The sequence below is a fragment of the Microcaecilia unicolor genome, chromosome 1 (genome assembly GCF_901765095.1).
Source record: "Microcaecilia unicolor chromosome 1, aMicUni1.1, whole genome shotgun sequence".
NCBI classification, from domain to species: Eukaryota; Metazoa; Chordata; class Amphibia; order Gymnophiona; family Siphonopidae; genus Microcaecilia; species Microcaecilia unicolor.
Window position 1 is genome coordinate 637,290,636 of NC_044031.1, and position 121,502 is coordinate 637,412,137.

The following is a 121,502-nucleotide window of genomic DNA, read 5'->3' on the forward strand; positions in this document are numbered from 1 at the left end:
TCGAGGAGAGCGTCAAGTAGTTGCTCCTTTGTTATCTCCTTCTCTATCTGTTCCTCTTGTGGTAGCTTGTGGCCCTTTATGTTGGTTTCTGAGGATCAGTGGCATTTGACCACTCTGTCTTTGATCTTGTCCTCCTATTCACATCGGCCCTTCTCTGTGATTATTGACTGTAAATGTGCAGTCTCATGGCATTTTTCTCTTTCCTCTTCCGGGAACAGTATGAATTTACATTAAGCTGGTGACATCAGTACAACAAGGGTGTTTTAGCATAGCACAGCTTATGAAACAGAGCTGGACTTCCCTGTAATCTGAGAATGAGCAAGTACTTTGCATGGCACAAGAGAATCGGGCTTCTTATTACATCCAGAGCAGGAAAACAGAACTAACAGCAGAAGACAGGGGAGGGAGGAAGAAGAGAAATAGCAACTTACAGAATAGCTTCTAGTGCCATTCTAACTGCCAACTATTGGCACCAATAATGTACATAAGTCTAGGCATGCTCTTATAGAATAGCCCATCACACCTTTCAAAGATTTCTAAATCACAGATACACTGATTCCAGCTGCAATGTTTTTTTTTATTGCTTTCACATAATACATCAAGGAGAAACTTTGAAGGGAAATCTAGAAAATAATAGCACAGGAAACCACTGTGTCTAGTCCACATCACGAAGATCTACCTAAACAATAAGGAGGAAACAAAAATCCCCAAAGAGGCAATAGTGTAAAATAATAATATTCCATAAAGTCTTCTTTATACACACCAGCCTAAAGTATAATACGTAGTCTAATCAATTTTAAGCTTTTCCTTAAGAAAACCCAATAATTAAATTGGATCCCAAAACTGCTTTCCCCATACTGAAAGGGGGTGGCATTTGATATACTGCCTTTCTGTGGTTACAAAGTGGTTTACATATTATGTACAGGTACTTATTTTGTACCTGGGGCAATGGATTGTTAAGTGACTTGCCCAGAGTCAAGGAGCACTAGAAGGAATCAAACCCAGTTGCCTTAGTTCTCAGGCTGCTACATTAACTATTAGATTACTTCTCCACTCCACAAGACATTTACAGGGACATTTTAGGAAAAAAAACATAAGAACATCTAACCCCATATTCTGCTCCCAACAGTGGCTAATTCAGGTCACAACTACCTGACAGAATCCCAAAACGTAGCTTCAAAAAAGGTTCAGCAACCAGCTGGACAGTGTACACTTAGCAAAAACCAACAAGGGACAACAATACTGTCCTCGACAGTATAACACTAACAGTATTACAGAGTACCACTTGGTTAGTCATGGGATCACCCAGAATTTAGTGTTAGACATGACACTCTTTAACATTAAAGAGAATTAGTAAAGTAGTAATGTAAAATGATACAAGGGATGGAACTGCTCCCATATGAGGAAAGGCTAAAGAGGTTAGGGCTCTTCGGCTTGGAAAAGAGATGGCTGAGGGAGAATATGATTGAGGTCTACAAAATCCTGAGTGGGGTGGAGCAGGTTGAGGTGAATAGATTTTTCACTCATTCAAAAAGTACAAAGACCAGGGGATGCTCAATAAAATTACATGGAAATACTTTTAAAACAAATAGAAGGAAATATATTTTTTCATTCAAAGAATAGTTAAGCTCTGGAACTCGCTGCCGAAGGATGGGGTAATGCTGGTTAACGTATGTGGGTTTATCAAAGGTTTGGCAAGTTCTTGGAGGAAAAGTCCATAGTCTGTTATTGAGATGGACATGGAGTTCTCCCACCCAAAGACAAGGAGATGTCTGGAGAGGATAGAACACTTACAGTTTCAGAGGATGCAGGAGCAGCAGATAATATTTGAAAATGTTGATCCATTGGTCCTATTAGCGGCAACTGATTTAAGATTAGAAAGTTCCTATGGTCTATTTCATAAGAATATTAACACATTCTTATTTAATAAATATTTAGTTGTAAATGCTATCTAATTTATATGTCTACTGTACATTGATTTTGTGCAAACTATATTTGTAATTATTCAACTGTATGTTTAATTATCACTGTTGTACACAGCTTTAGACCCATTTAAGGAATTAGTGGTATATTAAGTGTGAGATTAGATTAGACTTATTCTGCCTTTCCACTTCCCTATTTGGATACTGTCGGTGATAATTTCCTGTTCAGATCCCAAGGGGTGTGGCATGCTCCTTTGGACATGCGCCCGTGGCTGCATTCCTCAGTAGGACGTTATGGAAATAGCATCCATAGAAACCCCAATAATTGATGTCAGGCAGCAGATGTTGTCCGCAGAGATGCCTAAACTCTCTGAACCTGTCAAAGATGTTCCTCCAGACTCAGGTGGATCTAAAAAAAACTCCCTAGTAGGATGCTGTGGAAATAGCATCCAAAGAAGCCCCAACAGCTGATGTCAGGCAGCAGATGCTGTTCCTGGAGATGCCTGAACTCTTTGGACCCATCAAAGACACTCCTCCAGGCTCAGATGGATCTCCCCATCTGCAAATTTAATGACAAAATATTCCATTACCTGGGTACACACTGTTATTTTCATAGTCCACCAACTTTATGTCTGGGTGACTTGGGTATATAATAATACTTGCAAAACAGAAACCAAGATAGTCTCCATATCCCCTACCCCCTACTAATTTTGCACCTCCTATACATGCCCGATCCCCACATTCCATATCCCCTTACCCAACATAGTTCCCAAATTCTAATATCTCCTGACATTTCCAATCTTTGCAGAAAGCCACACACATAGGCAGTGAAAGAATAGCCAAATGCTTAGAGCAGTGGGCTGAGGACTAGCAAAGGGGGAAGGGGGAAATGGGACTTGATATACTGCCTTTCTGAGGTTTTTGCAACTACATTCAAAGCGGTTTACATATATTCAGGTACTTATTTTGTACCAGGGGCAATGGAGGGTTAAGTGATTTGCCCAGAGTCACAAGGAGCTGCAGTGGGAATTGAACTCAGTTCCCCAGGATCAAAGTCCACTGCACTAACCACTAGGCTACTCCTCCACTCAAAGTCTAGGTTTAAATCCCATTGATGTTCTTTATGGTCTTGGGAAGTCCCTGAGCCCTCCATTACTGTAGGTCATCCTCCTCTGGGTCCTCTACAGCTTCCTCGATGACCCCATTCTAAAAATTCCGGGGATCTAGATCTACCTTGTATTTCTTCACTTCCACTGCTGGAACTCAACAGGTTATACCCTACTAGTGTACTTTGGGCCCCACAGTTATCAGTTGTGTCATCTTTGACCATCAAGGAATAGATCATTCCCTTACAGCAATCATCAGAGCACCTGTGGAATATTTTTTTAATTTAATTTCGTCTTGCCTTACTACAAAATTGTTCCAATTGCTGTTAAATCTCAGGCAGTTTCTCTTGGAACTGAGGAAATGTTGCAGAATCAATCTGTTATTTGGTATAGACCTCTATCAATTCACATGTCATCTCAATAGAGACCTATTGAATGGTGTCAACTATCAACATCATTAGATCTATGGAACATTGATTCAATATTGCTGTTCACTTATGTAAAAAGGGTTCTCTGTCAGTAAACATGCCTAATGGTTTGAATATTCTCAAACCCTGAGGAACCAGATATATTCAACCAGAGACATGCTGTGCAATTCTAATTTAATAAGATGTTTTTGTAAGGCTACCAGTGATTTTTGTTCTGGTTAAATGTATTGGAGCTTTATGAATCATTTTTTCTGTAAGAGTGACATTCTCAAAGAACACTGAGTAATCTGGTCTACAGTATAGAACAGTGTATGTAGCCACTCAGGAATATCCATGGTAATTGGTAGAAAACTCATGTCACTCAAAAACAAACCATGAATCAGAAAACACTCAATAAACCAAAACTGATATCAAAGTTTTCTGCATACAAAATCTGGTTTGCAGAGACTGTGTGAACAAAAATTATAAAATTATTAAAAAATTGTTGTGAAAGTGGTCACTCTCAGTAATATAACCGTGGCAGTACAGCCCTCGGTGTATTGGAGCTTGTGAAGGAGAGGACCTGGGGGTAGATAAGATGGAAGTGGAAGAGGAAGAAGGGGGGGGGGCTCACGAGCAGATGTAGGCAGAACAGAGCCTTGCCTCCATTCCATCCCCAGAGAGCGAGAAAGGTAGTAATGCCCCCTAGACAAGGGTGGAGAGAAAAGGCCTACATTACCCAGCATTCCCCGAGAGAGAGCAGAGAAAGGGTCGTGACCCCTGTAAAATGGAGGAGAGGAAGAGACTACATTTCCCAGCAACCTCGGGGCAAAGCCTGGAACAGAGATTACCTTCCCCAGCAGGCACAGGGGGAGAACTCTAACAAGGAAAGGGTGGTGCCCCTGCAGGGTAATCAAGGGAAAGAGGAACAGCTGCAAAGTGGGTGGGACGGGGAGCCCATGGAGTATCAAGAAGCTGGGCAGGGAGAAAGAGAGGAGAGCGAGGAAGAGCCTATGGACCTCTCAGCCTGGGCTCACTCCTTAGGTAACAAAATAAGGGACCAGGTAACTTCATGGTATGGTAACTGGGCTAAGAGAGGAAAGAGGAAAGGTCATGTGGGAGGATGGGTCAGTGCTTAGAGACAGTGACCCAGATGGGTGGGGCCTTTTCATTTTCCTGAGCTCAGGTTGTGATTGAACTTTGAGTTTAAAGAGTTCTGGCTGAAGAGGGATGAGAGATTTTCTCGGAGTGGGCTGAGCCCAGCAGGAAGAAGGTGGAGTGTGAACTGTGGCTAAAAAGCCTAAAAGAAGTTGAAGGGGTTTGAGCTTTGTGCTGAAGCCTCAAGAACTGTGTTTTGGTTTTTTTTTGGAACTGCTTGCAGTGGTGTGCCCCCTCCCAAGGGAGAGGGGGGGGGGGGGAGAAAGAAGACCCAGGGCTATAAAACTGTCTGAAAGGAACCCAGCTGGGTGCTGGAAGCCTGGGAGTTAAAAGTTGTTTTTTCTTCTTGCTGTGTTTGTACCCCTGAGAGGAGCAACAGGGGGAATTGTGAAGTTTTTTGTTGATTCAAGTATTGTGTCTTTTTGCACTGCTGTACTGTTGGATCCCAAGCAAAATAAAGAACTTGTTAGTTTGCTTTGAAGTTGATTTCTTGGAACCCTGCCCTGTGGACTGCAGTGAACCAGGAGGTTGGGCAGCAAGGGTGAAGGGGAGATCCTGAGGACCCTCAGGCGGAGGGGAGGATCATTTACAAGTGGTGGCAGTGGTGGGATCCACAGTGGACGTCCACGCAGAAGGCAGACGGACCCAAGGGGAGCCGAAGCCCGTCGAGGGGGCCAACGCTGAGAGCAGCGCAGACTCATCTCTGCTTCCGGTAAGCGCATATGGGAGCAGGGGTGGAGTGGAGGTGAGCGGGAAGTGGCCGCGGGGCACAGGTGTTAAGCTATTGCACTTGGAGAGTTTTTTTTGTGCCCTCTTTGTAGGTGACGGCAGCAGCACCCACAATGGATCCTAAGGAGGTTTTCGCCTGGATGACCCTGCAATTCCAAAAGCAGCAGGAATTGGCGGAAAAGATGATGGGGGACTCCTTGGCGGCTAATCGAGCCCAGCAGCAGCCGGTGCTGGACATGTTCCAGGAGTTCCTGCAGAGGGGAGCACATGCCCAGGGAGCCGTGAGTGGGGCAAGAGACCGGGACTTGACTGTTGATGGGACAAGCATGGTAGGTCCTTATCACATGAACTGGCTCACCTGGGGTAAACTGTCGGAGCAGGACAATGTAGATGACTTTTTGTGTGCTTTCGAGAGGATGGCGGTGGCCGCTAAATGGCCTCAAGAACAATGGGCCATTCATCTAGCCCCCTCTCTATCAGGGGAGGCATTAGCGGCTTTCCGTGGACTATCGCCTATAGATGCGGGGAATTACCACAGGGTGAAAGAGGCCATCCGGGATAGGTATGGGCTTAGTGCCCAGGCCTATCGTAGGCAATTTAGGGCCCTAGCTTGGGGGAACGGGGAGTCTCCCAAGGGCCTAGCCACAAAATTGATGGACCTAGCGAAGAAGTGGCTAGAGCCGGAGCGACGTACAGTGGAAGATATCCTACAGGAAATAGTGTTAGAACAATTCCTGCAGGCCCTACCCGAGGAGGTAAGGGTACTGGTGGTACGGAGGGGATGTACTACCTTAGAGGAAGCGGTGGGGAGCCTAGAGTGCTGTTTAGAAGCCCAACACTGGGGTAAGGTAGGGAAAGACCCGGGGGGAGGGAAAGCCAGTGTTAGCTCTCCCGAGGGCCGGGTTCTTCCATGCCTGACCAAAAAGGGAGGTCCAGGGAAAGGCCCTGTGCTGTCCCGGGCTAAAGGCCCTCTTCCTCAGGGAAGGGACATTAAGGGGGCAGGGCTGTCTAAAGAGCGCCGCTGCTATCAGTGTGGAGGGACGGGGCATTTTCAAAGCCAGTGTCTGGGTCGAGCGGGCTGGATCTCACGAATCTCGCCCAGTCTAGTTATACCCAGGAGGTAGGGGTAGAGGGCATCACGATAAAGGCCCTGTTGGACTCCGGGGCAGATCAGTCTATGATGTCAAGAGCCCTGTGGGAGAAGATAAGGGGGACCAGAGTGCCTGATAGGGGGGCTCCTGACGGGCAGGTTGTGATCCAATGTATCCATGGGGCCAGCACCCCGTATAGGTTGCACCAGGTGAGCATTATGGGTCCCACGGGGAAGATTAAGCTAGCCATAGCGATTTTGCCCAGGTTGCCCCAAGAATTGATTTTGGGCAGGGATTGGCCCCAGTTCGCAGATTGTATAGAGAATAAGAGGGTTATGGTGACCACTCGTGCGCAGGCCAGAGAGCGCCAGGCATCAGAGCCCAATCTAGACCAAATTTTCCTTTTCAGGGGGAGGTGGTGGGTGAACCTGGGAAGACTCGCAAGGCAAGGGCAGACAGAAGGGCAGAGAAACGGGAACGGAGAGAGGCCTTTGACCAGGGCGAGACGGAAGCTTATATACCCCAAGAAGTAGGCCGCCTCAAAGAGCAGTTCCCCCAGTTCCCTAGGGAGCAGGAGTCGGACCCTACTCTAGAATATGCTTGGGAAAGTGCCCGTAGGGAGGAGGGTAGCCAGGTCCCAAGATTTATAGTAGAAAATGGGGTGCTGTATAGGGTGAGGCCCACCTGGGAGAATCCCGAAGGAGGGAAGCAGTTGGTGGTGCCCCGAGCATTCAGGCCCCTGGTAATTCGCCTGGCCCACGATCATCCCCTGGGAGGGCATAAAGGGACACAGGCCACATTGGAGCAGGTATTGGAGAGATTCTATTGGCCCGGGGTGTACAAGGAGGTGGAAGGGTACGGTAAATCCTGTCCGAATTGCCAGAAGGTGGCCAATCGCCTACCCCCCCCCCCCCCCCCCCCGGGCTCCCTTATGTCCTTTGCCCCGGGTGAGTCAGCCCATAACGCGTATAGCTATGGACATAATCGGCCCGGTTACTAAGTCGAAAAGGGGCCATAAGTATGTACTGGTAGTGATGGATGTCGCTACGCGATTCCCTTGGGCCATTCCTCTAAGGAATATCTCAGCTAAGGTTATAGCGGCAGAGATAATTAAACTCTTTTGCGAGGTAGGGTTTCCCAGGGAAGTACTGACCGATCGGGGATCTAACTTCATGTCCCGAACCTTACAGCGGGTGTGGGAGGCCTTTCAGATACACCATGTGAGGACTTCAGCATATCACCCCCAAACAAATGGGTTGGTGGAGAGGTTTAACCGAACCCTTAAGGGGATGCTGAAGAGAGGGCTGGGGACCGAATTAGAGAACTGGGATCAGTTGCTCCCCTTTGTGCTATATGCCTGCCGGGAGTCCATTCAGTCCTCCTTTGGGGTAGCGCCCTTTGAACTCCTGTTCGGGAGACCACCAAGGGGGATCCTGGATATCCTGAGAGAACAGTGGGTGGCCCCGGAGACAGGGGAAGAATCAGTGGACACCTTCCTACAGGACTTGAGAGGAAGGCTCGGGCGGCTAAAGGAATACTCGCAAGAACAGCTTAGACAGAGTCAAGGGAAACAAAAGGAGTATTATGATCAGGGCACTAAGGAGAGGGAGTTTCAGGAGGGGGATAAGGTCCTCATATTAGTGTCCGAAGCTCCACATAAATTTGAAAGCAGGTGGAGAGGTCCCTGGGTGGTGCGCAGGAGACTGGGCCCCCTGACATATGAAGTAGCCCGAGGGTCTGGGAAGAGGCAGACCTTTCATGTTAATTTGATGAAGCCCTGGATCGAGAGGCAAGGGTTTCAGGCTCTGGCTAAAGAGGAGGCAGAGGAGGACCTGGGGCCCCAGATAGATGAGATTTTCAGGCCCGGGTCACTAGACATTAACGCCCAGTTGAGTTGGGCCCAGAAGAAGGACATGCAAAAGCTCCTGAAGGAGTTTAAAGATGTCCTTACACCCTGTCCTGGGCAAACGCACCTGTTGCAACATGAGATTGTAACAGAGGAGGGGAAGGTGGTTAGACAGAGGCCTTACAGGCTGTCCCCCCAAAGAAGGCAGGAGGTCATGCGGCAGGTTCAGGAGATGCTAGGCTTTGGGGTGATCGAAGAGTCCAATAGCCCCTGGTCAAGTCCTGTGGTGCTGGTGCCTAAACCAGATGGGTCATGGCGGTTCTGCATTGATTTTCGTCAGCTGAACACCATTGCGCAGACCGATGCCTACCCCATGTCCCATATTGATGAATTGCTAGATAGGCTGGGAACGGCCCAGTTTCTCACCACGCTGGACTTGACCAAAGGGTATTAGCAAATCCCCCTGTCAGACGAAGCCAGTCCTAAGACAGCCTTCCGGACGCCCCAGGGTCTGTACCAGTTTAAGCGGTTGCCTTTTGGGTTGAATTCGGCATCGGCTAGCTGCCAACGCCTGCTGGATAGGGTGCTGCGACCACATCAAAACTATGCTGCCGCCTACATGGACGATGTGGTCATTCACAGAAGGGACTGGCCTACCCATATGGCCAGAGTCCGAGCGGTGCTTAGTTCCTTCCGAGAGGCCAGGCTAACCCTGAATCCCGAGAAATGTCACTTTGCCCAAAGGAGAGTGAAATACCTGGGGTATATGGTAGGGCAAGGCGAAGTCAGGCCCCTGATCGACAAGGTCCAGAGTGTCCAGGAGTTTCCCCGGCCTAGCACTAAGAAACAGTTAAGGGGGTTCCTAGGGCTCATAGGGTATTATAGACGGTTTATCCCCCATTTTTCTACCCTGTCAGCACCCCTTACTGACATGCTGAAGGGGAATAAGCCCAATCAGTTAGTGTGGGAGGAGGATGGGGTACAGGCGATAGAAACCCTCCGGAGGGCCCTGTGTCAGGAACCTGTGTTAACAGCTGTAGATTTTAAGAAAAACTTTATCCTGCAGACTGATGCTTCAGGGGTCGGGCTGGGAGCCATGTTGTCCCAGGAGCATGAGGGGGAAGAGCATCCAGTGTTGTACCTGAGTAGAAAGCTCTTCCCACATGAAATTCACTACTCCACAATTGAAAAAGAGTGTTTGGCCATTAGGTGGGCAGTCCAGACCTGTCAGGTATACTTGGAGGGAAGAGAGTTTACGTTGGTCACCGATCATGCGCCTTTAAAATGGCTTAATCAAATGAAGAACAATAACTCTCGCCTCATGCGGTGGTACCTGGCTCTGCAGCCGTTCCGCTATTCGGTAGAGCATCGACCGGGCAGTGCCCTGAGCAATGTCGATGCTCTATCACGAATCGGAGAGGAGGATACTGAGCCTAAGGTTCACGAGAGGGGCATTCTCTTAAGGGGGGGGGGGGGGGGTATGTGAAGGAGAGGACCTGGGGGTAGATAAGATGGAAGTGGAAGAGGAAGAAGGGGGGAGGCTCACGAGCAGACGTAGGCAGAACAGAGCCTTGCCTCCATTCCATCCCCAGAGAGCGAGAAAGGTAGTAATGCCCCCTAGAAAAGGGTGGAGAGAAAAGGCCTACATTACCCAGCATTCCCCGAGAGAGAGCAGAGAAAGGGTCGTGACCCCTGTAAAATGGAGGAGAGGAAGAGACTACATTTCCCAGCAACCTCGGGGCAAAGCCTGGAACAGAGATTACCTTCCCCAGCAGGCACAGGGGGAGAACTCTAACAAGGAAAGGGTGGTGCCCCTGCAGGGTAATCAAGGGAAAGAGGAACAGCTGCAAAGTGGGTGGGACGGGGAGCCCATGGAGTATCAAGAAGCTGGGCAGGGAGAAAGAGAGGAGAGCGAGGAAGAGCCTATGGACCTCTCAGCCTGGGCTCACTCCTTAGGTAACAAAATAAGGGACCAGGTAACTTCATGGTATGGTAACTGGGCTAAGAGAGGAAAGAGGAAAGGTCATGTGGGAGGATGGGTCAGTGCTTAGAGACAGTGACCCAGATGGGTGAGGCCTTTTCATTTTCCTGAGCTCAGGCTGTGATTGAACTTTGAGTTTAAAGAGTTCTGGCTGAAGAGGGATGAGAAATTTTCTCGGAGTGGGCTGAGCCCAGCAGGAAGAAGGTGGAGTGTGAACTGTGGCTAAAAAGGGGTTTGAGCTTTGTGCTGAAGCCTCAAGAACTGTGTTTGTTTGTTTTTTTTGGAACTGCTTGCAGTGGTGTGCCCCCTCCCAAGGGAGAGGGGGGGGGGGGGGAGAAAGAAGACCCAGGGCTATAAAACTGTCTGAAAGGAACCCAGCTGGGTGCTGGAAGCCTGGGAGTTAAAAGTTGTTTTTTCTTCTTGCTGTGTTTGTACCTCTGAGAGGAGCAACAGGGGGAATTGTGAAGTTTTTTGTTGATTCAAGTATTGTGTCTTTTTGCACTGCTGGACTGTTGGATCCCAAGCAAAATAAAGAACTTGTTAGTTTGCTTTGAAGTTGATTTCTTGGAACCCTGCCCTGTGGACTGCAGTGAACCAGGAGGTTGGGCAGCAAGGGTGAAGGGGAGATCCCGAGGACCCTCAGGCGGAGGGGAGGATCATTTACAAGCTATACAAGTTTCATTGAATAAGCCCTAAATCGACTATCATGGAAGCCTCCAAACACATCCTTGAGTGAACCACAATTGTTCATGGTGTTCCATATAAATATAATGAAAATATATACAGTGGGGGAAATAAGTATTTGATCCCTTGCTGATTTTGTAAGTTTGCCCACTGACAAAGACATGAGCAGCCCATAATTGAAGGGTAGGTTATTGGTAACAGTGAGAGATAGCACATCACAAATTAAATCCGGAAAATCACATTGTGGAAAGTATATGAAGTTATTTGCATTCTGCAGAGGGAAATAAGTATTTAATCCCTCTGGCAAACAAGACCTAATACTTGGTGGCAAAACCCTTGTTGGCAAGCACAGCGGTCAGACGTCTTCTGTAGTTGATGATGAGGTTTGCACACATGTCAGGAGGAATTTTGGTCCACTCCTCTTTGCAGATCATCTCTAAATCATTAAGAGTTCTGGGCTGTCGCTTGGCAACTCGCAGCTTCAGCTCCCTCCATAAGTTTTCAATGGGATTAAGGTCTGGTGACTGGCTAGGCCACTCCATGACCCTAATGTGCTTCTTCCTGAGCCACTCCTTTGTTGCCTTGGCTGTATGTTTTGGGTCATTGTCGTGCTGGAAGACCCAGCCACGACCCATTTTTAAGGCCCTGGCGGAGGGAAGGAGGTTGTCACTCAGAATTGTACGGTACATGGCCCCATCCATTCTCCCATTGATGCGGTGAAGTAGTCCTGTGCCCTTAGCAGAGAAACACCCCCAAAACATAACATTTCCACCTCCATGCTTGACAGTGGGGACGGTGTTCTTTGGGTCATAGGCAGCATTTCTCTTCCTCCAAACACGGCGAGTTGAGTTCATGCCAAAGAGCTCAATTTTTGTCTCATCTGACCACAGCACCTTCTCCCAATCACTCTCGGCATCATCCAGGTGTTCACTGGCAAACTTCAGACGGGCCGTCACATGTGCCTTCCGGAGCAGGGGGACCTTGCGGGCACTGCAGGATTGCAATCCGTTATGTCGTAATGTGTTACCAATGGTTTTCGTGGTGACAGTGGTCCCAGCTGCCTTGAGATCATTGACAAGTTCCCCCCTTGTAGTTGTAGGCTGATTTCTAACCTTCCTCATGATCAAGGATACCCCACGAGGTGAGATTTTGCGTGGAGCCCCAGATCTTTGTCGATTGACAGTCATTTTGTACTTCTTCCATTTTCTTACTATGGCACCAACAGTTGTCTCCTTCTCGCCCAGCGTCTTACTGATGGTTTTGTAGCCCATTCCAGCCTTGTGCAGGTGTATGATCTTGTCCCTGACATCCTTAGACAGCTCCTTGCTCTTGGCCATTTTGTAGAGGTTAGAGTCTGACTGATTCACTGAGTCTGTGGACAGGTGTCTTTCATACAGGTGACCATTGCCGACAGCTGTCTGTCATGCAGGTAACGAGTTGATTTGGAGCATCTACCTGGTCTGTAGGGGCCAGATCTCTTACTGGTTGGTGGGGGATCAAATACTTATTTCCCTCTGCAGAATGCAAATAAATTCATATACTTTCCACAATGTGATTTTCCGGATTTAATTTGTGATGTGCTATCTCTCACTGTTACCAATAACCTACCCTTCAATTATGGGCTGCTCATGTCTTTGTCAGTGGGCAAACTTACAAAATCAGCAAGGGATCAAATACTTATTTCCCCCACTGTAAGTGAAATCACTCTAACTGTAAACTATATACTTTATATCATGTCCCAACTCTCAAAGTCTTGCAAAGTGAGGTATAAATAGCAACTTCTCATATATAAAAAAAAAGCAGTAATCACTTATCTGCATAGTTATGCTTTAATGTGAACTCTAGGTTCTACAGCTCCGTTTCGGATGAATCTCCTTCCTCAGGACCCAAACATCAATATCTTTGCAAAGAGAAGTGCACACTTTGTAAGTCCAATGAGAGGATGCCGACTCAACTTTCTGTGGAAGAAATACTTAGTGCGACATCACTACACACTTTATTGACAACATAAGAAACATTGTTCCATTCAATAAATTTATTAAAACCATTAGGTGGAACAGACTGTAATTCAAAAATCCATAATTGCTCACACAGATGCAAACAAAAGCATCTGTCACCTTGATGAGTCTCTGGAATTTGCTCAATAATAAACCATTTTAAGTCAGAAAAACAATGATTAAATAACGTACAATGATTCAGCATGGGGGTATTGAATGAATGAGTATTAAGGTGACTCCAATGTTCAATGTTGAGTCTTTACCGCACGTATAATGTTGCCAATGTATGTTTTAGCACATGGGCACACAATCACACCACAAATGTGGAATCATATGTAGTCTGGGCATGTAAACAATATTGTTTCCCAGCAACTGGATTAATCCACTGAGTGATTTCACAAATACTACAATGTTCATGAGCTATATGATTTCCCTGAATATCTCTAGCATTGTTCAAAGTCTGAAAACTGGATCTCACAATATTATCACGCAAACGTTTACACGAGCCATTGAGGGGCATAATCGAAGGGGACGCCCAAGTTTTACTGAGGACGTTGTCACAAAACGTCCCGGTGGAGGGGCAGGGAAACCCGTATTATCGAAGCAAGATAGACGCCCATCTTTCTTTTCGATAATACGGTCGGGGACGCCCAAATCTTGACATTTACATCGTCCTTAGAGATGGTCGTCCCTAGACTTGGTCGTTTCTGTTTTTCAGCGATAATGGAAACTAAGGACGCCCATCTCAGAAACGATCAAATGCAAGCCCTTTGGTCATGGGAGGAGCCAGCATTCGTAATGCACTGGTCCCCCTGACATGCCAGGACACCAACTGGGCACCCTAGGGGGCACTGCAGTGGACTTCAGAAATTGCTCCCAGGAACATAGCTCCCTTACCTTTAGTGCTGAGCCCCCCAACCCCCCCCCAAAAAAAAAAAACACTACCCACCACTGTACACCACTACCATAGGCTTTACAGGTGAAGGGGGGCACCTAGATGTGGGTACAGTGGGTTTGTGGTGGGTTTTGGAGGGCTCATATTTACCACCACAAGTGTAACAGGTAGGGGGGGATGGGCCTCGGTCCGCCTGCCTGAAGTGCACCGCACCCACTAAAACTGCTCCAGGGACCTGCATACTGCTGTGATGGACCTGAGTATGACATCTGAGGCTGGCAAAAAATATTTTTTAAGATGTTTTTTGAGGGTGGGAGGGGGTTAGTGACCACTGGGGGAGTAAGAGGAGGTCATCTCCAATTCTCTCTAGTGGTCACCTGGTTGTTTCGGGTACCCTTTTGTGCCTTGGTCGTAAGAAAAACACGCCCAGATAAAGTCGTCCAAGTGCTCGTCAGGGACGCCATTTTTTTTCCATTATGAGTCGAGGACACCCATGTGTTAGGCATGCCCAAGTCCAACCTTCGCTACGCCTCCAACACTCCCCCGTGAACTTTGGTCATCCCGGCAACAGAAAGCAGTTGTGGACGCCCAAAACTGGCTTTCGATTATGCCAATTTGGGCGACCCTGTGAGAAGGACGCCCATCTTCCAATTTGTGTCGAAAGATGGGCGTCCTTTTCTTTCGAAAATAAGCCTGATTGACTTGACGAAGGTGCTCACACCTAGAGTTAGGTGGCAAAACTGTGTGCAATATTGTTGTTTTAGAATTGGTACTTAGTACTGAAGGTTTTGGTGCCCTTTACTGAATTGAGCCTATAGAGCATTCCAGAGAAGGTGGCCAGTGTAATAGCAAGAGATAAATAGCTAGCTGTGCATTGAATCGAACAAGCAATGCTTCAGATATGTAAGGATTCAGAGGACACACAATGAACTCTACCCACTGAAATTCATATTGCAAGTCCCCCAATTCACCCTGTCAGAGTGGTGAGAAATCCAGAACTGGTCTAAAATCCCCCTCTTACTACTGGTAACTTGGCAGCTCTGCTAAAGCTTCTTAGGTGACATCAAACATATTTATTTAAGAAATTTATAGAATGGTATTTCTAAAATCCAATGCCTGAAAAGTCACTAGGGGTTTCCAGACACGGGGGATAATTGCAGCTTGTTTCATAGAATTTCTGAACTGAATCACAAATTGGACAAGCAGGATCTGGAGTAGGATTGGTAAGTGTCTCTGATAATATAATAGTAACTGAGAATTTCCCACAATGACTCAGGATTATAAATCCAAGAATTCAAGAAGGAAAAAGTTTTAACAAGGGTTCCAGAATAATATTGGGCTGCCAATTCCAGATTACGCTGGCATTCTATAGTGGAATAGGGACACCCAGGTGCTGGTATAGGTTAGGATCCCACTGCACATCCTCAGGGGTCTAAATGGAGGGGACCAGCTGTAGAATTTGCCCCTAGTGTGTGTTCTCAATGCATTCAGTCTTATGCATACACATGAGGTGAGCAGGAAGTATTCCTACTGACAAAAATATCTTTCTTTATTTGAGATCATATTTCTTGTTTTGCAGATTTAAATAATGAAGCATGCCTCCAAGGCTGATCTGCCCTGCAGAGCCCTGCTTCTCCTGTCTGTCTTTTGCACAGCAGCTCTGCCCATTTGTCTGTGAACCTTGTAACCTGAGTAAAGGGGTGGGGGATAGGTAAAAGGTTGGCTACCCAGGTTTCCCTGCCCTTTCCATTTATTTACAAGACAAATTATTGAATCCTAGTGACTGAAGAATAGAGAAAAGGGAGGTATTCAGAGAGAGACAGCCCCACTGGCACCCGCAGGCAGTGAAATTGTGAAGAGATAGATAGGTAGACAGTGAGAGAGAGAGCGAGACAGCACTACAGACAGTGAGGACGACTTATACAAAGAGATATAGAGAGTCATACAGACAGATGAGAGAGAAGCAGAGAGACAGGTAAGAAAAAAAGAAAGACCCTCCCCCCCCCAAAAAAAAAAAAAAGATAGACAGGGAGGGGTAATAGACAGAGAGACAGGAGCACCATACTGCATAAGAGAGAGAGAGAGAACTAAAGACAATACAGGAAAGGAGTGAAGGAAGAAAAATTAGACCTGCACATCGCAAGGTAAGGAAACCTATGATGTGAAAAGTAAGAAATGGATCTGTTCACGGGAAAGGTGGTTTTCTAAAACCTGTGTAGATGTCTGTTTGCATGGGTGCCAATTTTTCAAAATGATTGGGGGTTGCAAACCCAGGGCTTTTTTGAGGGGGTACTTAGTACCGGCACCTTTCCATTTTCTGCTAAAATTCACCCATGGTCCCCAAGTTTTAATGAAAGAGATAAGGCTGTACACACCAATTCTGCCTTGTCATAGATTCTGTGACTGGTTGCAGGGGGCATGGCTATTGTGGGGTGGGTTCATCAGTGATCACCCCACCACTGAAGAGTGGCCAGGCATTTGAGTACCAGCACCTTTTTTGCTAGAAAAAAAACACACTGGGCAAACCTAATACAAGTAGCTTCTCCCTGGACACAATGAAGGAGCTTTCTCAATATTGGGGGTACTCAGCACTCACTGGCACCCACAGAGCTTGCTCCTATGGTTGTTTACATGAGTAAAAGGGCTTTTAATAAACTGCTCCACCCCCCCCCCCCCCTCACACACACAAACACACACACACAGACAATGTGAATAAATGAGTCAATGTGCTGTTACATATGGACTTTTGCCCGTGGTGTAAGGAGACATTTCTAGGATGGGGATAGCATGGGGAACACAGCACTGAGCTTACATTTGCTTTTTCAAAACTAGGCACATTCAGCCCCATATTCAGAAGCTCTTATGCATTTAGCAGACATGCCAAAACATATAATTGTGTTTTTCTTCTAATCACCAGCATTTACACATCTACAGGTCAATATTCAGCAGGACTTCTGAGTAGGAAAGGCTCCTGCTAACTGCTAACTGGATTTCAGCAGCACCTACTCAGATAATGCCAGGGAAAATCTGGGTAAACTACAGTGGCAAAGTCTGGTTAGAGGAAATATTCAGCCCACTAACGGGGTTCCTATCTGGATAAAATTAGTATAACAGAAAGGCTTTCCTCAGTTTGGGGTCCTTCTACTATGGTGTGCCAAAAAATGGCCTGAGGTAGTGTAGATGTATGTATTGGATGCACGCAGGTCCATTTTTCACTACACCTGCAAAAAAGACCTTTTTTTGGCCAAAAGTGGACATGCGGCAAAATAAAAATTGGCACGCGTCCAATTTGGGCCTGAGACCTTACCTCCATCCATTCACTTAGTGGTAAGGTCTCACGCCTTAACTGGGCAGTAATGGTCTATGCTTGTACAATGACAATTACCACCCGGTTAGCACCGTGCACTGCAAATTTTCCGGTGCGCTTAGGGGACGCGCATAAAAAATGAAATTACCACCCGGGCCATGAGGTAGCTGGGCAGTAGTTCAAAACTGACGTGCATAGGATGCGAGTACGCGCCTATGCGGCTTAGTAAAAGGGCCCTTTTATTTGGTTAGCTATCTGGATACCAGTCTGAATCCCAGCAACAGCTAAAAACCTTGATATTCAGCTCTGGTATAAAGGTAGAGCCTAGTGCTGAAAATCTAGTATAACCTGTCCTTGGCAGCCACTGTTTAGAAAGGCTGAATGCCAAAGGGTCAACATTGACCTTAACTTTCACTGTTCATTTTGCTAAACAGTCAAAGCTATGCACTGGGGGGGGGGGAGTTTTTTCAGGTGTATTGAGAATAAGAAAAACGTATATGTTCAGCAGTGAAATACAACCACTCATACCCAAATAACAAGTATTTATTTATTTTTTAAACATATGACCCACTTAACATGTGGAGGGACATTTTTGATAAAATGTCTAAGACTGATTTTAAACATTTTGCTAAAACGTTCAAAAATAGAGTGGTGAACATAGACATTTTCGTACCTGAAAACGGTCTATCTTTTTGGTTAGAAAATCGCCTTTTTCTCTTTGTTTTGTGCTCAGTGCATTTTTCTTTTGGGACCATTTTGGGGGAAAAGAAGCCCAAGAGAAAAATACCTAAAAAAAACACCATTGGGATTTCTGAGGGCCATCATTCTTAGTAGATTATCCACACAGACATCCCAGCAAAGCAGTGAGGCAGTCTAGGGGGCACTGCAGTAGATTTCACATAAAAGGTCCCAGGTCTGACCATAACCCTCTTATATTGTATAGTGATCACTTCAGGAACAGAGAAAAACTTACTGTACCTCACTGTACACCACTTGAATAGCCCTCAAGCTTCAGGTACAGTAGGTATTTAGTTGTTTTTGGAGGGCTTACACATTCCACCACAAGTATACCAGTTAGAGTGGGACATGTATGTTCCATCTATATGTTCCATCTTTGCGTATACCCTTTACTGTCAATTAAAATGTTCTATTATGTATTGTGTTGACATTGTAAGTAGTATACTATCGGGCTCATTTTCGAAAGAGAAGGATGTCCATCTTTCGACATAAAACAGAAGATGAACATCCTTCTCACAGAGATGTCCAAATCTGTATAATCGAAACCCGATTTTGGACGTCTCCAACTGCAGTCCGTCGCAAAGACGTCTAAATTTCAAGGGGGCATGTCGGAGGCATAGCGAAGGCGGGACTTGGGCGTGCCTAACACTTGGACATTAATCGAAAAAAAGCAAGGTCATCCCTGACGAACACTTGGACGTTTTCACCCGGACGTGTTTTTATTAGGCACAAAAAGGTACCTGAAATGACCAGAATCAGGGATGACCTCCTGTTACTCACACATTGGTCACTAACCCCCTCCCACCCTCAAAAAACATCTTTAAAAATATTTCGTGCCGGCCTCTATGCCAGCCTCAGATGTCATACTGAGGTCCATGACAGCGCATGCAGGTTCCAGGAGCAGTTTTAGTAGGTACTGCAGTGCACTTCAGGCAGGCGGACCTAGGCCCATACCCCCCCCCCCCCATCTGTTACATTTGTGGAGGAAACAGCAACCTCTCCAAAACCCACCACAAACCCACTGTACTACTACTACTACTACTGTACCCACATCTAGGTGCCCCCTTCACCCGCAAGGGTTATGGTAGTGGTGTACACTTGTAGGTAGTGGGTTTTGAGGAGGGGGGGTTTGGGGGCTCAGCACACACGGTAAGGGAGCTATATTCCTGGGAGCAATTTTTGAAGTCCACTGCAGTGCCCCCTAGGGTGCCAGGTTGGTGTCCTGACATGTCAGGGGAACCAGTGCACTACAAATACTGGCTTCTCCTACGTCCAAATGGCTTGCATTAGGACTTTTTTGACATGGATGTCTTTGGTTTCGAAAATCACTGAAAGTCAAAGACATCCATGTCTAGGGACGTCCAAATCTAGGGACGTTGAAATTTAAGGATGTCTTTGGATTTGGACGTCTCTGACGGTATTTTCGAAACGAAAGATGGACGTCCATCTTGTTTCAAAAATACGGGTTTCCCTGCCCCAGAATTTGGACGTTTTACAAAGACGTCCAAATTGCAACTTGGACGTTTCTTTCGAAAATGCCCCTCCACCCCATACTTTGTATTATTATTTGAATATTTTTACTGCTGTAATTGCCTATTGTTCATGTTTGATTTGATTTATTCTTGCTGTACACCACCTTCAGTGAATTCCTTCAAAAAGGCGGTAAATAAATCCTAATAAATAAATGGGCATGGGTCCCCTTCTCTACAGTCCACTGGACTGACCACTAGGCTACTCCTGAGACCTGCCTGCTGCTGTAATAAGAATGGCCATAACATCTGAAAGACAGGGGATGTTTGGTGTGTATGTGGGGGGGAGGGGCTTTTTGATTGGAAGGTGGGTTTAGTTTGGGGGGGTGGTCATAAATCAGGAAGTTTAACATGTGTAGATGTCTTGAGTGAGGGAAGTTTTGTGGGAGTCTTGAATTCATAAGAACATAACAATAGCAATACTAGGTCAGACCAATGGTCCATCTAGCCCAGTATCCTGTTTTCCAAACAGTGGTCAAGCCAGGTCACAAGTACCTGACAGAAACCCAAATCATGGCAACACTCCATACTACAAATCCCAGGGCATAAACAGTTGAAAAGTTCAGAAAACAGTCTTACTTGTTGTGGATGTTGATGTGCAGGGCTTAGCTACTGTTTGTTTAGAGCATGAGTGCTTTCTAAGAGGGCCACAAACCCCCTTTATAAAATGAGGAATGCACATGGAGATTTTTGTCCCACTCAAGGCATGTCCAAACCACATACCCACCATGATCCTTTGAAATGTGTGAACAGTGGCCTTCTGAAATAATCATTTATATGTGTATATGCTTCTATTTACACACGGATATACTTCTAAAATAACTCTTGTTTCTCAGGCTTGATTTCTGGGCTCAGCATCTCTTTTCTCATGCTTGTCACTATTCTTTTTTCTTTTCCCTGTCTCTCCTAAACATTTCTTCATTTCTTTTCAGTAGTCTGTCCCTTCTCTTTCACTCAGCACTGAATATTTTAACAATATTTTCTCCTCTCTTTCTTCCCCTCATCTACTTCTCTCCTTGCTTCCTTCCTCTTTGTCTCCTGTCTTGACTCCTCCTATCTCCTTCCCTTTCCTTATTTTTCCTCATCTTTTTCAGACTCTCTCCTCCATTCCTTATCCCTTTCTTCTTACATTATTCCTTTGGATTCTATTCAGGGGTGTGCTGGTAAATTGTTAACAGGGGGCTCTCTCTCGCCAGCAAAGTAAAAGAGAATTCAGGAGGGGCCCAAGCCCACATTTTGGGATCCATTTGTTAAAGTAGCCATGGAGAACCGGCTCCCAAAATTCTTAAAAACTTAACAAATGGCTCTCGAGAGCCTGTGAGAGCCTGCTCCAGCATACCACTGATTCTATTCCCCCCACACCACAAATTTAGTCTTCTCTCTCTCATCCTCAATTCCCAGTCCTCCCTATATCCCACTATCCTGGGCCCTCTCTCCTCTCTCTTTACCCAATACCTGGCCAATCATCCCTTCATTAGCATCCAAGGTACTTCCTTTCTCATTCTCATTTTCCTCAGTTCTCTGTTTTCTTCCATCCATGGTTCAGCTTACTCTGCCTTTGATCCCCGTATGCCTCCAAAAAAAGCTCTCCCCACATTTTCTCTCTCCCTTTCTCATAATCTCTCCACACATTTTCTCTTCTCCATCCCCAGATTCCTTCTCTGCCCACCAACATTATTTCAAAGTCTCCACTCATCCTCCATTCTTCTCCCCAATGTTCACGCAATCCCATGTGATACTCTACCTCTCCACTCAATCTCAGAGTTGCCAAGTTACCTATTCCAGCTTTTACAAGATATATGGCAAAGATAGCAAATTCATAAAGCAAGGAGACAGTTCAGGAAGCCGGACTATTTCAATTCAAATGGGATAGACTCAGGAATTAACTAAAGAAATACTTTTTTACAGGAAGGGTGGTGGGTGTGTGGAATGGCCTCCCTGTGGAGGTGATGGAGATGAGGACTGTGTCTGAATATAGCAAAATGTGAGACAAACACTGCGACAGAGGAAGGGATTGTAGAGCTGAGCAGTAGGTGTGACGGGCAGAGTCAGACCAGAGAAGCTATATGGTCTTTATCTGCTGTTATTTTCTGTGTTTCTGTCTGTCAGACCTAATACCTTTCATTACTGTGTACATCAACATGGTAACACTTCAAACAATTCTCCAAAAGTTCATCCTTTTCAGAGGAACACAAACTAGCATGAATTTATACATTGTTCATTCTGTGATTCTAATGTATAAAATATAAATATTTGCCCACTTGCTGGGTACATAATAATACAGGAAATTCATAGTGAGGGGAAGGGAAGGGATTAGGGATTCAGCTCACGCCTTTTTCAGTTATAGCTTAAGGTGAGTCACATTCAGGTGCGGTAATTTTCCTGTCCCCAGAGAGATTACAGTCTAAGTTTCTACCTGAGAAAATGGTGTTTAAGTGACGTACCCAAGATCACAAGGAGCTACAGGTGTATGTATCCTTGTTGCAAAATATATATATTAAAAAAAAGTGAATTACACTGAGTCATAAGGAAAATCACACCTTTTCCTGGAATGAGGAAACGAAAAAAATCTATTATATACATAGTAATTTTCAAGATCTAGAGGAACAGCAGTATACAGTGTCTTGTGGAGATCTTGTTTGTTCTGTTTTCTCACTAGGTGGTTTTGCAGTCCTGTGTAACATTTATAGTGCTACATTTTCATGGATAAGGTGGTTGCTCTTTGAGTCCTGGGAGTTAGTGCTGTTAGGGTGTGGTAAGGTTTGCTTTCGTACTATTGCTTACACATATAGGAAAAACCCACAGAAACATGTAGATGTCCATGTATATCAGGGTGCTGTAGAAAACTTTGGGTTCAGCTCCTTAAGAAGCACCAGTGAAACAGGAGCTCACTGTCATAGTAACATAGTAGATGACGGCAGAAAAAGACCTGCACAGTCCATCCAGTCTGCCCAACAAGATAACTCATATGTGCTAATTTTGTGTATACCCTACTTTGATTTGTACCTGTGTTCTTCAGGGCACAGACCGTATAAGTCTGCTCAGCACTATCCCCGCCTCCCAACCACCAGCCCCGCCTCCCAACCACCGGCTCTGGCACAGACCGTATAAGTCTGCCCAGCACTATCCCCGCCTCCCAACCACCAGCCCCGCCTCCCACCACCGGCTCTGGCACAGATCGTATAAGTCTGCCCAGCACTATCCCCCGCCTCCCAACCACCAGCCCCGCCTCCCGATCTTAACTAAGCTCCTGAGGATCCATTCCTTCTGCACAGGATTCCTTTATGCTTATCCCACGCATGTTTGAATTCCGTTACCGTTTTCATTTCCACCACCTTCCGCGGGAAAGCATTCCAAGCATCCACTACTCTCTCCGTGAAAAAATACTTCCTAACATTTTTCTTGAGTCTGCCCCCCTTCAATCTCATTTCATGTCCTCTCGTTCTACCACCTTCCCATCTCCGGAAAAGGTTTGTTTACGGATTAATACCTTTCAAATATTTGAACGTCTGTATCATATCACCCCTGCTTCTCCTTTCCTCCAGAGTATAAATGTTTAGTTCAGAAAGTCTCTCCTCATAAGTTTTGTAACGCAAATCCCATACCATTCTTGTAGCTTTTCTTTGCACCGCTTCAATTCTTTTTACATCCTTAACAAGATGCGGCCTCCAAAACTGAACACAATACTCCAGGTGGGGCCTCACCAACGACTTATACAGGGGCATCAACACCCCCTTTCTTCTGCTGGTCACACCTCTCTCTATACAGCCTAACAACCTTCTAGATACGTCCACCGCCTTGTCACACAGTTTCGTCGCCTTCAAATCCTCAGATACTATCACCCCAAGATCCCTCTCTCCGTCCGTACCTATCAGACTCTCCCCGCCTAACACATACGTCTCCCGTGGATTTCTATTCCCTAAGTGCATCACTTTGCATTTCTTCGCATTGAATTTTAATTGCCAAACCTTAGACCATTCTTCTAGCTTCCTCAGATCTTTTTTCATGTTTTCCACTCCCTCCCGGGTGTCCACTCTGTCGGGCGTACCCATTAGTTCCAGAGCAAACAGCAGCTAAGTACTAGTTCATTCTTATTACAAAATGTGAAAATAAGTAAAAATATATATAAACAAAAGGTTTTGAATAATAAGCGGAAAAACGAGGTTTTTTGACTTATGAGGATGCTCGCCAGCTGATTTACAAAAGAAAAGTTAAAATTCAAAAGTAAACGCTGAGCGACGTGGTCCACTGTGTGATAAGTAACAGTGAGGACCGCGTATCTGAAGTCTTTTCCTCTTAAAATGTACGATACCATAGTGAGAGATTTACTTGCAAATGGTGGGACTTCAATATATTTGGCAAGCTCAAAAGCAGTAAGAGAAACTTCATCACAATTTTTAGTTGGGTCTGAAAATAAAAATTGAACAATTTGAAACAAAACCAGAGAATTTTTAGTGCTATTGAATATTTTTCTTAAGTAGTTGATTTCTTGGCTTCAGTAGTATTATGTTTACATTTTTTAATACAATGGGGCTCATTTTCAAAAGAGAAAAACATCTAAAAAGTAGCATAAAGCAGCATTTGGACGTTTTTCTCACAAAAATGTCTAAATCAGTATTTTCAAAACCTGTTTTTCAGACTTTTTTCTATGCTGTTCATCTGCAGTGCATCCAAATCTCAAGGGGGCATGTCAGGGACATGTTAAGGGCAGGATTTGGGCGTTCCTAAGACTTGGACGTTTTTCAGCCATAATGGAACAAAACAAAACCACCCAGGACTAAAACTAAGATGTTTTGAGCTAGACATGTTTTTATAATGAATAAGATAGTTATATACGTGCTCTACTTCAATCTATTTATTTTCATCAATATACATTTTTCAAAAGGTCAACTGAGTCAGGAAACCATAGTACTCTTAATAGGATCTATCAGATCGGCATACCTTCCCCTAATTAGGCTAAATGAGCCTAGCATATGTCTGAAAAGGGGCATATGCTAGGCTCATTTAGCCTAATTAGGGGAAGGTACGCCGATCTGATAGATCCTAAAGAGTACTATGGTTTCCTGACTCAGTTGACCTTTTGAAAAATGTATATAACTATCTGATTGTGAGCTCCCTTCTATATGCATAAATTTTAGTGCCTATTGGTTATTTTATAATGAATAAGGCAGAAAAAGGTGCCCTAAATTATCAGGTACCCACTGGAGGGAATCAAGAGTGACCACCCCCCCCCAATACCCCCAGTGGTCACTGATCCCCTCCCAGCTCCCAAAATGTGAATACAAATATGACTTACCAGCCTCTATTACAGCCTCTGATATTAAAGTCAGGTCTATTGGAGCAGCATGCAGGTCCCTGGAATGTGTAGTGGTCGGTGCAATGCATTATGGAGTAGGGGAATTCAGATCCCTATCTCCCTCTACCTGTCATACTTGTGGTGGAAACTGTGAGCCCTCCAAAAGTCACCAAACCCCTACTGTATCCATATATCCATATATAGCCCATAAGGACTATTGTAGTGGTGTACAGTGGGGGGTAGTGGGTTTTAGGTGGGTTATGGAGGGCTCAGAGGACAAGATAAGGGAGCAAAGGTGAGATGTGTACCTGGAAGCATTTTTATGAAGTGATAGAAGTGCCCTCTAGGGTGATCCATTGCTCTCCTTGGATGTCTGGGGGACCAGTCTACTAAAAATGCTGGCTTCTCCTACATCCCAATGGCATGAATCTCTATGTTTTGTACTTATTCTTTTTTTGTTTTTCAAAAATGGACCCATAGTACACAAACAGCACTACTTGGTATTACTACCTTCATACTTCTTTGATTAGACCGCAACAACTCTATTCTACTACCTTCGACTTAGTAGATTATACTATACTTCTGGAGAGACTTAATGGCATAGGCATCCAAGAATCAGCACTTTCTTGTCTCAAATCCTACCTTTCTGTATGCTCTACTATAGTTCATTTCCATAATGAAGCACCTACCCAAATCCCTTCAACTTCAGGAGTCCCACAGGGATCTATACTATCCCTCATGTTTTTCAACATTTTCCTAGCACCCCTGCTTATCTTAGCCCAGTCCCTAGGTTTCACACCATTTATCTATGCAGATGATATCCAACTGCTGCATATCATAGACTATTCAGCAGTGGCATAGCCACAGGTGGGCTTGGGTGGGCCAGGGCCCACCCATTTATGGCTCAGGCCCACCCAACAGTAGCACATGTTTAGTGGTAACTGGTGGGAATCCCAAGCTCCGCTAGCTGAAGATTTTCCCCTGATGGTAACAAAAACGCTACTCTCCATGACACCGGCACCTGTGCATGCTCAGTTTTCAGTGCATGCCTGCTGCCAAGGTGGAAAGAAGCATTTTCCCACCAGCTGAGATCATTTTTTTGGGGGGTGGGAACACTTGGTGCCCACCCAATTCTTGCCTAGGCCCACCCAAAATCTGTTGTCTGGCTACGCCCCTGCTATTCGGACAACCAAATGATCCACGACATTAATCAGAATCTTAAATTGATCACCAACTGGCTTCAAGATAACAAATTAATGCTTAACCCTATTAAATCTAACTGCACCCTCTTTTCGAATAATGCAAATGCTACTTTCTCACAACTGATTGTTCTTAGTTCCACTCACCACAAAAATTTTAGGCATTACTTTAGATGCTTCACTCTCTTTTTGCCCACACATTTTTACCGTTACCAGATAATGCTTTTACAAACTAAGACAAATTCGATCAATCCGCCCATTTCTTGATTCATCGGCTCTAAATATATTTGTCCACTCTTTCATTATTAGCAAACTCGACTATTGCAACTCTGTGTATAGGCCTTACAACTACTGATATTAGACGTCTACAAGCAATCCAGAATACCGCCATTAAACTCATCAACAGAAAATAGAAATTTGATCACATAACACTCCTCCTGAAAGCAGCCCACTGGCTCCTTCTTGCTCACCGCTTTTTCTATAAAATCATGCTCCTGGTCTTTAAAGTTCTTCAATCAGGTAAGCCAGCATATCTCTCCCATCTGCTTACTCCACATTCAACCACTAGAGCATTAAGCTCAACTTTTCAAAACTTTTCAAAGAGCAGGGCAGTGGGACCAGTCCATACCAGGTGCATGGAATGGGGGGGGGGGGGGGGGGAGGAGGGCAGTTTTTGTCCCTGTCAAGGCACAGAAGTGCCAGCATCTATTTCTCTCATTTTCTTCCAGATCCAGTCCAGCGTTACTATCCTTTCCTTCAGCCCGGCCTCCTATACGTTTACATCAAATGAAGTTAGACTTACCAGCTTCAAGTTTCCCACTACTTCTGTGTCACCATTTTTGTGAAGAGGGACCATATTCATTCATCTTTAATCATGTGGAACCTCTCTCATCTCATACAATTTATTCAGCAAATCTTTAGGGCATGCGGGTTATTTCTTGAATCCAGGATTTTAGGCATTGTTTTGACCACACAGTCATGTGTGTATGTTTTGCATTCATTTTTTTTATATTGTAGCTCTAACGTATTCAATTCTGCTATCCTCTGCATGTGGCCCTCTCTCTGCAACCACTGAAGTCCTGGTAGATATGACTGTCAAGTCTCTCGAGACTTGTATAGCTGTTTCTTAAGAGTTATTTAGCTATAAGTCTCAATATCTTGAAGTATAAACCCCTAGCACATCAACACACCTAAATCTCTTGTTCTTTTCTGAAGCTCCTTTATTAAATAACATAGATGATTACTCACAGTTAGATGTTCATAAACACAAAGGAATCCTGTGGTTTTGTGAGCTGTATCAGTGGAGAGAAGGTAGAAGTTTAACCAGGATCAGCTCGTTGCAGAGGTAAGAAAATAGTTCCATAGATAGAGGCAGCACAGAGTTAGGTGTTTGGGAGTGCAGTACCCTCTTTTAGAAGGATATTTTCAGGGTGAAAAGTCTAGTGCTTTTCCAGAGCTACAACAGGATCATTGCTTTGTCCTGGAGCAAAATGGATACTGTCCTCCTCATGGACGGGGGGGGGGCGGAGCTAGAAGCTCATACAGACTCAGAGAAGAAAGAGTAGAAAGACCAATAGGGACAAAGCCTGCCGTCGAGTGGCAAGGGTGGCTCTAGGGGGCAGCTCCTGATTGGAGGAAAAGGTCATACCTGGCTGACCTCTCAGGACAGAGATAGCAAGAATGGCCAGGGAGTGCTGGCACGTAAACAAAGAAGCCAAGCTTGGCTGAGACAGAGGAGTGATCCCTTACCTTGTGTGTTGAGCCCTCCAAAACCCACTACCCACAACTGTACACCTCTACCATAGCCCTTACGGGTGAAGAGGGGCACCTATATGTAGGTACAGAGTGTTTCTGGTAGGTTTTGGAGGGCTTGCTGTTTCCTCCACAAATGTAACAGGTAAGGGGGTATGGGCCTGAGTCCACCTGTCTGAAGTGCACTGCATCCACTAAAACTGCTCCAGGGACCTGCATGCGCTATCATGAACCTGAGTATGACATCTGAGGCTGGCATAGAGACATGCAAGTAATATTATTAATGATGTTTTTTGGGGGTGCTAGGGGGTTAGTGACCACTGGGGGAGTAACGGGAGGTTATCCCCAATTTCCTCCAGAGGTCATATGGTCATTTCAGGCACCTTTTTGTGCCTTATTCGTAATAAAAACAGGTCTGGGTGAAAACATCCAAGTTTAGTGCTGAACGTCTTTGCTTTTTTCCATTATGGCTCAAAGACGTCCAATTCTTAGGAACGCCCTAGTCCTGCCTCGACCATGCCTCCGATATGCTCCCTTGAGATTTGGACGTCCTTGCGATGGACTTCCGATAGACGTCCAAAATCAGGTTTCGATTATACTGATTTGGACGTCTCTGTGAGATGGAGTCCAAGTGCCAATTTATGTCACTTTTTGGACGTCTATCTCTTTCGAAAATGAGCCTGACAGTGTCCTAGACTCAGGCTGTGACCCTATCGGTCCTTCTCTTTGCCCTCTAGTGTTGGGGGTCTTTTGATAAATAGACTTGGAAAGCCCAATTTAAATTGTATAAAAGTAAAATTATGGAAACTAGGAGAGTTTATTATGCCAAGATTATAGGCAATGTTCACCAACATACTAAGGCGCTATTTAGTATAGTTAAAGATTTGGCACCATCTTCTACTATTGAGTCTACAAATTCAATTTCTCATCCCACTTCACAAGAACTTGCTAACTTCTTCAAGGATAAAGTTACTCAGATTTGTTCAGAGCATAGAGTTAAGTCATTAGAATTGCAGAATAAACCATTAAATATATTAAGTTCCTTTATAAGACACAATGTGTTAGTTGATCAAAATTGGGACACTTTTCTACCTATCAGAAGATGTTCATTACTTAAAAAGTTAGTTCATCTTATTGTGCTTTCAATGCATGTCTCTCTTATTTGTATTCTTCTATTCAGTCATCTTTTGCCTGTTGGATAAGAGACATGTTCACATTGAAAAGAGGCATTTTACCTATAGAAATGGAACAAATAGCTTTGACTCCTATTCCAAAAGCTTCAGGTCTAGTTCTGACTGTTCCTGCTATCTTTCGCCCTGTGGCAAGCATACCCATTTTCACCAAATTAATGGAGTCTTACGTCAACAAACAGTTTTCTAAATATCTTGATGATTATTTATGTTTACTTCCTTCTCAATTTGGTTTCAGAACGGCTCACAGTACTGAATCCTTATTATTAGTTTTGACTTCTTATGTGAGATCTCAGTTGTCTTTAGGCAGGCCAATTATACCACTATAATTTGATATTTCTGCCACTTTTGACACAGTGGATCATGGTTTGCTGTTAGAGAAATTAAGTGATATTGGATTATCTAGATCACTAACTGTTTTCATGATTTTTTTGGTCAACAGAAGTTATCGCGTCCATAGAAATAAAGACATGTCCCAATTTTGGGCTCCAGTCTGTGGGGTGTCTCAGGGCTCCCAACTCTCACCCCTTCTTTTTAACTTGTTTATGTCATCTCTTGAGACTATCAGGGTGGAGACAGACAAATTATTACTTTCTTATGCAGACATTTATGATGACACCAGTATGTGATGATTTGTCTGTAACTGTTTCAAGCCTATCGTGTTGCTTGGATTGTATTCAAAATTGGGCCATTGCTAATATGCTAAAATTAAAAACAAAAAAACCTAACTTATTGTGGTTTCATAATCTCAATATTAGCACTCCAGATATGATAGTCTTATCTTCTGATCTATCTCTTCCTATGGAAAAGAAATCCAGAGTACTGGGTATTATTATAGAACTAGTGAAAAAGGCCCATTTCTGACAGAAATGAAATGGGCGCTAGCAAGATTTTCCTCAGAGTGTGTATGTTTGAGAGAGTGTGTGTGAGATTGACTGTGTGAGAGAGAGTGAATGTGCGAGTGTGTGTGTGTGTGACAGAGAGAGAGTGAGACTGGGTGCGAGTGTGTCTGTGAGAGAGTGTGTGTATGAGAATCAGAGTGTGTGCCAGGGGCCCCTCCCTGCTCCATCCCAGTTCCAGGGTCATCCCCCCTCCCTCCCTCCGAGTTACAGGGTCATCCCTCCCTCCGAGTTACAGGGTCATCCTCCCTCCCTCCGAGTTCCAGGGTCCCTTCCAGTTTCAGGGTCCCCACCCTCCCAGTTCCAGGGTCACCTTCCCTCCCTCCCAGTTCCATAGTCCCCCTCCCAGTTCCAGGGTCCCCCTACCAGTTCAAGGGTTGCTCCCCCTCCCTCCCAGTTCCACCCAGTTCCTGTCCCCTACCTTCCTCCCTCCCTCCGAGGTGCTTGGTGGGGGGGGGGGGTTGCTATTTGCTGTCAACCTAAGGAGACACTGCTTCTGGCACCCAGCAGCTAAGTCCTGTCGTGACCCACAGGCAGCTGGAGCTCCCTCATACTCTTTCAGTGACACACATTGACAGGCAACGGCTGGGCTGATGCAGCCACGGGCACCCTGGATAAACTTTGTATTGTTGACAAATGATGTGAAAATACAGAGTTTAAATTTGCTGTTTCTACCAGGTAGAATAATTTTTAAAGCTGTTTTAGTGATATTTAATTTAGATTTCATGATATTCATATGTACAGATGGGTAGCTTTCAAATAAATTAAAAAGGTGTGCAGTAAGAAACCAAAAACAAAAACCTTTTGTCCTTTACCTGTTAAGGCGCAGTTTATCCAGTAGAAACAGCTTTAGACGTGTTTCAGATGTAAGAAGCAAAAAAACGACAATGTAGGTGTGCTTGGTTTTGAGTGTATGGGAATGACGGCTGTGTTGGGGAGTGGAAACAGAGATTAACCAATGGGCTTCCTTGCTTACAGTGTAGTTGATTGGAATTTGGGTCACTTTCACTCGTGTGTAGTAATCGTCCTGCTGCATGGCCAGAGTCGGAGAGGAGAGGGGGTGCGGCGGAACGGTGAGCGAGCGGCTGTGGGAGGGTGGGTGAGGGGGACTGTGGGCGGGGGGATGGGGTGCAGTGCAGCGGCGATTTTGTTTGGTTTTGAGTGTATGGGAATGACAGTTGCGTTGGGGAGTGGAAACAGAGATTAACCAATGGGCTTCCTTGATTCGTTGAGTGTCTGTGCTCTGCCCTAATGTCATCACGTTTGACGTGAGGGCGGGGCAGACACTCATGGGATCTACACAACTACAAATTTAGAACGTTGAAATGTTGGAGGCTTCATTAGAATGTTGGGGTTGTGAATTATGTCTGGATGGGGCGTGGCTGAGGGCGGGTCTATGAGTGAGAGTGAGTGGTGCTGACAGCCTAGCCTATCAACAGTACAGGGCTTCAGTGTTTCCCTGCCACAGAGTGAGCTTCAGAACGTTGGAGGTGAGAATTATTTATATAGATTATTCTTGACCTTTGAATCACAAATTAACCATCTGTGGCAGAGAACATGTTTTAAGCTTGGGCAGTTAAGATTGGTTAGATCAATCTACTTTTGACCAATCTACTTTTGCTTTGCTTGTTCTTTCCCATACCGACTACTAGAATGTTCTATATTTGGGACTATCAGCCAAGTTAATGTCCAAACTTCAACTTATTCAGAATATGTCGGTTCGCTTAATTTTTAGGCGGAAGACGTTTGATAGGATCACTCCCTTCATGCAGTCATGACATTGGATTCCTATACACAAATGTGTATTCTTCAAAGCTGCTTATTTGTTATATCAAGTTATTTATGGCCTTACATCAGAATTGTTAATCAAAATATTTAAAGAGTTTTTGTTTATTTGGCTATTCAATACGGCTACAGCAATCTTTGGTACTTTATCCTCCAAGTGTGAAATGTATCTTTTTAAAATATTTTAATAGATTATTTTCTTTTATTGTTATTCCTTTCTGGAATTCTTTATGTATTATAGTACATCTTGAGTCTTTTTGTATTCAAGAAGAAATTGAAAAAAAATGTATTTGATGATTAAGACTTTTATTGTTGTAATTTGTTGAATTTTTATGTTTTACGATATATGCATTTAAATTGCTGTAAACCATGGTGAACCCTCTTTAGGGGATACAGCAGTATATAAACAATAAATTGATATTGATATCGATATTCTTGTCCCTTTCTTCCTGCAAGGCACATTCTCTATCTTGACTCAGAGCATGCATCTCTGCTCTGGTGCTTCTCATCCTGGAAAGTGGGCTCTCTTTACCACTTCCCTTCACCCAATAATCTCTTTTTAAGCATAAGCACAACCCTCACTTCCTGTCAAATTCCCTTTTAAAACATCTGTCTTTCCCAATTACCATTCTCTGCAATAAATTAACTTATTCTACAAACATTCCATGTCCACCACCTTTGTATAATATTGTCAGATTGCCAGCAATAGTAAATATTCAATAAAAATACAAGCTAGGACAGAAAGACTTCTGGATTCAGCTTCTACATGCTGCAAATAATTGTTCTACTTATATTGCAATAAACTGTTGCAATATAAGTAGAACAATATTGCAATTCAGGAAAACTGGGGGTGCTGCTTTAAATGTCTGAATAGTCCAGAAACAGGCAAGCCAACAGATCCTGCAAGTGAAAAACTTGACGGTGAAAATGAAACTATGACACCAGAGATTTAAATCAAACTTTAAATATGACTGACAGAAGGAAGTTATATGGCATCAATATAACAGCATGAAAAAAATGATCTTTCACCACCAATTGAATATGTAGTTTAAGAGAAAGTTCTAAATTTTGATTTGGATCTAACAGTTTTGTAGGTATTTTTTATCTGTCTATATATTTGTTGTGTATTCTTTTATTTAATCTTTTTCTTTTTTTTCATTTGTAATGATTTACCTTGGGGCAACTCAGGTATGACAAGATATCAAATATAGGTAAAGCAATACATAAAAGCATATCTTTCATGTGATGAAAATACATAACTGTCTTTTTGTTGCTTTTGTGTTTTCTGTAGATTGTGAGTAATGAATCCTGCGGTAGCTGGAGCCAATGGGGTGGTTGTGCTCACTCAAGTTATCCCTCCAAATAGCCCTGTCGTGCAGGTAGGGCCCAGTGTTGTTCCAAACACCCTATGCCAAGTCCCAGAGGTTCTGCGGAAATTCTTCAAAGGAGAACCGAAGGCTCTGGGGGTGAGTTGACTCTACTTTATTCATTTTCTGTGACAGAGCTTCTCCAACTATGAATTGAGACACCAAATAAGGTCATATAACCCATATACTGATTCTTATCCTAGGTGGGCACCTCACTTCTATGGGGGTCTCACTATTTTATTTGGCTGAGATAATGGGGACATCGCTACAAAAAGATTGATAAGCACTGTTCTTTGAAAATCAGAGAAATGACGTGAATGAATGCTCATGGAGGGAACACACTGTAAAACCCACAAACACCATTTTCATGACTAATAGGCAAACTAATTGTGATTAAATGCAAATGTAGTCAAACTGAGTCAAAGAGGAAAATGCAGTGTGGACATATCTGAGCTGTTCTTGACTTGACTTGGCTTGGCTGTATTTGCCCAATTCAGATATTTTAAATGTGTTTCAGATGCAGATTTCACAGATTAATTCTTGTATGTTCAGAAATTTGCTGTGTTAAATATTTTGAATAGTTTGAATCTGTGATTATTCACATCTAAAAGGAATGACAGCAGTTACAATGGCAACACCCAGGAAGCAATAGATTTTCTAAATGTTAAACAAACATAACATCCCAGTACGTTTATGATACTGTATTGTAAAATTGGATTCTTACAACAAATTACTTTCTTATGCATTATTCTTTGTTATGTATCCTATACTGTTTATTGTAAGCCACATTGAACTCAGACTTATTTTGGATAATGTGGGATATAAATGTCACAAATAAATAAACAGAGGAGTACAGGATGAGGCACTGCTCCTGTCTATCTTTTAAGTCCAGTACCTTGTGTGTTATCCTGAGAAAATGTAGAATATAAAATTGATTTCTCCAATATCTAGCCAGCAGCGGTCAGTGTTTATACAAGTATTGATCTCCACAGGTTGATTTGTGTTCAGATACTCAGGGGGAAGGGGGGAGTTAGAAGTATCAATATGGGCTACTGTTAGCCCCAGTCATTAGTAACACATCTTAACAGTTATAATAACAGGTTATTAGCCAAACATGGCATTAATCCTTTTATATACGCTGATGACGTCACCATATTTATCCCCTTTAAATCAAATTTATCTGAAATTTCCGATAAAATCACTAATGGCATGTCCACCTTAACCTCCTGGGCTAATGCCTTCAAGATGAAATTAAATAAAGAAAAAACTCAATGCCTAGTCCTTTCATCTCAATACTCACCACTTCTCCCGACTACTCTCAATACCCCAGATGTAACTCTCCCCATCTCCAATAGCCTAAAGATCCTTGGAGTTACGATAGATAGCCACTTATCCTTCGATAACCACGCTAAGCTCACCACGAAAAAAATGTTCAATATGATGTGGATTCTGAAACGAGTGAAATCCTATCTTCCCTTGAACACTTTCCGGAACCTGGTTCAATCCACAGTCATTACCCATGTCGATTATTGCAACAATGTCTTCCTAGGTTGTAAAACCCAAGTCCTGAAAAGTCTTCAGACTGCCCAGAACACAGCAGCCAGACTTATCTTTGGCAAGTCAAGATTTGAAAGCGTATCACCCCTTTGAGAGAAGCTTCTCTGGCTCCCCATCAAAGAGAGAATATACTTCAAGGTCCATACAATGACCCATAAGATCATATCAGGAGAATCCCCTAGTTATATGAACAACTTGATAGACCTTCCAATTAGAAACAGATCAATGTCATCATGAACGTATCTCAATTTACACCTTCCCAACTGCAAAGGTATCAAATACAAAACCTACTATGCATCCAGTTTCTCCTTTATGAGTAGTCAACTTTGGAATGCTTTACCAAGACCCATCCGAGCAATTAACAACTATTTACCATTCAGGAAAATGTTAAAGTCCCATTTTTTTCAAGCAAGCTTACAGTTCCCTCTTCCACACTCCAGGCCACTTCCTGCTTCTTTTGCACTTTGTCTGCACCTCCTGGTACTCAGCCTGCCGCTTGTTCGCACCTGCCCATTCACCAACCGTTGATTATTACAGCAGCGCCGTTGGGCCTTTTAGAACTACTTCTCCTGGTGGCTGCATCAATCGTCTTGGGAGCTGGTGTGGTCGGTTAGAAGCAGATTTCAACACCATTTGCAACAATCTATTTCGGCATGGCCAGTCCGGCCACTTCACATCTCTTCCTGCCTCAAACGGTTCTAATCGTGCCATGCTTCTTTCTCCTGGTCAGGATGGGTATCACAACCGCTCCTCATCATGGATTGCCTTGCCGATAGCTGTTCAAGCCACTCTGAGTCATCTCAGCATCTGGAATCTACCTAAGTCCAGCCTATCTCGGAAAGCCAACTTCAGAAATTCCACATATTACCTACAGTCCTTCCTAATAACATGTCCATAGACCTTTTTTAGTCTCTCTTACCCTTTCCCTTTTTTCTTCTTACCCTGTTCCTTCTATCTTATTTCATGTAATTGTATAACAACTGGTCTGGCGATAGCCTTATAGTACATTATAAGCCACTTTGAGTCTGCATACATGTGGAAAAAAGTGGGGTATAAATGTGCATAAATAAATAAATAACCAACTTAATTCTAACAGCCTTCCTACACAACTCCAGCTCTGACGATGACGTTGACTGACACCAATTATACCTCTGACCTTACTTTCAAGTCCCTTTATACTCAATCCCCTATCTTTTCTTCTCCATCCTTTTTACCATGTCCCCCCCCAAACTCCCTCCCTTTTACCTATCCTATCCTTGTCTACCTCCCCTATTCCAATTCATATATTCTTAGGCACTGTTGCCATTGTGTTTATCACAGTTTATAATATTCTTCTTACATGTTCATTGTAATGCTTTTTTTTACTATGTAAGCCACACTGAACCTGCTGTATGTGGGAAAGAGCGGGGTACAAATGTAATAAATAATAATAATAAATAAATAATAATAGACCATGTTGATAACTGGACTCCTCACTGCTAGCTCTTATCTGGGTACTGGCAGTGAATATCTGGACAGTCTATGACTCCCAGAACTTATCGGCTACCACCTTCAATCAAGCCCAGCTCTGGGATAAGCAATTTCTGAGGGAGTTTTCTTTAATCTCTGCCCCTTGTCAGTTAATTCCCCCTCCTACTGCTTCAGCATGGCCAAATCCCAAATGAAGTTCCATCAATTGCACAGATAGTTCTCAGAATGTAAGCAAAACTACTTATTATTGACGTCATCACAGGCTTACAATCAAACTGAGCTTCTCCCCTTACATCAGTTCCAATGAAAAGTTTCCATTTACTTCTAAACAACCCAAATATCCACAACCTCCTCACAGGAGGGCTGATGCAGAAAGACACATGATAGATCTGGCTCAGTACTCTAGTTCTACCACAGAATTAACAAAAAACAATTCCACTGTCATGCTATATGCAATGAATATTCAAATTACTGCCACATTAAAAACACACCAATAGTCCACCCTTCCTGTCAGTGTCTGAGTGGAGATTGGCTCAGTCACTGACAGGAAGGGTGACATTTAAAAAAATTAATAAACTCACCAGCGGTCTCCAGCAGCCCGTTCTTCCTCTCCTCCCACCCCATCCAACCCAAACTAATCCAAACCCCCTCCTCCCACTTCAAAAGACCTTTCCTGGTAGTCAGGGCTGCCTTTCCTCCCTGACCTGATGATCTAAACCCCACCCCTACTTCTAAAAAACTTTCCCCAGTAGTCTAGGAGGCCTCCATCCCTTCCCCTTTCCCCCAACTTTTGAAAAAACTTGTTCCTGGTGGCCTAGTGGCTTATCTCTTCCTCCATCCAACTCTCTTTTCCCCAACTAAAAAAAATATTAAATCCTTGGTGCCTAGTGGCATTTTCCCACTCTTGAAAACTCCCCCAGACCCACCAAAGCCCACCCACCCTACCTTTAAATGGGATCTAGGAACAATGTCCACTCATTCCTGTCTTCATCATCTTCAAAATGGTGGCACCTGACCCTGCAAGGTGCAACCTGGGATGTACCACAAAGGGATAATCTGCCAAACCTTGCCTGGTAAATCTCAGGATGCACTGTGTGGGGCCAAGCACCACATTTTGAAGATTATGGCACCAGAAGGAAAAGCGAGTGGGCATCGCTCATGACTCCTGCTTAATAATATGAAGGGAGGGCTGGAGCAGGTCTGTGAGGGGTCAAGGGTGAGAGGGTGCCACTAGGTCCCAGGCATTTATTATTATTATTATTGTTGTTGTTGTTGTTGTTGTTGTTGTTTTTTAGTTGGGGAAAGGAGGGTTGGATCAGGTAGGAAGTTTTAAGTTTATTTAGATCTTGATATACCACTCATGAGCAAACTTTCTGAGTGGTTTACAATTCAATAAAATGTGAGCAATAAAATATAGAAAAGGGGTGACAGAGAAGAAGCTGAAAACTTCAGGCCGGTAAGCCTCACCCCATTTATTGGAAAAGTAATGGAAGCGATGCTGAAGGAAAGGATAGTGAATTTCCTGGAATCCAGTAGGTTACAAGATCTGAGACAACATGGTTTTACCAAAGGTAAATCATGCCAAATGAATCTGATTGAATTCTTTGACTGGGTGACCAGAAAATTGGATCGAGGTCAGGCACTAGAAATAATCTACTTAGATTTCAGCAAAGCTTTTGACACGGTTCCTCATGGGAGGCTCTTAAATAAACTTGACAGGCTAAAGTTAGGACCCAAGTGATGAATTGGATTAGGAACTGCCTTTTTGCAAATGATACCAAGATTTATAACAGATTGGACACTCTGGAGGGAGTGGAAAACATGAAAAAGGATCTGTAAAAGTTAGAATTGTCTAATGCTTGGCAATTAAAATTCAATGCAAAGAAATTCAGAGTGATGCACTTAGGGAGGATAAATCCAAAGAAACCATATGTGCTAGGAGGTAAGAGGCTGATATGCACAGACAGGGAGACAAACCTTGGGGTGATAGTATCTAAGGATCTGAAGGCGACGAAACAGCATGACAAGGCAGTGGTTGTAGCCAGAAGGATGCTAGACTGTATAAAGAGAGGTGTAACCAGCAGAAGAAAGGAGGTGTTAATGCTCCCTGTATAAGTCATTGGTGAGGCCCCACTTGGAATACTGTGTTCAGTTTTGGAGGCCATATCTTGCTAAGGATGTAAAAAAAATTGGTGGTCCAGAGGAAGGTGATAAAAATGGTATGGGGCTTGTGCCAAAAGATGTATGAGACAAGACTGGAAGACCTGAACATGTGTAGGAGTGGGGTGAACATAGAGGATCTCTAATTAGAAAATGAATGGTGTAAAAAAAACCTGCATGTCGAGTACCATGTAGATGGAAATTCTGATTGTGAAGAACTAAGGCCGGTGCTGTTTATGGCAAAAAAACAGTTTAAGATGGGCTGAAGGGGGCTTTGATGGAAACGCCAGTAATTTGGAATCTGAGGACGGGACCGGGCAGACTTTTATTGTCTGTGTCCCACACATGACATGATGGATTTGGATAGGTTGGTATGGGCTTCAAGGGCAACTTCAGTTGTTGGAACCTAAGGACTGGGCCAGGCAGACTTGTACGGCCTATGTCCCAGAAATGCCATAGAGATACAATGATTAAGTATTTTATATCGCATTCATTGTGGATAAAAGTGAGCTGGTTGATATTGTCTATCTGGAGTTTCAAAAGGCATTTGATAAAGTACCTCATGAAAGACTCCAAAGGAAATTGGAAAGTCATGGGATAGGAAGTGTTCTTTTGTGGATTAAAAACTGGTTAAAAGATAGAAAACAGAGTAGGGTTAAATGGTCAGTATTCTCAATAGAGAAGGGTTAATAGTGGGGTTCCACAGGGGTCTGTGCTAGGACCACTGCTTTTTAACATATTTATATACGATCTAGATATGGGAATAACTAGTGAAGTAATTCAATTTTCTGATGACACAAACTTATTCCAAATTGTTAAATTGCAAGAGGATTGTGAAAAATTGCAACAGGACCTTACAAGACTGAGTGACTGGGCATCTGAATAGTAGATGATGTGCATGTGGGAAAGAGGAACCCTAACCATAGTTACATGATGCAAGGTTCCATACCGACCAGGAAAAGGATCTAGATGTCATCGTTGATTAGACATTGAAACCCTCTGGTAAATGTGCAGTGGCGGTGAAAAAAAACAAATAAAATGTTAGGTATTATTAGGAAAGAATGGAAAACAAAAATGAGGATGTTATAATACCTTTGTATCGCCCCATGGTTCAACCACACCTTAAATACTGTGTGCAATTCTGGTCACCGCATCTCAAAAAAGATATAGTGGAATTAGAAAAAGTACAGAGAAGGGTGACGAAAATGATAAAGGAGGTGGCTGAGGGGAGGTATGATAGAGATATATAAAATAATGAGTGGAGTGGAACGGGTAGACGTGAATCACTTGTTTACTCTTTCCAAAAATACTAGGACTAGGGGGCATGCAATCAGGGCTGGTCTTAGGCAGAGGCGACCAAGGCGAGTGCATAGGGCCCCGCGCCTAAGGGGGCCCCGCGCAGCGCGCCTCAACTCTGCCTCACTCGTGCCTCTGCTCTGACCTCCGCCGCTGCTCACCTTAGTCGCCTGAGATGATCCCCATTCCCACGGCTCAGCCGCTCCCGCCACCACCGGCGTGGCGCCCACCCCCCGGCTTGGGCCCGCTGAGCCCGCTGTCAGCTCCCGAGTCCCCGGATCCTGGCGACTAACTGAGCGATGCCAGCGAGCCAGCCTAGGCAGCGACGGCCCCGCCCCCGATGGCGACGACAGACAGTTGCAGCGCGACGGTTCACCTCCAGGCTCCAGCTTCCCGCTCAATGTCCCGCCTTCTGATGTATTTCCTGTTTCCGGATGCGAGGGCGGGAGTCACTGAGCGGGAAAAGCTGGAGCCTGGTCGGAGGTGGTGAGGACGTGAGGTGAGCCATCGTTGCTGACGCCAACAGTTGTGCACTTATGCCAAATCAAAATCGGATTCCATGCAGGCAGGAGATCAGGAGAAGTGTCTCTCTCATCTAACGACGCTTGCGGACGGTGCAAGGGTTGGAAATGTCTGCCTCCCTGAGAGGAATTTGGCCCAACATTAGTTGCTGGAGAAGCTGAGCAAGTAAGATCTTCTGGCTTGGAAGAGGCTGTTTCTAACATATCTGGGTTATTTTCACATAGATCTGCAGATATTTCTCCTGATAAAAATTTGGATGGCAATAGAAGATTTAGCTAAAACACTGCTTCCAGTAATTAATGATATGACACCTTGAATTAATCATTTGGAAGCTAGACTGCAATCACAGGAAGAAAAGATTACTAAGCTAAAATCTGAGAATGGAAATCATGAAGTAGCAAAATCTGATATAAAGTAGGTACAATCAGTTCAAACTATTTAGTAACTGATGTGGCTACTTGCGTCTCTGGTTTGATGGGTTACAGAGTAATAGGGGAATTTGAAAGAACTGGATCTTTTCTTAATATTTTTCCTTTATTCTCCTTTGTTATGAGAATTGGAACTACTAATTGTAGTGGACTTGAACTGAATAATTTCTGGGGAGGGGAGGTTTCATGATAGCATTGTGTTTATTATTTCAATCAGTTTTTTTGTACAAGTTTAGCTTCATTTGTCTTTATTTGAAATTTCATAAATAAAAAAATGTTCTAAAAATGGAATAATCTTATCAATGGGGCGGAGCTAGGGTGGGGGCGGGGCTAGGGTGGGGCCCCACCAAATTGGTCTGCATAGGGCCCCATACTTTCTAAGACCGGCCCTGCATGCAATGAAAACTACACAGTAGTAAATTGTAAACAAATTAGAGAAAATATTTCTTCACTCAATGTGTAATTAATCTCCGGAATTCGTTGCCAGAGAATATGGTGGCCTAGTGGTCATCGGAGCAAGAGTGAGCACCACTTGCCTCTGCCACTCATGACTCCTGATTGAAAATTTCTGCTATTACGTCTAGCAGTAGTCTCATAGTACTACAACTAGGGATCAGCAAGTAGGGTTTACTCCTGCCCTGATGTCCACTAGATCACCAGGCCTGTTAAAAGTAGACCCATAATAAATAAATAAATTTTTTTTAAGTAGGCCCAGGGGAGCCTGCTGGGACTTGGGGGTGGGCAGGCATGGGGATCAGGCTGTTATCAGGACAGCAGGAGGGGGATCAGCTTCAAACCACTACCCAGTAGTTATGCAGGTGTGGGCACCTGCATAGATAACCAGGCAGTTAAGACTACTATTTATGTGGTCCTGTATGCTCAGTTAGCTATGCAGGCACTGGCACTGGCACTGGCACTGAATATTGCCAGCACCTTAATAATTCCCGGCTCCTCCCAGACTTCACCCCTCTAAATGCCCCTCTCCTTCCCAGTTTTTAGATAGTTAATGTCAATATTTAGCAGCAGTGCCTGGCTGCCTGTCACTGAATATCAGTGGCCAGCATATATCTACAGACTGTTCTCCAATCCTCCCCTGTGTAAGTGTGCCAGTCCTGCCTGCTTCTAGTGTCTCTACCAGAAGAGACTGTGGGTAGAATCCAGCCAATGGGAAGGCACCAGGAAAAGAAGCACTGGAGGCAACTGTAGGGTGAGATAAATAATACCTAGGGCAACAAGTACCCACAGATTACTTATACCAAGATTCCCTGATGCATAAGTCTGCCTAACAGACTCACTAGCTCTGTCTAGGGTGAGATACAGGAATCTTGCTTCTGGCACCTCTCCAGGTGTTTTGGTGTGTAGAGTGAAAAAGAAAGACACAGCTGATAGATATATATATATTAGCTTTATTATGGATAAGAAAATAGAAATACTCTGCGCTAGCTGATGCAGTAAAAATATCCCTTACTGATATGAGCACTAACAAAATATATTGTCTAAACTACACTCTGATTATCCTGAGACTAGGTACGGTAATGATTAGAACAGTACAGTACCTCGTCCTCTCCTCTTCCGGCTCACCCTCCAATTTCCACACCTCAGCTCTTCCTGTCTCTGATCATCACCTGATCACCTTCACACTTCTTCACCCTCCCCCTCAGCCCCGCCCAACATTAACCACTACTTCCAGGAATCTCCAGATTATTGACCCTCCCACCTTATCATCTAGTATTTCTAATCTCCTCCCCTCCATCATGTCCTCCGAGTCTGTTGACGAGGCTGTCTCCGCTTACAATGCCACTCTCTCCTCTGCTCTGGACACCCTTGCACCATCCACCTCCCGTCCCACAAGGCGTACTAATCCCCAGCCCTGGCTGACCCCTTGCATCCGTTACCTTCGCTCCTGCGCCCGATCTGCTGAACGCCTCTGGAGGAAATCTCGCACCCATTCAGATTTCCTTCACTTCAAATTCATGCTATCCTCCTTCCAGTCCTCACTATTCCTTGCCAAACAGGACTATTACACCCAATTGACTAATTCTCTCAGCTCTAACCCTCGTCGTCTCTTCGCCACCCTTAACTCCCTCCTCAAAGTGCCCTCCGCTCCCACCCCCCCGTCACTCTCTCCTCAATCACTGGCTGACTACTTCCGCGACAAGGTGCAAAAGATCAACCTTGAGTTCACTACCAAGCCACCTCCTCCTCTTCACCCTTCAACCCTCTCCCTCAACCAACCAACCCAGACCTCCTTCTCCTCCTTTCCTGATATCTCCGAGGAGGAAACCGCCCGCCTTCTTTCCTCCTCAAAATGCACCACTTGTTCCTCTGATCCCATCCCCACCAACTTACTTAACACCATCTCTCCTACTATCACCCCCTCCATCTGTCATATCCTCAACCTCTCTCTCTCCACTGCAACTGTCCCCGACACCTTCAAGCATGCTGTAGTCACGCCACTCCTCAAAAAACCATCACTAGACCCTACCTGTCCCTCCAACTACCGCCCCATCTCCCTCCTACCCTTCCTCTCCAAGACACTTGAGCGCGCAGTCCACAGCCGCTGCCTTGATTTTCTCTCCTCTCATGCCATCCTTGATCCGCTTCAATCCGGTTTTCGCCCTCTTCACTCGACAGAAACAGCACTTTCTAAAGTCTGTAATGACCTGTTCCTTGCCAAATCCAGAGGCCACTACTCCATCCTCATCCTCCTGGATCTATCCGCCGCTTTTGACACTGTCAATCATGACTTACTTCTTGCCACACTGTCCTCATTTGGGTTCCAGGGCTCTGTCCTCTCCTGGTTCTCCTCCTATCTCTCCCACCGCACCTTCAAAGTTCACTCTCATGGATCTTCCTCCACCCCCATCCCCTTATCTGTTGGTGTTCCCCAGGGATCGGTCCTTGGACCCCTTCTCTTCTCAATCTACACCTCTTCCCTGGGCTCCCTGATCTCATCTCATGGTTTCCAGTATCATCTCTATGCTGATGACACCCAACTGTATCTCTCCACACCAGACATCACCGCGGAGACCCAGGCAAAGGTATCGGCCTGCTTATCCGACATTGCTGCCTGGATGTCCAACCGCCACCTGAAACTGAACATGTCCAAGACCAAGCTTATCGTCTTTCCACCAAAACCCACTTCTCCTCTTCCTCCACTTTCTATCTCAGTTGATAACACCCTCATCCTCCCCGTCTCATCTGCCCGCAACCTCGGAGTCATCTTTGACTCCTCTCTTTCCTTCTCTGCGCATATCCAGCAGATAGCCAAGACCTGTCGCTTCTTCCTCTTTAACATCAGCAAAATTCGCCCTTTCCTCTCTGAACACACCACCCGAACTCTCGTCCACGCTCTCATTACCTCTCGCCTGGACTACTGCAACTTACTCCTCACCGGCCTCCCACTTAGCCATCTATCCCCCCTTCAGTCTGTTCAGAACTCTGCTGCACGTCTCATATTCCGCCAGAACCGATATACTCATATCACCCCTCTCCTCAGGTCACTTCACTGGCTTCCGATCAGATACCGCATTCAATTCAAGCTTCTCCTTCTTACCTACAAATGCACTCAGTCTGCTGCCCCTCACTACCTCTCTACCCTCATCTCCCCTTACGTTCCCGCCCGTAACCTCCGTTCACAGGATAAATCCCTCCTCTCAGTACCCTTCTCCACCACCGCCAACTCCAGGCTCCGCTCATTCTGCCTCGCCTCACCCTATGCTTGGAACAACCTTCCTGAACCCTTACGCCAAGCCCCCTCCCTGCCCATCTTCAAGTCTTTGCTTAAAGCCCACCTCTTCAATGCTGCGTTCGGCACCTAACCCTTACCGTTCAGTGAATCCAGACTGCCCCAATTTGACTGCCCCTATCGGACCGACCGTTCACTTGTCTATTAGATTGTAAGCTCTTTGAGCAGGGACTGTCTCTCTTTGTTAAATTGTACAGCGCTGCGTAACCCTAGTAGCGCTCTAGAAATGTTAAGTAGTAGTAGTAGTAGTAGTAGTAGCTGCTTTCCCTGACCAAGAGCTGACATAAACCAGTCGTACTTAGATAAAACCACTGCCTAACCCCAGACCAGGAAATATATCACTGTGATCTTACCACGCTGTCGTGATGACGGCTTCAGATAAGACCGGAGCAGAATCTCCCCAGACGCTATTTTAGCTGTCTGTGTCTTATGTAGTGCAGGTCTTTATTAGCCCACGTAGGTTCCCGTCACTCCTTTGGTTATCAGAGCCAATATCTCTGCCACAGGTATTTGCACCAGGATGCAGGTCACGATGTTGGTATCATACAAAGTCTCTGGCTTCCCCGAGCCTTGCTGGATTTCTCCGGTCCTCTTACCAGTTGCCCCTCTTCCAAGGGTCTCCGACTCACTTCTGCTTCTGTTCCCGCTTTTCCCGTACCTCTCGGTCAGGTGACGGTAGGAACCAATCGTGATCTTGTCCAGTTCAGTACATGGCAAGAAGAGTTCTTTGTTTTGTGACCTTGGAGAATGGTAACTTCTGGAGCCATGTCTGCCTCCCTACTCCGTTCTCAGGGTGATAGAAGGGGGTGTTTAGAACACAGACTGTCCTTGGCTTTAGCAAGCCTGTCAGTGATTTTCCACAAGTTGAAGCTGGATCTTGCTGACACAGAGATGTTGCAGCAGCCATCTTATTATACCAAGATGTCATAGGCTTGTATAGGCCCAGACCAGCATAGGCTAGATCACAGGGAAATACCCCTACACAACTCTAGTCACAGAAAGGGTGGGGTAACTAGGGAAGTTCTTGTGCTGTGCAAGTGAAACTTCTGCATGAGATGGACGAGAGGGAAGTGAAGGCATTGAGGTGCTGGGTTGGAGAGAGCCAGTGTGATTCCTGGAAAGGGGAAGATACTGAGAAGGAGAAGAAATGGAGAAGGATGAGGGGAAGGGGGAAGAGAGGAGGCTGTAGGCTTGAGGAAAAGCTATCACTAACTGTAAGTGATGATGGGTTGCACTGATGATGATTAGGGGTCATCACGGAGTAAGCATATAAGCAGAATCTACATTTGAATATTGATAAGAGTTAATAGAGTTTCTCTTTAAAATCTGGGCTGGAGAAGTCACTGCTACAAATATAGCCACATGCATGCTAAGTGGAATGAAGTTTCAATCTGAGGAATTTACAAAAGTACGAATCTGGAAAAATTCCTTAGGAAACTTTCCTAACAATACTTCTACTCTGTCTCTATCCTTTCAGAGATATCAAAGAAAGCTACATATAATTTTCTGTTCATTCTTCGACTTGTGAAGTTGTTTTATTCTTTCCAACCCAATGGAAGTTGGAAAGAATTATAAAAAAGGGGTTAAGAATATCTGTCTGTCTGGGGGGCAAGATAACACTCTGAAAATTGTAGAGAATGGGATGAAAATTGGCTTGAGGGAAAAACCAATAAAAAAAAAAGCACAATAAGTTTGACAATGGGCAAAATTGGACTGGGAATTCCAGAGATATAAGCCCCCCAAAAAACACGACCTAAAGGGGAAGGAGTTCTAGAATCTCTAGGATAGAAAAATTAATGGAATGAGATGAAATTCTGAATGTAGGAAAAACTGATACAATGGAACGTTGAATTTGAAAATGGGTCAAAATGGACCAGGGACTCCAGAGAAGTAATATCCAGGAAAAAAAATGCCTAAAGGATTTCTTTTAGGAAAATGAATTCTAGTTTCTGCAGCATAGAAACTAGATAGAGTGAAATGTAGCAGTTGGAGCTCAGAGCAATGGAGTTTAAAAGATGGAATTCCCTATTGTTCCAATGCCCAGACTGACCCTACCTGCCCAAAACTAGCCCTTTACAACTGCCCCAACTCCCAAACTGTACCCATATTCAAAAACTACCCCTACAGTGCCCAACACTTCAATTGCAGAACCCTTTAAACTGCCAGTCCACCCTGCAAACTGCCCTATTCCCAAAACCTTTCCCTGCAACTGCCCCCACTCCCAATAGCTACCCCTGAAACTGCCACATCACACCAAATGATGCCCCATACCTAAAAACTATCTTCTGCAACTGTCATACCACCCTCAAACTGTCCTACTCCCTAAAACTACCCGTACAAACTGTTCTACTCCAGAAAACTACTCCTCCAACTATCACATCACCCTACAAACTGCCCCACCCTAAAACAAAATCCCCCACAACTGTTCAATCATCCCACAAACTATTCCACTCCAAAAAAAAAAAACACTCTACCTGCAATTGATACAACATTCACAAACTGCCCCAACCCCCAAAACGACTCCAGCAGCTGCCCCATCACACCACAAATTGTCCTACCCTTAAAACTAGTCTCTCACAACTACCCCAACACAGGGGCGTAGCCAGACACCCAATTTTGGGTGGGCCTGGGCCCAGGATTGGTGGGCAGAATAACTTTGCCCTGTCCCACAAGTGATTTGGTCTCTTCCTCTCTCGCCTGCATGCCATTTGGTCTCTCAAACATCCTCCCTCCCTCGCATGCAGCAACTAATACACACTGCTCATGTTGGCCCCACAGCCTTCTCTCTGATGCAACTTTCTGTTTCCGCATAAGTGGGAATACATCAGAGGGAAGGCTGTGGGGCTGGGGCGAATAGTATGTATTGCTGCAGGCAAAGATCTGTTATTTACAAGGTATGCAGGAGGGACAGTTGTTGGGAGTTTTTGGCTGGTGAGGCTTAGGGATTCCTGTCCCTGCCAGTCACATCATAGGTGTGCTGCTACTGGGTGGGCCTGAGCCCAAAGTGGGTGGGCCTGGGCCCATCCAGGCCCACCCTTGGCTACGCCACTGCCCCAACATTCTCCACCCCCTAAAATTTGTCACCACCCCTCCCACACAGACACAACACATGCCCAGCACACCCACAAGGAATAGAGATACACAGACACATGCACACAAACACATACACACATGTAGACTCCACAGATACACAGACATTGAATGTAAAGAATTCTCTATCCTTTTATTCCATTTCCATCAGAAGGTCATTCTGTCTTAGATTGCAGATGCTGATATTGTCCCAACTAGACTACTGCAATGCAGCATATTTAGGCTACAACGAAAACCTACTACGATCGTTGCAGACCATCTAAAACACAGCAGCGAGATTGGTATTCAAAAAGTTGAATTATGATAGATGAACTCCACTACTCATAATGCTACACTGGCTCCCGATCAAGGCCAGACTATTTTTCAAAACCAGCATAATCATCTTCAAAATACTGTTTGTCATGTCATCGAACTACATGCTAGACATGATCAAACTATCAACAAGAAATGCAAACCCAAGAACCAGAGGTTACCTACTACTTCACCTGCCCAGCTGCAAAAATGTACTATACTGTTACGTCTGTGCTCACCTCGCCCTCTGGTGGCCAGAACCAGTGGCTGCTATGGACTATCACCCGTTCCAGATTTCAGCCCAGTCCGGTCCGGATCTTCCAGGTTGCCAGACTTGCTTGCTTTGTTTGGACCTTCACAGCACCAGTAGTTGCATGGTGATTGCTGCAGCTGAGTCTCAGCTGCTGCTAGGCTTATTAGCCATTTGGAACCTCTCTGCCTTTGCATCGTCTAAGGCCCTGGTATGTTGGTGTTTGTTGCACTTCTGCCTAGTTTAGTTTTATTATCTGAGATTCTTGCCTGATTCTAGTCCAGTCTTTGTGTAGTTCAGCTTGTACTGTATTGCTTGTTCCCAGTCTTGTTTCTTGTTGGTATTTCTGTGTTTAGTCTCTGTTTGTCTGTCAGTATTTGTTCCCCTTTTCAGTGGCTGCTTGCAGCTTCCAGTTTCTGTCCCCTAGCTTGTCCATTCCCTGCCTTGTGTTGTGTTGTCTGTCTGTGAGTCCTCGCCTAGTTTCCTGCCTTGCTGCCCATGTACATCCCTTTCCCCTCTGACCCTCAGCCCCTGTTCAGCCTAGTGGGTATTCTGTTCTTGCCCTGTCCCGTAAGTTCTGCCGGCCGCCAGCAGCCAGGGGCTCAACTCCTGGTGAAAGGTGGCTATGTGCAGGTAAAGCCTAACTGTTTGTCAGAGTTCTGCCCTGTCTCTGGTGCAAGGTAGTTTTGCCTGCCACTGCCGCTCCTCACAACCCAGTTTCCTGTTTTGGAAGCGTGACATATACAAGTCCACCTACATGGCGGGATTTAGCTACCTGGGCACAAAATGGTGGAACTCAATTCCCATAGTCATAAGAAGCATCACAAACTACCTCCAGTTCAGAAAAGACCTAAAGACCTACCTCTTCAGGAACTTCTATGAGTAAAATATGCATTAATCATTCTGGAACAACAATACACAACACAACCTCTAACTGTAACGCATCTTTTCATTTAAGAAATGAACTAAGACATATCTTCTCAAGAAACACAATGACTGTTCTATATGCACTAATAGTTATCTTGCCAACCACTGTAAAACACAACATCATACAGCTTTGTAAATGTAATTGAGTCAATGTAATCTCTAAAAACTATTAAATGTAAGCCACGTTGAACCGAAACTCATTTTTGGATAATAATGGGATACGGGTATGAATAAATAAATAAATGTTATTTTGTAATTAATTCTGTAAAACCTACTTCAAGAATCATTCCGTTTTCTTATTGGTTGCTATGGGGGCATTTCTACAAGTGGGTTCCTCCATTTAGGTGTATCGATGGGTGTTCAAATGCCATTATATAATATCAGAAGAACCCAGTATCAGTGTACCTTACACATACACACCCACAGTTTAACCAGCCATGTAAATGCAGCAGAGGTGTGTGTAACTGACATTCTTCAAAAGTGATGTGCGTGGCAGGAAGCCCCGCCCTTGACATGCCCATTGTCCGCCCATATATACGCCCCCTTGCAGTTATGCACTTATCTGCATTATCACAGAATATTGTTTTCCGCCCTGCTGCCATTTTCGTGGGTAAGTGTACATTTACATGTATAAGTGCAGCTATTCTGTGCATTTACATGTGCAAGGAATGTGAAAATGCAAGTATCCAGTTATAGAATCACCCTTTATAACAAACAAATAAAAAAAATGGAAACATAAAGAAGTGTCTTAATGCATTTTCTTATTCATAGGTCACCCAGATCCTGATCGGCTTCGTACAGATCATCTTGACAATCATTCTGCTTTCGGTTCCTATTCCATTTTACAGCATTTCTGCAATTGTCGGCGTTCCTATCTGGGGTGGTGTCCTTGTAAGTACATGGAGTGTTTCCTAAACATATTTCTTAGATTTCAAACATACGGAGTCATCGAAAATCACTTTCTGCAGGAGGTTTCTTCATGAGGAGAGCTATTTTCAAAGCTATTGATTGTTTAGTTTATAGTTTACTAGAAATTTACCACACCGTCTAGGCTTAACTGGCAGGTCTCAGTGGTTTACATGAATCAAAAATTACAAGCCATAAGAAAAAGGAAAAAAACTATAATGAATTGATAGGACAGGTATACAAACAGCAAAAAGCAAACACACTTCAGACTACATTAGCTAGGGTATAGGGCAGGCTAAGGGCAGGCATGGAAGTATGGAGAGAGGACAAAGGGAAAGTGTCACAAGGAGGGGAAAGGAACAATGAGGCAAATTTAACCAACCCCACAGGAGAACCTAGGATGAATGAAAGGCTTGCGTAAAAAGCCAAACTTTCAGTCGAAAACCTTGAAAAAAGAATTCTGCACGGATATATAAGGGGAGTGAATTCCAGGAAGACTGTGCAGTGAAGAAGAAGGCACGATGCCTAGTTGACTCTAATTGGGCAAGTTTAGGGCCATGTAGGACCAAACAGTGATCATTGATAGAGCGAAGCAGGCAAACTGGGGACTATGGAATTATAAAAGAGGACAGGTAGAGAGGGTGACCCATCCTGTGGGCTTTGAATGTAAGTGTCAGGAGTTTGAAAAGAAGATGTTGTTGAATGGGAGTGACAGAACAGTTGAATAGCCATGATTTGAAGAGACTGAAGGCTCTTAATATGAGTACAACCAAGGTAAATGATGTTGCAATAGTCTAATCTGGATTTAAGCAGTGGCAGAATTAGGGAATGGTTAATATCAAAGTTGAAATAGCGATGAATTGAACGGAGCTGGCGAAGAATTTAAAAAAAACATTGATGTGAATATATAGTAAAAGTGGCCATCAGAAAATTGCCCTCCATCAATCCATCTAGCAGCACACACTGTACACCACAACATGCAACTCTTGTATACACAGAAGAAACAAATACTTGCAGATAGAAATATGTAACACAACAGTGAAGATGACTCAAGAATAAGCAGACGATGCTTCAGATGGTCTAAAAGTTTATTGTGGAACAAATGAGACTCGACACAGCTGTGTTTTGGCTGACAAGGCCTGCATCAGGAGTCTCTTAGGTTGTACTGAATCTTCCACTTGAAATAATATCTCTAGTCAGCATGAAAACGCAGCAAACAAAATGTTCCGTGCACCAAAGCAATCAAATGTATCTGTGGAAGCAACTAACGAAGCATACTGTGTCCCAAGGCAGTCACAAGCTCACACAAATTTCTGAACTCCAAGTAAAAGCTCGATGTTGGTTTCTTCCACTATCCAGCTCATAATCGAAAGTGATCGCCGGCCATTTCCCGACACAAATCGGGAGATGGCCAGCGATCGCGGAAAAGCGGCAAAATCAGTATAATCGAAAGCTGCTTTTTTTGACAGCATCGCCGCTTTCTCGTCGCCTCGCCGGCGAAAGTTTAAAGGGGTGTGTCAGCGGCGAAGGCGGGGCATGGGCAGGTATGGGCGTGGCTACCAGACCAAGCCTCAAAAAGGTGCCCCAGCTCACCAGATGACTACCGGAAGGAAGCGGAGATGACCTCCCCGTACTCCCCCAGTGGTCACTAACCCCCTCCCACCAAAAAAAACCCACTTTTAAACACTTTTTTTTCCAGCCTGTATGCCAGCCTCAAATGCCGTACCCACCTCCATGACAGCAGAATGTGTTCTGTCCTCCGACAGCCTTTTCCTGCTTGTGATGTGGCTCTGGGGTGAGTGTGACACCTTTTCTGTTATTTGCACCGCAGAGTCACATCAGCAATGCATTGTCGTGGGTGTAGGTATTGGTAGTTGGTAAGCTCTACTCCCCTGGTGCTTTCCCCCTGCTTACTGGGTCAGAGTGTGCCCTGTTTTGTTTCCTGTTGTAGTCCATGCAGTAGTGGCCATTTTTGTAAGCCAGTTTTAGTTCCCTTTCCTGTGTTACCCACGTTAGAGAACGTAGTTCTTACCTTGAATGTTGCTGAAAGAGGGCATTGTACACCACTGTGCCAGCTCTGACCTACTGACTCTGACTCTGATCTGCAGTTAACTGTGAGTAAACATGCTTATTCAAATAAAGGACTTTTTCAAAGAGATTAGTCTTCAGGTGTCAACTGGTGTGCCAAAGTTATACAGCAGCAATAAGTCCTAGAGGCTGTATGCAGGTCCCTGGAGCAGTTTTAGTGGGTGCAGTACATTTGTGGGTAGTGGTTTTTTTTTTTTTTGGGGGGGGGGGGGTTGGGGGGCTCAGCTCCCAAAGTAAGGGAGCTATGCACGTGGGAGCTTTTCTGAAGTCCCCTGCAGAGACCCCTAGGGAGCCCAGTTGGTGTCCTGGCATGTCAGGGGGGCCAGTGCACTAAAAATGCTGACTCCTCCCACGGCCAAATGTCTTGAATTTGGCCGGGATTTGAGATGGCCGACATAACTTTCCATTATCGCTAAAAAACGACACCGGCCATCTCAAACCCCAGCCAAATCCAAGACATTTGGCTGGTCGGAACCGTATTATCGAAACAAAAGATGGCCAGCCATCTTTTTCGAAAATACGGGTCTGGCCAGCTGTTTGCGGCGCCGCCAAAATACATCGCCGGCGCCGTTCGATTATTCCCCTCTATGTTGCCCATTTCCTAGCAAATCTAAACCACTCTTTCCTGCACCAGCATCTCATCAATATATTCCGCCTACACCAAATCTTAGTTCGAGGTGGATTACGTGGAGGGGCATTTTCGATATGACGTCTAAGTCTGAATTTGGTCCAAATCCAGAACAGGAAAGAAGGACATTTTCAAAAAAGAAAAATGTCTTTTTTTTTTAAATACTATGGACGCCTTGTATTTTGGATGTTTTGTGATATGGACGTTTTTATTTTTTGATCCATTTTCAAACAAAAAATGTCCAAATGCAAAACATCCAAAATATAAGAGGAGTGGCTTAATGGTTAGTGCAGCAGACTTTGATCCTGTCAACATGGGATTGATTCCCACTGCAGCTCCTTGTGACAAGGGGCATTTTTGGATATGACATCTAAGTCTGAATTTGGATTTTTTTTTTGTAAAACGCAGTGGTGTACCTAGGGTAGTTGACACCTGGGGCCGGTCATTTTTTAACACCCCCCCCCCCCCCCAAATCCAGTACTAGGCATACCGAGAATACAAAACACTCAGGATCTATAGAGCAATTCTAGCATATCATAAGCAGTAATTTCTACCAGTCACAAAAGGAAAAGGAAAGCATCTTAAACACTACAGTGAGCACTAGAACATCAATTCACCTATTGTAAAACGAAAACAGACAGATTAGTACAGATCATCAATCAATGCCAACCGAAAGCCATGTCTTTTTCACAAACACAGATACACCCTAATCCACTATAGAATAAGTAATCATAAACTTTCTATTTAGACTAAAATTAAACTGAACCCCCGATGCCAGACTCTGCATACAATGCAACACCACAGAAACAGAAAATGTCCCCTAGTACTGTGCAAAATATAAAGACAGCAGATGTAAATTTGAAAAAACTACAAATACCAATCACCACTTTACAAATTAACAAATAGAAATAAAACAAATACAGAAAATAAAATAATACCATTTTATTGGACTAATACATTTGGCTTCCAGAGGCCAAAATCTCCTTCCTCAGGTCAATACAGTATAGTACTGTTACAGTATCCTATCCTGACCTGAGGAAGGGGGTTTTCTTCTCTGAAAGTTAAGTCGAAATGTATTAAAATTAGTCCAATAAAAAGATTACCTTATTTACATGTTCTATTTATAAACAACACAGCTACAATACTATATCCTAAAGCAAAATAATAAAAAAATATATTTACAGTTTGTTTTCTCTGGTTTCTGCTTTCCTCATCTTCTTTTCACTGTCTTCCTTTCATCCAGGATCTGTCTTTGCTCTCTCTCTGCCATCCAGTGTCTGCCCTCTCTAATGTCCCTTCCATCCACTGTCTGCCCTCTCTCTCCCTTCCATCCACCATTTGCCCCAGTCTGCCCTCTTTCTCTCTCCCCTTTCCACCCACCATCTGCCCTTTCTCTCTGCCCCTTCAATCCGTCTGCCCTCCCTCTCCCATCCATCCATGGTCTGCCCTGCCTCACGCTCCCCACTTCCATCCAGGGTCTGTCCCCTCTCTCTCTGCCCCCTCTTTTCAGCCCCCAGTTTCACCTGCCCCTATTTCCAGCCCCAGCCCAAATCTCCCAGCCCTTTTCTCTCACCAGTCCTGAGCTCAGCCACAGCCAGTTCTCCCTGTCCCCTTTAAAGCCCCCAGTTTCAGCCCCTGCCCCGTTTCAGCCCACAGTTCCAGCTCTAGCCCCCTTATCCCAAATACCCTCCTTTTCAGCCCCCTTCATCCACCACATGCTTTGCATCCCCCCTTTTCAGCCCCAGACCCATTCTCCCACCTGCCCCAGGCATGGACCCATTCTCCCTCCTGCCCCCTTGTCAGACCCCAGTTCCAGCTTCAGACCCCTTCTCCCCTCTGAGCACCCCCACCCCACTCCCCTTCTCCCCTGTGAGCACCCTTCTCAGCTCCCCCACCCCTCCCCAATTCCCTTCTCCCCTGTGAGCACCCCTCCCCAATTCCCTTCTCCCCTGTGAGCACCCCTCTGAGCTCCCCCCACCCCTCTCCTCCCCAATTCCCTTCTCCCCTCTTTAAACCCCTCTGAGCTCCCCCACCCCTCCCCCATTCCGTTCTCCCCTCTGAGCTCCCCCACCTCCTTCTCCCATCTGAGCCCCCCCCCCCCCCCCCGTGGAGAGCGACAGAGCCCTCTTCTCCTGCCACCACCCTGCGTTTTTTTTTTAATCCATGCAGCGATGCAGGTATCTGCCCTGCTGTGTGCTGTGAAAAAAGAAAATCGCTTCGTTCGCTGGCGTCGGCCCTTCTTTCGCTATGTCCCGCCCTCGAGGAAATAGGAAGTTACCTCAAAAGAGGGCGGGACATAGCGAAGGAAGGGCCGACGCCAGCGAACGAAGCGATTTTCTTTTTTCACAGCACACAGCAGGGCAGATACCTGCGTCGCTGCATGGATTTAAAAAAAAAAAACGCAGGGTGGTGGCAGCAGACGACGGAGCACCCCCCCACCCGCCGACACCCGGGGCGGACCGCCCCCACCGCCCCCCCCCTTGGTACGCCACTGGTAAAACGTCCAAAATCAGAAAAGGAAAGGTCATTTTCTACAAAAAAAAATCCGTCTATCTTTTCCTTTTGAAAATGCTGTTTGGAGAAACGTTTTGTGATTTGGACATTTTATTTTAGGTCAATTTTCAAAAAAAAAGCATCCAAATGTAAAACGTACAAAATACACAAGAAAATCCACAATAGAGTGAAACCATTCACATGTTCTAAGTGTGGTTAAAGCTTTGGTTGTAATGTAAATCTCAAAGTGCATCAGAAAGTTCACATGGGAGAGAAACCATGTATAGAGTCTGGTAAAAGCTTTGGTCAGAAGGTGAACCTCACAATGCACCAGAGAATGCACACAGGAATGAAACCATTTACATGTCCTGAGTGTGGTAAAAGCTTTGGTTGGAAAGAAAGCCTCACATGGCATCCGAGAATCCACACAAGGATGAAACCATTTACATGCACAGAGGAGGTAAAAGCTTCAGTTGCATTGGGACAGGTAATTAGGGAATGTACACTCATGCTATGAAGTATGGAAAAATAGCATGCTGGTATTTAGATATTTGTAATGAGACCTCCTTTTCATCTATAGATCTGAATTCAAAGCCCAAATCTACTGATAAACAATAGATACAAGGCTCAGATGTTATAAAAAAAAAAATAGAAAGCTTGGCATCAGGTAGAATAGTGAAAAAGTGACATCCCAGGAAAGCAATAGGGCATCCTTGGGGGCACTGCAGTCGACTTTATAAAATGCTCCTAGGTACACATCTGACCACTGCTCCCTTACCTTGTCTGCTGAGCCCCCCCCCCCCAAAAAAAAAAAAAAAACCACTACCCCCAACTGTACACCACTACCATAGCCCTAAGAGGTGAAGGGAGCACCAATATATGGGTACAATGGGTTTTTGGTGGGTTTTGGAGGGCTCACAGTTTCCTCCACAAATGTAACAAGTAGGTAGAAGCCTGGGTCCACCTGTCTGCAGTACACTGCACCACTACTAGACTACTCCGGGGACCTGCATGCTATTCTAATGGGCCTGAGTATAACATCTGAGGCTGGCAAGTAATATTTTAATCACATTTTTGGGGGTGGGATGGGGATAGTGACCACTGGGGAAGTAAGGGGAGGTGATCCCCGATTCCCTTCAGTGGTCATCTGGTCATTTGGGGCACCTCTTGTGTGGAGTGGAGGAGTAGCCTAGTGGTTGGTGCATCAGACTTTGATCCTGGGGAAGTAGGTTTAACTGCAGCTATTTTTTATAAAAACAGGTCTAGCTCAAAATGTCTAAGTTTTAGTCCTGGATGGCTGAATAACATCTAAGTCTTAGGAACGCCCAAGTCCCACCTTGAACATGCCCCTGACACGCCCCCTTGACATTTGGACGTACTTGTGATGGACTTCATTGAAAAACATCTAAAAAGAGGTTTCACAAATACTGATTTGGACGTTTTTGTGAGAAAAATATCCAAATGCAAGCTTTTGTCACTTTTTGAATGTTTTTCTCTTTTGAAAATGAGCTTGATAGTATGAGAAGACCAACAATAAAGTCTAGGATGTACACAAAATTAAATGTTATAATGATCCATTTGATAGAATAAGACTAAATTAATAACGTCCACTAATTTAGACAACTTAATTGGAAAGTACATATTTCTTAATTAAAATAGTCTTAATAAACTTGCGAAAAGAATTATAGTGGTTCGTGAGAACTACATAAGTAGGTAATAAGTTCCAGAGTTTTGCTGCCTGATAAGAAAAATGAATAGAGAAAATCCTTTTGGATTTTAAACTCTTGCATGTTGGAAATGCTAACTTTAAAGAATTACAGGTCTCATATCTCGAATGCATAACTTTAATCAGTGAAAACATGCAAGATGGAGCAGTTACATGAATGAGCTTGAGTTATAAACAATACACAGAGGCCAGGATCTCTTTTAAATTGTATTGGTTATTATTCAAGATCATTCATATAACTGCTCCATCTTGTATATTTTCACTGATCAAAGTTATGTCAACTTCTAAGCGGCTTGTAGACACAAAGAAAAAACACAATTTTTAAATGTCTGTATACAAATGCTAGAATCAGCATATGAGGCATACACACTCTTTTTGGAGTGTAATTGGGAACGTGACACTTAGTATAGATTACAGAAAAATGTGACACAGGCACACTTTGGTGTTAGACAGTGTAGTGTCTGGAAAGTTATTATGTTCTCTTTATCTATAGACCTGAATTCATAATGCCGAGATAATAACAAAACTAACTCCACATCCAAGGGTATTATTAAAGAGAGAACTATGTTTATTTACACAACAGCAGAAAGTATACTATAAATAAAAGTAAGATCAAAGACAGTTTTATCAGAGCAAATGCACCTGTACACTAAAGGAGGCTTTTAGCCCAGCCAACTAGCAGAACCCAGGAGCAAAAATACAGCAGCTATACAATCTGAATGGAGATGGCACAGGATGTCCAGCAGATGACAGGAGGCTGGCTCCCCAATGGAACCAGTCAAGCAGGTGGCACAGAGACTACACTTCAGATCAAATGGAAGGCAAAAGAAGCACCCTTTGTCCTAGTCTACAGCCCTCTTTATAGAGAAAGTGCAAACTTCTGCTGGTGTAGTGACTAAGTCTTGGCCTTGTTGTTAATGCATAAGACCTGATTGTTTGTCCCCATAATCTTATCTGTCCTAAACATAGGGACTCAGGGAATTCCATTATTGTTCCACTTGTGTGACGTTGAAGTGGCACCCTGACCATGAAACCATGGTTCCAATAAACAATGTGCATTCCTGGGATGAAAACGAGACTATGTACATGGATGCTGCTAATATACTTGTCGATTGCTATGGGTTCAAATCTATGGGCCCTGTTTATTAAGCCACATTGTAGGCGCGCTAACGTTTTAGCGTGCGCTGAAAATTAGTGCACGCTAACAATAGAGGCACCCATTTGGGTGTCTCTAGCATTAGAGCACACTAATTTGTAGCTTGCATTAAAAGGTTTGCGCTCCTACAGCACGGTTTAGTAAACAGGGCCCTATGTATGTGATTATTGTCACCCACCTTGGATAAAAGCAGGATATAAATGTAGTAAATAAATAAATAAATATTAAAAAAAAAGTTTAGAAACCTCTCCTAAATTCTTTAGCCATTTGTTCTTCCACCTGCTAACCATATTTCCCTCTTTGTTTGTTTGACTTTTATCTGGTAATCTTTTCTGTGCTCCTCTTTTTTGCTTTGGTTTATTATCCTAATATTAGGGCCCTTTTACAATGCCGTGGTACAGCTACTGTTGCATTGGCACATGCCAATCAGGCACTACCACTGGGCTACTGCTGGAACCTGGCCATAGTGCGTGCCTCCTCTGCATGTCGCTTGATGCCTGGTTGCCAGTGGGTTAGTGTAGAAGCGAATACAACCTCCCAAATAGGTGGTCGTAAGGGCTCCCCTGGGAAATGGCCACATGGCAAGTGTTTCACTTACTGCATTTTTAAGATCTTATTTGTAAGACCTTTGGAATCTTTTATCCACTAGTTGAGATTCCTTTGATGTGTTTTATTCAATTTCAACTTGATCAACAAGGTTAGTTTTTTTCATTTTTTCATTAATCCCCATGTATGTATATATTTCAATTTGTGGCCTGGTTTCATTCCTTTACCAGTATGTTTATTTGATATATTATTTGGTATATAGTTTTTAATTTGTTTTTTTGCTAATTGCATTTCATTTCATATTATTTATTTATTTTTTTGCATTTATATGGTTCCTTGATTTTTTTGATAATTTATATACATTCCTCTTTTAGTATAATTTTTGCTGTATATTATTTTTAATTTTTATCTTTTAAGCTTAATTTGTTCATTTATTGTTTGTTTATTGTTACTAATTTTTATACTTAAATTTGTTTACTTATTGTTTGTTTATGTTTATAGACTCCTGATGTAGGCCTTTTCGGCCGAAACACAACGTTGTGTCGAGTCATTTTTTATGTATTGTTATATCATTATTTACTTGAAAATTATTAAACCTTTTTTTAAACATAATTTGGTTCCATTCTTTGGATAGCCTGGCTCATTTTCCCACCTTTTTTATTTTTCACTTACTGCATGGCCATTTCCATCCCCTGCCCATAAATTCACTTTTACCAGGCGACAGTAAAAGGGGGCCTCAGCGCACAGCAAACCCGCGTACCGACACCACTGCAGGGGTCCTTTTACTGCACCTTGGTAAAAGGACCTCATAAAGATTTGATGCCTTATAAATAGCTACTTTCAGCTTGGACATCAACAAGTGAAGAGTCCAGTGTAAATGCTTAAATAATCAATACGATGTATTAAAATTCCAGATATTCCTTTATTCTCAAGTATTTTCTTCTTTTATATATAAAAAGTAGTTGAACATTTAGCTATGGCTCGACGGTGGCATCTTTACACTGGACTCTTCACTTGTTCATGTTCATCTTTTGAGTTAGAGTTACAGTATCCTTCCTCTTTTTGTGGTTACTTTCAGCTTGGACAACTGCCCTTCTACATCTCTTTGTCTACCCATCCCATTAGCTCTTGCTTCAGGCACTCCCACATTTTACTAAAGTCAGCATGTTTGAAATCTGGTACTTTGAGTCTTATGTGTCCACAGTCCATTTTAGCTCTTATGTCAAACCATATTGTATGATGATCACTATTGCTTAGATGAGCACCTAACCCGACAATAGAAACACTTTCGCCATTTGTGAGCACAGATCCAGCTTCACCCCTTCCCTTATGGGTTCCGTTACTAGATGTGATCATAAAAAAAAAGTGCACACCAATTTATCTTTAGTCTGTATTTTAGGTTTACAATCTAACACAGTCTTTCTATCTATCAGTCTTGTTCTGTCTATCCCTTTCTTTTATATGTCTTGGCAAATATCCTCTTTCTTCAAATCTTTGCATCAAGTGATTGATAAGCGTGGAGGGCCATAATCGAACAGTGCCGGCCATCTACATGGATGGCCATCTATATGGCCGGCACCGCAAACAGCGGTCCCGAACCGTATCTACAGCACTGCGTGCGTCTGGTAGCGCTATATAAATGCTATTAGTAGTAGTAGTAGTATTATCGAAAAAGATGGCCGGCCATCTTTCATTTCGATAATACGGTTCGTGCCGGCCAAGATGGCCGGGTTTGAGATGGCCGGCATCGGTTTTTGCCAATAATGGAAACTGAGGCCGACCATCTCAAACCTGGCCAAATCCAAGGCATTTGGTCATGGGAGGAGCCAGCATTTATAATGCATTGGGCCCCCTCACATGCCAGGACACCAACCGAGCACCCTAGGGGGCACTTCTAAAAATTAAAAAAAACAATAACTCCCAGGTGCATAGCTCCATTACCTTGGGTGCTAAGCCCCCCAAATTCCCCACAAAACCCACTCCCCACAACTCTACACCATTACTATATCCATTATGGGTGAAGGGGGGCACCTACATATGGGTACAGTGGGTTTTGGGGGGCAGGTGGAGGGCTCCCATTTACCACCACAAGTGTAACAGGTAGGGGGGATGGGCCTGGGTCCACCTGCCTGAAGTGCACTGCACCCACTAAAAACTGCTCCAGGGACCTGCATACTGCTATCAGGGAGCTGGGTATGACATTTCAGGCTGGCATAGAGGCTGGCAAAAAAGGTTTTTTTTGGGAGTGGGAGGAAGTTGGTGACTACTGGGGGAGTAAGGGGAGGTGATCCCCAATTCCCTCCAGTAGTCATCTGGTCAAGTGGGGCACTTTTTTGAGACTTGGTCTTAAAAAAAATGGACCAAGTGAAGCCGGCGAAATGCTCCTCAGAGGCGGCCTTCTTTTTTCTATTATCAGCTGAAGCCAGCCATCTCAAATCACACCCCCATTCCGCCCCTGTCCTGCCTTCGCTACCCTACCAACATGCCCCCTTGAAGTTTGGCCGACTCCTCGACGGAAAGCAGTTGGCGCCGGCAAAAATCGGCTTTCGATTATATCGATTTGGCCGGGTTCAGGAGATCGCCGAGGAGTGGCCTAGTTGTTAGAGTGGTGAACTTTGGTCTTGGGTAACTGAGGAACTGAGTTCAATTCCCACTTCAGGCACAGGCAGCTCCTTGTGACTCTGGGCAAGTCACTTAACCCTCCATTGCCCATGTAAGCCGCATTGAGCCTGCCATGAGTGGGAAAGCGCGGGGTACAAATGTAACAAAAAAAAAATCTCCCGATTGGCCAGCAATCTTCTTTGAAAATGAGCTGGATAGTCTTCTGTACTAGAACATATTCATTTTGCCCTTATAAATTGACTAAATGGTAGATTCTTTTTCAAGGTCTGCTATGGCAGCTTGTATAATGTAATATCTTACTTAGATCAGTATCTTTTCTATTTAGACGTGATAAATCTATCCTTCTCACACATTATCATAATATCTAAGAAAGGCATTTTAGTCTCATCATAGTTCATCTATTTGGCGACACTATATAGCTATAAAGTCTGAAAATTCCTTGTCAAACTCAACAACATATAGATTGGTGATTATTAGAAAGTCTGAAGAGGTTAGGGCTCCAGCTAAGGGGGGATATGATTGAAGTCTATAAAATCGTGAATGGATTGGAATGGGTAAACACAAATATACTCCTGGATTCTATATACAGGGCCCAAATTTGGGCGCCAAAATTTGGGCATCTTGCTGGGATGTGCACACAAATTAATTGGTTAATGAGCTTAACAATCCATTCAGTGCTAACAATCAATTATTGATGTTAATTGACACCCATTAGAGTTAGTGAGTGCATCTGGCTGCATGCTATTCTATAAAACAGGGCATCTAACGCCTATAGTGAGTATCTCAAAAGGGGGCGTGTCCATGGGAGGAGAATGGGCATGTCAGGGGTATTTGAAAAAGTTACACACGTAGTTATGGAATGCTGGGTCAGTGCACCCAACTTGGACGCCAACATTTGCACCAGGATTCCTCAGGTGTAAGTCTGGTGCCTAAGGTTTGGGTATGGGAATTGGTACTAAGTGTGATTCTATAAAGGATTCACACCAGAGGCGTAGCCAAACCTCAATATGGGAGGGGGCATGAGCCCGCCCAAAATGAGAGGGCACATTTAGTCCCATCTCCCCGCCATTCTTGACCCCTGCTGTAACTCCACATGTACAAGGGGGAGGGGGAAAGTAGGGCAGGCAGCTTGGCAGCAAATAACGCCACAGGAAAGCTTCTGCTGGCAGGGACTGGTCACCCCACCAGCCAAACATTAGAACTTGGGGGGGCTCGGGGGCCCAGGCCCCCAAGGCCCCCCATGGCTATGCCACTGATCCACACCCTTCATAGAGTTACGCTGGGTGCCTATTTTTTCTGGCGCCAAATTTTGAGCACCATTTATAGAATTCCAGCTGTATGGCTAGTGTACATTCAAGGACCTAAATGTTAGGTGTCGCAATACTGAGTTATGCTTGCATTCTATAACAGAAGCTATGTGCCTAGGTTGCATTATACATGGGTTTTTACCATGTGTTCATAAAGATCCACCTAGTTTTACACACCATGATTTGACAGTGTGGACTTTGCCAGTGGGTTTGCACATGGACGGAGCTTGGGTGGAGCATGGACAGAGCAAGAGGTGTATGTATAAATTATAGCATTCTATCATTTACATGTTTACATGCTAAAATCTAAGCACGGGCATTTACACTAGCTATAGGGATGGTATAAGTGATCCCACCTTAAGCTACACATGTTTTCAGCCATTTGTGCTACTATTCCAGAAAAATAAGTTGGCACCAACATTTCTTTATAGAATAGGTTTAAAATAAGTGCCATAACCAGGGTCTCTATGGGGCACCATTTTTAATTGAATTACACTCTAAGTGCACCCCACTAACTGCATCTGGGACAGTGTGTGGTAAGTTCTGTGTGCTAATTGCAACCTGCAGTCCATGCTCATTTCTATCCTAACCCTCCTATTTCCCACCCTATAACATGGTATACAGTTACCACACACTAATCACACAACAGCTGTGTACCACATTTTAGTAAACAGGCCACTGGTGTGAGACTCTAGTGTACCATGGGCAGGGTGATGGGGGCGGGGGGGGTGGAGTAGGCATGTGGCTGTCGGCGCATTGCCGGTCCCCTACTCCCTCTGATGTCAAGTTTCTGTTCCGGGCAGGGGACCAGCAGAGCCAACAGCCGTGCAACTGCTCTACGCACCACACTCCCTTCCTTAGAGGGAGGTGCTCTGCCCCAGGTGGCATCTAAGGTAGATATGCCACTGGTGTGAGGTCTAATGATATTAGAGGTTTTAATATCCCTCTTACAGAGATAAGAAGAGTCCACTTTGCTGGGGAAGTAGTTTTGGCTACTTCTGGTTTTTAAACTTGTGTCCTAATACAGTGTAGGATTTGCAGTTCTGTTTCTTCCATTTAATCAATGCTAAATGCACAAGGAGGGGTCTCAGGAAGGAAATGACTGGCCTAAACTCTCATTCACAAAATGATTTTCATTAAAAGAAAGTTCACGCTACGAAAAAAAAAATACATTTACTGTTTTTTTTTTACTGGAGGAACTGACCCTGCAAACATTTTCAGCGTTTAATTCTTTTTGTTAATTGCATTTATTTTCTTGTTCTTTATCAGTTCATCATTTCAGGATCCCTGTCTGTCGCAGCAAAGAATCGTGCAAACACATGTTTGGTGAGTGACTATAAACCCATCTCTTTTATTTGAAATGAGCTGCCGCTGGGCTTGGGAGCAAGAGAATGGAATTATCAGATCTGTTGGGTGGGAGAATAATGTTGGTAATGGGAGGAGATAATTACTACTACTACTACTATTTAGCATTTCTATAGCACTACAAGGCATACGCAGCGCTGCACAAACATAGAAGAAAGACAGTCCCTGCTCAAAGAGCTTACAATCTAATAGACAAAAAATAAATAAAGTAAGCAAATCAAATCAATTAATGTGAACGGGAAGGAAGAGAGGAGTGGCCTAGTGGTTAGGGTGGTGGACTTTGGTCCTGGGGAACTGAGGAACTGAGTTCGATTCCCGGCACAGGCACCTCCTTGTGACTCTGGGCAAGTCACTTAACCCTCCATCGCCTGCCGCATTGAGCCTGCCATGAGTGGGAAAAAGCGCGGGGTACAAATAAAATTAAATAAATAAGAGAGGAGGGTAGGTGGAGGCGAGTGGTTACAAGTGGTTACGAGTCAAAAGCAATGTTAAAGAGGTGGGCTTTCAGTCTAGATTTAAAGGTGGCCAAGGATGGGGCAAGACGTAGGGGCTCAGGAAGTTTATTCCAGGTGTAGGGTGCAGCGAGACAGAAGGCGCGAAGTCTGGAGTTGGCAGTAGTGGAGAAGGGAACAGATAAGAAGGATTTATCCATGGAGCGGAGTGCACGGGAAGGGGTGTAGGGAAGGACGAGTGTGGAGAGATACTGGGGAGCAGCAGAGTGAGTACATTTATAGGTTAGTAGAAGAAGTTTGAACAGGATGCGAAAACGGATAGGGAGCCAGTGAAGGGTCTTGAGAAGAGGGGTAGTATGAGTAAAGCGACCCTGGCGGAAGATGAGACGGGCAGCAAAGTTTTGAACCGACTGGAGAGGGGAGAGGTGACTAAGTGGGAGGCCAGCAAGAAGCAGATTGCAGTAGTCTAAACGAGAGGTGACAAGGGTGTGGATGAGGGTTTTGGTAGAGTGCTCGGAAAGAAAGGGGCGGATTTTACGGATGTTGTAAAGAAAGAAACGACAGGTCCTGGCGATCTGCTGGATATGAGCAGAGAAGGAGAGAGAAGAGTCAAAGATGACCCCAAGGTTTCGAGCTGAGGAGACAGGGAGAATGAGAGAGCCATCAACAGAAATAGAAAACGGGGGGAGCGGGGAGGTGGGTTTGGGGGGGAAAATGAGAAGCTCGGTTTTGGTCATATTTAATTTCAGGTGGCGTTGAGACATCCAGACAGCAATGTCAGACAAGCACGCTGAAACTTTGGTTTGGATGCAAGGTGAGATATCAGGGGTAGAAAGGTAGATTTGGGAGTCATCAGCATAGAGATGGTAGGAAAAGCCATGGGATGAGATTAATGAACCAAGGGAAGAAGTGTAGATAGAAAAGAGGAGGGGACCAAGAACAGAACCCTGAGGTACGCCGACAGGCAGAGGGATAGAAGTAGAAGAGGATCCACCAGAGTGAACACTAAAGGTGCGGAGGGAGAGGTAGGAAGAGAACCAGGAAAGGACAGAGCCCTGGAATCCAAGTGAGGACAGGGTATCGAGAAGTATGCTGTGATCGACAGTGTCAAAAGCAGCGGAAAGATCAAGAAGAATGAGGATGGAATATTGACCTCTGGATTTAGCCAGTAATAGGTCATTGGAGACTTTAGTAAGCGCAGTTTTGGTTGAGTGGAGAGGGCGAAAACCAGATTGTAGTGGGTCAAGAATAGCATGTGAGGAGAGAAAATCAAGGCAGCGGCGGTGAACAGCACGCTCAAGTAATTTGGAGAGAAAAGGAAGGAGGGAGATGGGTCGGTAATTAGAGGGACAAGTAGGGTCGAGTGAAGGCTTCTTAAGGAGAGGTGTGACCACAGCATGTTTAAAGGCAGCAGGGACAGTCGCAGTGGAAAGTGAGAGGTTGAGAATGTGACAGATAAAAGGAATAAGAGCAGGAGAGATGGCATTAAGAAGGTGGGTGGGAATGGGATCAGAGGAACAGGTGGTACATTTTGAGGAAGAAAGGAGAAGTGTAGTTTCCTCAATAGTAACATCAGGAAAGGAGGAAAGGGAATGAGGGGAAGGAGAGAGGGGAACGGACTAGTGGAGGGAGAGGTGGTGAGGTAGAGAAAGCAAGGTTTATCTTTTGAACCTTGTTGTGAAAGAATTCAGCAAGGGTCTGAGGAGATAATGAAGGGGGAGTTGGGGGAGGGGGCACCTTGAGGAGAGAGTTCAATGTGGTGAAGAGAAGTCGAGGATTAGAGCCAAGAGAGTTGGTCAGTTGGATATAATAATCCTGTTTGGCACGAAAAAGAGCAGATTGGAAGGAGGTCAGCATGAACTTAAAGTGTAAGAAATCAGCAAGGGCCCAAGATTTCCGCCAGAGGAGTTCGGCGGAGCGGGTACAGGAACGTAGGTAGCGGATATTAGAAGTCAGCCAAGGTTGGGGTTTTGTACGCCTTACAGGGCGGGTCATCAAAGGTGCAAGAGTGTCTAAGGCAGAGGATAGAGTATTGTTGTAAGAAGAAACAGCCTCGTTGACAGACGTGGATGGTGCCACAGTAGAGAGGAGGTTTGAAACATGGGAGGATAGAGATGAAGGGTCAATATCGTGAAGATTCCTAGATAAATTAGATAAGATAGGACGGGACTGGGAGGGAGGAGATTTAAGTGTGAAAGTTATAAGATGGTGATCAGAGGAGGGAAGATCAGAGGCAAGGAAACTAGAGGGTGAACAGTTGGAGGAGAAGATGAGATCAAGACAGTGACCATTTTGATGAGTGGGGGAGGTGGAGCATAGTTGGAGATTAAAGGAGGACGTTAAAGCAAGTAACTTGGAAATATAAGAGTTGGAAGGATCATTAGCAGGAATATTAAAGTCACCAAGGATGAGAGAGGGGGAGGAAGGATCATGGAAGAAGGCAAGCCAGGCGTCAAAGTCACTGAGAAAGGATGAAAGGGACTTATGAGGGGGACGATAAATGACCGCTATTCGAAGAGGCAGAGGAGAGAAAAGGCGGATAGAGTGGACTTCAAAGGAGGAAAAACAGTGAGATTGAGGTGGAAGAAGGGGTTGAAATCTGGAGGAGGGAGAGAGAAGTAGTCCAACACCGCCCCCACGGCCAGCAGGGCGAGGAGTATGTGAAAATAGATAACCGCCATGGCACAGGGCTGCGACTGAAGCAGAGTCATCAGGGCAGAGCCAGGTTTCTGTTATGGCGAGCAGGGAATTCTTTGGTAAATAGGAATAGATATATTTTAAGCAAATTAGTTATTGAACTTAAATTCCATTACTGTACAGGTTTAACTCTTAGGAATTCACCAGCATAAATGTCAAACATTTCCATGAAGCTACCATTGGAATCCACCATTCTAGAACATTCACAGAATTTCCTCGTTCTGTCTGAGCAGAACCCGTTGTCCAATTAAATCCTGTAGCTACAACAAATTTCCTCTATGCAAAAAAGGCAAGGCAGGCGGTCCGCCAAATCCAATATGGAAGATAAAACAACAAGGAAGACCTTGTAAGAAATACAGTATTTAATATTTATTAATCTATTAATAGACTGTGTTTCTTACAAGGTCTGCCTTGTTCTTTTATCTTCTGTTTGCAAAAAAGACAAATAGACAGTAGGGAATGTGAAATAAATATATTGATAATAATAATTAGTGAAGTGAATGATTTTTCTCAGTTATCCGAGCTGTGGTGAACAGGCACTGAGTTACAACCAACAATCCCAAAAGGGCTCTCATTGATCTCCCGAAGACATCCTTGAGTAAACCATATAAATAAAATTGCAAAATGTGCAGTCTCAAATCTTAGAATACATTCACTACAAGTGTCCCCAACATAAACATAGTCCAAAAATAGTCTAATGCCACTGGCATAGCAGCTTCTCTGGAGATCAAAAAACAAACAACTTATCTGCAATGCAAGTCCAAGTGAACCCCCAGTTCTACAGAGCTCCGTTTCGAACAGTATCATTCATCAGGAACCCCAATATTCACATGCTTGTAAGAGCGTTGCGATTCAGCAACCAGTAGCCATCCGTGATAGCAGTGGGGAACCTGTAAAATACAATGAAATACTGTAACATATTTGTGAAGCTGCTTTTCTCCCTGAATTTCAACACAGATGCAGAAATGAAGATTCATAGATGCCGAACACTTAATGGTACATACTTTTCCATCAGAGTTCAGTCCACATTCAGAAGTTATATTACCCTTCAGCATGTATGCACCAACATTTATGATATTCACAGAGGGAGTGAAAATGAGCAGCTTAACATCCTGTTGTGCTACCAGCTCAGTACAGACTCAGACAGGAAGACTGTCCCCTACCGAGTCTTACTGTAAGAACACCCTTCCTTAGAAACCTCCCATCCACTTAGTGGTCCATTCTAGCTTTCTCAGGCTTATGAGATCTTATGGGACCAGATCCCAGTCTGTTATAAGTACATACGTAAGTATTGCCATACTGGGAAAGACCAAAGGTCCATCGAGCCCAGCATCCTGTTTCCAACAGTAGCCAATCCAGGTCACAAATACCCAGCAAGATCCCAGAAATGTACAAAACATTTTATACTGCTTAATCCAGAGATAGTGGATTTTTCTCAAGTCCATTTAATAACGGTCTATGGACTTTTCCTTTAGGAAGCCGTCCAAACCTTTTTTAAACTCCGCTAAGCTAACCGCCTTTACCACATTCTGTGGCAACGAATTCCAGAGTTTAATTACATGTTGAGTGAAGAAAAATTTTCTCCGATTCATTTTAAATTTACTACATTGTAGCTTCATCGCATGCCCCCTAGTCCTAAGGCTGCACTTTGCGTTGCTGTGGTAATACCAGTAGTGGGCTATTGGTAACAGTGATTTCCCTGTCATATGCAATAGAAGAGTCCAGAACTTGTGAGTTTGCATCCATCTACCAGCAGGTGGAGATATAGAGTATAGAATTGTGTTGTGCATTAATAGAACCCTGTGCAGCTCAGACAATTCAGTATTCTTCTATCTCCAGAAGATGATAGAGGGTTGCTCTGCAGACTTTACTTTTAACTTCTGAACTGGTTGGTGAAGGTAGAACATAGGAGTAGGATCAGCAAATTTCTGTGAAGAAAGGCTGCTGATAATTGTGGTATAATTGGTCCTTCAGGGAGTATACCTGCTGGTGCTAGGTTCCTCCCTCCCCCCCCCCCCCCCCCCCCCTCCAGACTCATCTTGTTCTTTCTTTACTGCTGACAGTAGTGACTGAAAAGAGAGTTGGAGCTGTCTCCAAGGAGGTCTGCTGGTAAGAGCTGCATTTTCCCTGATGGGGGAATTTCTGTGTGCTCTGGGTATTTCTGTGTCTTCAGCAGATAGTGATAACTGAACTATTCAGCTCCTGGGCTGTTTGTCAAAGGCAAGCTATTGACCCATTTGTTCACCGTTGTTTTCTCCTTTTACCCTAGAAGGAGTTTAACTGATTGGATGGGAAATTGCTTTCTCACCTCAAACCATAGGTGTCAGCTCTGTAGGTGCTGTGGGTGCCAGGGATCCCCAATATATTTTCCAGCAGTGCCCTCGCACTAAAGCTGCAGGATACAGAACTGCAGGGGAAAGCAGGAAGGAAGCCCATGTCTCCTAAGCTATTGCTCCTGCCTTTGGTGTGCCTTGGAGAGAGGGAGAAGTGCTAAATCTGATTGAGGAACTGGGAAAGATAATGAGGAGCTGATAAATAAAAAGAGGAAGGAAAAGAAGAGCTGACAGGCAGATGATCAAAAGCCCCGCAGTGTTCCAAACAGCACTCAAAAATAGCGCTGGAACAGCACGGGGCGCTATTAGACCTATGATCAGAGATAATGCATGCAAATTTAAGCAGCGCAATTAGCTCTGATCATGGGGTAGAAGTGCAGCACAATCTTCCCGCAATTGTTTGACAGGTCTGGGCTGTCAAAAGCTCAAACCTGTCAAACACAGGGACTGGAGGTCCTTGGGACCACCAGGCCCTGACTACCCCTGCCCCGAGCAACGGGGGCTGGAGGTCCGGTGGACTTCCGGTCCCCCCGACAATTCCCCCCCCCCCCCAGGTTCAGGGAGGGCTGGAGATCCGGTGAGTCTCCAGCCCCCCAAACCCCCGGAAAATGTTCCCTGGTGGTCCAGTGGGCGCCGGCCAAACCCCCCTCCCCTCCCCCCAACTCCCCCCCCCCCCAGCATTATCGGTCGAATCCCTGGTGGTCCAGCGTGAAAAAGAACCCTCCTCATGTCCCCCCTACCTTTGTTGGAGTAGGGAAGTAGCCTGCCTCCCTCCTCTTCCTTGGGTTGATGCCGCCGCAAAATGGCAGCGCCCAGCCCCTCCCAGTACATCCTGGGATGCGCTGGGTGGAGCTACAAACCATATAAGGGATTTGCTCCCTTATATGGTCTGTAGCCCCGCCCAGCACATCCCAGGATGCACTGGGCAGGGCTGGGCGCCGTCATTTTGCGGCGGCGGCACCCATGGAAGAGGAGGGAGGCAGACTACCTCCCTCCTCCAACCAAGGTAGAGGGGCCGGAAGGGGGGTTCTCTTTTACTACTACTGCTGGACCACCAGGGAATTTGGTAGCCAACGCTGGGGGGGGGAGTCGGGGTGGGCCGGAGGTCCGCCGGACCTCCAGCCCCCCCCCCCTGTCGCTCGCTGGGTGGGAGAGGGTTCGGCCGGTGGCCAATGGACACTTTCTGGGGGTTTGGGGGGTTGGAGACCCACCGGATCTCCAGCCCTCCCTGAATCTGGGGGGAGTGGGATCGTCGGGGGGAGTGGAGGTCCACCGGACCTCCAGCCCCCTGTTGGCATTTGCTTTGGGGGGAGAACGGAGGCCTGCCAGCATGCGACTGCATGCTGGACAGGGCTCACCATTCCTCCCCAATGATCGGCAAACCCTAACGCCAGCTCGGAGCTGGCGTAGGGTTTGCTGCGGCCAGCGACCCAAATTTTGGCGCGCTGGCCGCTGATCATTGGGGAGGAATACATAATGCCCTGTTTAGCATGCATTTGCAAGCTACTTGCTCTACGAGCCCTCGAGTGCGTTGTTTCACGCGCTTGAGGGCTCTGATCATGCAAGGCTAGCAAACGCCAGTGCTAGTATGGCGCTAACAGCCTCTAGCACCGGCATTTGCTTTTGATCATGAGGGTCTGTGTGTTTCCTGGCTTTCCTCCTGCTTGATTGCTGAATCCTTGCTCCCTCTTTGCTCTTGGTAAAATTCTGCAGCCATCTCTCAGATTTCAACTCAACTCCCAGAGTTGCATGCTTGTTTCTTTGTAGTGTCATGCAGACAGGCTGGAGCACAGTGGCTTAGTATGAGTGCATGCTCCCATACCCTGGGCTGCTGGTACATATTCTCCCACTCTGCACGTAATCTCTGAGGTTTCAAGCTGTGAGTCTTGCTGGGCTTCCAGGGCTGAGGGCGGGCATGTGGCAGAGAATCTCATGTAGACTCAGCAAGCAGGAAGCTGCCACTGTCCTGGAACTTATGAGTGCCAGGAGATGTGCTGCAGTCCCAGAAAACAAGAATGTTCCTGGAGCTAGGGAGGACAAAGCAGGGAAATGATCCAAGAGTTGCAAACTGAGAGATGAGATAAACTTGCTAATGAAAGGAAGTCTCACCTGCGGAGGAGGATGAGAAGTGAGAAGCAGTGAAGGGGTAGGTGAGCCAAACCTTTGTGGAAAAACAACTAGCTATGGAGAGGTGCACTGGAGCTTGCTGAGGAGTGGGGGGAAACAGAAGGTTGGGTGAATGGGCAGTAAGAAGCAGAGCAGGTTAAAAAGATGAATTCAAGAGAATTTATGATTTAACAGTATCCAAGTTGCAGGAAAATAGTATATGTCAATATTCTCAGCCTGGTTTTCTTATCAATCTACTAGATGGTGGAATTTGTTGCCTATGGAAATTAGGATTCAATAAAAACTATACATTGTTTTCTAAGCAACTAAAAATGTTTGTGTTTCAAAGTTTGTGTTAATTGAATAATTAATTAAGGCCCCCTTTTACAAAGCTGCAGCAAAGAGGGGCCTGCGTTGATGTCGGCATGTGTTTTACACATGCACCGAGGCCCCCTTTTACCGCAGGTGGTAAAAGGGCCGGTCTCGCTTTCCTGCAGGAAATGGCCAAACAGCAAGTAAAGCACTTGCTGCGTGACCATATTGGGTGGCTATATCGGGGGGGGGGGGACCCCTTAACCCCTCCCATTGAGGGGGCGGTAAGGGCTCCCACATTAACCTGGCGGTAACCGGGCAGCACACGACACTACCCGATTACCGCTGGGTACTATCTGGCGCTACAAATTTTCGTGGTGCCGGAAATGACGGCACAGTAGGGGTGGGAAGTACCACCAGGCTTTTGCGGTAGCCCGGCGGTATTTCCTAAATAGCGAGCGGTAAGCCCACATTGGGCTTACCGCCGCTTAGTAAAAGGAGTCCTAAGTAGGTTATCCGATTCAAGTATAATTCTCTTATAATTCATTTGAAGATTGCAGTTTCTGTGGTATATTAGCTACCTTTTCATGTTTTTTTGACATTATCTACAGGTCCACACTGATATTTTTGACAATAATTGTAAGCTACATTGAACTCAAGAGGCCAAATGTGAGATACAAATGTCATAGTAAAGTACAGTAAAGATGTAGGGAGTGGATCATGTAGAGAGCTACTAAAGTCCCTGCCACCATATATTAAATAACAAATTATACCTGTGAAGGAGGAGAAAAAAATAAAAAGAGTAGAAGGAGTAAGGAGGAAGAAGAAATTAGGTGAAAGTGAAAGAATAGAGGAACGAGAGAGTTTGGTGCAGATAGGCTGAGTCGAGAGAGATTGGTGAGGACTGGTTGGGGGGGGAGTGTGGTGTGTGGATGCACTAAAGGGAGAGATAACATGATCAGATTAGATTTAATAACTGGGTTAAGAACACACAGGAAATCCAATACATTTGCGTTTAACTTTCATAAAAGAGACTATGTTAAAATGAAGAAACGGTAAAAGAAAAGGAACAGCTACAAAGGTCAAAAATTTACATCAGGCATGGATGTTGTTGTAAATTTTTGACCTTTGTAGATGCTCCTCATGGAAGTGCAGACCAGATATATTCCATGTATTAAAAAAGGCTAAAGGAAGGCCAAAAGACAGCCGGCATGTTAAAAAAGTGAGGTGATGGAGGATATTAGAGCTAAAAGTGTCAAGCCTCTTATGACTTGTTAACTATAAAGTCTCAATATCCTGAAGTATAACTTTGGCACACCAGCACACACCTGAAGTCTCTTTATTTTCTGAAGTTTCTTTTATTGAATAGATACAGATAATTTACTCACAGTCAGATGTTCAGAAGTGTTGCCCCAGGGCACAGAGACTCCGTAATTCTGAGAGCTGTAACAGTGGTTGGAGGTAGAAATCTGAGGAGAGGCAGCTTTATTGCAGAGGTGAGAAAATAGTTGAACAGGTAGAAGTAGCTCAGAGCGCTGTGACTGGAGAGTGCAATATCTCATTAGGAAGATATATTCAAGGTAAAAAAAAAAAACAAGTTCATTCCAAGGAGTGAAGCAGGACAAGTGCTATCTGAAGCAAGATGGAGAATGCCTCATGGCGAGAGAGACAGGGAGGTCAAGAAGGCTCACACAGGCCCAGGAAGGAACAGGTAAAGACCAATGGGACAGAGCCTGCCATCGGGTAGCAAGGGGTGGTCCTAGAGGACAGCCCTCGATTGGAGGGAAGGGTCGTACCTGGCTGATCTCTCAGGACAGAGATAGTAAGAATGACCAGGAAATGATAGCAGGTAGACAAAGGAGCCAAGCTTGGCTAAGAGAGGAGGTCTGGGCAGCAGCACAAACCAATGGTAACAGTTCTTACACAGACAGGCAAGTGTGGCTGCATTGCCTGTGAACTACATTACACACAATGCATTGCTCATGTATCTTTGCAATAGCAACTGCAGCAGTGAAGATCCTTAGAAGTGAGAATGACAGTAAAGGCATTAAAAACATTTTAGGGTCACATTGAGGGGCATAATTGAATGGGGATGCCCATCTCTAAGGGCGCCCATCTCTGAGGACGTCCCTGTGAAGGGGCGGGGGCATCCTGTATTATCGAAACAAGATGGGCGTCCATCTTTCATTTTGATAATACGGTCGGGGATGCCCAAATCTCAACATTTAGGTCAACCTAAGAGATGGTCGACCTAAATGTTGAGATAGTCGACCGTAAAGATGGATGAACTTGGTTTTCACCGATAATGGAAACCAAGGACGCCCATCTCAAAAACGACCAAATGCAAGCCCTTTGGTCATGGCAGGAGCCAGCATTCCTAGTGCACTGGTCCCCCTCACATGCCAGGACACCAACCGGGCACCCAAGGGGGCACTGCAGTGGACTTCACAAATTGCTCCCAGGTGCATAGCTCCCTTACCTTTGGTGCTGAGCCCCCCCCCAAAACCCACTCCCCACTACTGTACACCACTACCATAGCCCTAAGGGGTGAAGGGGGGGCACCTAGATGTGGGTACAGTGGGTTTCGGGTGGGTTTTGGAGGGCTCACATTTACCACCACAAATGTAACAGGTAGAGGGGGGATGGGCCTGGGTCCGCCTGCCTGAAGTGCACTGCACCCACTAAAAACTGCTCCAGGGACCTGCATACTGATGTGATGGAGCTGGGTATGACATTTGAGGCTGGCATAGAGGCTGGAAAAAATGTTTTTTAATTTTTTTTAGGGTGGGAGGGGGTTGGTGACCACTGGGGGAGTAAGGGGAGGTCATCCCCGATTCCCTCCGGTGGTCATCTGGTCAATTCAGGCACCTTTTCGAGGCTTAGTCGTTAAAAAAATTGGACCAAGTAAAATCGGCCAAATGCTCATCAGGGACGCCCTTCTTTTTTTCATTATCAGCAGAGGAGGCCCATCTCTTAACCACGCCCCCATTCAGTACACTGCCGACACACCACCGTGAAATTTGGTCGTCCCCGCGACGGAAAGCAGTTGAGGATGCCCAAAATCGGCTTTCCATTATGCTGATTTCGATGACCCTGAGAGAAGGACGCCCATCTCCTGATTTGTATCGGAAGATGGGCATCCTTCTCTTTCGATTATGCCACTGATTATAAACTAGTGCAAGGCTGTCAAAGGACAGAACAAAAAGAACATCCCTCAGAAATTAGAAGAAGGACCTGACTGAAGATAATAGAAAAAATATAAGGAATGGCAAGTCAAATGGAAAAAGGCAAAGAGAGACTTTGAAAAGAAGATTGCTTTGGAAGGAAAAACATCTAGAGTTTTTGTTTATTTAGTATATTAGAAACAAGAAGCTGGTAAAAGAGTAAGTCAGACTTCTGGATGACCAAGGGGTAAAGGGGGCACTCATGGAAGACAAAACCATAGTGGAGAGATTAAATGAATTCTTTGCTTCGGACTTCACCAAGGAAGATGTGGGAGATATACAATGGTCCACTCAAGCTGAAGTAATAATTGAAAATCTCAACACAGCTTACACTAGCTATGTAAATTAAGTGTTGAACACTCACCCTGTTGTAGACTTTATCGCTCCTATTTCACATAAAGATGGAGAAAAAAAGCTAACAGTGTCGCCACCCAGCCAGCCCAACTCTGCAGGCTATAAGGCGTGGGCTCAGCGTGCCATCATGTAGCTTAAAAAAACTCCATCATTTCATATTAACTGCTAACACTCAGGTGCTCCTCTCAAACTATTTGTCTCTCAACTAACAATCGTGTGTGTCCACAGTTATGTAGATCAATAATAAATGTTTTTCTGATACAATCTTTAGCTTTTATAATATAATGTAAATCCGGAGACCCCGCCAGAAATCACTTAGCTCAATGTTTTTGCATTATTACATTCAGCAAATGTTTCACATTAGTTCAGCAACTGCTTTCTACTGCTTTATCTGCTACTGAATTGTCGGAGCTGCACAGGGTTCTATTAAGGCACTGCACAATTCTGTACTTTCTATCTCCACCTGCTGGTAGATGGACCCAAATCAACAAGCTCTGAACTCATCTGATGTGACCAAAGGAAAGAAAATTAGCAGGTAAGGTCTAATTTCTCCAAATATAATAGTGAAGAAAGAACTTTAGGAGAAGGGGTGAAAATAAGAGAAAGACGGATGAAGAAAGATAATGAGATATACCTCGTTTTTCTTCTAATATACACCATAAAGCTTTAATGAAAAACTAACAAACTGATGTTCTCATATTCTTTGTGTGGCAGGTGAAGGGCAGCATGGTGATGAACATTTTAAGCTCCATTGCTGCTTTAGTTGGAATTATTCTTCTTTCCTTCGATCAGAGCTATACCTACTATAGATACTACAGTGACTGTGATTACAATTTACATGGCTATTATGGTGGATCATATGACAACTACAACTGCCAGATGTTTAGAAATGCCTTAGGGGTAAGTTTTCTCTCAAATAATTATTATAAGAGCAGTTCTATAAAGGACACCTAAAGTTATATGCCCAAAATATGGGCACTGAACTAGTATTCTATAACAGCACATGCACAAATGTTTTAAAAGTGCTCATTTTGACCAGGGTTTTACACATGGGATTGAAGGAGTGCTGCTTCTTAATCTCCTGTTGTTTATTTCCACCTCTAAAATTAATCAAAATAAAAATTGCAGCTTTATCACTTAATTGGTGGGTGCCTATATGTGTATAGTTATAAAATGGCTGCCCATAAATACACGTTAGGGGTATGCAGGTCAAAGATTGTTGTACTGTTTAGTTTCCTATGTCATTTGCAGGATTTTTCATTTCTTTTGGAGTTTTTAAATTTTCTTTAGTTTGAGGACAATGAGGGTGATGGCTCATCCTTAGTAAATACATACTGAGCAGACATGAGCCAAAAGTCACAAAACAGAGTCACTCTGATACATATACACACACACAAAACAAGTAAAATCCTGTTTAAGATTTCCAGTAGAAAAGTTAACGCAGTGAAAGCTCTTATTTGCACCAGTCTATAGTAAGCCTCTTGAGAGTCTGTGAAAAAAGGGTATATATACTAAGAGAATTTGACCTGGAGAAACTTTTATTTATTTTTCCTCAGTTTCCAATCTGCATTTATCCAAAGCAGATTGTATGTAAAAGTGATTTAGTTATGGTTCCCCAGGTTTTGGAAATTGGCCACTGTTAGACCAAGTGAAAAAAGAAACATCTGTAGCTGGACAGGAACACGGTGACCAATCATCAACCCATTAGTAATGTGCCATTTATTTCCATGACTAGTGAGCACCTTATGTTTGAGACCCTTACTGAGTGAGTAGATTCAAGGAATTTATTACATGCCAACCAAACTGCTTTTCGCAAACATCACAACACTGAAACAGCCTTATCGGGTATGCTCACTACCACACAGAGATCCCTGGCTCAGAGTAAAATGGTTCTATCTCTCATTCATCAGCTGCTCTTGATCTGGTAGATCAAGGGGTACCACCATCTAATGAACAGAAGATTGTGGTATCTAGGTGTTACAGGAAAGGCCTGACTATGCTTTCAATCTTATCTTTTTGGAAGATCTTATCGGATTCTATAGCAAGATGAGACTTAATGCCCTAGTGGAGGAGTGGCCTAGTGGTTAGGGTGGTGGACTTTGGTCCTGAGGAACTGAGTTCAATTCCCACTTCAGGCACAGGCAGCTCCTTGTGACTCTGGGCAAGTCACTTAACCCTCCATTGCCCCATGTAAGCCACATTGAGCCTGCCATGAGTGGGAAAGCGCGGGGTACAAGTGTAACAAACAAAAAAAAAATTTGTCTCAGATTGTGGGTGGCACAGGGTTCCCTCCTGGCCCCACTTGTATCTAATATATGCCTGGCCCCTTTGGCATGTTTGATTGATTCCATAGGTCTGATCCCCTATATATGTGCTGTCGTTGAGTCATGTAGCCCATCTGGCTTTACCTATCTGAACTCTAAATTGCAGCTCATAACTCACTGGCTGCAAATGAATAGAATGCGACTGAATCTAGATAAAACAAGAGGGGATTTTTTATTTACCAGGAGCCAGGATGAAGCCATTTCCTGTTCTATAAATTTTGTTGGCACCACTATTCCTGTAACTAATGCCCATAAGATTGTAGGTGTTATCTTTGACTCAGCTTTAACTTTCCATCCACATATCTCCTATACTTCTTCAGGATGTAACAGCTTTGGTCTACTCTAAATTTTCTTGCACCGAAGGCATTACACATTTTAGTCCATTCTCTTGTCTTGATACATCTTGACTATTGTAATACCCAGTTTATAGGTATGATCTCTAAAGAGATTAGACATCTGCAAATTGTGCAGAACACTGCCGTTAAACTGCTTGTGGATGCAAGCAAATTAGATCACGTAACGCCATTTCTGCATTTGGAACATTGGCTCCTGGTGTGTTAACAGATTGGAATATAAAATTCTGCTTTTTGTGTATATTGTCCTATACATGGTTTTCTACCTGTATATCTCTCTAGGTACCTAATTCCTTATGTGACCTTATAAAATCTCCACTCATCCAGCCAGAATTTATTAGCTGTTCCCTCCTTCCATCAGGTTTTCCAAAATGTGCTTCAAAACTCCATGTTCAATGTTGTGGAGCCCACCCTACGGAATGGGCTCCCCTTGGATCTTCGAATGGAGCCTCCTTTTCAAAACTTTAAAGTAAAGCTAAAAACGCACTTATGTAGGAAAGCATTTGCAGTATGAATGATTCTTCCCCTCTTCCTTCCTGCCCTTTTCAGAAGTTGTAGGACTGGGTGAAATCTTTAGGAATCATGGTTGAGGGGGATCTAAAATAGCACTATACCTACATGTCAAATAGGAAAAAACAGGTGCACTGTGGCTCCGATCAGTCTGACTGGCTTGAAATGTTTCAGGGAGTCCCATGGGGTCGGTGCTATTTGCTACCTTCTGTAGGGCTCCTTTTACTAAGCGGCGGTAAGCCCAATGCGGGGTCACTGCTCGCTATACAGGAAGTACTGCCAGGCTACCACAGCAGCCCGGCAGTACTTCTCACCCCTATCGCGCCATAATTTCTGGCGCTACATAAATTCATTTTTGTAGCGCTGGAGTGTACCCGGCAGTAGTCGGGCAGTGCTGCGTACTGCCTGGTTACTGCCGGGTTAATGCGGGAGCCCTTACTGCCACCTCAATGTGACCTCCCTCAGTTCTTGCTCTCTCCTGTCACTGTCTCCTTCTCCTTCTCTCTGTTCCTGATTCTGCTCCTTCACCTTGCTTCTCCTCTATTTATATCCTTATTTTTCCCCTCTCACTCACTTCCACATTTTTTTCTCTCATCTCTTTCACAATTTCTCTCTCTCTCTTCTCATTGTCCTCCAGGTCCAAAAGCTCTTTCTTTCTTTCTTTCTTTCTTTCTTTCTTTCTTTCTTTCTTTCTTTCTTTCTTTTCCTCCATTCCACTGTGCAGTATCTCTCCTTTCTTCTCCACCGCCCCTAGATGCAACATCTCTCCCCCCTCTGACATCTCTCCATTTGTTTTCCTTCCTTCTTCCCCGCCCTCCTGTTGTCCAGTATATCTCCCTCCCCTCCCCTCCTCCTCCAGGTCCATCATTCTCCATCTGGCTTCCTTCCTTTCCTCACTCCCTCACTATATCCAGCTCTCTCCTTCTCCTCCCCTCCTCCTCTGGGATTCAATATCTCATTCTCATCTCTCCCTCAACCCCCTCCTCTGGCCCCAAGTCTGGTATTTAATCTGTATCTAACCATCCCCCTCCCGAACCTTTAATTGATTCTCTGTCCAGGTCTCTGCTAGCAGGAATGATTCACACAGGCTATTTGCCGCCGAGCCTGGAGTCTGCTCTCTGCTGTATCTTCCCCACTCCCACCCCATCCCATCTGACCTAACTTTCTGCTTCCACAACTGATTTTAGGTGGGGGGGGGGGGGGGTCAGACACAGAGTTGGTGAGGAGGGGATTAGTTTGTCCCTGCCATGGATTTAGAGCCAAAAAATGGCACCCTGGCATTTCACACACAATGGCTTGACGGTCCACCATTTGAGTAGCCCTGCTGTAAGCTATGTGCTAAAGTATCGCATTTAGGCGTATGCATTTATGTCTGCTATTGACATGGTGTATGTGGATGTGCCTAAATATAGGTGCGTAGATGCTGGCTGACTTACTCTACTATTCTATAACACAAGCTGCTCAGTTGTGGAACGCCCCCTTATACCTGTGGCTATTGACTATCCACTCACTCCACATCTGGACTAGCTTACCACACACCTTGTTACTGGGACCAGTTCCAATACTTTATTCAACTGTACATATTTCTACTACTACTACTATTTAGCATTTCTATAGCGCTACAAGGCATACGCAGCGCTGCACAAACATAGAAGAAAGACAGTCCCTGCTCAAAGAGCTTACAATCTAATAGACAAAAAATAAATAAAGCAAATCAAATCAATTAATGTGAACGGGAAGGAAGAGAGGAGGGTAGGTGGAGGCGAGTGGTTACAAGTGGTTACGAGTCAAAAGCAATGTTAAAGAGGTGGGCTTTCAGTCTAGATTTAAAGGTGGCCAAGGATGGGGCAAGACGTAGGGGCTCAGGAAGTTTATTCCAGGCGTAGGGTGCAGCGAGACAGAAGGCGCGAAGTCTGGAGTTGGCAGTAGTGGAGAAGGGAGCAGATAAGAAGGATTTATCCATGGAGCGGAGTGCACGGGAAGGGGTGTAGGGAAGGACGAGTGTGGAGAGATACTGGGGAGCACCAGAGTGAATACATTTATAGGTTAGTAGAAGAAGTTTGAACAGGATGCGCAAAACGGATAGGGAGCCAGTGAAGGGTCTTGAGGAGAGGGGTAGTATGAGTAAAGCGACCCTGGCGGAAGATGAGACGGGCAGCAGAGTTTTGAACCGACTGGAGAGGGGAGAGGTGACTAAGTGGAGGCCAGCAAGAAGCAGATTGCAGTAGTCTAAACGAGAGGTGACAAGGGTGTGGACGAGGGTTTTGGTAGAGTGCTCGGAAAGAAAGGGGGCGGATTTACGGATGTTGTAAAGAAAGAAACGACAGGTCTTGGCGGTCTGCTGGATATGAGCAGAGAAGGAGAGAGAAGAGTCAAAGATGACCCCAAGGTTTCGAGCTGAGGAGACAGGGAGAATGAGAGAGCCATCAACAGAAACAGAAAACGGGGGGAGCGGGGAGGTGGGTTTGGGGGGGAAAATGAGAAGCTCGGTTTTGGTCATATTTAATTTCAGGTGGCGTTGAGACATCCAGGCAGCAATGTCAGACAAGCACGCTGAGACTTTGGTTTGGATGCAAGGTGAGATATCAGGGGTAGAAAGGTAGATTTGGGAGTCATCAGCATAGAGATGGTAGGAAAAGCCATGGGATGAGATTAATGAACCAAGGGAAGAAGTGTAGATAGAAAAGAGGAGGGGACCAAGAACAGAACCCTGAGGTACGCCGACAGGCAGAGGGATAGAAGTAGAAGAGGATCCACCAGAGTGAACACTAAAGGTGCGGAGGGAGAGGTAGGAAGAGAACCAGGAAAGGACAGAGCCCTGGAATCCAAGTGAGGACAGGGTATCGAGAAGTATGCTGTGATCGACAGTGTCAAAAGCAGCGGAAAGATCAAGAGAATGAGGATGGAATATTGACCTCTGGATTTAGCCAGTAATAGGTCATTGGAGACTTTAGTAAGCGCAGTTTCGGTTGAGTGGAGAGGGCGAAAACCAGATTGTAATGGGTCAAGAATAGCATGTGAGGAGAGAAAATCAAGGCAGCGGCGGTGAACAGCACGCTCAAGTAATTTGGAGAGAAAAGGAAGGAGGGAGATGGGTCGGTAATTAGAGGGACAAGTAGGGTCAAGTGAAGGCTTCTTAAGGAGAGGTGTGACCACAGCATGTTTAAGGCAGCAGGGACAGTCGCAGTGGAAAGTGAGAGGTTGAGAATGTGACAGATAAAAGGAATAAGAGTAGGAGAGATGGCATTAAGAAGGTGGGTGGGAATGGGATCAGAGGAACAGGTGGTACATTTTGAGGAAGAAAGGAGAAGTGTAGTTTCCTCAATAGTAATATAATTTGCCTTCCATTTAGCCACCCATTTAGTTCCCCCCAATGCCTCTGTCCTACCTATCTTGTCTCTATAAATCTAAATTGCACCTACCTCCCCAACCCTCAGCTGCCTAGTAAGATGCTTCACTGTATTGTGTTGACATTTTGTTATTCGAATGTTCTCACATGCTGCCTATTATGATATATCATATGTATTCAGCTGATGTTTATCATATTTCTGTCATATGAAAGTTCTACCGTGCTGTTTATATATCTATATTGCTGATACTCTATCATGTCATTTTGCTATAATTAGGATTTTATTTACCTGTCTCCAAGTTTACCTCATTGATTGCATTTTATGCTTAAATTTAGACATTTTACTATTGTTATGCTATCTTAACACAATGTAAGTCATATATGTCAAGCTATCCATGTTGTACACTACCCTGGGTGAATCTCTTTATAAAGGAGGTTAATAACTCCCGATAAATAAAAATACAAAAGTATAGAAATTAAGCACTTTCACCCTTGTTTTTCTCCATAGGTAGCCACTAAGGGGATTGAAGGTGTTCTCCTCGTTCTGATGATTCTGGAGTTATGCATCTCAATATCCACCTCTGCATTTGGGTGCAATGCTGTATGTTGCAGCTCCAACTCCAACATGGTAATTACAGCAAACTAATGATCTGTCATTAAATAAATCTCCAGTATGTACTGCAGCCCTCAGACTACAAACCTGTTTCTTGGATCAGATACACCATCTGCTTGGGTGGTTTCTTTAGTTTTTTTTTCTAATCTTTTGCTCTATGGATGCATATTGTATGTTTGTTGCAATACTGTAACACCGGCTGATTTGACAGATTATCCCCTAGGGTCTAAGGATATGCTTTACTTTTGAAACAGTAGCACAGAAACACCAGTAACACTCTTATTTTGTTTCATGCCATTTTCAAAACAAAACAAAAATATCTATACAATGTGGTTAGTTCATTCTTGATAGTGTTATCATGTATTGAAGCATACGGTATTAGCTAATCACAATGTGAAATGTAAAAGTGCATTAAAATCCCTTTCTCCCTCTCTCTCTTCCCTCCATCCCATTCCCCCTCCCTTTTCCTCCAGATCCAGCATCTCTCCCTCTCTTTTTCCCCTCCCCATTGGTCCATATCTCTCTCGCTCTCTCTTTTCCTTCTGCTCCCCCCTCCAGGTCCAGCATTTCTCCCCCTCCCCTTTGCTTCTGGTTTATCCCCCACACCATGTCTGGCATCTCTCCATTAACCTCTCCCCCACTAACACACAGGTCTGTCATTTCTATGCACTCTCCTCTCATCCTCCTAATGTGCGTGGGTTGCCAGTAGAGGCAGCATTAGAAACTGGCTGCTTCTGGCCTAGCTTTACCAGGGTCTTCCCTCTGTAGCCTTCCACCTCTCTGATGCAACTTCCTGTGGGCAGGCCTCTGCAAAGGAAAGGCCCTGTTGGGGCATGACTTGAAGCCAGTTTTAAGTGCCAACTCCGCTAGCAACCCATGAGCATTAGGAGGACCTGGGGGAGGGGGGCGGCAGATAACTGACAGATCTGTGGAAGGGTGGGTGCAAAGGAAGGGAGGGATGTTGGAACTGCTAGGGGATATCAACTACAGGTAGCTCCCTACCAATGGGTAGCCTTGGGCTTTTGCCAGGCACACTCAATTGTAGCTACACCCCTGGATCCAAGCATTTTGTTTTTCACCTTCTCTTGTGACAGTGTCTCAGTACTTGTCAGTTTGGCTCCAGTACCTCTTCCAGATTCACTGAGATTTCTTACAGTTCCTCTACATGATCACCCTTGAAAACCATTTCCAGTACAGATAGATTTCTTACATCTTCTTTCGTAAAGACCGAAGCAAAGAATTCATTCAATCTCTCTGCTATGGCCTCATCAGCTTTGAATATCATTTCTAGTACTGAAATCTCTCCCATATCTTCCTCGGTCAAAAGTGAAGCATAGATTTCATTTACTCTCTTCACTATGCCATTGTCTTTCCTGAGTTCCCCTTTTACCCCTCAATCATATAGCGGTCCAACTGATTCTTATACAAGATTCTTACTTCTATTATACTTAAAAGCAGGTATATACTATGTGGTTTTACCTCCAATGCAGCTTTCTTTTCAAAACCTCTTTGCCTTATCAGCACTTTGCGTATGACTTCCCATTCCTTATCCTGTTTCTATTTTCTGAAGAATTTTGTTTTAGCTCTAATAGCTTCCTTCACCTCACTTTACATTGAAACCCTCTGCTCAGTGTGCTGGATACTGGGCTTGATGGACCTTCGATCTATCCCAGTATGGCAATGCTTATTTTCTTATGTTCCATATTTAAGTTTGGTGACTTGTTTTGAATGCCATCCTCCTTGGTAAGTGCAACCATAATCAGCTGTCCCCCATTAATCCAGTCTGCTCAGAGATATTTCTTCAGCTCTGTCACTAGTCTTTTTAAAGTGCCTCATGGTGTTGTTTTCCCTCTTTTCTTGACATGTCTCGGTATTAATATTTTGTGTTTCATGGTATGTTGCTTTCTTCTTTGAGATGCCCTTTGAGCTGATTATACAGTATCCAGTATTCTTTCCTTAAAATCTCTCTTCTGCTGTTTATGTTCATTGCAATGTCTCTCTGAAGCTGTTCATGCTATATTCGTACTCTTTACATTATATTACATCTAGCCCGCATCTACCTACATAGTTCAATGTGGGGAACAAAAGAAGAACTGGAGCATCCTCTAGGAAGTCAGAAAGTAACATACAAAAGCCAGGAATACACACCTCATTAACATTGGGTTACAAACTTAGCAAATAAAAATGTCTTCAGATGCTTCCTAAACTGATGGTAATCTCTAGCTGATCTAAGTGACAATGGTAGTGCATTCCATATCAAGGCAAACTGATATGACAGAGATATATTAAACTGTTTCCTAGACTTCAGATGCCTCATTGATGGAAAAGTTAACAACTGAATCCTAAGACCATGCATTACATTTCCAGTTAAACACTGAAAATAAGTCTGCATGTATTCTGGTTAAACACCATACAATGCCTTATGAGTTAGATTTTAAAATGTAATCTAGCATCTATAGGGAGCCAATGCCTTTCTAAAAACAATAGTGTTAATGAATCATATTTAAATGCAGAATAAATCAGCCTAACAGCTACATTCTGTACCAACTGCAACCTGTGCTTCAAACAGTCGTATAGACCAAAGTTCAATAATCTAACTTTGATAGCACTAAAGATTGGACAAATAATCTAAATGTTGATTGATCAAAATATTTTCAAACAAGACATAGGCAGTGCTGTACACATTATATGCAGGTACTTTCTCTGTCCCTAGAGGGCTCACTTCCACCCATAAAAATGTAGTGTTTTTTTGTTGTTGTTCAAATAGAGTATCAATATCATTGCTGCCACATGCTAATAATGGGGAAAAAACACTGTTACATCATCCACATATATAAATGCTTTAATATTAATTTTATCAAGGGCTTCCACCAGTGTTTGCAACAGTAGGTTGAACAGGGTCGGAGAAAGCGGCAAACCCTATGGCACACCACAAGGAGGCTTCCAAGATTTAGATAATATGTCCTGTCTCTTTACTATGTATGGCCTATTGGTCAGAAAACCTTGAAACCAGGCTAAAACAAGCCCACAAATTCCTATCCCTTCGAAAATGCTCAATAACAATTCATGATCAACAAAGTCAAACAAGCTCGACAAATGAAACTGTATAATCTGACAGTTATGACTGAGTGACAAATCATTTTTCCCAAGCTCTATCAGTGAACTCAGACCACCGTCTCGGTACTGAACTCTGTCCGGAAACCGGACTTAAGTTAGAAGAATCCAGAATTTGTCTAAATAAGCTTCAATTGTCTAATTGCAACACCTCTCATTTCATGTCCTCTCGTTCTACCGCCTTCCCCTCTCCACTGTCTGGTTTCCTCCTTTCTGTTGTATGGAGACTGTTTTCTTCTTGTTCTCTTTTTTCATGATTTATATGTTCCATGGGTGTCTCAGATTTTTTACCCAGGCCTCTCTTCATCTGTTCGTACTGTATTCTTACTTCAGATGTATCATGGTACTACTGTCTCCTTCTCAGAAGGTCCTTCTTTAGTTCTTCATACTGTATTCATACTGTGGGTGTCTTTGGATCATTTTCCAAAGTCCTCTCTTCAAGCTGTTCATGCTGTATTCTTGCTTTGGGTATATAATAGAACTGCTGTATCACTCTCAGAGGTCTTTCTTCAACAACACATACCTCAGGATTTGTCCCCAAAGTCTCTCTTCAGCTGTTCATGCTGTGTTCATATTTTGTGTGTTTCAGAATCCTATTGTTGTACAAACAGGACAACAGCAGTATCCAATCCCACAGGTAACTGAAAATGAAAAAGCAGGAAAATCTGTCTGCGCCATGAGATCACCTGTGTGCATCAGTTTTTGATACGTTAGTGAAAAGCACCATAAGTCTAAGACATACAAACACAGAGGGCCCTGTTTACTAAGCCGTGCTGTAGGCATACTAACTTTTTAGCGCATGCTAAAAATTAGTGCGCACTAACGATAGAGACACCCATTATATTCCTATGGGTGTCTCTATCGTTAACACATGCTAAAATATTTGTGTGCCTACAGCGCGGCTTAGTGAACAGGGCCCAGAGTTTGCAAAAAGTAGCCAATAAAAGAGAAGCAGCTCCTTATTTTTTCCAACCTTATGTAGCAAAGCAAAAATCTCTTCCTATACCACCTATTTCATGCCTTTCTGTTCTACTTCCCTTTTTTTCCCCTTATTTTTTATTTCTATTTAATTTTTGAGGAATAACACAGGAATAATACAATGCTGCCAGCAAGGGGCGAAGAAAAGAATAATGCAGGGACCGAGGTGGCGCTGTCGGGGAGGACATGCAGTGGCGTACCTAGCGTATTTGACACCCGGGGCCAATCACTTTTTAACACCCCCTCCTCTATATGAAAATATTATTTTTTTTAGTAATAATCCACGAGTCACACAACAAGGGTGTACCTAGGAAAGGCAGCATCTTAACCACTGCAGTGAGCACTAGAACATCAATACCCCCATTGTAAAACTAACCAAGACATTAGTAAAAATGATCCTGCCAACAGAAAACCCATGTCTTTTCACAAATATAGAACACCGATACATCCTCACCAAGTATAGAATAAGTAACCACAAACTAAATTAAACTGAACCCCCAAGAGGCCAGATTCCGCATACAGTGCAACACCATAGAAACAGTGATACATGTCCCCTATACTGTGCAAAATATAAACATAGACATAAATTGAAAACCTGACAAATGCCAATCACCACTTTACAAATTAACAAATAGAAATAAAACAAAAAATAGAAAATAAGATAATACCATTTTATTGGACTAATACATTTTTCAATTAGCTTTCAGAAGCCAAAACCTCCTTCCTCACGTCAGTACAGTATACTGCTGGTTCGGTCCTGTCCTAAGGATGGAGGTTTTGGTCTCTGAAAGTTAGTCAAAAATGTATTAAAATTAGTCCAACAAAAAGATCACCTTATTTTCATTTTCTATGTAAAACCACAGCCACAATACTATTTTATTCTAAATCAAATAAATAAATCAATCTTTTTTTCTACATTTGTCGTCTCTGGTTTCTGCTTTCCTCATCTTCTCTTCACTTTCTCCCTTCCATCCAGCATCTGCTCTCTTTCTCTCTCCCTTTCATCCAATGTCTGACAGCTCTCTCTGCCCCTTCCATCCACTGCCTGCCTTTTCTTTCCCTTCTTTCCAGCATATGCCTCCCTCTCTCCTTTTTATATGATGCATTCCAGCATCTCCCCTTCTCGCCATCTTTCTCTCTCAACTCTCTGTTCTCCATCCATATCCATCTTCTGCTTATCTCCTGTCTATTTGACTTTTTTCTCTCCACGTTCACTGTTATTCCCTCTTACTCCCTCTGTCTCCTATCCATAACCTCCCCTCTGTGTCTCTGTCCATATTTGCCCATGTTCAGCATTTGCTCTGTGTCCCCATCCCTTCCCACGTTCTTCACCCTTCTTTCTCCCTCTCTCCTGCACTCCAAACCCAGGGCCAGTATCTCTCTCCCCTGCTTCATAATACTGCATCTTGTTCTCCCCCTCTCCTGATCCAGCTTTTTCCCAGTCTCCTCTCCATCATTTCATCCCACCTTTCTCTTCCCTCCCCTTCTTGCTTCCCTTAGATCTATCTAGACTACCATCAATCTTACTACTTTCTCCACCCCCCTTTTCCCATTCTCATGCCATTGCTTTCCTTCCTCTCTCCACCACCCTTTCCCCTTAGGTCTGGCATTGCAGTCTCCACCCCCTCTTCCCCTTAGATAATGGCATCAAATCCTCCTCTCTCCACCCCCCTTTCCCTTTGGTCTGGCTGGCTGACATCGCTTCCCCCCCCCCCCCCCCCCACTAGTGCGGTATCGCTCTCTGCCTCCTCACTCCATGCCCGCTCTGCTCGTCTTTAAACTTCGAGGCTTCTGGCAGCAGCATCAGCAATGTAAGCGCTGACCTTCTGCCTGCCCTGGAAGCACCCTCTATACAGCTTCCCGCGTAGGCGGGACGCTGTCTAGAGAAAGCTTCCAGGGCTGGCCGAAGGCAGTGCTTACATTGCTGATGCTGGTGCCGGAAGCCTCGAAGTTTAAAGACGTGCAGAGTGGGGCGGACGTGGAGCGAGAAGGAGAAGAGTGATACTGCACTAGTCGGGGGACGGGGGGGGGGGGGGGGGGAAGGACACCCATGCAGCACCGCACCGGGGGGTGGGTAAAGACGGCAGCACCGCACCAGTCGGGGGGGAGGAAGACGTCCATGGGAGCACCCCCTCACGAGCTGCACATGGGGCGGTCCGCCACTGAGGGCATGCGAGGGGATGTTAGGTGGGCGGGCCTGGAGGGAAAGTGGCTGGGCCTGGGCCCGTCCAGGAAAGCCCGTGGCTACGCCCCTGGTGGCAGTTATGTCAGTGAGGCTTGATTATGATGGTAAGCATATTGGTGCTACTGTTAACGGGAACATATCAGTGATATTAATAATGGTGGATAGTGGGTGTGATGATTATGATAATATCAGGGTCACCATAGTTATTATTTATTTATATTCCACCTTTACCAAAGCAGAGTACATAAAAAACATTTGCAATATATGTCAACACCTAGACAAACATACAGTAATCATAAATAAAATTGTACAATCAGATAAAACAGTGATATTACATGGCCTTCAGGAATAGCGTCAAAGCCTAGTTTTTAAATAGGTTTTTAGTTGATGAGGATGATTGGGGGGAGTTGAGATGGATGGGATTAAGGTGGTGGGAGTTGAGTAGGTAAGGAGGCTGGGGTCAGTGAGTGGTTAGAGTGGAAGGTTTTAATGATATTTTATTGTTATTTGTAATATTTCAAACATTTTTGGGAGGGAATGTCATCAAGTTCTACTAAATAAATAAATAGTGGTTAGTACAATGGTCTTTGAGACAATTTCTCCAAAAGAGTTAATCTTGCACATATATGACAAGAATGAACCTTACTCCTAAGCAATGGCATATGGAGTATGATCTCAGTCTCTCAAATTTACTGCTGAAAAACTTGTATTGTGCTAAACAGAGCTTTCCTCTGGAGTTTGAAATATGGTTATCTATACAATGTGAATTGTGCTGTTGATGAAGAAAATGGAACTAGTGGCACAAATTATGATGAAATGGAGAAGAAGAATAAAAACAAAGGTGCAATGATAGAGACATTGCTCACATTAACAATGAACCTGACCATAATTTTTTCTTTTCTTTAGCAATCACTCATCATCCTGCAAAATGAATACAAACCAGGGATGAACTTCAATCCTGTGGCCCCACCAATGTATAGTTGTAAATAAATCAGTATACACCAGTAGCCAACCTTCCATCTGCGCCAGCCCAGCGTATACTGAAAGTGGTCAACACAGACCAGAAGCCACCCTTCACCTATGGTCAGTCCCATTATACAACAACATTGATCCATGCAGACACCAACAGCTAATAATAATGACTAAACAAGATCGCCTGAGAAATAGGAATGGTGAGGGAGAGAAATGAGGCAAAATATCCAACATTCAGAAGTAGAGTCTGCTTATTGTAGTCTGCAAATAGTCAGGGAATCAACACAATTAGCATTTGCTGATTTTTACCAAAGGGAAACCAAAGGTTGAGGGACCAGTGGCTTCTGTTGGGACGAATACGTGAGTTTCCTACAAATGCCAACAGGATAGCATTGTAAGGTCAGTTGTATAACGGGGTGCCCACATTTATGTGCAAACACAAATACAAAGAAAAATGGGTAGACCAATGTAGTTCCAAAGCAAGTGGTTTACTGGCTAAAAGTGACTCAACGCAGAACTGCATTTCAGCTCCACATGCACCTGCCTCAGGAGCAGTGCATTTTTTCTAGCGAAAAAGGTGCTGGTACTCAAATGCTAGGCCACCCTTCAGGGTTGGGGTGATCACTGAGGGACCCATTCCACAATAGCCAGGCCCCCTGCAATCAGTCACAGAATCCAGGCAGAATTGATGTGTAGAGCCTGAGCTCTTTCATTAAAACTTGGGAACCATAGGTCAATTTTAGCAGACAATGGAAAAGGTGCCGGTACTCAGTACCCCCCAAGTACACCCTCAAAAAAAGCCCTGCTCAGGAGTCAGTTATACAGTCTCAGCCAAGATTAGTAAATGCAGATAAATATGGCAGTGAATACGTACTTGCATCTTTACGCTCTCTTGCGTTTTGGTTCTACAGTGCTTTTGATGCTGTATTAGTGGATATATTCAGTGCCTGCATTTACCAATCTTGGCTGAGAATGTATAATTGACTCCTGAGGCAGGCGCATGTGGCGCTGAAATGCAGTTCTGCGTTGAGTCATTTTTACCCAATAAGCCACTTGCTTTGGAACTACATTGTGCTTCTATTTGCACCTTTTTGCTAAGGGGATCACTTCTGGGGGGGGGGGGGTGGATTTTTTTTTGCCCACATTTATGTGCCACGTGTGGCAAATCAAGTAATTGAAAGGGGGTGTTTAAATGAGTGGCATATGGGTGGGCAGTAAGTGCGGCTCCCGCTTACAGATGTACCTTAAAGAATATTGTACGTTATGTACCCTTGTCCTATGTTGGTGTTCACAATTACACCAGATCAGACTGGTGTGACTTTGGTGCCTACATTTTAGGTGTGTTAATGCCAGGTTATGCTAGTGTTCATTAATGGAATCCGGCTGCCCAGATGCTGTTATAGAAGTTTTCGATAGAAAAAAAAGCACAACTGGGCCTTCAGGATTGAGATAAGTGCATTCACTCTACCGCTCCCCAGTACCTCTCCACTCTTGTCTCTCCCTACGCCCCCCCCCCCCTCGGGCACTCCATTCTGTGGATAAATCTCTCTTGTCTGTCCCCTTCTCCTCTACTGCTAATTCCAGACTCCGTTCCTTTTATCACGCTGCACCTCACGCCTGGAATAGACTTCCCGAGCCTGTACCGTAGCCCTGTCTTTGGTCGTTTTCAAATCCAGGCTAAAAGCCCACCTCTTTAACGCTGCTTTTGACTCCTAACCACTACTCACTTGCCCTGTACCCTTTTATCCCCTCCTCTTTAATTCCCTTACCTCTTAGTTGCTCTGTCTGTTTGTCTGTCCTACTTAGATTGTGAGCTCTATGAGCAGGAACTGTCTTTTCATGTATGGTGTACAGCGCTGCGAATGCCTTGTAGCGCTATAGAAGTGATAAGTAGTAGTAGTAGTAGATTCTGTTGCTACCATTTGAGATTCTACATGGAATGTTGTTATTCCACTAGCAACATTCTATGTAGAAGCCTGCTCTTGCAGATCAGCAACGTGGCCGCACAGGTGATCTGCAAGGGCAGGTTTCTACATGGAGTGTTGCTAGTGGAAGAGTAGCCTAGTGGTTAGTACAGCAGACTCTGATTCTGGGGAACTGGGTTCATAGACGGTCGGTAGCCCAACTGTTTGGGGAGGCTAAAGGGGGTGGGGTTAGGGGTGGAGCCGGGGTGGAGCTTAAATCCATAATTGTCTGATAACACACAGAAAAAATAAATAAATAAAAATAAAAGTCACAATTAATACCTTTTATTAAATTTAGATATTAGATATGTATCATATGTCAAAGAATAAAGTGGTTGCTCAAAGCATATACTAACCACAATCGCTCAACTACAAAACACTATGCACAACTTTGTGCAAAAACACACTCAGAACCTTACTGTACCATAAATATTACACTGGGCAGAACCTAATACACCAATATACCACCCATACGGAAAATGCAGACCGTCAACAATATGAAACAAGGATCATAATATCACAATTCTCATGTAGAGCCACAAAACATCCTAATTCATGTTTAATGTGGGATAAAATGTCATAAATAAGTAAATAAATAAATGTTGAGCACCTGATTCTCAAAGTGGACATATTCCAAACACTATAATGAAAATAAAATGATCTTTTCTACCTTTGTTGTCTGGTGACTTTGTTTTTCTGATCACGCTGGCCCAGTATCAGATTCTGCTGCTATCTGTCCTCTTAACTCCGTTTCCAGGGCTTCCTTTCCATTTATTTCTTTACTTTCTGCCTTTCTTCTTCATTTCTTGTCCTCGCTCCCCTGCCCCCCCTCTAGCCATCCACACCCACCCACCCATTGATTCTCTCCTCTCCTCTCTGTTCCCGGGCAGATTTTCTAACAGGAGCTGCTCATCCAATTAGAGAGCTCTATTTGAATGCAGCTTAACATACAGACACTCTAATGGGAATTTTTAGTCAAAAACACTAGCTAAACCCTTCGTTTTTGGATCAAAGTTCATATTTTTGATCAGAGCCATGCCCTAACATTAAGGCTGTAAACATTTCCAACAATTTTTACCCATAATATGCAAATGAGAACCTCCCAAAAACGGACTAATTTACATATGGCTTGAGCAAATTTGAGTACATAGCATACCAATCCGACTTCCTAGCATCTAAATTCTGCAATTAGATTTAATGCAAATACTTTTAAAACTTATTTTTAGCACTTTTAAAATTTCAGGGGTCAGTGCAAGTCTCTTTGGTGTGAACTGCTCATGTGCAGGAATTCATGATCCTAGTTAAATATCTCCATGGCAACCCAGGACACCTCCAGCTAACCCCCCTGCTCTGCTCTCCCAGCAGTAAGATAATCTAATTACAACTGGTTATACACAAGGCTAGAGATGGCTTTCACTGAAGCTGCTATTTAACCCCCCCCCCCCCCCCCCCCCCAGAGCAGCAGAACTCCCAGGAGAACTACTACTAATACTATTTAGCATTTCTATAGAAACAACTGATCCATCCTGCTGTGGCTGGGGAGGCATAGTCTCCCCAAGCCTCTTATACCGGGCGCCTGTGACTGGGTTCAATTCCCACTGCAGCTCCTTGTGACTCTGAGCAAGTCACTTAACCCTCCATTGCCCCTGGTACAAAATAAGTACCTGAATATATGTAAACTGCTTTGAATGCAGTTGCAAAAACCTCAGAAAGGTGATATGTCAATTCCCTATTTGAGATTCTACATGGAATGTTGAAGCTATTTGTAGATTCTACATGGAATGTTGCTACTATTGAGATTCTAAAAGCCCACCTCTTTAACGCTGCTTTTGACTCCTAACCACTACTCACTTGACCTGTACCCTTTTATCCCCACCTCTTTAATTCCCTTACTTCTTAGTTGTTCTGTCTGTTTGCCTGTCCTATTTAGATTGTGAGCTCTGTGAGCAAGAACTGTCTTTTCATGTATGGTGTACAGCGCTGCGTAAGCCTTGTAGCGCTATATAAGTGATAAGTAGTAGTAGTAGTAGATTCTGATGCTACTATTTGAAATTCTACATGGAATGTTGTTATTCCACTAGCAACATTCCATGTAGAAGCCTGCCCTTGCAGATCAGCAACGCGGCCGCACAGGCTTCTGTTTCTGTGAGTCTGACGTCCTGCACTTACGTGCAGGACGTCAGACTCACAGAAACAGAAGCCTGCGCGGCCGCATTGGTGATCTGCAAGGGCAGGCTTCTACATGGAGTGTTGCTGGTGGAGGAGTAGCCTAGTGGTTAGTACAGCAGACTCTGATTCTGGGGAACTGGGTTCCCGGGCAAGTCACTTAACCCTCCATTGCCCCCTGGTACAAAATAAGTACCTGAATATATGTAAACCACTTTGAAAACAGTTGCAAAAACCTCAGAAAGCTGATATGTCAAGTCCCAGTTCCCTTTCCCTATTTGAGATTCTACATGGAATGTTGAAACTATTTGTAGATTCTACATGGAATGTTGCTACTATTGAGATTCTAAAAGCCCACCTCTTTAACGCTGCTTTTGACTCCTAACCACTACTCACTTGCCCTGTACCCTTTTATCCCCACCTCTTTAATTCCCTTACCTCATAGTTGTTCTGTCTGTTTGCCTGTCCTATTTAGATTGTGAGCTCTATGAGCAGGAACCGTCTTTTCATGTATGGTGTACAGCTCTGCGTATGCCTTGTAGCGCTATATAAGTGATAAGTAGTAGTAGTAGATAAGTGTAGTCCTTTTTAATTCTAAAAGAGACCCGACATGGGCCGTGTTTCAGCATACAAATGCCTGTCTCATGGGTCATGCACCAAAGGTTCTTATAAATTTAATAACACAAGGTTGAAAAGAACCACACGGTCAAGTTATATTGCCCAAAGCGTATTAAGTGTCCATATATTTGTCCAGAATGCTATCGGGAAAAAAATGCTTTGGCGCCTACATTTTAGGTGTGTTAATGCCAGGTTATGCTAGTGTTCATTAATGGAATCCGGGTGCCTAGATGCTGTCATGGAAGCTCTCGCCACGTAGCATTGGGGCACCTGTAAGGGGTACCCACATATAGAATTGCCCCAGGTGCCAATTAACAGTTAACATACTATACTGCAGATTATTTTGTTAGGTATCATACAAAAATTAAGTACTTTAGATCACAGATACGAAGGGTTTTCCCTCTTGTTAAATCATGTTGCACTATTGAAACTCTTCCACTCAATACCATGGCAAGTCTGAATTGTATCATGAACAGCTTGCATTTCACCTATGCAATGGCTCCTCCTGGTCCAGTAAACGGTCACACAATCCACCTTATAATTGAAAGAGAAAAACGCCTAGATTTCGACCCAAATCGGGAGATAGACGTTTATCTCACAAAAACGAGTAAATCGGTATAATGGAAAGCCGATTTTGGACGTTTTCAACTGCACTCCATCGCGGAAGCGTACAAAGTTGACGGGGGCGTGTCAGAGGCGTGGCAAAGGTGGAACTGGGGCATGGTTATCGGCCGAGGAGAGATGAGCGCCTTTCGCCGATAATGGAAAAAAAGTATGCGTTTGTAGCTAGAATTTAGGGCACTTTTCCTGGACCCTGTTTTTTCACGAATAAGGCCCAAAAAGTGCCCTAAATGACCAGATTACCCCCAGAGGGAATCGGGGATGACCTCCCCTGACTCCCCCAGTGGTCACTAACCCCCTCCCACCACAAAACATGATGTTTCACAACTTTTTATTTTCACCCTCAAATGTCATACCCACCTCCCTGGCAGCAGTATGCAGGTCCCTGGAGCAGTTGTTAGGGGGTGCAGTGGACTTCAGGCAGGTGGACCCAGGCCCATCCCCCCCCCTACCTGTTACAATTGTGCTGTTTAATGCTTAGTCGTCCAACCCCCCCAAACCCACTGTACCCACATGTAGGTGCCCCCCTTCACCCCTTAGGGCTATAGTAATGGTGTAGACTTGTGGGCAGTGGGTTTTGAGGGGGATTTGGGGGGCTCAACACACAAGGGAAGGGTGCTATGCACCTGGGAGCTCTTTTACCTTTTTTTTGTTTTTGTAAAAGTGCCCCCTAGGGTGCCAGGTTGGTGTCCTGGCATGTGAGGGGGACCAGTGCACTACGAATCTTGGCCCCTCCCACGATCAAATGCCTTGGATTTATTCGTTTTTGAGCCGGGCGCTTTCATTTTCCATTATCGCTGAAAAGCAAAAACACCCAGCTCACAAATTGTCGAATAAAACATGGACGTCTATTTTTTTTTCGAAAATACGGTTCAGTCCGCCCCTTCACGGACCCGTTCTCGGAGATAAACGCCCATGGAGATAGACGTTTTCGTTTGATTATGCCCCTCAATGTCTTCTGTATTTTTTATTTGAAAAAACTAAAAGGCAAATTAAATTTTTGGTAAATTTAGTTAATTTGTTTTTCCTTATTTTGAAAACATGGTTTACTTACAGTTTGAAATTTACAGCCAAGCCACAAAATACCACTGCATCTGCTCTGACCCAGGAGACAGAGACAGACACCTTGAAATCCTGACTGCATCCTTCGAACAGAAGGGCTACAACCCCAAAATAATCTCCAAGAATATCGCCTCCTCCCTCAAAACACCCAGGGAAAATCTGCTACAGTACAAAGAAAAAAAAGCCACAGACAGAATCCCCCTTATAGTGACATACAACCCTGAGCTGGAAAAATTAAGAAAAATCATAGAAGATCTGCAGCCTCTATTCCAGGAGGATGAATTACTGAAAGAGATATTCCCATCCCCACCAGTGCTGGTCTTCAGACAGCCACCCAACTTAAAACACAAGCTAATTAGAAGTAAGCTCCCAACACAGACTCCAAAAGAAAAGAATGGCACACATCCTTGCAATATATACAGCTGCAAACTATGCCAAAATATTTCACAGGACCCTACGGTCATTCACAAAGGAAAAATATTCAACATTAAGGAATCTTTCACATGCACATCTTCCAATGTGGTATATATTATTCAGTGTAAAAAATGCAGCGAAGGCTGCTACATTGGAGAGACAAGTCAGATGCTAAAGAAGAGATTTAATTTACATAGACATCATATGAAAAATGCCAGTACCAATAAAGATGTCACGCCTGTGGGGCAGCACTTTACAAAACCAGAACACTGTACCAGTGACTTCATGGTAAGAATTCTGAAAGGTAACTTTAAAACAATACAGGAACGTAAGACCTTTGAAGTCAAAATAATTAAATATTTTGACACCCACCAGACAGGACTCAACAAAGATCTGGGTTTTCTAGCCCATTATAAACCATAAGATTGTAATGCTTTGTTTGTCACCCTCCTGTCTCCATGCATATCTCCCTGTCTCTAACCTATCCACCCCCATCCTGTTAGACTGTCACTGAAATGCTTTGATGTTTCACTTATATATACTGCCATCTACCAACATTTGCTTATTTCCGATCTGACGAAGAAGGGCAACCTTCGAAAGCTAATCAAGAAATGTATTAAGTTATGTCCAATACAAAAGGTATCATCTTGTTTTCTTTTCCATGTTTTATTTTGTTTTATTTACATAAGCACTGCCATGCTGGGAAAAGACCAAAGGTCCATCAAGCCCAGCACTCTGTCTCCGACAGCGGCCAATCCAGGCCCCAAGAACCTGGCAAAACCCCCAAATTTAATAATTATCAATGGACTTTTACTTCAGGAATTTGTCCAGACCCCCTTTAAACTTATCTATTGATTACCTTTAAAAGTGGACTAACACGGCTACCACACCTCTCTACTCAAGTTTGAAATGTGAATCTTGTTAATGATTTGGGTCTCCGAAGAAGCAAATGTGTTGGTAAATCATGGTTAATGAGTTATATGTCCCTTTGCCCCAACTATGTATTTCTCCTATCTGGAACTGGTAATCACCACTTCCGGAATTATGTAAGCCAAATTGAGCCTGCAAATAGGTGGGAAAATGTTTGATAAAATGTCATAAATAAATAAATATCTAAAGTTTGCTAATGAGTTGTAAATCAATTAGTTGGGAAATTGCAACCTGTGACTGATGATAATTCTGTACCATCTATTTTTTTTACCTCAATATAATGTTTTCTTTCAGAGATGCAATCCCTATCCACGTGTGGTTAATGGGTTCTGATGCTACTTTCACTTGGCATATTGAAATTGACTAAAACTAGCTGGTTGTATCCCAGCTTATTATTCTTATAACATTACATTAGATGTATAACCTCTGCTAGCCATATAAAAAAAAGAACATAAGTGTTGCCATACTGGGGCAGACCGAAGCCTGTTTCCAACAGTGGCCAATCCAGGTGACAAATACCTCACAAAGTCCCAAAACAGCACAGTAAAAGAGATATTATGCTGCTTATCCTAGAAATAAGCAGTGGAATTTCCACAAGTTCATCTTAATAATGGCTTATGGACTTTCTTTTACGAAGTTATCCAAACCTAGTGGTTAGGGTGGTGGACTTTGGTCCTAGGGAACTGAGGAACTGAGTTCCATTCCCACTTCAGGCACAGGCAGCTCCTTGTGACTCTGGGCAAGTCACTTAACCCTCCATTGCCCCATGTAAGCCGCATTGAGCCTGCCATGAGTGGGAAAGCGCGGGGTACAAATGTAAAAAAAAAACAAACCTTTTTTAAGCCCATTTAAGCTAACTGCTTTTACCACATTGTCTGGCAACGAATTCCAGAGTTTAGTTACACATTCAGTGAAAAACTATTTTCACCAATTTGTTTTAAATTTACTACTTAATAGCTTCATTGCGTACTCCCTAGTCCTAGTATTTTTGGAAAGAATAAACAAGTGATTCACGTCCACCAGTTCCATTCCACTTAGTATTTTATAGACCTCTATCACATCTCCCTTCAGCCATCTCTTCTCCAAGCGGAAGAGTCCTAGCCGCTTTAGCCTTTCCCCATAGGGAAGTCGTCCCATCCCCTTTATCATTTTCATTGTCTTTCTCTGTACTTTTCTAATTCCACTATATCTTTTTTTAGTTGCAGTGAACAGAATTGCACACAGTATTCGAGGTCAGTTGCACCATGGAGTGATACAAAGACATTACAAAAATTCTCATTTTTGCTTTCCATTCTGTTCCTAATAATGCCTAACATTCCATTTGCTTTTATAGCTGCTGCTGCACACTGAACAGAGGGTTTCAATGTATCACCAACGATGACACCTCGATCCTTTTCCTGGTCGATGATGCCTAATGTGGAACATTGCAATATGTAGCTATAGTTTGGGTTCCTCTTTCCCAGATGCATCATTTTGCACTTGCTCACATTAAAAGTCATCTGCCATTTGGAGGTGTAGAGGGGCATAATTGAATGGGGACGACCATCTTTAAGGGCACCCATCTCTAAGGACATCCCGGCGAAGGGGTGAGGCAACCCGTATTATCGAAACAAGATGGGCGTCCATCTTTCATTTCGATAATACAGTCGGGGATGCCCAAATCTCAACATTTAGGTCGACCTTAGAGATGGTCAACCTACATGATGAGATCGCCGACCTTAGAGATGGGCGACCTCGGTTTTCGCCAATAATGGAAACCGAGGACGCCCTTCTCAGAAACAACCAAATATGAGAAGTTCTGAGAGAAGAGGACATTTCTCTTTGCTTTGTGCTTTCGGAACTTAAAGATTGGGGATTAAAGGAGGAATTGTAGGTTAGCGTTAGGCAAAATAAAAATATAAAAAGCAAATTTTAACAACTAATCTCCATAGGCTTTTCCACTTAGTTTTAAAAGCTTTGTACCACAGCATTAACAGATAGAATCTAATAGGCACTGCAGGATCTAGTTTAGTCTTCCCACCACCCTCCCCAACACCCACCCACCCCTAGAACAACTCTTCAATTATAGTCAGTTATTGTAATTAGGGTAAAAAGCAGGGAGTGCTCGTACAGAGTTTTAAATACATTTCATTACCATCTAAGAAGGAAACACTAAATAAATCATACAATATACTATATAAACTAAAAGACACTTTTATATTAGACTAATATCCTTAATACTGCAGCAAGTTTTAAACTATTGAAAAACTCAAAAACACTAAGATGGAGTCAGCAGTCCAGCAGCAAGAGAGGTGCTATCCAGTCTTTTGCATTGAGTGTCACATGAATGATTATCTCCCAGTTGGTGAGATGTCATATGTGTGTGCCCGATGCAAAGAGTTCCTAGCTCTTAGAGAGCATGTCCATTCTATTGAGGCTAGAGTGCAGACTTGGTGGAGCTGAGGGAGACAGAGAGCTACATAGAGGAGACCTACAGGGATGTTGTAAAGAAGTCCCACCTCCAGTCTGGTAGCCCTTGTGCTACCTTGGAGGAGGAAGGTCTTCTAGAAAGAGAGCATCACCCTGGTGAAGTAGGAAGTATTCCTGTAGCCAGGACCTGCCCACCAGGGGATGTACTATCTTCTCGCACCGAGGATATGTCTCCAAGTGCTGCCGGGATGAAAAGGATAGGACAGCCGTTGTAGTTGGTGATTCGATCATTAGGCATATAGATAGCTGGGTGGCTGGTGGACGTGAGGATCGCCTGGTGACTTGCCTGCCTGGTGCGAAGGTGGCGGACCTCACGCGTCACCTAGATAGGATTTTAGATAGTGCTGGGAAGGAGTCGGCTGTCTTGGTACATGTGGGTACCAATGACATAGGAAAATGTGGGAGAGAGGTTCTGGAAGCCAAATTTAGGCTCTTAGGTAGAAAGCTCAAATCCAGATCCTCTAGGGTAGCATTTTCTGAAATGCTACCTGTTCCACGCGCAGGGCCAAAGAGACAGGCAGACCTCCGGAGTCTCAATGCATGAATGAGACGATGGTGCAGGGAGGAGGGTTTTAGATTTGTTAGGAACTGGGCAACATTCTCGGGAAGGGGGAGCCTATTCCGAAAGGATGGGCTCCACATTAACCAGGGTGGGACCAGGCTGCTGGCATCGGCATTTAAAAAGGAGATAGAGCAGCTTTTAAACTAGAAATGGGGGGAAGGCCGACAGTCACTCAAAAGCGCATGGTTCGGCATAAGGTATCTTGCAAGGATACCTAATAAACAGGGAAGATAGGGTTTCTGGATAGAGAGGTTGCGCAACAGACCGTGGTAGGCCAGGTGCCCTTAAATACAACTAAAGATCAGACAAAAAATGGCAAATCAATAGTGTCAAGTATTAAGCATCATGCAAATAGGAACAACAACATACTCTGAAATGTCTATATGCAAATGCTAGGAGTCTAAGAAATAAGATGGGAGAGTTGGAATATATTGCACTAAATGAAAAATTGGATATAATAGGCATTCCTGAGACCTGGTGGAAGGAGGATAACCAGTGGGACACTGTCATACCAGACTGGTGGAAGGGTAGCATTGTATATTAACGAGAGCCTTGACTCAGATAGAATACAAATTCAGCAGGACACAAAACACACCTTTGAATCATTGTGGGTTGAAATTCCATGTGTAAAAGGGAAAAGGACAGTGATAGGAGTGTACTACCGTCCGCCTCGCCAGGATGAGCAGGTAGACGCAGAAATGATAAAAGAAATCAGAGACGCAAACAAAATGGGCAATGTGATAATAATGGGTGACTTCAATTATCCAAATATAGACTGGGTAAATGTAACATCGGGACACGCTAGAGAGGTACAATTCCATGATGAAATCAAGGACAGCTTTATGGAGCAGCTGGTGCAGGAGCCGACGAGAGAAGGAAATATTCTAGACTTGGCCCTTAGTGGAGCGCATGATCTGGTGAGGGACGTTATGGTACTGGGGCCGCTTGATAACAGTGATCATAATATGATCAGTTTTGATATCAACCTTGAAGTAACTATACACAGGAACTCAAATACGTTAGCGTTTAACTTTAAAAAAGGAGACTATGATAAAATGAGAAGAACGGTTAAAAAAAAAACTTAGGGGGGCAACTGAGAGGGTAAAAACTGTACAACAGGCATGGATGCTGTTCAAAAATACCATCCTGGAAGCACAGGCCAAACATATTCCACTAATTAGAAAAGAAAGACGGAACTCCAAAAGACAGCCGGCGTGGTTGAAAAGTGAGGTGAAGGAAGCTATTAGAGCTAAAAGAAACGACTTCAGAAAATGGAAGAAGGAACCGTCTGAAAATAACAAGAAGCAGCATAAGGAGTGTCAAAGCAAATGCAAGGTGCAGATAAAGAAGGCCAAGAGGGATTATGAAAAAAAAATAGTATTAGAGGCAAAAAAACATAGCAAAAAATTTTTTCGGTATATTAAAAGCAGGAAGCCGGCAAAAGAATCGGTTGGGCCGCTGGATGACCAAGGGGTAAAAGGGGCAATCAAGGAAGATAAAGACGTAGCGGAGAGATTGAATTAATTTTTTGCTTCAGTCTTCACTGAGGAAGATATGGGTGGGATACCGGTGTTGGAAATGGTATTTCAAGCGGACGAGTCGGAGAAACTTACTGACTTCATGGTAAACCTGGAGGACGTAATGGGGCAGTTCAGCAAACTGAAGAGTAGCAAATCTCCTGGACTGGATGGTATTCATCCTGATATAACTGAAAAATGAGCTTGCGGAGCTACTGTTAGTGATATGCAATTTATCCTTAAAATCGAGCATGGTACCGGAAGATTGGAGGGTGGCCAATGTAACGCCGATTTTTAAAAAAGGTTCCAGGGGAGATCCTGGAAATTACAGGCCGGTGAGTCTGACGACAGTGCTGGGGAAAATGGTAGAGGCTATTATCAAAAACAAAATTAAAGAGAACATCCAAGGACATGGATTATTGAGACCAAGTCAGCACTGCTTTTGTGTGGGGAAATCCTGCCTGACCAATTTACTTCAATTCTTTGAAGGAGTAAACAAACATGTGGACAAAGGGGAGCTGGTTGATATTGTGTATCTGGATTTTCAAAAGGCGTTTGACAAGGTACCTCATGAAAGGCTACAGAGGAAATTGGAGGGTCATGGGATAGGAGGAAATGTTCTGTTGTGGATTAAAAACTGGTTGAAGGATAGTAAACAGAGAGTGGGGTTAAATTGGCAGTATTCACAATGGAGAAGGGTAGTTAGTGGGGTTCCTCAGGGGTCTGTGCTAGGACCGCTGTTTTTTAATATATTTATACATGATTCAGAGATGGGAGTAACTAGCGAGGTAATTAAATTTGATGATGACACAAAGTTATTCAAAGTTGTTAACTCGCGATAGGATTGTGAAAAATTACAGAAGGACCTTACGAGACTGGGAGACTGGGCGGCTAAATGGTAGATGACGTTTAATGTGAGCAAGTGCAAGGTGATGCATGTGGGAAAAAAGAACCCGAATTATAGGTACGTCATGCAAGGTTCCACGTTAGGAGTTACGGACCAAGAAAGGGAACTGGGTGTCGTCGTCAATAATACACTGAAACCTTCTGCTCAGTGTGCTGCTGCAGCTAGGAAAGCAAATAGAATGTTGGGTATTATTAGGAAAGGTATGGAAAACAGATGTGAGGATATTATAATGCCATTGTATCGCTCCATGGTGCGACCGCACCTTGAGTATTGTGTTCAATTCTGGTCGCCGCATCTCAAGAAAGATATAGTAGAATTGGAAAAGGTGCAGTGAAGGGTGACTAAAATGATAGCGGGGATGGGACGACTTCCCTATGAAGAAAGACTAAGGAGGCTAGGGCTTTTCAGCTTGGAGAAGAGACGGATGAGGGGAGACATGATAGAGGTATATAAAATAATGAGTGGAGTGGAACAGGTGGATGTGAAACGTCTGTTCACGCTATCCAAAAATACTAGGACTAGGGGGTATGCGATGAAACTACAGTGTAGTAAATTTAAAACAAATCGGAAAAAATATTTCTTCACCCAATGCATAATTAAACTCTGGAATTCATTGCCGGAGAACGTGTTGAAGGCGGTTAGCTTAGCAGAGTTTAAAAAGGGGTTAGACGGTTTCCTAAAGGACAAGTCCACAAACCACTACTAAATGGACTTGTGAAAAATCCACAATTCCAGGAATAACATATATAGAATGTTAGTACATTTCGGAAGCTTGCCAGGTGCCCTTGGCCTGGATTGGCCGCTGTCATGGACAAGATGCTGGGCTCGAAGGACCCTTGGTCTTTTTCCAGTGTGGCATTACTTATGTACTTATGTCAGCCATTTGGTCGTGGGAGGAGCCAGCACTCGTAGTGCACTGGTCCCCCTCACATGCCAGGACACCAACTGGGCACCCTAGGGGGCACTGCAGTGGGTTTCACAAATTGCTCCCAAGTACATAGCTCCCTTCCCTTGTGTGCTGAGCCCCCCAAAACCCACTCCCCACAATTGTACACCACTATCATACCCCTTATGGGTGAAGGGGCCACCTACATGTGGGTACAGTGGGTTTTGGGGGGGTTTGGAGGGCTCAACATTTACCACCACAAGTATAAGAGATAGGGGGAGATGGGCCTGGGTCTTCCTGCCTGAAGTGCACTGCACCCACTAAAAACTGCTCCAGGAAATGATGGTTTCACTGTAGAATTTTATCAGAGGTTTGCGGATTTTCTGGCGCCCAAGCTGCAAGCCCTCTATAATTCTCTCTTATTGCATGAGGGTCAAACTGGCTCCTTCCACCAGTCCACGATTGTTGTTATACCCAAACCAGACAGAGACCCGTCCAAAGTTGAGAATTATAGACCTATTTCTCTGATTAACATAGATAACAAAATTTATGCAAAAATCTTGGCTCTCCGCCTTCAACATATTGTTCCGGACATAATCCATAGGGATCAGAATGGGTTTACAGTAGATAGACTGGCTAGTGATAACTCTAGACTTTTCTGGAATATTCTGGCGCATGTTGAGGGCTCTCGTGAGCCTTTTCTAGCGGTTTCACTTGATGCCGAGAAAGCCTTTGATAGAATTGAATGGCCTTACTTGTTTCACATCTTGGCTTGGTTTAATTTTAGCCCATCCTTTATTAAAATGATTAAAGTTTTGTATACTAATCCAAAGGCCTCAATCTCAGTGAATGGTAATGATTCTCACTTTTTTCCTCTTAGAAGAGGCACAAAACAAGGCTGTCCATTGTCACCTCTCCTTTTCAACATTGCCTTGGAGCCATTAACTATAGCTATTAGAGCTCACTCGCATATTTCTGGTGTCTCTGTTGGAGGGGAGATGTTTAAACTTTCCATCTATGCTGATGATATATTGCTATATACCACACCAAATTCTCTTCCCAGTGTATTGGGAGTAATCAATTCTTTTTCCTCTCTGTCTGGTTATAAGATAAACTGGTCTAAGTCAGCCATAATGCCGCTCAATTCCTTCGTGCATAGAGCTCAGGTATCTCAATACCCATTTTCCTGGGAGCCTCACAAAATTAAGTATTTAGGAGTATGGTATTCCAAATCTGTTGATCAAAGTTTGTCCCTCATTAAGGACCAAATCTTATCTTTAACTGCTTCCATCCTAAATGTATGGTCTCCGCTATATCTAACGTGGTGGGGGAGGGTAGAGGCTATCAAGATGGTTCTGGCTCCAAAACTAAATTACATCTTCAGTATGACCCCCCTCTCCTTTCCCAACTCACTCTACAACAAGCTTGATTCCCTCCTAATTAAGTTTTTATGGAGGCAGAAGCCTCCCCGCATTGCGCTCAAGAAGCTTAAATTACCGAAAGATTTGGGAGGTCTTAATGTTCCCGATTTTAAACACTATCACAAGGCTTTTCGGCTTGCCCAGTCTCTACGGTGGTTCCAAAGGGAATTATCTCATCTCACGCCTCGATGGCAGATTTTTGAGGCAGCGTTGGTGCACCCTTGCCCTTTATCTCTTCTCCCGTATGCAGATTTGTACCCCTATACCAGACGCATTCGGCTGTTAAAAGCCTCTGCCTCTGATATCCGTACGTTTAGGGCTGGCCTTGGAATCCGTGCTATCTCTTTGGAGGATATATCTCTTTGGTATAACTCTGGTTTTCCAGCTGGTCTCCTGCAGTCTCAAACAGCGGAATGGCAGGAGAGGGGTGTATGGCAGCTGTCACAACTGTATATTGCTGGTACTCTATTATCGCCTGCTGCTCTGTCTGCATTGTATAATGTTTCTTTGCTAGATTCTGGCACATGGAAAGACATCTCCACATATATTGCAACCTTTCAGGTCTCCAATTCACTTGTCTCGAATCCTTCAGAGTTTATCTCCTTTTGTCACACCATTACATCAGGTCGTAAGAAGGCTTCTCTGCTATATAAAAAACTTCAGGATCTACATGCCGATGCAGTTGCTCCATTGAGGATATCTTGGGAAGCGGAGTTCGGTTTGGATGCGTCTGAATTTGATTGGTTTACTTTCTGGGTTAACTCCATACGTCCCACGAAGTCAGCAGCAATATCTCAATCCTCATATTTCATCTTCCACAAAGCCTATTGGACTCCTGCTCGAGTGGCCAGAATCACTAAGAGTGTCAACTTCAACTGCTGGTCTTGTCAAGAAAGAGATGGTTCACTGGCACATATGGTTTTCTACTGTAAAAACGTCAGAGCTTACTGGCAACTAATTTGGTCAAAAATGTGTCTTATCTTTCACTTGCCTGAGTCCACTGTGCTCTCTTATGAGGTTGTGATCTTACGAGCTTCTTGTCCTACTATCCCTCTTTTGGAGTCTGATAAGAAATTGTATAACATACTTCTAGCTGTTGCCTTGCATTTAATTGTCTCCAACTGGAAAAATAATGTGTACCTGAATTATAATGAATGGTGGAGTTATGTATGCGTGATCAGAAAATATGAAACAATTTTGGCCCATAGACGTCGAAATACTAGGTCTGTTTTGAGGACCTGGGCTCGTTTAGACCTTTTTTGTCAGGAGCCACATAGCACTCCTTGAACTTGTGTAACCTGCAATTTGTCTCCGGGTATTGCCATGGAACTTTGAATTTTTTTTTTTTTTTTAGGGGGGGGTTAATTTTCGGGGGGGGGGGGGGGGTGGTTTGGTTGATTTTGTGTTTACTTTTGCATTCTCTGTATGACAAAACCTTTAATAAAAATATAATTAAAAAAAAAAAAAAAAAACTGCTCCAGGGACCTGCATACTGCTGTGATGGAGCTGGGTATGACATTTGAGGCTGGCATAGAGGCTGGAAAAAAATGTTTACAAATTTTCTGGGGGGAGGGGGGGTGGGAGGGGGTTGATGACCACTTGGGGATTAAGGGGAGGTCATCCCCGATTCCCTCCAGTGATTATCTGGTCAGTTCGGATACCATTTTGAGGTTTGGTCATGAAAAAAAATGGACCAAGCAAAGTCGGCCAAATGCTCATCAGGGACGCCCTTCTTTTTGCCATTATCAGCCGAGGACGCCCATGTGTTAAGCACGCCCCAGTCCCGCTTTCGCTACACTGCCGTCACACCCCCATAAATTTTTGTCGTCTGTGTGACGGAAAGCAGTTGAGGGCACCCAAAATCGGCTTTCGATTATGCCGATTTAGGCGACTTTGCGAGAAGGAGGCCCATCTCCCGATTTGTGCCGGAAGATGGGCGCCCTTCTCTTTCAAAAATTCACCTGACAGTATCCCAGTAGTGTAAGGTCCTCTTGCAATTTTTTACAATCCTCTTGCAATTTAACAACTTTGAATAACTTTCAGGCTTATTTTCAAAAGAAAAAGACGCCCATTTTCTGACACAAATCGGGAGATGGGCGTCCTTCTCTCAAGGTCGCCCAAATCAGTATAATTGAAAGCCAATTTTGGGCGTCCTCAACTGCTTTCCGTCGCAGGGACGAACTAAGTTAACGGGGGCATGTCGGTAGTGTACCGAAGGCGGGACGGGAGCGTAGTTGAGATGGGCGTCCTCGGCAGATAATGGAAAAAAGAAGGGCATCCCTCACAAGCATTTCGCCGACTTTACTTGCTCCCTTTTATTTCACGACCAACCCTCGAAAAGGTGGCCAAACTGACCAGATGACCACTGGAGGGAATCGGGGATCACCTCTCCCTACTCCCCCAGTGGTAACTAACCCCCTCCCACACAAAAAAACAAAGCTTAAAAACATATTTTTCCCAGCCTCTGTGCTAGCCTCAAATGTCATACCCAGCTCCATCACAGCACTATGCAGGTCCCTGGAGCAGTTTTTAGTGGGTACTGCAGGGCACTTCAGGCAGGAAGACCCAGGCCCATCTCCCCCTATCTCTTATACTTGTGGTGGTAAATGTTGAGCCCTCCAAACCCCCCCAAAACCCACTGTACCCACATGTAGGTGGCCCCTTCACCTATAAAGGGGTATGATAGTGGTGTACAATTGTGGGGAGTGGGTTTTGGGGGGCTCAGCACACAAGGGAAGAGAGCTATGCACCTGGGAGCAATTTGTAAAGTCCACTGCAGTGCCCCCTAGGGTGCCCGGTTGGTGTCCTGGCATGTGAGGGGGACCAGTGCACTACAAATGCTGGCTCCTCCCACAAACAAATGTCTTGGATTTGGCCGGTTTTGAGATGGCCGCGCTTAGTTTCCATTATAGGCGAAAACCAATCTCAGCCATCTCTAAGGGTGGCCCAAATGTTGAGATTTGGCCGTCCCAAACTGTTTTATCGAAACGAAAGATGGCCGTCCATCTTGTTTGGATAATACGGTCAGGTACGCTTCTTTACTGGGCCGTCCCTAGAGATGGGCGCCGGCGCCCCCATTCGATTATGCCCCTCTTTGTGACCCTGGGCAGGTCACTTAACCTTCAGTTGTCCCAGGTACAAAAGTTTAGGCCCACTAGGGACATAGAAAGTACCTGCATATAATGTATACAATACTGCGTATCTCTAGTAGCATCATAGAAATGATTTGTAGTAGTAATAGGGATTTTTATAAAACTACTAGTATAAAAGGCCCGTTTCGGTAGGCAATGAAACGGGCGCTAGCAAGGTAATTCCCCCCCCCCCCCCGGAGCGTCCTTCCTGTCTCCCCTGCCCCCCTGCAGCCACCCATCTGGTCTCAGGACCCCCCTCCCCACCAACCCTCCTCTGCCCCTGCAGCCACGCATGTGCAGCGGCCCTCCTCTCTCCCCTGCCCCCCCTGCAGCCACCCATGTCCAGCAACCCTCCTCTCCCCCTGCAGCTACCCATGTCCAGCGACCCTCCTCGGGTGGCGAGGGAGTTGATGTGCCCGAGAGGGGGGTAGGGGCTTTGGTGATGCGCCGGGGGAGGGTCTTGGGTGATGCGTCGGGGGGTAGGGGCTTGGGTGTTGCGCCGAGGTGGGGGCACTGAGAGCTGATTGGTAGGCAGGGGGAGGAGTAGGGAAACAGCGTGTTTCCCTACTCCGCCCCCTGCTTGGCTCATGGTTTTGCAGGGCAGGGGCTTGGGTGTTGCGCCGAGGGGTGGGCACTGACAGCTGTTTCCCAGGCAGGGGGAGGAGTAGGGAAACACGCTCCGCGTGTTTGCCTACTCCTCCCCTTCCCTTGGAATCAGCTGTCAGTGACATCACTGACATCAGTGCATTCTAAACTGCCTAGCAGACCACCTCCGAGGGAGCCACAGTCCCAGGCACATTAGAACGTTGGAGGTGAGAATTATTATATAGGATCCCCACACCCACATACATAGACAGTGTGAATAAATGTGCCAATGTTGTGCTGGTACATACAGTGGGGGAAATAAGTATTTGATCCCTTGCTGATTTTGTAAGTTTGCCCACTGACAAAGACATGAGCAGCCCATAATTGAAGGGTAGGTTATTGGTAACAGTGAGAGATAGCACATCACAAATTAAATCCGGAAAATCACATTGTGGAAAGTATATGAATTTATTTGCATTCTGCAGAGGGAAATAAGTATTTAATCCCTCTGGCAAACAAGACCTAATACTTGGTGGCAAAACCCTTGTTGGCAAGCACAGCGGTCAGACGTCTTCTGTAGTTGATGATGAGGTTTGCACACATGTCAGGAGGAATTTTGGTCCACTCCTCTTTGCAGATCATCTCTAAATCATTAAGAGTTCTGGGCTGTCGCTTGGCAACTCGCAGCTTCAGCTCCCTCCATAAGTTTTCAATGGGATTAAGGTCTGGTGACTGGCTAGGCCACTCCATGACCCTAATGTGCTTCTTCCTGAGCCACTCCTTTGTTGCCTTGGCTGTATGTTTTGGGTCATTGTCGTGCTGGAAGACCCAGCCACGACCCATTTTTAAGGCCCTGGCGGAGGGAAGGAGGTTGTCACTCAGAATTGTACGGTACATGGCCCCATCCATTCTCCCATTGATGCGGTGAAGTAGTCCTGTGCCCTTAGCAGAGAAACACCCCCAAAACATAACATTTCCACCTCCATGCTTGACAGTGGGGACGGTGTTCTTTGGGTCATAGGCAGCATTTCTCTTCCTCCAAACACGGCGAGTTGAGTTCATGCCAAAGAGCTCAATTTTTGTCTCATCTGACCACAGCACCTTCTCCCAATCACTCTCGGCATCATCCAGGTGTTCACTGGCAAACTTCAGACGGGCCGTCACATGTGCCTTCCGGAGCAGGGGGACCTTGCGGGCACTGCAGGATTGCAATCCGTTATGTCGTAATGTGTTACCAATGGTTTTCGTGGTGACAGTGGTCCCAGCTGCCTTGAGATCATTGACAAGTTCCCCCCTTGTAGTTGTAGGCTGATTTCTAACCTTCCTCATGATCAAGGATACCCCACGAGGTGAGATTTTGCGTGGAGCCCCAGATCTTTGTCGATTGACAGTCATTTTGTACTTCTTCCATTTTCTTACTATGGCACCAACAGTTGTCTCCTTCTCGCCCAGCGTCTTACTGATGGTATTGTAGCCCATTCCAGCCTTGTGCAGGTGTATGATCTTGTCCCTGACATCCTTAGACAGCTCCTTGCTCTTGGCCATTTTGTAGAGGTTAGAGTCTGACTGATTCACTGAGTCTGTGGACAGGTGTCTTTCATACAGGTGACCATTGCCGACAGCTGTCTGTCATGCAGGTAACGAGTTGATTTGGAGCATCTACCTGGTCTGTAGGGGCCAGATCTCTTACTGGTTGGTGGGGGATCAAATACTTATTTCCCTCTGCAGAATGCAAATAAATTCATATACTTTCCACAATGTGATTTTCCGGATTTAATTTGTGATGTGCTATCTCTCACTGTTACCAATAACCTACCCTTCAATTATGGGCTGCTCATGTCTTTGTCAGTGGGCAAACTTACAAAATCAGCAAGGGATCAAATACTTATTTCCCCCACTGTATGGACTTTTTCCCATTGTGTGTACCCTATGGGTTAAATGTTTAAAGATTACCTGGCTCATTCTAGATCTGGTGTAGAGACAGTGAGCAGCAGTGCAGTGAAACTGAGTAGTCTGTGTGCATGCGCTGAGTGTTCCGCATGCTGATGGAACTTTCAGGAGAGTGACAAACAGCTCAGGCTGGAAGTTGGGAGGGAGCTCTATTGGTGAGAACATGTTACTAGGGAAAGACTGGAAGAAAGTTGATGCTGGAGATCATCACCTGAAAGAAAAGGCGCCCACCGTTCAAGAGAGCCAGAGAGAGAAAACAAAGAGAGCAGCTAAGTGACTGAAACTATTTTAAAAAGTGCACATAAGAGAAAATAGTAAAGGAAACCTGAACAATAAGTGAGAGATAACTAAAAGAAGAAAAGAAGGAGTAGAGGGAAACTAACATGTTGGGATCCTTAGGGGTCTCCTGGGGTCTGAGGGACAGGAGAGGGGAAACTTTAAAGAATCTAGTGTGTTGCAAAATTGAATGTACTTAAATGATTTATGTAATTAATATTTATGCTTATCTGAAAATGCTCTCAATGTTTCTAGAGACTAAACTGATTTTCTTTTTTTTTTTTTTTTTTGTTACATTTGTACCCCACGCTTTCCCACTCATGGCAGACTCAATGCGGCTTACATGGGGCAATAGAGGGTTAAGTGACTTGCCCAGAATCACAAGGAGCTGCCTGTGCCTGAAGCAAACCTGTAATTGAAATACATATGTTAAATTTGCAAGTTGGTAAGATTTCATTAGCATTTAAATATAATTCAAATAATAAAAAAAATATTTTCTTTTTATTGTTAAACTCCCTGGTTGGTGTTGAGTCATTTTGGGGAAACACTGTGACATATTTGGTACCATCATTGTAATACCTTGATCTGCCACCATGTGTAAGGACTCAAAAGCCACCTACTGCGAGTACACTTACTCGCAGTAGGTGGCTTTTGAGTCCTGGTTTGTGTTTATTAGCAGTTGAATGTTACCAGAGACATTGATATTGTGAACTCGTTTTCTGTTGGAGGACCATGTGTAAGGAGACATTTCTGGGATGGGATTAGTGTGGCAAATGCAGTACTGAGCCTACATTTGCTTTTTTAAAACTAGGCACATTAAGCCCCATATTCAGAAGCTCTTATGCTTTTTGCAGAGGTGCCAAAACAAATAATTGATATGATTGTGTTTTTCTTTTAATCAAAAGCATTTATACATCTACAGGACTTCTAGGTAGGAGAAGCTCCCACTGACTGGGCCATACCTGGTTTTCAGCAGCACTTAAAAAAAAATAATACAGGCCCCCAAATAAAATTCAGTCCACTAACTGGATTTCTATCTGTATAAAATTAGGACATCAAAAAGGCTTTTCTAACTTTATTTGGTTACTTATGTGGATACCAGTCTGAATTCCAGCGACTGCCAAAAACCAAGATTTCAGCACAGGTGTCAAGGTACAACCTGATGCTGAAAGTTTGGTATAACCTGCCCATGGCACTCAGTGTTTAAAAATGCCAAATGCCAGGGGCTGAACATTAACCTCAACTTTCACTGTTCACTTTGCTCTCTAGCCAACGATATGCATTGGGAGAAGGAAGTGTTTTGGGTGCAGTGAAGATGGGAAAAACTTCTGTTCGGCTGTGAAATTCAACTTCTGCTACCTACATTAAATTAAATTAAACTAAGAAACGGACAACACTCAGTCTCTTTCCACATGATCCTATTCTTGCAAACTGCATGGGACAATCCACACCAATTCTAATTCATTGTACTTCTACTCTGTATTTGTCCACTAGAGTCTGTACTCACCTCTCCGGAACTTTGTAAGCCAATTGAGCCTATTAATATGCAGAAAAATGTGGGATACAAATGTAATCTACTATAATAAAAAGCACCTCCAAACTTCTGAAGCTGACTCCATGGCTTCAGTGAAGGGTTCGTAACGTTCGTAAGTCTGTCACATCTCTCTCTGGCCCGCCCTTGCGTCAAAATGTGATGACATCGAGGGCAGGTAATCAGAAGGCAGCACTGAGGGAATGAACTCACCTCCAACGTTCTGAAGTTGACTCCGTGGACGGCCAAGGCTTTCAATAACTGCCGCTTCGACAAAGCTAATTTGGGGACACAGTACAAAAAATAGCTGGGTGGCTGGGGGGGGCAGGGGACAGAGGAGAATCGCAGGGTGGCTGGAGGGGGGGGCAAGGGACCCAGGACAATTGCTGGGTGGCTGGAGGGGGGCAGGGGAGAGAGCAGAATCGCTGGGAGGATGAAGGGGGGCAGGGGAGAGAGGACAATCACACACACTCTCTCTCTCACAGACACACTTGCACCCATTCTCACTCTCTCTATGTCACACACACACTCGCACGCTGCTGCCAACCACGCAGAGGGGGGAGAGGCTGGGGGGTCCTGAGACAACAGGGGAGGGGAGGGGAGGGGAATGCAGAGGGGGGAGGGGTCCTCAGACCTGAGAGGGGGGAGGGGATCCTGAGACCACAGGGGAGGGGACAGTGGCAAAGCTAGGGTAGTTGACACCCGGGGCCGGTCATTTTTTAACACCCCCCTCCAAAATCCAGTACTAGGCATACCGAGAATACAAAACACTCAGGATCTCTAGAACAATTTTACCATACCATAAGCAGTAATTTCTACGAGTCACATAAGGAAAAGGAAAGCATCTTAAACACTACAGTGAGCACTAGAACATCAATTCGCCTATTGTAAAATGTAACCAGACAGAATAGTACAGATCGTCGATTCTGCACAGTCAATGCCAACTGAAAGCCGTGTCTTTTTCACAAACACAGATAAACCCTAAACCACTATAGAATAAGTAATCAAATTTTCTATTTATACAAAAATTAAACTGAACCCCCAAGAGGCCAGACTGAGCATACAATGCAACACCACAGAAACAGAAAATAAAATACCACCATTTTATTGGACTAATACATTTAGCTTTCAGAGACCAAAACCTCCTTCCTCAGATCAGATCAGTACAGTATAGTGATTTTACAATATCCTATCCTGGCCTGAGGAAGGGGGTTTTGTTCTCCGAAAGTTAGTCAAAATATATTAAAATTAGTCCAATAAAGATTAACTTATTTCCATGTTCTATTTATTAACACAGCTACAATACTACTTTATCCTAAAGCAAAAAAATAAATATATATATTTTACTTGCAGTTTGTTGTCTCTGGTTTCTGCTTTCCTCATCTTCTTTTCACTGTCTTCCTTCCATTCAGCATCTGCCTTCTCTCTGTCTCCCTGCCTTCCAGTGTCTGCCCTCTCTCTCCTGTCCCCTCCATCCCTGCCCCTTCCATCTAGGATCTGCCCTCTCTCCATGTGCATCTCCTTCCTTTGTCTTTCCTTCCCTCCATCCTTGTCCAACATTTCTCCTCTCTTCTCTTTTCCATCCATGTGCATTTCCTTCCTGACTTTCCTCCCCTCCATCCATCCATGTCCAACAACTCTCCATTCTCCCCTGCCCTCTCCTCCATCCACCCATATCCTTCAAATTTCCTCTCTCCCCTGCCCCCATTCATCCATCCATATCCAGCAATTCTCCATCTATGTCCAGGAACTCTCCATTCTCTCCTGCCGTCTCCTCCATCCACCCATATCCTTCAACTTTCCTCTCTCCTCTGCCCCCATTCATTCATCCATGTCCAGCAATTCTCCTCTCCTCTACCCCTCCTCCATCCATCCATATCCAGCAAATTTCCTCTCTCCCCTGCCCCCTCCATCCATCCACCAGCAATTCTCCTCTCTCCCCTGCCCTCCCCTCCTCTCCAGTGATCTCTTCTCTCCCCATGCCCTCCCCTCCCATCCATGTCCAGCGATTCTCCCTGCCCCCCCTCAGCTCCCCACAGCCCTCCCCTCCATTCCTTCCTGCCCTCCCCTCCATCCATCCACCCACGTCCAGCAATTCTCCTCCCCTGCCCTCCCCTTCAGCGATCTCTTCTCTTCCCCATGCCCTCCCCTCCAGCAACCTCTTCTCTCCCCCATGCCCTCCCCTTCTCTCCCCATGCCCTCCCCTTCTCTCACCCATGTCCAGCAATCTGTTCTCTCCCCCTGCTCTCCCCTCCCATCCATGTCCAGCATTCTCCTCTCTCCCCTGCCCTCTCCGTTCCTTCCTTCCCGCTCATGGCAGCCCTACTCCTCTCTGCCCCTCCCCCCCCCGGTATCACAACCTTTTACTTCCCGTGGTGGCAGCGGCGTCAGTTCCGTTACAAAGAAGGCACTGCAGGTTCCCCTCTGGCTTCAGCTACTCCCTTCGCTCTTCACACAGTGTCCCGCCTTCACGATAACGCATTTCCTGTTTCCGCGAAGGCAGGACACTCACTGCGTGAAGAGCGAAGGGAAAAGCTGAAGCCGGAGGGGAGCCTGCAGCCTTCTTTATAAGTAACTGACGTCGCTGCCACTACGGGAAGTAAAAGGTTATGATATGGAGGGGGGCGGAGAGGAGGAGAAGGATGGCTGCCGAGGGCGGGAAGGAAGGAGGAGGAGGGTTCTACACAAGGCGCCCATGGAGGGGGGGCGGATTTTGGGTGCGGGGGGGGGGGTGCCCGGGAGCGGCGGAGCACCCCCCCTTGTGCTGACACCCGGGGTGGACCGCCCCCTCCGCCCCCCCCCCTTGCTATGCCACTGGGAGGGGATCCTGAGACCAGAGGGGGGAGGGGGTCCTGAGAACACAGAGGGAGGAAGGAGGTATCTCTGTCACACACACACATTCTCTCACACATACTCTCTCACAGTCAGTCTTTCTCTCTCTCACTCTCACACAGTCTCTCACACTATCCAGCTTATTTTCGAAAGAGAAAAATGCCTATAGTGCGACCTAAATCGGGAGATAGACGTTTGTCTTGCAATGGCGCCCAAATCGGTATAATCGAAAGCCGATTTTGGGCGTTTCCAACTGCACTCCGTCACAGAAACGAATAAAGTTGATGGGGGCGTGTCGGAGGCGTGATGGAGGTGGAACTGGGGCGTGGTTATCAGCCGAGGAGAGATGGGCGTCTTTAGCTGATAATCGTAAAAAAAAAGGCGTTTTGACCGCGATTTTGGGTCACTTTTTTTGGACCCTTTTTTTTCACGAACAAGTCCCAAAAAAGTGCTCCAACTGCCCAGATGACCACTGGAGGTAATCGGGGATGACCTCTCTGGACTCCCCCAATGGTCACCAACCCCCTCCCACCAAAAAAAAATCCCACTTTACAAACGTTTTTTCGAGCCTCTATGCCAGCCTCAAATGCTGTACCCACCTCCATGACAACAGAATGTGTTCGATCCTCTCACAGCCTTTCCCTGGGTCAGATGTGGCTCTCGGGTGCAGTACAGGGTCACATCAGCATTGCATTGTGGTGGGTGTAAGGTATTGTGCTCCGTGATTTCATTAGCTTGTGTTACAGTCTCACGATGTTGTTAGTTGGTAGGCTCTTCTCCCATGGTGCTTTTCCCCCTGCCTACTGGGTCAGAGTGTGCCCTGTTGTGTTTCCTGTTGTAGTCCATGCGGTAGTGGCCATTTTTGTAAGCCAGTTTTAGTTCCCTTTCCTGTGGTAGCCACGTTACAGAACTTAGTTCTTCCCTTGAATGTGGCTGAAAGAGGGCATTGTACACCATTCTGCCAGCTCTGACCTACTGCTAATCTCAGTATCAGGGAGACTCGTTGCCAGTGGGGCACAACCTCTGATCTGCAGTTAACTGTGAGTAAACGCGATTATTCCAATAAAGGACGTTTTCGGAGACATTAGTCTTCAGGTGTCAACTGGTGTGCCAATGTTATGTAGCAACAACCAGTCCTAGAGGCCTGCGTGTATGCAGGTCCCTGGAGCACTTTTAGTGGGTACCGCAGTGCACTTCAGCCAGGTGGCCCCAGGCCCATCCCCCCCACCTGTAACACTTGTGCTGGTAAATGGGAGGCCTCCACAACCCACTGTACCCACATGTAGGTGCCCCCTTCACCCCTAAGAGCTATGGTAGTGTTGTACATTTGTGGGTAGTGGGTTTTGGGGGAGGGGGGTTGGGGGTTGGGAGCTCAGCACCCGTGGTAAGGGAGCTATGCATGTGGGAGCGTTGTCTGAAGTACAGCGCTGCGTAACTCTGGCAGCGCTATAGAAATGCTAAGTAGTAGTAGTAGTAGTAGATTAGGGCCTCTTCAGATTGTGCGACTAAACTTTGTAAAAAGTGTGTAAATTGAATGGCTCGAATCTAGTCACATTTCGGGGTGCACCAGTCTTACAGTTTGTGGTCTTGCAGTGCTTTTGCCTGAAAAAAAGAAACAAAATTCATTGCTCCCTAGATAAAAAGTGAAGCCTATCCAATGTGTTGATGTTTCTAAAAGTAAAATCAACAGTCAATTAGATACAACATAATTCCTTGGAAAGCTTTAACACAGCTAGGAAAATGATCACAATCACCCCCTCCTCTTTTCCTATGCATTATGTAATTGACTTCCCAGATTCTTAGAGGAAAGCTTTAATCCCATGAAAAAGAGAGTTAGAGCCGAGAAATCGACAGCTTCCCTGGTATAGGAGGAAGCATTTAGGGGGTCTTTTACTAAAGCTTAGCTCGAGTTATCTGCAGCAGGGCCCATAGGAATAAAATGGGGCCTGCTCAAGATAACTCGAGCTAAGCTTTAGTAAGAGACCACCTTAGTCTCCTGGTTTAGACCTTTTCGTGTACTTTGCATTGGCAAGAAAGTGGAAACTAAGGGCTGCTACACAGTATCCTGAAGGTAACTGCTAGTGCCTGGCAGGGAATAAGTTTGCAGAGAATAAAGAAAATGCAGATTGTGCGGGACAATGCGGCTTTCTTCTGCCTGCAACACAAGTCATTGCTAAGCAAAAAAGCTTCAACAACGGGTTTAAAAGTAATAAGTTGGATCTCCAGGCTCTTATTTACAACAGCAGGTATAATTCAACTATTACACAACCAAGCTACTTCTCACTGAAATTTCTGAAGAGGTGGGATTTGCTTGAGGTGCGTCAGGTCATCGGTGACAGTAAGGGAACATACACCGGAAGTGAGTGACACTCCCCATTTGTATGAGCGATTGCTCACGTGCTCACCTTAAAAAGTTGGCGGCAAGAGGACAGGAGCAACACTTCCTCTCTCGTGCCTCTTGGCCTACCTGGACCAAAATGGCGGCACCCGGCCTCTGCCCAGTGCACTGGTCAGGGCTAAGCACCATATAAGGCAGTACTGTATATATCAAGTCCCATTCCCTTTCCTTTCCCTGATGTATAGATCACTTTCTCTCCCAAAGGGTCCAGAGCAATTTACAACAAAATGATGAACTACGATTACATAAATGAAAATAAGAAAACATAAACAATGAAATACAAATAATCCAGAAAAAACAGCATCTCTTCCTTAGACCTCAAAATAGGAGAGGAGTGTTGAAACAATGAGGAGGTCAAACACTAAAGTAATAATGTTCAAAGAGTAAAGGACCTGGCCTGATATAAACCCTGCAAATAATCATACCCTTAACTAACTATAACTCTACTTCCACTGGAGATCTTCTTAATATCAATGAAGGCTTCCAGTTGATCTGGAGCAAAGAATACATATTTGACTCCTAAATACCAAACTAAGGGGTCATTTTACTAAGCCACAGTAAAAAGTGGCCTGTGGTAATGTAGGCGCGGGTTTTGGGCGTGAGCAGAATTATTTTTCAGCGCCTGCAAAAAAATCCTCTTTTTTTTCCCAAAAATGGACGTGCAACAAAATCAAAATTGCCTTGCGTCCATTTTGGGTCTCAGACCTTACCGCCAGCTATAGACCTAGTGGTAAAGAATTTGTGCGGTAATGGCCTATGTGCATCTGATGCCACTGGACTCACGCCAAAAATGAAATTACCACAAGAACCACTTGGTAGTCAAGCAGAAAGTCCATTTTGGCGCATGTTGGGTGCACATAGACGCTTACGCAGCTTAGTAAAAAGAGCCCTAAACATTTGCATGGATATGCCAGCAGAAAGGATGCCCCAATAGCCTACATCTCTTCTCTAAAAGCCAAGAACAACTTTATCCTATCTTGTTTTCTTTTCATAATATCTAGGTAGATTAAAACTTTTTGACCACAAAATTTACTTGTGACTTTCTAAAGTACAGTCTCATAATTGCATTAAGATCTTGTTCAAATACCAATTTTCATTAAATTGATTTTGATGACTCTCAAAAAATTCTTGAAAATGTTTATTCAATCAACATAATACAAATATATATTAACACAAAAATATTACCATGAACATTAAACCACACCCCACACCCACAATACAAACAATTTTAAAACATAAATTTATCTCCTATACACGCTTTGCTGGAATCCCTCTGTGTCTCACAAAGTCCAAATACTATCTGGTCACATCCACCATCATTGGAAGAACAAAAACATGTTCCCACAGTCTTATGATGCAGAGAAGCAATCCAAAAACTCACTGATGGTGACCTTTTACCATGAGTGACATTTTTGGATTGCTTGTCTTAGGGGAGGGTCTGGGAGGGGATGTGGGGTCCACTGGACCACTAGGGAATTATTGTATGGGGTGCGGAGGGTCAGGAGGGGAGAGGTAGGGAGCACAAGCAGGCAGCCTTTGCAGCTGCCTGTTTGTGTTTCCTTCCTCTCCAACAGCACCAGAGCAGCCGTAAAATTAGCATGTTAAAGCTAGGTGCTCTGAAACTGTGCATCGCCCAGAATGCTCATTAGAATACTAATGAGCTCATTGTAATAATTAAAATAGTTTTCAATTTGCTCTATTCTGTGAATCAGTATCTTATTCTTCAGAATGGCATCCACTGATCCTTCAGCTTGTTAACCTCTTCTTGTGCCTGATTAAAAAAGAGCATATTTCTGCTTAGTGCTTTCTAAAGATTGAGATTTCAAATCCTCTTTACTTACTAAGAGAGAATTGTCCTGAGCAGATTTAGTTACACTTAGGTTCAAATCCTGAATCACCTTCCATATTGTATCCAGTATTATTTCCATAACAAGCCCCTGGATCACCTTCACAGCAGACATTACATCTGGTCTGGCACCGCCACTTTGGTGGTCCACTCTGGCGTTGTTCGTCTCTGAGGAGCTTCGTACCAGATGCCTGGTGACTGCAGGACACAATGGTGGATTAGGCTCTGGGGGAGAGAGAGATGTAGCCCCAAAAAAGCTGGCAGTCTTCCATCTGGACTTAAAGTAGGGCAGACTTCCCCAGTTCCCATCTGCAGGGGTCTGGCGGCACACTGGTCCAGCGTTTGCTGGATTGGAGAAGAGGTTCTGGCTAGCAGTGGTAGGCCCTTCACCATCCCCTTATGTTTAGTATGGGCAATATTGAAAAGGCAAAATAATAATAAGAAAAATGATAGGAAACGCTGAGCTCCAGTAAGCACCACCAGAAGCTGAGGACGTCATATTGCCATGCCCCTCCACAGATAGGAATCTTTTGACCTGGAAATTTTTCTGACTGAAGGAAATACCACTAACTGAGTCAAACCTTCTGGAGCCAAACAATGTAAATTTTTAAACATTAATGCGCACATAGGAATATATTGGCGCATTAGCATTAAAAACATTAACACACCATAATAAACATACCCCAAAGTAAGCTAATTTAAACAAGACTTGTGCTTTAATAGGAAACCACTGAACAGAAACCAACAATGGAGAAACATGATCAAATCTTTCTTTCCTTCTATTTTGTTATACTTAATTTCCTACTTTACATAACAAAATTCTGTGTTACCTATTACTATGTAAGCCGCATTGAGCCTGCGTTTAGTGGGAAAGTGCGGGATGCAAATATAATAAATAAATAAATTTCCACAAATTAATCTAACAGTCGTTTTCTGCAAAAGTTGTAATCTTTTCATAAGAATATCTGAAACCCTAGAATATAAGGAGTTAGAATAGTCCAATTGAGATATAACAAAATCCTGGATCAACAGTACAAATTGGCTTTCATGGAAGTAAAGATGAATGGTTTTCAGTTGTCTTAATTTTAAATAACACTTCTAATATAAAGTACTAATTTGGGCTTCACAGGTCAAAGCTGAATCTAATGGAAAACCTAAAACTTTAGATGAGTTTACAATATTCAGCACCTCATTATTATTCAAATGAATAGTGGCCAGAGCTTTTAGCCACCCATTTCCCAACCATAAAATTTTTGTTTTAGCTGAATTTAACTTGAGTCGATTTTGGTTAGACCAAGATTCAATCTTGTTAATGCAGGATAAAACTTTCGACTGTAATAGGTCATCTCCATGGATAAAGTCATAATGATAAAAATATCATCAGCATATAGTTTAGTTATATAGTTTATTAGACTTGCTAGATCGCTCTAGCTGCCAAGGCAGAGCAAAACGGTGTAATAAATTCTGAAAAAGGAAAGGAATGCCAATTATTGAAAGTAAAGTTGCTCACTCATACAATAAAGTAAAATGCAAGGACAAGAAGGAGCAAGGGGTGAGGGAGTGGAAGATAGCCTCTAGCTGGAGAAATCTGTTAGTCTGAACCACCGTAAGCCTGCCTAAACAGCCAAGCCCAAGACAGCAACAGGGCAGTCTATCTGCAAGATCCAAGACGGCAAAACAAAAAGCAGAAAAAAACACAAAGGAATGTCCAGAGTAAGTTAATCGATCAACAATGACCAACACAGGCCGTGTTTTGCCCATTCATGGGCTGCGTCAGGGGCAAAAAAGTGTTGAAAACTGGAACCTCTCAACATATATCCACAAAGGGTAACCGCAAACATACAACATCTGCGGGGGTCTGGTGGAATATGGGTCACAGGTACCGCGGTCAAACTGAAACGCTGTCAGACCAGCGCTGCCATTGTGTGGTTCTCTCTATGATATGATTGCAGCCATATGAAGCTTTCTGTTTTCAAGTTTATATGTTGTATGCTTGCAGTTATACATTTTGGATATATATGCTGAGAGGTGTCCAGTTTTCAACACTTTTTGCCCCTGACACAGCCTATGAGTGGGTGAAACATGG

The 121,502-nt window shown here is 44.4% G+C and overlaps 1 protein-coding gene across 3 annotated transcripts; it reads left to right on the forward strand.

Moving 5' to 3' along the window:
* Positions 1-15,592: 15,592 nt before the first annotated feature.
* On the forward strand, positions 15,593-89,937 carry LOC115460507 (membrane-spanning 4-domains subfamily A member 4A-like). 3 transcript variants are annotated; one of them, XM_030190275.1, is made up of 8 exons: positions 15,593-15,960; positions 32,803-32,977; positions 49,389-49,508; positions 63,359-63,415; positions 75,647-75,832; positions 81,977-82,096; positions 85,785-85,832; positions 89,265-89,937. In XM_030190275.1, the coding sequence occupies exons 2-8, from the start codon at positions 32,813-32,815 to the stop codon at positions 89,346-89,348; spliced, it is 780 nt and encodes a 259-aa protein (XP_030046135.1). In that variant the 5' UTR covers positions 15,593-15,960; positions 32,803-32,812; the 3' UTR covers positions 89,349-89,937. The 3 variants fall into 3 exon arrangements, with proteins under 3 accessions (XP_030046135.1, XP_030046136.1, XP_030046137.1); XM_030190276.1 differs by having other exon boundaries at positions 15,593-15,791; XM_030190277.1 differs by lacking the exon at positions 85,785-85,832.
* The last annotated feature ends 31,565 nt before the right edge of the window (positions 89,938-121,502 follow it).

Excerpts from the sequence above, each read along its gene's own strand:
- LOC115460507 (XM_030190275.1), top strand. The coding sequence starts at position 32,813 with ATGAATCCTGCGGTAGCTGGAGCCAATGGGGTGGTTGTGCTCACTCAA. Across the intron at positions 32,978-49,388 it reads GAGAACCGAAGGCTCTGGGG|GTCACCCAGATCCTGATCGG; the intron begins GTGAGTTGACTC and ends TCTTATTCATAG. Across the intron at positions 75,833-81,976 it reads TGTTTAGAAATGCCTTAGGG|GTAGCCACTAAGGGGATTGA; the intron begins GTAAGTTTTCTC and ends TTTTCTCCATAG.